General features: G+C 50.9%; 1 protein-coding gene across 1 annotated transcript; it reads right to left on the reverse strand.

Annotated features, from left to right (window-relative positions):
• Positions 1–15303: 15303 nt before the first annotated feature.
• On the reverse strand, positions 15304–107217 carry LOC140386489 (CD276 antigen-like). Its single transcript, XM_072468879.1, has 4 exons — positions 107076–107217; positions 53778–54131; positions 30146–30433; positions 15304–15461 (listed from the first exon to the last, which is right to left on the reverse strand). Exons 1-4 carry the CDS (start codon positions 107146–107148, stop codon positions 15319–15321), a joined length of 858 nt encoding a protein of 285 aa, XP_072324980.1. The 5' UTR covers positions 107149–107217; the 3' UTR covers positions 15304–15318.
• Positions 107218–142168: the final 34951 nt, after the last annotated feature.

Below are 142168 nucleotides of genomic sequence, written 5' to 3' on the forward strand. Positions count from 1 at the left end.
GGATGAGGAAGGAGAGATGGAGCGGGGGGCGGAGAGAGTGAATGAAGTGTTCAAGACATTTTATAAAAAATTGTATGAAGCTCAACCCCCGGATGGGAGGGAGAGAATGATGGATTTTTTGGATCGGCTGGAAATTGCCAAGGTGGAAGAGCAGGAAAGGGTGGGACTGGGAGCACAGATTACGGTAGAAGAAGTGGTGAAAGGAATTAGGAACATGCAGACGGGAAAGGCCCCGGGACCGGACGGATTCCCAGTTGAATTTTACAGAAAGTATTTGGACTTGCTCGCCCCGGTACTGACGAGGACCTTTAACGAGGCAAAGGAAAGGGGACAACTGCCCCCGACTATGTCTGAAGCAACGATATCGCTTCTCTTAAAGAAGGAAAAGGATCCGCTACAATGCGGGTCCTACAGACCAATTTCCCTCCTAAATGTGGATGCCAAGGTCCTGGCCAAGGTAATGGCAATGAGAATAGAGGAATGTGTCCCGGGGGTGGTTCACGAGGACCAAACTGGGTTTGTGAAGGGGAGACAGCTGAACACGAATATACGGAGGCTGTTCGGGGTAATGGTGATGGCCCCACCAGAGGGTGAAACGGAGATAGTAGTGGCGATGGATGCCGAGAAAGCATTTGATAGAGTGGAATGGGATTATCTGTGGGAGGTGTTGAGGAGATTTGGTTTTGGAGAGGGGTGTGTTAGATGGGTGCAGCTGTTGTATAGGGCCCCAGTGGCGAGTGTGGTCACGAATGGACGGGGATCGGCATATTTTCGGCTCCATAGAGGGACAAGGCAGGGATGTCCTCTGTCCCCATTACTGTTTGCACTGGCGATTGAGCCCCTGGCGATAGCGCTGAGAGGTTCCAAGAGATGGAGGGGAATACTTAGGGGAGGAGAAGAACACCGGGTATCTTTATATGCGGATGATCTGCTACTATATGTGGCGGATCCGGCGGAGGGGATGCCAGAAATAATGCGGATACTTGGGGAGTTTGGGGATTTTTCAGGGTATAAATTGAACATGGGGAAGAGTGAGCTGTTTGTGGTGCATCCAGGGGAGCAGAGTAGAGAAATAGAAGACCTACCGTTGAGGAAGGTAACAAGAGACTTTCGTTACCTGGGGATCCAGATAGCTAAGAATTGGGGCACATTGCACAGGCTAAATTTAACGCGGTTGGTGGAACAGATGGAGGAAGATTTCAAGAGATGGGATATGGTAGCACTGTCAATGGCAGGGAGGGTGCAGGCGGTTAAGATGGTGGTCCTCCCGAGATTCCTCTTTGTGTTTCAGTGCCTCCCGGTGGTGATCACGAAGGCTTTTTTTAAAAGGATAGAAAAGAGCATCATGGGTTTTGTTTGGGCCGGGAAGACTCCGAGAGTGAGGAAGGGATTCTTACAGCGTAGTAGGGATAGGGGGGGGCTGGCATTACCGAGCCTAAGTGAGTATTATTGGGCCGCTAATATTTCAATGGTGAGTAAGTGGATGGGAGAGGAGGAGGGAGCGGCGTGGAAGAGATTAGAGAGGGCGTCCTGTAGGGGGACCAGCCTGCAGGCTATGGTGACAGCCCCATTGCCGTTCTCACCGAGGAACTACACCACGAGCCCGGTGGTGGTAGCTACACTGAAGATTTGGGGACAGTGGAGACGACATAGGGGAAAGACCGGAGCATTGGGGGGGTCCCCGATAAGAAACAACCATAGGTTTGCCCCGGGGGGAATGGATGGGGGATATGGAATGTGGCAAAGAGCAGGAATAACGCAACTGAAAGATCTATTTGTGGACGGGAAGTTCGCAAGTCTGGGAGCGCTGACCGAGAAATATGGGTTGCCCCAAGGGAATGCATTCAGGTACATGCAATTGAGGGCTTTTGCGAGGCAACAGGTGAGGGAATTCCCGCAGCTCCCGACACAAGAGGTGCAGGACAGAGTCATCTCAAAGAAATGGGTGGGGGATGGTAAGGTGTCGGATATATATAGGGAAATGAGGGACGAAGGGGAGACTATGGTGGACGAACTAAAAAGGAAATGGGAAGAAGAGCTAGGGGAGGAGATCGAGGAGGGGCTGTGGGCAGATGCCCGAAACAGGGTAAACTCGTCGTCCTCGTGCGCCAGGCTAAGCCTGATTCAGTTTAAGGTATTACACAGGGCACATATGACTGGAACACGGCTCAGTAAATTTTTTGGGGTGGAGGATAGGTGTGCGAGGTGCTCGAGAAGCCCAGCGAATCATACCCATATGTTTTGGTCATGCCCGGCACTACAGGGGTTTTGGGTGGGGGTGACAAAGGCGCTTTCAAAAGTAGTAGGAGTCCGGGTCGAACCAAGCTGGGGGTTGGCTATATTTGGGGTTGCACAAGAGCCGGGAGTGCAGGAGGCGAGAGAGGCCGATGTTTTGGCCTTTGCGTCCCTAGTAGCCCGGCGCAGGATATTGCTAATGTGGAAAGAAGCCAAGCCCCCGGGGGTGGAGACCTGGATAAATGATATGGCGGGGTTCATAAAGCTAGAGCGGATTAAGTTCGTCCTAAGGGGGTCGGCTCAAGGGTTCACCAGGCGGTGGCAACCGTTCGTCGAATATCTTGCGGAAAGATAGATGGGGGAAAAAAGAAGGCAGCAGCAGCAGCCCAGGACTTGGGGAGGGGGGGGGGGGGGAGGGATGGGGGGGGGGGTATAGCCTGTGACAAGGCAGTTGCCAATTAGGGCTAGTTTTCATTTTTGTTATTTAATATTTATTTATTTGTTGTTTTTTGTTTATATAAAAAAAAAGGTCATTATTATCTGTATTGTTATAATGTTGTGTAAAGTGCTGAATTTGGTGCTTTTTGAGTGCGATAGTGAGAGTTTGGTGACCGAGGGAGTATAAGGCTTCATTTTTATCTAAAGATTAGTCTTTCTTTTATTTAGTTAATTAACTTAAAAGTTGCTGTTTGGTTTAGAAGAAGGTGAATTTTCAATCAGCTTTAAACAGGCTTCTACTTCTAGGCACTTGCAGCTGGAGCTTGTTAATTAGTTAATTGGATTAGGCCAGTTTTTCAGAGGCTAGATTCACAGTATAAAAGTGATCCCCTACAGTGCAGACTTTGTTTGCACTGAGTGCTGAATTTGGTGCTTTTTGAGTGCGATAGTGAGAGTTTGGTGACCGAGGGAGTGCTGAATTTGGTGCTTTTTGAGTGCGATAGTGAGAGTTTGGTGACCGAGGGAGTGCTGAATTTGGTGCTTTTTGAGTGCGATAGTGAGAGTTTGGTGACCGAGGGAGTTAGGTGAGGAGGGAGTAAGGTGCTCCTTTCATTTTGTTTCCGACATTTCCGCAAAGAGTGCAAAGAGAGCCAGGTGTTTACAGGAAGTGTAGCTGACTGGGAGCAGAGTCGGAGGGCGGAGATCTAGTTAGTCCACACAGCAGCTATATTCTTTAAGGTAAGAGGGGATGGAGGCTAGGCCAGTTACATGCTCCTCCTGTAGGATGTGGGTGGTGAGGGATACCACCGGTGTCCCCACTGACTATACCTGCGGGAAGTGCACCCAACTTCAGCTCCTCAAAGACCGTGTTAGGGAACTGGAGCTGAAGCTGGATGAACTTCGGATCATCCGGGAGGCAGAGGGGGTGATTGAGAAGAGTTACAGGGAGGTAACCACACCCAAGGTACAGGACAAGAATAGCTGGGTTACAGTCAGGGGGAAAAAAAACAAACAGGCAGACAGTGCAGGGATCCCTCGTGGCCGTTCCCCTTCAAAACAAGTATACCGTTTTGGATGCTGTTGGGGGGGATGACCTACCGGGGGAAGGCCCTAGCGGCCAGGTCTCTGGCACTGAGTCTGGCTCTGGGGCTCAGAAGGGAAGGGGGGAGAATAGAAAAGCAATAGTTGTAGGAGATTCAATGGTTAGGGGAATAGATAGGAGATTCTGTGGTCGCGAGCGAGACTCCCGGAAGGTATGTTGCCTCCCGGGTGCCAGGGCCAGGGATGTCTCGGATCGTGTCTTCAGGATCCTTAAGGGGGAGGGGGAGCAGCCAGAAGTCGTGGTGCACATTGGTACCAACGACATAGGTAGGAAAAGGGGTGTGGAGGTAATAAACAAGTTTAGGGAGTTAGGCTGGAAGTTGAAAGTCAGGACAGACAGAGTTGTCATCTCTGGTTTGTTGCCGGTGCCACGTGATAGCGAGGCTAGGAATAGGGAGAGAGTGCAATTGAACACGTGGCTGCAGGAATGGTGTAGGAGGGAGGGCTTCAGGTATTTGGATAATTGGAGCGCATTCTGGGGAAGGTGGGACCTGTACAAGCAGGACGGGTTGCATCTGAACCAGAGGGGCACCAATATCCTGGGAGGGAGGTTTGCTAGTACTCTTCGGGAGGGTTTAAACTAATTTGGCAGGGGAATGGGAACCGGATTTGTAGTCCAGCAACTAAGGTAGCCGATATTCAGGACGCCAAAGCATGTAATGAGGCAGTGGGGAAGGGAACACTGACAAAGGAGAGTATTTGCAGGCACGGAGATGGGTTGAAGTGTGTATACTTCAACGCAAGAAGCATCAGGAATAAGGTGGGTGAACTTAAGGCATGGATCGGTACTTGGGACTACGATGTGGTGGCCATCACGGAAACTTGGATAGAAGAGGGGCAGAAATGGTTGTTGGAGGTCCCTGGTTATAGATGTTTCAATAAGATTAGGGAGGGTGGTAAAAGAGGTGGGGGGGTGGCATTATTAATTAGAGATAGTATAACAGCTGCAGAAAGGCAGTTCGAGGAGTATCACCCTATTGAGGTAGTATGGGTTGAAGTCAGAAATAGGAAAGGAGCAGTCACCTTGTTAGGAGTTTTCTATAGGCCCCCCAATAGTAGCAGAGATGTGGAGGAACAGATTGGGAAACAGATTTTGGAAAGGTGCAGAAGTCATAGGGTGGTAGTCATGGGCGACTTTAACTTCCCAAATATTGAGTGGAAACTCTTTAGATCAAATAGTTTGGATGGGGTGGTGTTTGTGCAGTGTGTCCAGGAAGCTTTTCTAACACAGTATGTAGATTGTCCAACCAGAGGAGGGGCAATATTGGATTTAGTACTGGGTAATGAACCAGGGCAAGTGATAGATTTGTTAGTGGGGGAGCATTTTGGAGATAGTGACCACAATTCTGTGACTTTCACTTTAGTAATGGAGAGGGATAGGTACGTGCAACAGGGGAAGGTTTACAATTGGGGGAAGGGTAAATACGATGTTGTCAGACAAGAATTGAAGTGCATAAGTTGGGAACATAGGCTGGCAGGGAAGGACACAAGTGAAATGTGGAACTTGTTCAAGGAACAGGTGCTACGTGTCCTTGATATGTATGTCCCTGTCAGGCAGGGAAGAGATGGTCGAGTGAGGGAACCATGGTTGACAAGAGAGGTTGAATGTCTTGTTAAGAGGAAAAAGGTGACTTATGTAAGGCTGAGGAAACAAGGTTCAGACAGGGCATTGGAGGGATACAAGATAGCCAGGAGGGAACTGAAGAAAGGGATTAGGAGAGCTAAGAGAGGGCATGAACAATCTTTGGCGGGTAGGATCAAGGAAAACCCCAAGGCCTTTTACACATATGTGAGAAATATGAGAATGACTAGAGCGAGGGTAGGTCCGATCAAGGACAGTAGCGGGAGATTGTGTATTGAGTCTGAAGAGATAGGCGAGGTCTTGAATGAGTACTTTTCTTCTGTATTTACAAATGAGAGGGGCGATATTGTTGGAGAGGATAGTGTGAAACAGATTGGTAAGCTCGAGGAAATACTTGTTAGGAAGGAAGATGTGTTGGGCATTTTGAAAAACTTGAGGATAGACAAGTCCCCCGGGCCTGACGGGTTATATCCAAGGATTCTATGGGAAGCAAGAGATGAAATTGCAGAGCCGTTGGCAATTATCTTTTCGTCCTCACTGTCAACAGGGGTGGTACCAGGGGATTGGAGAGTGGCGAATGTCGTGCCCCTGTTCAAAAAAGGAACTAGGGATAACCCTGGGAATTACAGGCCAGTTAGTCTTACTTCGGTGGTAGGCAAAGTAATGGAAAGGGTACTGAAGGATAGGATTTCTGAGCATCTGGAAAGACACTGCTTGATTAGGGATAGTCAGCACGGATTTGTGAGGGGTAGGTCTTGCCTTACAAATCTTATTGAATTCTTTGAGGAGGTGACCAAGCATGTGGATGAAGGTAAAGCAGTGGATGTAGTGTACATGGATTTTAGTAAGGCATTTGATAAAGTTCCCCATGGTAGGCTTATGCAGAAAGTAAGGAGGCATGGGATAGTGGGAAATTTGGCCAGTTGGATAATGAACTGGCTAATCGATAGAAGTCAGAGAGTGGTGGTGGATGGCAAATATTCAGCCTGGATCCCAGTTACCAGTGGTGTACCGCAGGGATCAGTTCTGGGTCCTCTGCTGTTTGTGATTTTCATTAATGACTTGGATGAGGGAGTTGAAGGGTGGGTCAGTAAATTTGCAGACGATACGAAGATTGGTGGAGTTGTGGATAGTAAGGAGGGCTGTTGTCGGCTGCAAAGAGACATAGATAGGATGCAGAGCTGGGCTGAGAAGTGGCAGATGGAGTTTAACCCTGAAAAGTGTGAGGTTGTCCATTTTGGAAGGACAAATATGAATGCGGAATACAGGGTTAACGGTAGAGTTCTTGGCATTGTGGAGGAGCAGAGAGACCTTGGGGTCTATGTTCATACATCTTTGAAAGTTGCCACTCAAGTGGATAGAGCTGTTAAGAAGGCCTATGGTGTGCTCGCGTTCATTAACAGAGGGATTGAATTTAAGAGCCGTGAGGTGATGATGCAGCTGTACAAAACTTTGGTAAGGCCACATTTGGAGTACTGTGTACAGTTCTGGTCGCCTCATTTTAGGAAGGATGTGGAAGCTCTGGAAAAGGTGCAAAGAAGATTTACCAGGATGTTGCCTGGAATGGAGAGTAGGTCTTACGAGGAAAGGTTGAGGGTGCTAGGCCTTTTCTCATTAGAGCGGAGAAGGATGAGGGGCGACTTGATAGAGGTTTATAAGATGATCAGGGGAATAGATAGAGTAGACAGTCAGAGACTTTTTCCCCAGGTGGAACACACCATTACAAGGGGACATAAATTTAAGGTGAAAGGTGGAAGATATAGGAGGGATATCAGAGGTAGGTTCTTTACCCAGAGAGTAGTGGGGGCATGGAATGCACTGCCTGTGGAAGTAGTTGAGTCGGAAACATTAGTGACCTTCAAGCAGCTGTTGGATAGGTACATGGATTACGGGAAAATGATATAGTGTAGATTTATTTGTTCTTAAGGGCAGCACGGTAGCATTGTGGATAGCACAATTGCTTCACAGATCCATGGTCCCAGGTTCGATTTCGGCTTGGGTCATTGTCTGTGCGGAGTCTGCACGTCCTCCCCGTGTCTGCGTGGGTTTCCTCCGGGTGCTCCGGTTTCCTCCCACAGTCCAAAGATGTGCGGGTTAGGTGAATTGGCCAATGATAAATTGCCCTTAATGTCCAAATTGCCCTTGGTGTTGGGTGGAGGTGTTGAGTTTGGGTAGGGTGCTCTTTCCAAGAGCTGGTGCAGACTCAGTGGGGCCGAATGGCCTCCTTCTGCACTGTAGATTCAATGATAATCTATGATTAATCTAGGACAAAGGTTCGGCACAACATCGTGGGCCGAAGGGCCTGTTCTGTGCTGTATTTTCTATGTACTATGATGCACAATGTACTGTGTTGGTTGACCAAAAATTTTCAATAAAATATTTATTAAAAAAAAAAGCTATGGAACGATTCACCTGCCTGCTCTGTACGGTTGCGAAAAACATAGCGCTCAAATGTCTCGTTTTTCTTAGGTGTGCAGTGCCGATCAAATTTTTTCATGACTTCATCGGTTATTTTTATCCGCTTTGTTATCGAATGCTAAGGTGTTAAAGATTTCTATCGCTTGGGACCTGCTACAGTGAGCAGCAACACTATTCTCCATTCATCAGGCTGTGCCTGCAGACCCAAAGCTGCTATGGAGAGGGAGAATTGCTGTTTAAAAGCGTGCCAATTCCATCTACTTAACCAGTGACTCGAAGCTGGTGCGGTGTCTTCAGACCTTCCATCACAGACTTTGATGCCTTGCAGTGCGTTGAGTGATATTCGTCAGTACTCTATGTGGTTTGTAGAAATTATTTTTCTTTCTTCTCAGGTTATCTAGTCTCTTATATTTTAAAAACCAATCTTGGTATCTTGTTAGATCTTCAATCCTGGTACCATGTTACGTTCTGGTGCTTGACCGGTTGGAATAAATGCACTAAATAATGTCTAGTTCTAGATTAATGTTTTATTGTTCAACAGTAGTATGGGTTAGATAACTATATGAATATTATCAAAAACTATTATAAATTAACTAAGAGCTACGACAAATTGTGACTATCCATTACGAAGACTTCCTGAAGCAACAGTGTCACATGGTGGTTGGAGGTCTTCTCTATCATGATATACATGCCTGCTTATGCATATCATCACGTGGCACAGGGGTGAGACCCTCTGTCCGGCTGATAAGCTGGAAGTGAGGGGGTTAAACGGCCCAGCAAAAAAAGGGTGTTGGCGCACCTGAGATGTTTGAGGGCAGATGTGTTTTTTTTAACAGTAATCAAGGGTCAAACAAGGTTGCGGAAGGGCTGGGTGGGGCAGTATATCACTTGGGTTTTGATTGTAGGATGCGAGTTAACGCTGCTTTGATCAATAAGAGGGTGTCATTTTCTTCGGTTAATACATTAGCAAACCCAAGGGGGAGGTAATTAATCATAAGTGGGTCGTTGGCGGGCATGTTGGTGGCATTGGTCAATGTGTATGCACAGAATTGGGATCACACGGCATTCGTTAATAAGGTGCTGCCTTCTATCCCAGATCTGGATTCACATCAGCTAGTAATAGGGGGAGGGGGGGGGGAACTTCAAATGCGTTCTGGATCCAGGGTTCGAGAGGTCGAGTCCCAAATATCTCTGAGTCCATTGTAGCCATGTAAAATGTCTGACTCCCGATTAGAATGGCCAAACCCCGATTTAAAATGGCGAACGGAAGAGGCTGATGGGAAAATCAGCCAACAGGACTCAGACAGCTGCAGGTAAAACAGTGTATTCGCCTCTGGGGAAGTCAGCCCAGACCGATACCTGCAGCCATCAACATCACAACAACCCAGCCATCTGCATTTTAATCAGCCATCCCCGGGAACAATTGCTACAAATTAGCAACACAAAGCCGACCCAGACCTTTCGGCGCCAGCAGGGGCTGACACAAAGAAAGGTAAACAAAATTCCTGATCTTTGGATACCTCAACCTTCCATCTGTTCCACGAAAACCAATAACTCCTTTGCCACCCCTGATGGTGTTGCTCGTTTTAGCCTTAGTTTATTTGCTCTAATTCTGTCACCTTTGCTCATGAGTCGCCAGGTATCTTTCTGATACCGCCACGTGGTTCAAGTCCGAGTAATGATTAATAATCCAAATCACCGCTTAGTAAGAGTTAAATCAATGCTCATTTATTATATGTCGGGTCTACTCCCAGATTACTTTCTTGGTGGTGGGTAAATCTCTTCTCCCTGGAGTGAAGGGGTGGTCAGGGTAGTCAGCGATCATTATATCGGATCATACAACACTTTTTGTGGATCTGATGTTGGAGACGGGCCCCGCTCAGCGATCCCCATGGAGATTAGACACGGCATTGCTCGTGGATGAGACTTTGTGAGCGTATGAATTCTGCCATTGAGGAGCATGTTTAATTTAACAGGAAGGAGGCAGTCTTGCCTTCCACGCTCTGGGAAGCCCTGACGGCGGTCATTAGGGGAGAGATAATCTCTTACAAGTGCATAGGGATAAATCTGGAAAGGCAGAGAGACAGAGGCTGGTGGATTCCATTCTCGAGGTGGACCGCCAGTACTCAATTGCCCCAGCACCGGAGTTATTGGCGAGCAGAAGGAAATTGCAGCCGGAATTCGAGTTGTTGTCTACGGGTAAGGCGGTGAACCAGCTGCGACGCTCGAGGGGACCGTTTATGAATATGGGGAGAACATAAGAACTAGGAGCAGGAGTAGGCCATCTGGCCCCTCGAGCCTGCTCCACCATTCAATGAGATCATGGCTGATCTTTTGTGGACTGAGCTCCACTTTCCGGCCCGAACACCATAACCCTTAATCCCTTTATTCTTCAAAAAACTATCTACCTTTATCTTAAAAACATTTAATGAAGGAGCCTCTACTGCTTCACTGGGCAAGGAATTCCATAGATTCACAACCCTTTGGGTGAAGATGTTCCTCCTAAACTCAGTCCTAAATCTACTTCCCCTTATTTTGAGGCTATGCCTCCTAGTTCTGCTTTCACCCGCCAGTGGAAACAACCTGCCCGCATCTATCCTATCTATTCCCTTCATAATCTTATATGTTTCTATAAGATCCCCCCTCATCCTTCTAAATTCCAATGAGTACAGTCCCAGTCTACTCAACCTCTCCTCGTAATCCAACCCCATCAGCTCTGGGATTAACCTAGTGAATCTCCTCTGCACACCCTCCAGTGCCAGTACGTCCTTTCTCAAGTAAGGAGACCAAAACTGAACACAATACTCCAGGTGTGGCCTCACTAACACCTTATACAATTGCAGCGGAACCTCCCTAGTCTTAAACTCCATCCCTCTAGCAATGAAGGACAAAATTCCATTTGCCTTCTGAATCACCTGTTGCACCTGAAAACCAACGTTTTGCGACTCATGCACTAGCACACCCAGTTCTCTGCACAACAGCATGTTTTAATATTTTATCATTTAAATAATAATCCCTTTTGCTGTTATTCCTACCAAAATGGATAATCTCACATTTGTCAACACTGTATTCCATCTGCCAGACCCTAGCCCATTCACTTAGCCTACACAAATCCCTCTGCAGACTTCCAGTATCCTCTGCACTTTTTGTTTTACCACTTATCTTAGTGTTGTCTGCAAACTTGGACACATTGCCCTTGGTCCCCAACTCCAAATCATCTATGTAAATTGTGAACAGTTGTGGGCCCAACACTGATCCCTGAGGGACACCACTAGCTACTGATTGCCAACCAGAGAACCACCCATTAATCCCCACTCTTTGCTTTCTGTTAATTAACCAATCCTCTATCCATGCTACTACTTTCCCCTTAATGCCATGCATCTTTATCTTATGCAACAACCTTTTGTGTGGCACCTTGTCAAAGGTTTTCTGGAAATCCAGATATACCACATCCATTGGCTCCCTGTTATCTACCGCACTGTTAATGTCCTCAAAAAATTCCACTAAATTAGTTAGGCACGACCTGCCCTTTATGAACCCCTGCTGCCTCTGCCCAATGGGACAATTTCCATCCAGATGCCTCGCTATTTCTTCCTTGATGATAGATTCCAGCATCTTCCCTACTACCGAAGTTAAGCTCACTGGCCTATAATTACCCGCTTTCTGCCTACCTCCTTTTTTAAACAGTGGTGTCACGTTTGCTAATTTCCAATCCGCCGGGACCACCCCAGAGTCTAGTGAATTTTGGTAAATTATCACTAGTGCATTTGCAATTTCCCTAGCCATCTCTTTTAGCACCCTGGGATGCATTCCATCAGGTCCAGGAGACTTGTCTACCTTTAGCCCCATTAGCTTGCCCATCACTACCTCCTTGGTGATAACAATCCTTTCAAGGTCCTCACCTGTCATAGCCTCATTTCCATCAGTCACTGGCATGTTATTTGTGTCTTCCACTGTGAAGACCGACCCAAAAAACCTGTTCAGTTCCTCAGCCATCTCCTCATCTCCCATTATTAAATCTCCCTTCTCATCCTGTAAAGGACCAATATTTACCTTAGCCACTCTTTTTTGTTTTATGTATTTATAGAAACGTTTACTAACTGTTTTTATATTCTGAGCAAGTTTACTCTCATAATCTATCTTACTCTTCTTTATAGCTTTTTTAGTAGCTTTCTGTTGCCCCCTAAAGATTTCCCAGTCCTCTAGTCTCCCACTGATCTTTGCTACTTTGTATGTTTTTTCCTTCAATTTGATACTCTCCCTTATTTCCTTAGATATCCACCGTCGATTTTCCCTCTTTTTACCGTCCTTCCTTTTTGTTGGTATAAACCTTTGCTGAGCACTGTGAAAAATCACTTGGAAGGTTCTCCACTGTTCCTCAACTGTTTCGCTATAAAGTCTTTGCTCCCAGTCTACCTTAGCTAGTTCTTCTCTCATCCCATTGTAATCTCCTTTGTTTAAGCACAAAACTCTAGTGCTTGATTTTACCTTCTCACCCTCCATCTGTATTTTAAATTCCACCATTTTGTGATCGCTCCTTCCGAGAGGATCCCTAACTATGAGATCCTGAATCAATCCTGTCTCATTACACAGGACCAGATCTAGGACCGCTTGTTCCCTCGTAGGTTCCGTCACATACTGTTCTAGGAAACTATCGCGGATACATTCTATAAACTCCTCCTCAAGGATGCCTTAACCGACCTGGTTAAACCAATCAACATGTAGATTAAAATCCCCCATGATAACTGCTGTACCATTTCTACATGCATCTGTTATTTCTTTGTTTATTGCCTGCCCCACCATAATGTTACTATTTGGTGGTCGATAGACTACTCCTATCAGTGACTTTTTCGCCTTACTATTCCTGATTTCCACCCAAATGGATTCAACCTTATCCTCCATAGCACCGATGTCATCCCTTACTGTTGCCCGGATGTCATCCTTAAATAACAGAGCTACACCACCTCCCTTACCATCCACTCTGTCCTTCCGAATAGTTTGATACCCTCGGATATTTAACTCCCAGTCGTGACCATCCTTTAACCATGTTTTCAGTAATGGCCACTAAATCATAGTCATTCACGATGATTTGCGTCATCAACTCATTTACCTTATTCCGAATACTACAAGCATTTAGGTAAAGTACACTTATGTTGCATTTTTTTACCTCTGTTCTGAATCTTAACACCTCGATCAGTAACCTCTCCTAAGTTATATTTCCTCTTAACCTTTCTCCTAATTTTCCTTGTCGTTGAACCCATATCTTCATGTAACAACCTGCCGCGTCGCTTACCATTAATGTTTTCACTTCCCTTTTTATTTCTTTTAGTATTCCTGGTCCTATTCACTGAGCTCCCCTCAGTCACTGTACCTTGTACTGTCGCCCTTTTTGATTTTTGACTATGGCTTCTCTGCCTTACACTTTCCCCCTTACTGCCTTTTATTTCTGTCCCTGTTTTACTACATTCCAACTTCCTGCATCGGTTCCCATCCCCCTGCCACATTAGTTTAAACTCTCCCCAACAGCTCTAGCAAACACCCCCCCTAGGACATCGGTTCCAGTCCTGCCCAGGTGCAGACAGTCTGGTTTGTACTGGTCCCACCTCCCCCAGAACCGGTTCCAATGTCCCAGGTATTTGAATCCCTCCCTCTTGCACCATCTCTCGAGCCAGTCATTTGTTAGCACACCAGCAGTGGTGGCAGGCTGCCTCCCGGGAGATGCGCAGATCAGGGACTCAGGCGGCGGGTTGGTTTCCTCTCAGAGAAGGTTAATGAGGCGTTCAAGGCCTTCTACCGAGAGCTGTACAAGTCAGAGATGCCAGAGCAGAAATCATCAATTATGCAGTTTTTGGATGGGTTGACTTTCCCAAAGGTTGAGCAGGAGAGAAGGCGCTGATCGGGCCAGAGGAGGTCATGAACTGTATTAGGTTAATGCAGATGGACAAAGCACGGGGGCCAGATGGATTCTATTTTTTCTTAATTTTTTAGAGTACCCAATTCCTTTTTTTCCAATTAAGGGGCAATTTAGCACGGCCAATTCACCTACTCTGCACATCTTTGGATTGTAGGGTTGAAACCCACGCAGACACGGGGAGAATGTGCAAACTCCACACGGACAGTGATCAGGGGCCGGGATTGAACCTGGGCCCTCGGCGCCGTGGTACAGCAGTGCTAACCACAGCGCCACCGTGATGCCCTCGCCTTCACCTCAGTAATAGCCTGGAGGCACATTCTATTTGGCTGGAGTGCCCCGGTTCCACCTAAAACCTCAGCCTGGCTGGGCAATCTGATGAAATTTTTGTATCTGAAGATGATCAAATGCACCGTGAGGGGGTCGGTGGAAGGGTTCTACTTGAGGTGGCAGCTTTGCATCTCCTTTTTCAGGGAACTGGTTCCGTCAGCTGTTTGGGGAAGATGGTTTTGTCTTTTGCTAAGGTTTTGCTTTCTTTATGGACAGCTGTGGGGGGAGGGATGGGCTGGGGTTCGGGGGTGTAGTTTGTATTGGGGTTTGCTATATTGTTGTTACTTTGCTACAATGAAAATCCTTTATGAATAAACATTTTTTTTTAAGTAACTTTGCGTGGTATTTAGGATATATTGCTTTCCTTAATTGGAATATAGTGGCAGATTTGCGAAATAAGTTACGATTTCTTCTTTTACTTAAGAACAGTTTTAACTGTTAACTATAAAGCTATTTCTTTGTTGCTAACGAGGTTCAATCTGTAATTAAATTCAAATTTGTTTGGACTTATAGGCCGGGATTCTCCGATCCGAGTTTGCCCCGCCAACGACGCCAGAGGGAATGAAGAATCATTACTGCAGAGGGACCAGAGACACCCACCGCGTGAATGGTCAGAGAATTCCAGGCCAAAAGATACCCATTGGTCGGCGGCATCACTCCTGTGGTTCCGTGACATTCCCTCACAGTTTTACCAATGGAAAATAGCTGGGTTCTTGTCCAGGATCCTAACGAATGGCCCGTTGCTGTATCTGGGAGATGAGGCCCGTTCAATGCATTTTCGTACAAGAGGACAGTATTTAAAATTAGATTAAATTAAGTGGTATAATTAAAAATAAAAACAGCTGTGGGGTTAATAAATAATCGACCGAGAGACCCGATACTACAATTACAGCGACTAGACCTCGCTTCAATCTTCGAGCTGCTTGGATAGCCGGTATCTGAATCTCGATGGTTGAATGCATAGCATTTGAAATGTGGTGCTCCTGAGCAATAGTTTGGCGATGGTGGTGAACCATCACCAAGGCGAGATGGACTTGGGAATACTCTTGTGTGATGAGGAGCGGACTTTGGCAGTCAGTACGCTGGGTGTTAAGGTCAGAAGTGACCCATTGATCCGGCATCCTGAAATGTCCCACAATGCCACTGCCCGTGAGGCAAAGGGTTGGCCGTGGGGTGGGGTGGGGGGGGCATGGCAGCCCTGAGGCACGACAATCTCTCTCTCTCTCTCTCGGGCGGTGTTGCTGGAGGCCATAGAGCTGCAGAGTAAGTTACATCTTGGATCAAGACGGGCGTCCAGGTTCGATCAGAGCACTTGGCCAGCCAGGCGGGATTTCCGATGGAGGAGGAAGGCGAGTGAAGCGACGGTCAGGATCAGAAGGACAACAGTAATTCCAAAGCACACGTGCCACCTCAATAGCTGCGCTCTCACCTCGACGGGGCACGAACCTGTGGTGAGGGAGGAAGTGGTTAAAGGTGAGGAGGCGGAGATCTGAAGCGCTTTACCCGGCCAACTCTCTGACTTGCCATAGGCTGCAATAAGCACCTACTCTGGATCAAAAAATCTCTCTCTACTCGCTCAGAAATAAGTCAAATGGTCATGGCATCACCGAACCAAAGTCCAGGCGGACACACTCGGAATCGCTACGAAAGAGCGCTGCACTGTTGGAGCGTCAACAGTGAGGGAGGACCGTACTGTTACAGGATCAGTACTAGGGGAGTGCAGCACTGTCAGAGGGTCAGTGCTAAGGGAGTGCTGCACTGTCAGAGAGCCAGTACTGAGCGAGTGTCATACTGTGGGAGAGTCAGTACTGCGGGGGTTCACGATTGAAAGAATGCTGCAGGGCCAAAGGGTCAACAGTGAGGGAGCGCTGCACTGTCAGAGAGTCAGTACTGAGGGAGTGCTGCACTGTCAGAGGGTCAGCACTGAGGGAGTGCTGCGCTGTAAGAGGGTCAGTACTGAGGGGGTGCTGCGCTGTAAGAGGGTCAGTACTGAGGGAGAGCTGCACTGTCAGAGGGTCAGTACTGCGGGAGCACTGCACTGTCAGAGGGTCAGTCCTGACGGAGCGTTGAACTGTCAGAGGGTCAGTACAAAGGGAGTGCTGCACTGTCAAGATGGTCATTGCTAAGGGAGTGCTGCACTGTCAGAGGGTCAGTACAAAGGGAGTGCTGCACTGTCAGTGGGTCAGTACTAAGGGAGTGCTGCACTGTCAGAGAGTCAGTACTGAGGGAGTGCTGCGCTGTCAGAGGGTCAGTACTGAGGGAGCGCTGCACTGTCAAGATGGTCATTGCTAAGGGAGTGCTGCACTGTCAGAGGGTCAATACAAAGGGAGTGCTGCACTGTCAGTGGGTCAGTACTAAGGGAGTGCTGCACTGTCAGAGAGTCAGTACTGAGGGAGTGCTGCGCTGTCAGAGGGTCATTACTGAGGGAATGCGCATTGTTAGGGGGTCAGGACTGAGGGAGTGCTGCACTGTCAGAGGGTCGGTACTGAGGGAGTGCTGCACTGTCAGAGGGTCAGTACTGAGGGAGTGTTGCACTGTCAGAGGGTCAGTACTGAGTGAGTGCTGCACTGTCAGAGGGTCGGTACTGAGGGAGTGCTGCACTTTCAGAGGGTCAGTACTGAGGGAGTGCTGCACTGTCAGAGGGTCAGTACTGAGTGAGTGCTGCACTGTCAGAGGGTCGGTACTGAGGGAGTGCTGCACTTTCAGAGGGTCAGTACTGAGGGAGTGCTGCACTGTCAGAGGGTCGGTACTGAGGGAGTGCTGCACTTTCAGAGGGACAGTACTGAGGGAGTGCTGCACTGTCAGAGGGTCAGTACTGAGTGAGTGCTGCACTGTCAGAGGGTTGGTACTGAGGGAGTGCTGCACTTTCAGAGGGACAGTACTGAGGGAGTGCTGCACTGTCAGAGGGTCAGTACTGAGGGAGTGCTGCATTGTCAGAGGGTCAGTACTGAGGGAGTGCTGCACTGTCAGAGGGTCAGTTCTAAGGGAGTGCTGCACTGTCAGAGAGTCAGTACTAAGGGAGTGCTGCACTGTCAGAGGGTCAGTTCTAAGGGAGTGCTGCACTGTCAGAGGGTCAGTACTGAGGGAGTGCTGCACTGTCAGAGGGTCAGTACTGAGGGAGTGCTGCATTATCAGGCGGTCAGTACTGAGGGTGAGCTGCACTTTCAGAGGATCAGTACTGACGGAATGCTGCGCTGTCAGAGGGACAGTACTGAGGGAGTGCTGCATTATCAGGCGGTCAGTACTGAGGGAATGCTGCACTTTCAGAGTGCCAGTACTGAGGGAGTGCTGCACTCTCAGAGGGTCAGTACTGAGGGAGTGCTGCACTGTCAGAGGGTCAGTACTGAGGAAGTCCTGCACTGTCAGAAGGTCAGTACTGGTGAAATTCTGCACTGGTAAAGGGTTAGTACTGAGGGAGTGCTGCGCTGTCAGAGGGACAGTACTGATGGATTGCTGCAGTGTCAGAGGGTCAGTACGGAGCGGGTGCTGCACTATCATAGGGTCAGCACTGAGGAAGCACTGCACTGTCAGAGGGTCAGTACTGAGGGAGTGCTGCACTGTCAGAGGGTCAGTACTGAGGGAGTACTGCACTGTCAGAGAATCAGAACTGAGGGCGTGCTGAACTGTTGGAGGGTAAGTTATGAGGGAGCGATGTATGGTCAGAGGGTCAGTACTGTGGGAGCGCTTCACTGTGGGGGTACTGCACTGTCATGTGGTTCACTATTGAAAGAATGCTGCAGGGCCAAAGGGTCACCACTGAGGGAGCGCCGCACTGTCAGAGGGTCAGTACTGAGGAAGTGCTGCACTGTCAGAGTGTCAGTACTGAGGGAGAGCTGCACTGTCAGAGGGTCAGTACTGAGGGAGTGCTGCACTGTCACAGGATCAGTACTGAGGGAGTGCTGCACTGTCAGAGGTCAGTACTGAGGAAGTCCTGCACTGTCAGAAGGTCAGTACTGGTGAAATTCAGCACTGGTAAAGGGTTAGTACTGAGGGAGTGCTGCACTGTCAGAGGGTCAGTACTGAGGGAGTGCAGTACTGTCAGAGGGTCAGTACTGAGGAAGTCCTGCACTGTCAGAAGGTCAGTACTGGTGAAATTCAGCACTGGTAAAGGGTTAGTACTGAGGGAGAGCTGCACTTTCAGAGGATCAGTACTGACGGAATGCTGCGATGTCAGAGGGACAGTACTGAGGGAGTGCTGCACTGTCAGAGGGTCAGTACTGAGGGAGTGCTGCATTATCAGGCGGTCAGTACTGAGGGAGTGCTGCACTTTCAGAGGGTCAGTACTGAGGGAGTGCTGCACTTTCAGAGGATCAGTACTGAGGGAGTGCTGCACTGTCAGAGGGTCAGTACTGAGGGAGTGCTGCAATCTCAGAGGGTCAGTACTGAGGGAGTGCTGCACTGTCGGAGGGTCAACACCGAGGGATTGCTGCACTGTCAGAGGATCCGTACTGAGGGAGTGCTGCACTGTCAGAGGGTCAGTACTGAGTGAGTGCTGCACTGTCAGAGGGTCGGTACTGAGGGAGTGCTGCACTTTCAGAGGGTCAGTACTGAGGGAGTGCTGCACTGTCAGAGGGTCAGTATTGAGGGAGTGCTGCATTGTCAGACGGTCAGTACTGAGGGATTGCTGCACAGTCAGATGGTCAGTACTGAGGGAGCACTGCACTTTCAGAGGATCAGTACTGAGGGAGTGCTGCGCTGTCAGAGGGACAGTACTGAGGGAGTGCTGCACTGTCAGAGGGTCAGTACTGAGGGAGTGCTGCACTGTCAGAGGGTCAGTACTGAGTGAGTGCTGCACTGTCAGAGGGTCAGTTCTAAGGGAGTGCTGCACTGTCAGAGAGTCAGTACTAAGGGAGTGCTGCACTGTTAGTGGTTCAGTATTAAGGGAGTGCTGCACTGTCAAAGGGAAAACTACAGAGGGAGTGCTGCACTGTCAGAGGGTCAGTACTGAGGGAGTGCTGCATTATCAGGCGGTCAGTACTGAGGGAGAGCTGCACTTTCAGAGGATCAGTACTGACGGAATGCTGCGCTGTCAGAGGGACAGTACTGAGGGAGTGCTGCACTGTCAGAGGGTCAGTACTGAGGGAGTGCTGCATTATCAAGCGGTCAGTACTGAGGGAGTGCTGCACTTTCAGAGGGCCAGTACTGAGGGAGTGCTGCACTCTCAGAGGGTCAGTACTGAGGGAGTGCTGCACTGTCAGAGGGTCAGTACTGAGGAAGTCCTGCACTGTCAGAAGGTCAGTACTGGTGAAATTCTGCACTGGTAAAGGGTTAGTACTGAGGGAGTGCTGCACTGTCAGAGCGTCAGTACTAAGGGAGTGCTGCACTATCAGAGAGTCAACACTGATGGATTGCTGCAGTGTCAGAGGGTCAGTACGGAGCGGGTGCTGCACTATCATAGGGTCAGCACTGAGGAAGCACTGCACTGTCAGAGGGTCAGTACTGAGGGAGTGCCGCACTGTCAGAGGGTCAGTACTGAGGGAGTACTGCACTGTCAGAGAATCAGAACTGAGGGCGTGCTGAACTGTTGGAGGGTAAGTTATGAGGGAGCGATGTATGGTCAGAGGGTCAGTACTCAGGGAGTGCTGCACTGTCAGAGTGTCAGTACTGAGGGAGAGCTGCACTGTCAGAGGGTCAGTACTGAGGGAGTGCTGCACTGTCACAGGATCAGTACTGAGGGAGTGCTGCACTGTCAGAGGGTTAGTACTGAGGGAGTGCTGCACTGTCAGAGGGTCAGTACTGAGGGAGGGCTGCATTATCAGGCGGTCAGTACTGAGGGAGAGCTGCACTTTCAGAGGATCAGTACTGACGGAATGCTGCGATGTCAGAGGGACAGTACTGAGGGAGTGCTGCACTGTCAAAGGGTCAGTGCTGAGGGTGTGCTGCATTATCAGGCGGTCAGTACTGAGGGAGTGCTGCACTTTCAGAGGGTCAGTACTGAGGGAGTGCTGCATTATCAGGCGGTCAGTACTGAGGGAGTGCTGGACTTTCAGAGGATCAGTACTGAGGGAGTGCTGCACTGTCAGAGGGTCAGTACTGAGGGAGTGCTGCACTCTCAGAGGATCAGTACTGAGGGAGTGCTGCACTGTCAGAGGGTCAGTACTGAGGGAGTGCTGCACTCTCAGAGGGTCAGTACTGAGGGAGTGCTGCACTGTCGGAGGGTCAACACCGAGGGAGTGCTGCACTGTCAGAGGATCCGTACTGAGGGAGTGCTGCACTGTCAGAGGGTCATTGCTGAGGGAGTGCTACTCTGTCGGGTAAATACTGAGGGTGAGCTGCACTGTTAGAGGGTCAGTACTGAGGGAGTGCTGCACTGTCAGAGAGTCAGCGCTGATGGATTGCTGCATTGTCAGAGGGTCAGTACTGAGGGAGAGCTGTACAGTCAGAGGGTCAGTACTGAGGGAGTGCTGCACTATCGGAGCATCAGTACTCAGGGAGTGCTGCACTATCAGAGAGTCAACACTGATGGATTGCTGCAGTGTCAGAGGGTCAGTACGGAGAGAGTGCTGCACTATCAGAGGGTCAGCACTGAGGGAGTGCTGCACTGTGAGACGGTCAGCACTGAGGGAGTGCTGCACAATCAGAGAGTCAGCACTGAGGGAGTGCTACACTGTCAGAGGGTCAGGACTGATGGAGTGCTGCACTGTCAGAGGGTCAGTACTGAGGAAGCACTGCACTGTCAGAGGGTCAGTACCGAGGGAGTACTGCACTGTCGGTGGTTCAGTACTGAGGGAGAGTTGCACTGTCGGTGGTTCAGAACTGAGGGAGTGCTGCACTGTCTGAGGGTCAGTACTAAGGAAGTACTGCTCTGTCAGGGATCAGTACTGAGGGAGTGCTGCAAGGTCAGAGGGTCAGTACTGAGGGAGTGCTGCACTGTGAGAGGGTCAGTACTGAGGGAGTACTGCACTGTCGGTATTCAGTACTGTGAGAGTGCTGCACTGTCAGAGGATCAGAACTGAGGGCGTGCTGAAATGTTGGAGGGTAAGTTATGAGGGAGCGATGTATGGTCAGAGGGTCAGTACTGTGGGAGCGCTTCACTGTGGGTGTACTGCACTGTCATGTGGTTCACTATTGAAAGAATGCTGCAGGGCCAAGGGGTCACCACTGAGGGAGCGCCGCACTGTCAGAGGGTCAGTACTGAGGGAGTGCTGCACTGTCAGAGTGTCAGTACTGAGGGAGAGCTGCACTGTCAGAGGGTCAGTACTGAGGGAGTGCTGCATTGTCAGAGGGTCAGTACTAAGGGAGTGCTGTACTGTCAGTGGGTCAGTACTGAGGGAGCGCTGCACTGTCAGAGAGTCAGTACTCAGGGAGTGCTGCACTGTCAGAGAGTCAGTACTAAGTGAGTGCTGCACTGTCAGAGATTCATGACTAAGGGAGTGCTGCACTATCAGCGGGTCAATACTGAGGGAGTGCTGCGCTGTCAGAGGGACAGTACTGAGGGAGTGCTGCACTGTCAGAGGGTCAGTACTGAGGGAGTGCTGCACTGTCAGAGGGCCAGTACTGAGGGAGTGCTGCATTTTCAGAGGGTCAGTACTGAGGGAGTGCTGCACTGGCACAGGGTCAGTACTAAGGGGGTGAAGCACTGTCAGAGGGTCAGTACAGAGGGTGGGCTGCACTGTCAGAGAGTCAGTTCTAAGGGAGTGCTGCACTGTCAGAGAGTCAGTACTAAGGGAGTGCTGCACTGTTAGTGGGTCAGCATTAAGGGAGTGCTGCACTGTCAGAGGGAAAACTACTGAGGGAGTGCTGCACTGTCAGAGGGTCAGTACTGAGGGAGTGCTGCATTATCAGGCGGTCAGTACTGAGGGAGAGCTGCACTTTCAGAGGATCAGTACTGACGGAATGCTGCGCTGTCAGAGGGACAGTACTGAGGGAGTGCTGCACTGTCAGAGGATCAGTACTGAGGGAGTGCTGCACTGTCAGAGGGTCAGTACTGTGGGAGTGCTACATTATCAGGCGGTCATGTACTGAGGGAGTGCTGCACTTTCAGAGGGTCAGTACTGAGGGAGTGCTGCATTATCAGGCAGTCAGTACTGAGGGAGTGCTGCACTTTCAGAGGATCAGTACTGAGGGAGTGCTGCACTGTCAGAGGATCAGTACTGAGGGAGTGCTGCACTGTCAGAGGGTCAGTACTGAGGGAGTGCTGCACTGTCAGAGTGTCAGTACTGAGGGAGTGCTGCACTGTCAGAGGGTCAGTACTGAGGGAGTGCTGCACTTTCAGAGGATCAGTACTGAGGGAGTGCTGCACTCTCAGAGGATCAGTGCTGAGGGAGTGCTGCAATTTCATAGGGTCAATACTGAGGGAGTGCTGCACGGTCAGAGGGTCAGTACTGAGGGAGTACTGCACTGTCGGAATTCAGTACTGTGAGAGTGCTGCACTGTCATTGGATCAGAACTGAGTGCATGCTGAACTGTTGGAGGGTAAGTTATGAGGGAGCGATGCATGGTCAGAGAGTCAGTACTGTGGGAGCGCTTCACTGTTGGGGTTCTGCACTGTCATGTGGTTCACTATTGATAGAATGCTGCAGGGCCAAAGGGTCACCACTGAGGGAGCGCCGCACTGTCAGAGGGTCAGTACTGAGGGAGTGCTGCACTGTCAGAGTGTCAGTACTGAGGGAGAGCTGCACTGTCAGAGGATCAGTACTGAGGGAGTGCTGCACTGTCAGAGGGTCAGTCCAGAGGGAGTACTGCACTGTCAGAGGGTTAGTACTGAGGGAGTGCTGCACTGTCAGAGGGTCAGTACTGAGGGAGCGTTGCACTGTCAGAGGGTCAGTACTGAGGGAGCGCCGCACTGTCAGCGGGTCAGTACTGAGGGAGTGCTGCATTGTCAGAGGGTCAGTATTGAGGGAGTGCTGCACTGTCAGAGAGTCAGAACTCAGGGAGTGCTGCACTGTCAGAGAGTCAGTACTAAGGGAGTGCTGCACTGTCAGAAAGTCAGTACTAAGGGAGTGCTGCACTGTCGGAGGGTCACTACTGAGGGAGTGCTGCACTGTCAGAGGGTCAGCACTTAGGGAGTGATGCACCCTCAGAGAGTCAGTACTAAGTGAGTGCTGCACTGTCAGAGATTCATTACTAAGGGAGTGCTGCACTGTCAGAGAGTCAGTACTAAGGGAGTGCTGCACTGTCAGAGAGTCAGTGCTGAGGGAGTGCTGCACAGTTGGTGGTTCAGTACTGAGGCAGGGTCACACTTTCAGAGGATCAGTACTGAGGGAGTACTGCACTGTCGGTGGTTCAGTACTGAGGGAGGGCCATACTGTTGGGTAAACACTGAGGGTGTGCTGCACTGTCGGAGGGTCAGTACTGAGGGAGTGCTGCACTGTGAGAGGGTCAGGACTGAGGGACTGCTGCACTGTCAGAGGGTCAGTACTGAGGTAGAGCTGCACTGTCGGAGGGTCAGTGCTGAGAGAGTTCTGCACTATCAGAGGGTCAGTACTGAGGGAGTGCAGAACTGTCAGAGGGTCAGTACTGAGGGAGTGCTGCACTTTCAGGGGGTCAGTACTGAGGGAGTGCTGCACTGCCAGGGGGTCAGTGCTGAGGGAGTGCTGCATTGTGAGAGGGTCAGTCCTGAGGGAGTGCTGCACTGTCAGAGGGTCAGTCCTGAGGGAGTGCTGCACTGTCAGAGGGTCAATACTGAGGGACTGCTGCACTATCAGCGGGTCAATACTGAGGAAGTGCTGCACTGTCAGAGAGTCAGGACTAAGGGAGTGCTGCACTGTCAGAGGGTCAGTGCTGAGGGAGTGCTGCACTGTCAGAGGGTCAGTACTAAGGGAGTGCTGCACTGTCAGAGGGTCAGTACTGAGGGAGTGCTGCAATGTCAGGGGGTCAGGACTGCGTGAGTGCTGCACTGTCAGACGGTCAGTACTGAGGGAGTGCCAGAGGATCGGTACTGAGGGAATATGCACTGTCGGTGGTTCAGTACTGAGGGAGTGCTGCACTGTCAGAGGGTCAGGGAGTGCTGCATTGTCAGACGGTCAGTACTGAGGGAGTGCTGCATTGTCGGAGGAGCAGTATTGAGGGAATGCGCATTGTTAGGGGGTCAGGACTGCGTGAGTGCTGCACTGTCAGACGGTCAGTACTGAGGGAGTGCCAGAGGATCGGTACTGAGGGAATACTGCACTGTCGGTGGTTCAGTACTGAGGGAGTGCTGCACTGTCGATGGTTCAGTACTGAGGCAGGGTCACACTTTCAGAGGATCAGTTCTGAGGTAGTGCTGCGCTGTCAGAGGGACAGTACTGAGGGAATACTGCACTGTCGGTTGTTCAGTACTGAGGGAGGGTCACACTGTTGGGTAAACACTGAGGGTGTGCTGCACTGTCAGAGGGTCAGTACTGACGGGGCGCTGCTCTGTCAGAGGGCCCGTACTGAGGGAGTGCTGCACTATCAGGGGGTCAGTGCTGAGGGAGTGCTGCACTGTCAGAGGGTCAGTACTGAGGGTGTACTGCACTGTCAGAGGGTCAGACCTGAGGGAGTGCTGCACTGTCAGAGGGTCAGTACTGAGGGAGTGCTGGACTTTCAGGGGGTCAGTACTGAGGGAGCACTGCACTGTCAGAGGGTCAGCACTGAGGGAGTGCTGCACTTTCAGAGGGTCAGTACTGAGGGAGTGCTGCACTGTCAGGGGGTCAGTACTGAGGGAGTACTGCACTGTCGATGGTTCAGTACTGAGGCAGGGTCACACATTCAGAGGATCAGTCCTGAGGGAGTGCTGCGCTGTTAAAGGGACAGTACTGAGGGAGTACTGCACTGTCGGTTGTTCAGTACTGAGGCAGGGTCACACATTCAGAGGATCAGTACTGAGGGTGTGCTGCACTGTCGGAGGGTCAGTGCTGAGAGAGTTCTGCACAATCAGAGGGTCAGTACTGAGGGAGTGCAGAACTGTCTGAGGGTCAGTACTGAGGGAGTGCTGCACTGTCAGAGGGTCAGTGCTGAGGGAGTGCTGCACTGCCAGGGGATCAGTGCTGAGGGAGTGCTGCACTGTCAGAGGTTCAGTACTGAGGGTGTGCTGCAGTGTCAGAGGGTCAGTCCTGAGGGAGTGCTGCACTGTCAGAGGGTCAGTACTGAGGGACTGCTGCACTATCAGCGGGTCAATACTGAGGAAGTGCTGCACTGTCAGAGGGTCAGTACTAAGGGAGTGCTGCACTGTCAGAGGTGCAGTATTGAGGGAGTTCTCATTGTCAGGGGGTCAGGACTGCGTGGGTGCTGCACTGTCAGAGGGTCAGGGAGTGCTGCATTGTCAGACGGTCAGTACTGAGGGAGTGCTGCACTGTCAGAGAGTCAGTACTAAGGGATTGCTGCACTGTCAGAGGAGCAGTATTGAGGGAATGCGCATTGTTAGGGGGTCAGGACTGCGTGAGTGCTGCACTGTCAGAGGAGCAGTATTGAGGGAATGCGCATTGTTAGGGGGTCAGGACTGCGTGAGTGCTGCACTGTCAGATGGTCAGTACTGAGGGAGTGCCAGAGGATCGGTACTGAGGGAATACTGCACTGTCGGTGGTTCAGTACTGAGGGAGTACTGCACTGTCGATGGTTCAGTACTGAGGCAGGGTCACACTTTCAGAGGATCAGTACTGAGGGAGTGCTGCGCTGTCAGAGGGACAGTACTGAGGGAGTACTGCACTGTCGGTTGTTCAGTACTGAGGGAGGGCCACACTGTTGGGTAAACACTGAGGGTGTGCTGCACTGTCGGAGGGTCAGTACTGAGGGAGTGCAGAACTGTCAGGGGGTCAGTGCTGAGGGAGTGCTGCACTGTCAGAGGGTCAGTACTGAGGGTGTGCTGCACTGTCAGAGGGTCAGTCCTGAAGGAGTGCTGCACTGTCAGAGGGTCAGTACTGAGGGAGTGCTGCACTGTCAGGGGGTCAGTACTGAGGGAGCACTGCACTGTCAGAGGGTCAGTACTGAGGGAGTTCTGCACTGTCAGAGGGTCAATACTGAGGGAGTGCTGCACTGTCAGAGTGTCAGTACTGAGGGAGTGCTGCACTGTCAGGGGGTCAGTACTGAGGGGTGCTGCACTGTCAGAGGGTCAGTACTGAGGGAGTGCTGCACTGTCAGAGAGTCAGTACTGAGGGAGTGTAGCAGTGTCAGAGGGTCAGTACTGAGGGTGTGCTGCACTGTCAGAGGGTCAGTCCTGAGGGAGTGCTGCACTTTCAGAGGGTCAGTACTGAGGGAGTGCTGCACTGTCAGAGGGTCAGTACTGAGGGATTGCTGCACTGTCAGATGGTCAGTACTGAGGGTGTGCTGCACTGTCAGAGGGTCAGTACTGAGGGTGTGCTGCACTGTCAGAGGGTCAGTCCTGAGGGAGTGCTGCACTGTCGGAGGGTCAGTACTGAGGTAGTGCTGCACTGTCAGAGGGTCAGTACTGAGGGAGTGCAGCACTGTCAGAGGGTCTGTACTGAGGGTGTGCTGCACTGTCAGATGGTCAGTACTGAGGGAGTGCTGCACTGTCAGAGGGTCAGTACTGAGGGAGTGCTGCACTGTCAGAGGGTCAGTACTGAGGGTGTGCTGCACTGTCAGATGGTCAGTACTGAGGGAGTGCTGCACTGTCAGAGGGTCTGTACTGAGGGAGTGCTGCACTGTCAGGGGGTCAGTACTGAGGGAGTACTGCACTGTCGATGGTTCAGTACTGAGGCAGGGTCACACATTCAGAGGATCAGTCCTGAGGGAGTGCTGCGCTGTTAAAGGGACAGTACTGAGGGAGTACTGCACTGTCGGTTGTTCAGTACTGAGGCAGGGTCACACATTCAGAGGATCATTACTGAGGGTGTGCTGCACTGTCGGAGGGTCAGTGCTGAGAGAGTTCTGCACTATCAGAGGGTCAGTACTGAGGGAGTGCAGAACTGTCAGAGGGTCAGTACTGAGGGAGTGCTGCACTGTCAGAGGGTCAGTGCTGAGGGAGTGCTGCACTGCCAGGGGATCAGTGCTGAGGGAGTGCTGCACTGTCAGAGGTTCAGTACTGAGGGTGTGCTGCAGTGTCAGAGGGTCAGTCCTGAGGGAGTGCTGCACTGTCAGAGGGTCAGTACTGAGGGAGTGCTGCACTATCAGCGGGTCAATACTGAGGAAGTGCTGCACTGTCAGAGGGTCAGTACTAAGGGAGTGCTGCACTGTCAGAGGTGCAGTATTGAGGGAGTGCTCATTGTCAGGGGGTCAGGACTGCGTGGGTGCTGCACTGTCAGAGGGTCAGGGAGTGCTGCATTGTCAGACGGTCAGTACTGAGGGAGTGCTGCACTGTCAGAGAGTCAGTACTATGGGAGTGCTGCACTGTCAGAGGAGCAGTATTGAGGGAATGCGCATTGTTAGGGGGTCAGGACTGCGTGAGTGCTGCACTGTCAGAGGAGCAGTATTGAGGGAATGCGCATTGTTAGGGGGTCAGGACTGCGTGAGTGCTGCACTGTCAGATGGTCAGTACTGAGGGAGTGCCAGAGGATCGGTACTGAGGGAATACTGCACTGTCGATGGTTCAGTACTGAGGCAGGGTCACACTTTCAGAGGATCAGTACTGAGGGAGTGCTGCGCTGTCAGAGGGACAGTACTGAGGGAGTACTGCACTGTCGGTTGTTCAGTACTGAGGGAGGGCCACACTGTTGGGTAAACACTGAGGGTGTGCTGCACTGTCGGAGGGTCAGTACTGAGGGAGTGCAGAACTGTCAGAGGGTCAGTACTGAGGGAGTGCTGCACTGTCAGAGGGCCCGTACTGAGGGAGTGCTGCACTGTCAGGGGGTCAGTGCTGAGGGAGTGCTGCACTGTCAGAGGGTCAGTACTGAGGGTGTGCTGCACAGTCAGAGGGTCAGTCCTGAGGGAGTGCTGCACTGTCAGAGGGTCAGTACTGAGGGAGTGCTGCACTGTCAGGGGGTCAGTACTGACGGAGCACTGCACTGTCAGAGGGTCAGTACTGAGGGAGTTCTGCACTGTCAGAGGGTCAATACTGAGGGAGTGCTGCACTGTCAGAGTGTCAGTACTGAGGGAGTGCTGCACTGTCAGGGGGTCAGTACTGAGGGAGTGCTGCACTGTCAGAGGGTCAGTACTGAGGGAGTGCTGCACTGTCAGAGAGTCAGTACTGAGGGAGTGTAGCAGTGTCAGAGGGTCAGTACTGAGGGTGTGCTGCACTGTCAGAGGGTCAGTCCTGAGGGAGTGCTGCACTGTCAGAGGGTCAGTATTGAGGGAGTGCTGCACTGTCAGAGGGTCAGTACTGAGGGATTGCTGCACTGTCAGATGGTCAGTACTGAGGGTGTGCTGCACTGTCAGAGGGTCAGTACTGAGGGTGTGCTGCACTGTCAGAGGGTCAGTCCTGAGGGAGTGCTGCACTGTCAGAGGGTCAGTACTGAGGTAGTGCTGCACTGTCAGAGGGTCAGTACTGAGGGAGTGCAGCACTGTCAGAGGGTCTGTACTGAGGGCGTGCTGCACTGTCAGATGGTCAGTACTGAGGGAGTGCTGCACTGTCAGAGGGTCAGTACTGAGGGAGTGCTGCACTGTCAGAGGGTCAGTACTGAGGGTGTGCTGCATTGTCAGATGGTCAGTACTGAGGTAGTGCTGCACTGTCGGAGGGTCAGTACTGAGGGAGTGCTGCACTGTCAGAGGGTCAGTACTGAGGGAGTGCTGCACTGTCAGAGGGTCAGTACTGAGGGTGTGCTGCACTGTCAGATGGTCAGTACTGAGGGAGTGCTGCACTGTCAGAGGGTCAGTACTGAGGGAGTGCTGCACTGTCAGAGGGTCAGTACTGAGGGTGTGCTGCACTGTCAGATGGTCAGTACTGAGGGAGTGCTGCACTGTCAGAGGGTCAGTACTGAGGGAGTGCTGCACTGTCAGAGGGTCAGTACTGAGGGAGTGCTGCACTGTCAGAGGCTCAGCACTGAGGGAGTGCTGCACTGTCAGAGGGTCAGTACTGAGGGAGTGCTGCACTGTCAGATGGTCAGTACTGAGGGTGTGCTGCACTGTCAGAGGCTCAGCACTGAGGGAGTGCTGCACTGTCAGAGGGTCAGTACTGAGGGAGTGCTGCACTGTCAGATGGTCAGTACTGAGGGTGTGCTGCACTGTCAGAGGGTCAGTACTGAGGGAGTGCTGCACTGTCAGAGGGTCAGTAGTAAGGAATTGCAAGCTGAATAGTTCTATCTCGTAACTGCCCCTATTCTAGGCCAGATCTTAGCAGAGAATCGTTCATTCAATGTTGTGTATTTTTCCCTGGGATCTGTGTGCGGCTGGCTCGGCCAGCATTGATTGCCCGGCCCTTATGTCACTTGGGAAGGTGGCGGTGAGCTACTTTCTTGAACCTCTGCAGTCCCGATGGTGCAGGTTCACCCACAGTGCTGTTAGGGAGGGAGTTCCAGGATTTTCACCCAGCGACAGTGAAGGAACGGTGATATCTTTCCAAGTCAGAATGGTGAGTGACTTGGAGGGGAACCGCAAGGTGGTGGTGTTCCCAGATATCTGCTGCCCTGTTCCTTCTGGATGGTCATGTCCCTGGGTTTGGAAGGTGCTGCCTAAGGAGCCTTGGTGAGTTGCTGCAGTGCATCTTGTAGATGGTACACACGGCTGCTACTGTGCGGCGGTGGTGGAGGGAGTGAATGTTTGTGGTTACCGTGACGATCAAGTGGGGTTGCTTTATCCTGAATGGTGTCGAGCTTCTTAAGTGTTGTTGGAGCCACGCTCATCAAGACAAGTGGAAAGTATTCCATCGCACTCCTGACTTGTGCTTTGCAGATGGTGGAAAGGCTTTGGGGGGGGGTGCGGCGGGGGGGGGGGGGGGGGGGTCAGGAGGTGAGTTACTCGCCTCAGGATTCCCAGCCTCCGACCTGCTCTGGTAACCACAGTGTATATATGGCTGGTGAATATCAAAGCGGGTCTCCATGAGAACCATGCGGTGATCACTTCTCCCAATATGGACAGATGGATCTGCGGCAGGCACATTGGCGAGGATGAGGTTTAGTATGTTTTTCCCTGTCTTGTTGGTCCCCTTACCTCCAGGTAGCAGTCCTAGTCTGGCAGTTATTTCCTTTAGGACCCAGCCAGCTCGGTCAATAGTGGTGCTACCGAGACACCCCTCCCCGCGTACATCAGGTGACTGGATGCAGTAACTTGCCAGAACTGTGCCAATGCGACAAGATGACAATATGAAACGGTTTCATCTAAAAACCTCTTCATTGACCCACCCTCGATTGCCAGGGACCTGATCATCTCCTGTTTCAACCGTTGATTCCTCAAGATGAAGGTGTAGTTTGTCCCGTTCCCCTGGGGGTCGTGGAGCCGGCTGGTGATGGAGTAGAGCCCTCCGGGGCCAGTTTGGAATTCTGTGTTGGCTTCCTCGCTGACGTTATCCCCTCGAGCGCTTATCCATTCCACCTCTGCCTTCGGGTAGCCGCCAGTCACGAGGACGCGGACCAGGCCGGAGCTCAAGCAGGCCTGCAGGTCAAAGGTCAGGAGTGGCTCGCTGTACGGAGCTGCAACAGAGAAGGGTGATTTTGAATGGAATCCTCTCTCTCTCGCAAAGCTTCAAACATTTTCCGGCTCCTTCCTCAACATCTCCCCAACATCCAGGCCTTTCTCTTGCCACTGCCTATGCCTGTGTCTCACTTTGTTTTTCTCTCTCGCTCACCTCTCTCAAGCCTTCGCTCTGTCTGTCTTTCTCTCTCTCTGTCTCTATCACTCACTCCTGTGTCCCTCTCTCCCACTGACCCTCTCTCTGTCTTTTTTTGTTAAGTATTTTTATTCCAAAATTTCAACATTTTTACAACACGCACAAAACCCACCCAAAACATTAGACCCCCTGCCCGCCCCCCCCCCGCCCCCCATATCTCCCCCCTCCCTCCATCCTCCCGCCCCTCCCTCAGCAGTCAACGGTAACCAACTCTCCAAAATGCAGAATAAACAAACCCCAATTATTGTAGAACTCACCACTCATCCCCCTGAAAGCAAATTTCACTTTCTTCAGAACCAAAACCTCCAGCAGATCCCCCCCTCCATGCTGAGGCACAGGGTGGAGGAGCTCACCTCCACCCCAACAATACCGGCCTGTGAGCAATCAGCGAGGAGAAGGCTAAAACATCTGCCCCCGCTCCTGCCTGCAGCTCCGGCCGGTCCGACACCCCAAATATGCCCTCTGGGGGACCGGGCTCCACATCCACATGCATAACCCCCGGGATGCTGCTGAAAACCATCCTCCAAAACCTTTCCAGCTTTGACCAGGCCCAAAACATATGTACATGGTTCACAGGGGCCCACCCACATCACTCACAGACATTGTCCACCCCCTCGAATAGCCGGCTCACCCTCGACTTTGTCAGGTACTCCCTGTACACCACCTTCAGCCCCCGCCTCGTACACAAAGCCGAGGCAGGCACCCTCCGCAGCACCTTGCACCACAATCCCTCCTCCAGCACTGTCCCCAACTCCTCCTCCCACTTAGCTTTAACCATCTCCATGGACACCTTATCCTCTTCCAAAACCCTCCATAAATCACCGAGACGAACCCCCCTACTCCCTGCTCCCCCGCCCTCTGACAGCACCCTCTCCAACAGCGGGAAGGCAGGCGCTATCAGCAAGGCAGGAAAGACCTTCCTCACAAAGTCCCGTACCTGCATATTCCGGATACTCTCCCCCCCACCCCGTGTCATCCCAAACTTCTTAACCAGCTCCTCCAAGCTCGCAAACTGCCCTTCCAGAAACAAACCATTCATCTCCTGATCCCCTCTCCTCCCATCCCCGGAATCTCGCATCCATCCTCCCCGGCTCAAATCTGTGATTCCCTTGATCGGCATCCCTCCCGACCCCGCTCCCAACCTAAAATGCTGCCGAATCTGCCTCCAAATGGCGTTAATTGTCACATGTATTAGTACACAGTGAAAAGTATTGTTTCTTGCATGCTGTACAGACAACACATACTGTACATAGGGAAGGAAGGAGAGACTACAGAATGTCATAGCTAGGTGTAGAGAAAAGATCAACTTAATACGAGGTAGGTCCATTCAAAAGTCTGATGGCAACAGGGAAGAAGCTGTTCTTGAGTCGGTTGGTACGCGACCTCAAACTTTTGTATCTTTTCCTGATGGAAGAAGGTGGAAGAGAGTATGTCCGGGGTACGTGGGGTCCTTAATTATGCTGGCTGCCTTTCTGAGGCAGCGGGAATTGTAGACAGAGTCAATGGATGGGAAGCTGGTTTGCGTGATGGATTGGGCTACATTCACGGCCTTTTGTAGTTTCCTGCGGTTTTGGGCAGAGCGGGAACCACACCAAGCTGTGATACAACCAGAAAGAATGCTTTCTATGGTGCATCTGTAAAAGTTGGTGAGAGTCGTAGCTGACATGCCAAATTTCCTTATTCTTCTGAGAAAGTAGTCGTCGGTGGGCTTTCTTAACCATAGTGTCGGCATGGGGGGACCAGGACAGGTTGTTGGTAATCTGGACACCTAAAAACCTGAAGCTCTCAACCCTTTCTACTTCATTTCATTGATGTAGACAGGGGCATGTTCTCCACTACGCTTCCTGAAGTCGTCGTTTTATTGACATTGAGGGAGAAATGATTGTCATCACACCAGTTCACCAGATTCTCTATTTCATTCCTGTACTTTGTCTGAGATCCGACCCACTATGGTGGTGTCATCAGCAAATTTGAAAATCGAGTTGGAGACGAATTTGGCCACACAGTCAACCAGCCTTGTGGGGCACCGGTGTTGAGGATTATCGTGGAGGAGGTGTTGTTGCCTATCCTTACTGATTGTGGCCTGTGGGTTAGGAAGTTCAGGATCCAGTCGCAGAGGGAGGAGCCGAGACCCAGGGCAAAGGAGTTTGGAGATGAGTTTCATAGGAATAATGGTGTTGAAGGCTGAGCTGGAGTCAATAAATAGGAGTCTGACATGGGTGCCTTTGTTATCGAGGTGTTCCAGTGTTGAGTGCAGGGCCAGGGAGATGGCGTCTGCTGTGGACCTGTTGCAGCGGTGGGCGAACTGTAGTGGATCAAGGCAATCCGGGAGGCTGGAGTTTATTCGTGCCATGACTAACCTTTCGAAGCACTTCATAATGATGGATGTCAGAGCCACTGGACGATAGTCATTAAGGCACGCTGCCTGGCTTTTTTTGGTACAGGGATGATGGTCGTCTTCTTGAAACAGATGGGGACCTCAGATTGTTGTAAAGAGGGTTGAAGATATCTGCGAATACTCCTGCCAGTTGATTGCGCAAGACCTGAGTGCTCGTCCGGGTACTCCATCCGGGCCAGTGGCTTTCCGTGGGTTGACCTTCGAGAAGGCTGCTCTGACATCTGCAATGGTGACCTCAGATACAAGTTCATCTGAGGCTTCTGGGTGGAGGGCGTGCTCTTGCTGACCTCTTGCTCAAAGCGGGCAAAGAATGTGTTGAGCTCATCAGGGAGGGCTGCATTGGAGCTGGTGATTTTACATGCCTTCATCTTGTAGTCTTTTATGTCTGCAGACTTTGCCATAGACGACTGGGATCCGTGTGGCTAACCTGGAACTCGAGCTGGTCCGGTACTGTCTTTTGGCATCTTTGATGGATCTCCTTAGATCATATCTGGCTTTCTTGTAGAGGCCAGGGTCACCTGACTTGAACGCCTCAGATCTAGACTGCAGCAAGCAGTGGATATCCCTGTTCATCCAGGGTTTCCGGTTGGGAAACACGCGGATTTGCTCCTTGGCACACAGTCTGCTACACACTTACTAATGAAGTCAGTTACTGTAGTGGCGTACTCGTTCAGGCTGGTCGCAGAGTTTTAAATACCGACCAGTCCACTGACTCTAAGCAGTCCCGTAGGAGATCATCCGATTCCTCAGACTTTCTTTGACGGATTCTCCTGCTTCAGTTTTTGCTTATAAGCAGGGAGCAGGAGCACAGCACCCTCTTGAAAAACGGCTTCGGCAAAATGATCGGCAGGCACTGAAACAAAAACCCGAATCACAGCAAATCATTCATCTTTACTGCCTGTACCCAGCCTGCCAATGACAAAGGGAGATTATCCCATCTCAACAGGTCAGCCTTCATCCTGCCCACCAAGCTAGTGAAATTGAACTTCCGAAGCCCTGCCCAGTACCAGGCCACCTGAACCCCCAGATACCTGAAGTGAGACACTGCCAGACGGAATGGCAACCCCCTCCACCCCATCCCCCGTCCCTGGAGACGAAACCACAAAGTATCCACTTTCCCCAAATTCAGCTTATACCTGGAGAACGTTCCAAATCTCTGTAGCAAGCCCTTCGGCCCTTCCCAAGCCTGTGCTGATCATGGTGCCTTAACTTTACAAAAAAACCTTCTGCCCTTACTCGGTCCGTATCCCTCTATTTCCTCCCTATTCATGTATCCATCCAGATGTCTCTTAAATGTTGCTGATGTGTCTGCTTCTACCACATCCTCTGGCAGCGCATTCCAGGCACCCACCACTCTCTGCATGAAAAACCTACCCTGCACATCTCCCTTAAACTTTCCCCCTCTCACCTTGAAGCTGTGCCCCCTTGTAATTGACACTTCCACCCTTGGAAAAAGCCTCTGACTATCCACCCTGTCTATGCCTCTCATAATTTTGTAGACCCCCAGTGAAAACAATCCTAGTTTATTCAACCGCTCCTTGTAGCCAACACCCTCGAGACCAGGCAACATCCTGGTGAACCTTCTTTGCACTCTCTCCAAAGCTTCCATGTCCTTCTGATAATGTGGTGACCAGAACTGCACGCAATACTCCAAATGCGGCCAAATCAAGGTTTTATATAGCTGCAAAATGATTTCACATCTCTTGTACTCAAGGACACCCTATGCACCCCTTCCTCCTTACTATCTCCTTCCACAACCCCAAGCTCCTCAGTGCAATGGCCAAGGGCTCTAGAGCCAATGCAAACAGAAGGGGGGGGGACATAGGGCCTTTCTCTCTCTCTGTCTGACTCTATCTCTCTCCAGCCATCTCTCTCTCCCTTTGTCTCTCCACTCTCTCTCTCTCTCTCCATCACTGTCTCTATCTCCAGCCTTCTCACTGCCTTTCCTTGGCCACCCCATTCTCTCCCTCTCTCTGCTCTCCATACCTCTCTACCTTTGTCTCTCCCATTCTCTCTCTCTCTCTCCAGCTCTCTTTCTCTCTCACCAGCCATCTCTCGCTCTCTCTCTCTCCAGCCATCTCTCTCTCTCTCCAGCCATCTCTCTCTCTCGCTCCAGCCATCTCTCTCTCTCTCTCTCTCTCCAGCTATCTCTCTCTCTCCAGCCATCTCTCTCTCTCTCGCTCTCTCCAGCTATCTCTCTCTCTCCAGCCATCTCTCTCTCTCTCTCTCTCTCCAGCTATCTCTCTCTCTCCAGCCATCTCTCTCTCTCTCGCTCCAGCCATCTCTCTCGCTCTCTCTCTCACCAGCCATCTCTCTCTCTCTCCAGCCATCTCTCTCTCTCGCTCCAGCCATCTCTCTCTCTCTCGCTCCAGCTATCTCTCTCTCTCTCTCCAGCCATCTCTCTCTCTTTCTCCAGCCATCTCTCTCTCTCTCTCCAGCCATCTCTCTCTCTTTCTCCAGCCATCTCTCTCTCTCTCTCCAGCCATCTCTCTCTCTCGCTCCAGCCATCTCTCTCTCTCTCGCTCCAGCTATCTCTCTCTCTCTCTCCAGCCATCTCTCTCTCTTTCTCCAGCCATCTCTCTCTCTCTCTCCAGCCATCTCTCTCTCTTTCTCCAGCTATCTCTCTCTCTCTCTCCAGCCATCTCTCTCTCTCTCTCCAGCCATCTCTCTCTCTCACCAGCCATCTCTCTCTCTTTCTCCAGCCATCTCTCTCTCTCTCCAGCCATCTCTCTCTCTTTCTCCAGCCATCTCTCTCTCTCTCTCCAGCCATCTCTCTCTCTCACCAGCCATCTCTCCCTCTCTCCAGCCATCTCTCTCTCTCTCTCTTTCTCCAGCCATCTCTCTCTCTCTCCAGCCATCTCTCTCTTTCTCCAGCCATCTCTCTCTCTCACCAGCCATCTCTCTCTCTTTCTCCAGCCATCTCTCTCTCTTTCTCTCTCCAGCCATCTCTCTCTCTCTCTCTTTCTCCAGCCATCTCTCTCTCTCTCCAGCCATCTCTCTCTTTCTCCAGCCATCTCTCTCTCTTTCTCCAGCCATCTCTCTCTCTCTCCAGCCATCTCTCTCTCTTTCTCCAGCCATCTCTCTTTCTCCAGCCATCTCACTCTCTCTCCAGCCATCTCTCTCTCTCTCCAGCCATCTCTCTCTCTCACCAGCCATCTCTCCCTCTCTCCAGCCATCTCTCTCTCTTTCTCCAGCCATCTCTCTCTCTCTCCAGCCATCTCTCTCTCTCTCCAGCCATCTCTCTCTCTCTCCAGCCATCTCTCTCTTTCTCCAGCCATCTCTCCCTCTCTCCAGCCATCTCTCTCTCTTTCTCCAGCCATCTCTCTCTCTCTCCAGCCATCTCTCCCTCTCTCCAGCCATCTCTCTCTCTTTCTCCAGCCATCTCTCTTTCTCCAGCCATCTCTCTCTCTCTCCAGCCATCTCTCTCTCTCTCCAGCCATCTCTCTCTCTTTCTCCAGCCATCTCTCTCTCTCTCCAGCCATCTCTCCCTCTCTCCAGCCATCTCTCTCTCTTTCTCCAGCCATCTCTCTCTCTCTCCAGCCATCTCTCTCTCTTTCTCCAGCCATCTCTCTCTCTCTCCAGCCATCTCTCTCTCTCTCCAGCCATCTCTCCCTCTCTCCAGCCATCTCTCTCTCTTTCTCCAGCCATCTCTCTTTCTCCAGCCATCTCTCTCTCTCTCCAGCCATCTCTCTCTCTCTCCAGCCATCTCTCTCTCTTTCTCCAGCCATCTCTCTCTCTCTCCAGCCATCTCTCCCTCTCTCCAGCCATCTCTCTCTCTTTCTCCAGCCATCTCTCTCTCTCTCCAGCCATCTCTCTCTCTCTCCAGCCATCACTCTCTCTCTCTCTCTCCAGCCATCTCTCTCTCTCTCCAGCCATCTCTCTCTCTCTCCAGCCATCACTCTCTCTCTCTCTCTCTCCAACCATCTCTCTCTCTCACCAGCCATCTCTCTCTCTTTCTCCAGCCATCTCTCTCTTTCTCCAGCCATCTCTCTCTCTCACCAGCCATCTCTCTCTCTTTCTGTCTCATCAGCCATCTCTCTCTCTCTCTCCAGCCATCTCTCTCTCTCATCCAGCCATCTCTCTATCTCCAGCCATCTCTCTCTCTCATCCAGCCATCTCTCTATCTCCAGCCATCTCTCTCTCACCAGCCATCTCTCTCTCTCTCTCTCCCCCCAGCCATCACTCTCTCTCTCTTTCTCCCCAGCCATCTCTCTCTCTTTCTCTCTCCAGCCATCTCTCTCTCTTTCTCCCTCCAGCCATCTCTCTCTCTCTCTCCAGCCATCTCTCTCTCTCTTGAACTAATGTGGCAGGGGGATGGGAACCAAATGAGGAGGTTAGTGGACAGTAAGGAGGTAGTAACTAAAGCCTGTAAGGAACTAGATCATGAAGTCAGCGTGACTAAGGGGAAGAGTAGGCAGGGGGCAGATGATGAACGCAAAGGGACTGGTAGTTTGAGGTGCATTTGTTTTAATGCAAGAAGTGTAGTAGGTAAGGCAGATGAACTTAGGGTTTGGATTAGTACCTGGGAGTATGATATTATTGCTATTACTGAGACTTGGTTCAGGGAAGGGCATGATTGACAACTAAATATCCCAGGATATCGATGCTTCAGGCGGGAGAGAGAGGGAGGTAAAAGAGGTGGAGGAGTTGCATTACCAGGAGACTGGAGGATAGCAAATGTTGTCCCCTTGTTCAAGAAGGGTAGTAGAGACAATCCCGGTAACTATAGACCAGTGAGCCTTACTTCTGTTGTGGGCAAAGTCTTGGAAAGGTTTATAAGAGATAGGATGTATAATCATCTGGAAAGGAATAATTTGATTAGAGATAGTCAACACGGTTTTGTGAAGGGTAGGTCGTGCCTCACAAACCTTATTGAGTTCTTTGAGAAGGTGACCAAACAGGTGGATGAGGGTAAAGCAGTTGATGTGGTGTATATGGATTTCAGTAAAGCGTTTGATAAGGTTCCCCACAGTAGGCTACAGCAGAAAATATGAAGGCATGGGATTCAGGGAGATTTAGCAGTTTGGATCAGAAATTGGCTAGCTGGAAGAAGACAAAGGGTGGTGGTTGATGGGAAATGTTCAGACTGGAGTCCAGTTACTAGTGGTGTACCACAAGGATCTGTTTTATGGCCATTGCTGTTTGTCATTTTTATAAATGACCTGGAGGAGGGCGTAGAAGGATGGGTGAGTAAACTTGCAGATGACACTAAAGTCGGTGGAGTTGTGGACAGTGCAGAAGGATGTTACAAGTTACAGAGGGACATAGATAAGCTGCAGCGCTGGGCTGAGGGGTGATAAATGGAGTTTAATGCAGAAAAGTGTGAGGTGATTCATTTTGGAAGGAATAACAGGAAGACAGAGTACTGGGCTAATGGTAAGATTCTTGGCAGTGTGGATGAGCAGAGAGACCTCAGTGTCCGTGTACACAGAGCCCTGAAAGTTGCCATCCAGGTTGAGAGGGTTGTTAAGAAGGCGTACAGTGTGTTAGCTTTTATTGGTAGAGGGATTGAGTTTTGGAGCCATGAGGTCATGTTGCAGCTGTACAAAACTCTGGTGCGGCCGCATTTGGAGTATTACGTGCAATTCTGGTCGCCGCATTATAGGAAGGATGTGGAAGCATTGGAAAGGGTGCAGAGGAGATTTACCAGAATGTTGCCTGGTATGGAGGGAAGATCTTATGAGGAAAGGCTGAGGGACTTGAGGCTGTTTTCGTTAGAGAGAAGAACGTTAAGAGGTGACTTAATTGAGGCATACAAGATGATCAGAGGATTGGATAGGGTGGACAGTGAGAGCCTTTTTCCTCGGATAGTGATGTCTAGCACGAGGGGACATAGCTTTAAATTGAGGGGAGATAGATATAGGACAGATGTCAGAGGTAGATTCTTTACTCAGAGAGTAGCAAGGGTGTGGAATGCCCTGCCTGCAACAGTAGTCGACTCGTCAACACTAAGGGCATTCAAATGGTCTTTGGATAGATATATGGACGATAAGGGAATAGTGTAGATGGACTTTCGAGTGGTTTCACAGGTCGGCATAACATCGAGGGCCGAAGGGCCTGTACTGCGCTGTAATGTTCTATGTTCATTGTTCTATTACTGGTCAGAGAGGATATCACAGCTGTGCTGAAGGAGGGCACTATGGAGGACTCGAGCAGTGAGGCGACATGGGCAGAGCTCAGAAATAGGAAAGGTGCAGTAACAATGTTGGGACTGTACAACAGACCTCCCAACAGCGAGCGTGAGATAGAGGTACAAATATGTAAACAGATTACGGAAAGATGTAGGAGCAACAGGGTGGTGGTGATAGGAGAATTTAATTTTCCCAACATTGACTGGGATACACTTAGTGTCAGAGGTCTAGATGGAGCAGAATTTGTAAGGAGCATCCAGGAGGATTTTCTGGAGCAGTATGTAAATAGTCCAACTCGGGAAGGGGCCATACTGGACCTGGTGTTGGGGAATGAGCCCGGCCAGGTGGTTGAAGTTTTAGTCGGGGATTACTTTGGGAATAGTGATCAAAATTCGGTAAGTTTTAGAATACTCATGAACAAAGACGAGAGTGGTCATAAAGGAAGAGTGCTAAATTGGGGGAAGGCCAACTATACCAAAATTCGGCAGGAGCTGGGATATGTGGATTGGGAGAAGCTTTTTGAAGGTAAATCCACATTTGATATGTGGGAGGCTTTGAAAGAGAGGTTGATTAGACTGCAGGACAGACATGTCCCTGTGAAAATGAGGGATAGAAATGGCAAGATTAGGGAACCATGGATGACAGGTGAAATTGTGAGACTAGCTAAGAGGAAAAAGGAAGCATACATAAGGTCTAGGAGACTGAAGACAGACGAAGCTTTGGAAGAATATCGGGAATGTAGGACCAATCTGAAACGAGGAATCAACGGGGCTAAAAGGGGTCATGAAATATCTTTGGCTAACAGGGTTAAGGAAAATCCCAAAGCCTTTTATTTATATATAAGGAGCAAGAGGGTAACTAGAGAAAGGGTTGGCCCACTCAAGGACAAAGGAGGAAAGTTATGCGTGGAGTCAGAGAAAATGGGTGAGATTCTTAACGAGTACTTTGCATCGGTATTCACCGAGGAGAGGGACATGTTGAGGTTAGGGATAGATGTTTGATTACTCTAGGTCAAGTCGGCATAAGGAGGGAGGATGTGTTGGTATTCTAAAAGGCATTAAGGTGGACAAGACCCCAGGTGCGGATGGGATCTGTCCCAGGTTACTGAGGGAACTGAGAGAGGAAATAGCTGGGTCCTTAACAGATATCATAGAATCATAGAATTTACAGTGCAGAAGGAGGCCATTCGGCCCATCGAGTCTGCACCGGCTCTTGGAAAGACCACCCTACCCAAGGTCAACACCTCCACCCTATCCCCATAACCCAATAACCCCACCCAACACTAAGGGCCATTTTGGACACTAAGGGCAATTTATCATGGCCAATCCACCTAACCTGCACATCTTTGGACTGTGGGAGGAAACCGGAGCACCCGGAGGAAACCCACGCACACACGGGGAGGATGTGCAGACTCCGCACAGACAGTGACCCAAGCCGGAATCGAACCTGGGACCCTGGAGCTGTGAAGCAATTGTGCTATCCACAATGCTACCGTGCTGCCCCTTGAACACGGGTGAGGTACCGGAGGACTGGGGAATTGCTAATGTCGTCCCCTTGTTTAAGAAGGGTAGCAGGGATAATCCAGGTCATTATAGACCGGTGAGCCTGACGTCAGTGGTAGGAAAGCTGCTGGAGAAGATACTGAGGGATAGGATCTATTCCCATTTGGAAGAAAATGGGCTTATCAGTGATAGGCAACATGGTTTTGTGCAGGGAAGGTCACGTCTTACCAATTTAATAGAATTCTTTGAGGAAGTGACAAAGTTGATTGATGAGGGAAGGGCTGTAGATATCATATACATGGACTTCAGTAAGGCATTTGATAAGGTTCCCCATGGTAGGCTGATGGAGAAAGTGAAGTCTCATGGGGTCAAGGGTGTACTAGCTAGATGGATAATGAACCAGCTGGGCAACAGGAGACAGAGAGAAGTAGTGGAAGGGAGTTTCTCAAAATGGAGAACTGTGACCAGTGGTGTTCCACAGGGATCCGTGCTGTACATAAAGATATCCAGATCACTACATCTGCATATTCCCTCCTTCTCTCTGCTTTCTCTCTTTCTGACTCCCTCTGTCTCTGTCAGATGACTCAGATCAAATGGAGAACTTCATTAAAAGGCAGAAACTGGATAGACAATGGCTAATATTTCAGGAACAAATGTATACATTGCAACAGTTATACACTCCTTTCTGGCGCAAAGACACACCAAGAAAAGTGGCCCAATCATTGCTAACAAAACAAATGAAGGATAGTATAGGATCCAAAAAGAAATCATAAACAGTGTGTTTCTGTCAGTGTGAGTGTGTTTGTGTGTGTGTCAATGTGAGTGTGTTTGTGTGTGTGTCAATGTGAGTGTGTTTGTGTGTCTGAGTCAATGTGAGTGTGTTTCTCTGTTTGTGTCAATGTGAGTGTGTTTGTGTGCTTGTGCCAATGTGAGTGTGTTTGTGTGTCTGTGCCAATGTGAGTGTGTTTGTGTGCGTCAATGTGAGTGTGTTTGTGTGTCTGTGTCAATGTGAGTGTGTTTGTGTGCTTGTGCCAATGTGAGTGTGTTTGTGTGTCTGTGCCAATGTGAGTGTGTTTGTGTGCGTCAATGTGAGTGTGTTTGTGTGTCTGTGTCAATGTGAGTGTGTTTGTCTGTTTGTGTCAATGCGCGTGCGTTTGTGTGTCTGTGCCAATGTGAGTCTGTTTGTGTGCATCAATGTGAGTGTGTTTGTGTGTGTGTCAGTATGTTTGTGTGTCTGTGCCAATGTGAGTGTGTTTGTGTGCATCAATGTGAGTGTGTTTGTGTGTGTGTCAGTGTGTTTGTGTGTCTGTGCCAATGTGAGTGTGTTTGTGTGTCTGTGCCAATGTGAGTCTGTTTGTGTGCATCAATGTGAGTGTGTTTGTGTGTGTGTCAGTGTGTTTGTGTGTCTGTGCCAATGTGAGTCTGTTTGTGTGCATCAATGTGAGTGTGTTTGTGTGTGTGTCAGTGTGTTTGTGTGTCTGTGCCAATGTGAGTGTGTTTGTGTATCTGTGTCATCGTGAGTGTGTTGTGTGTGTGTCAGTGTGAATGTGTTTGTGTATCTGTGTCAGTGTGAGTGTATTTGTGTGTCTGTGTCATCGTGAGTGTGTTGTGTGTGTGTTAGTGTGAATGTGTTTGTGTGTGTCAGTGTGAATGTGTTTGTGTGTCTGTGTCAATGTGTGTGCGTTTGTGTGTCTGTGTCAATGTGAGTGCGTTTGTGTGTCTGTGCCAATGTGAGTCTGTTTGTGTGCATCAATGTGAGTGTGTTTGTGTGTGTGTCAGTGTGTTTGTGTGTCTGTGCCAATGTGAGTGTGTTTGTGTATCTGTGTCATCGTGAGTGTGTTGTGTGTGTGTCAGTGTGAATGTGTTTGTGTATCTGTGTCAGTGTGAGTGTGTTTGTGTGTCTGTGTCATCGTGAGTGTGTTGTGTGTGTGTTAGTGTGAATGTGTTTGTGTGTGTCAGTGTGAATGTGTTTGTGTGTCTGTGTCAATGTGTGTGCGTTTGTGTGTCTGTGTCAATGTGAGTGCGTTTGTGTGTGTGTGTCAGTGTGTGTTTTTGTGTGTGTCAGTGTGAGTATGTTGTGTGTGTGTGTCAATATGAGTGTATTTGTGTGTCTGTCAGTGTGAGTGTGTTTGTGTGTCCGTGCCAATGTGTGTTTGTGTATCTGTGTCATCGTGAGTGTTGTGTGTCAGTGTGAATGTGTTTGTGTGTTTGTGTCATCGTGAATGTGTTGAGTGTGTGTCTGTGTCAATGTGGATGTCAATGTGAGTGTGTTTGTGTGTCTGTGTCAATGTGAGTGTGTTTGTGTTTCTGTGTCAATGTAAATGTGTTTGTGTGCCTGTGTCAGTGGGAGTGTGTTTGTGTGCCTGTGTCAGTGTGAGTGTGTTTGTGCGTGTGTTTGTGGGTGTCAGTATGTTTGTGTGTCTGTTAATGTGAGTGCGTTTGTGTGCCTGTGTCAGTGTGAGTGCGTTTGTGTATGTGTGTCAGTGTGTGATTGTGTGTGTGTCAGTGTGAGTGTGTTTGTGTGTGTCAGTGTGAGCGTGTTTGTGTGTATGTGTCAACATGAGTATGTTTGTGTGCTTGTGTCATTGTGAGTGTGTTGTGTGTGTCAGTGTGTGTGTTTCTGTGTCAGTGAGTGAGTTTGTATGCCTGTGTCAATGTGAATGTGTTTGTGTGTCTGTGTCAATGTGTGTTTGTGTGTGTGTGTGTCAGTGTGTGAGTTTTTGTGTGGTCAGTGTGTGAGTTTTTGTGTGTCATTATGAGTATGTTGTGTGTGTCAATGTGAGTGTGTTGTGTGCCTGTGTCAATGTGAGTGTGTTTGTGTGTCTGTGTCAATGTGAATGCGTTTGTATGTGTGTCAGTGCGTGTTTTTGTTTTTGTCAGTGCAAGTGTGTTTGTGTGTGTCATTGCGAGTATGTTGTGTGTCTGTGTCAATATTTGTGTGTTTGTGTATCTGTGTCAGTGTGAGTGTGTTTGTGTGTGAGTATCATTGTGTGTGTTGTGCTTTTCAGTGTGAGTGTGTTGTGTGTGTCAGTGTGAGTGTGTTTGTGTGTGTCTATGCGTGTCAGTGTGAGTGTGTTTGTGTGTCTGTGCCAAAGTGAATGCGTTTGACGTGTGTGTCTTTGTGAGTGTGTTTGTGTGTGTGTATCACTGTGGGTGTGTTGTGTGTCAGTGTGTGTGTTTCTGTGCCTGTATCAATGTTATTGTGTTTGTGTGCCTGTGTCAGTGTGAATGTGTTTGTGTCTGTGTCAGTGATTGTGTCATTGTGAGTGTGTTGTGCGTGTCAGTGTGAGTGTATTTGTGTGTCTGTGTCAATGTGAGTGTGTCTGTGTGTTTGTTTGTCTATGTGTGTCAGTGTGAGTGCGTTTGTGTGTATGTCAGTGTGTGTTTCTGTGCCTTTATCAATGTGATTGTGTATGTGTGCCTGTGTCAGTGTAAATCTGTTTGTGTCTGTGTCAATGTGCTTTTTTTGTGAGTCTGTGTGAGTGTGTTTGTGTGTGAGTGTCATTGTGCATGTGTTGTGTGTGTCAGTGTGAGTGTGTTTGTGTGTCTGTGTCAATGTGAGTGTGTTAGTGTGCCTGTGTCAATCTGAGTATGTTTGTGTGTGTGTGTCAGTGTGTGAGTTTTTGTGTGTGTCATTCTGAGTATGTTGTGTGTGTCAATGTGAGTGTGTTGTGTGCCTGTGTCAATGTGAGTGTGTTTGTGTGCCTGTGTCAGTGTGAATGCGTTTGTGTGTGTGTCAGTGTGTGTTTTTGTCAGTGCAAGTGTGTTTGTGTGTGTCATTGCGAGTGTGTTGTGTGTCTGTGTCAATATTCGTGTGTTTGTGTATCTGTGTCAGTGTGAGTGTGTTTGTGTGTGTGTCAGTGTGAGTGTGTTTCTGTGCCTGTATCAATGTGATTGTGTATGTGTGCCTGTGTCAGTGTAAATCTGTTTGTGTCTGTGTCAGTGTGTTTTTTTGTGTGTCAGTGTGAGTGTGTTTGTGTGTGAGTGTCATTGTGTGTGTTGTGCGTGTCAATGTGAGTATGCTGTGTGTCAGTGTGAGTGTGTATGTGTTTGTGTATGTGTGTCGGTGTGAGTGTGTTTGTGTGTCAGTGCCAATGTGAGTGTGTTTGTGTACCTGTGTCATCTTGAGTGTGTTGTGTGTGTGTCAGTGTGAATGTGTTTGTTTATCTGTGTCAGTGTGAGTGTGTGAGTGTGTCTGTGTTATCGTGAGTGTGTTGTGTTTGTGTTAGTGTGAATGTGTTTGTGTGTGTGTCAGTGTGAATGTGTTTGTGTGTCTGTGTCAATGTGAGTGTGTTTGTGTTTCTGTGTCAATGTGACTGTGTTTGTGTGCCTGTGTCAGTGTGAGTGTGTTTGTGTGTCCGTGTCAATGTGAGTGTGACTGTGTGCCTGTGTCAGTGTGTATGTGTTTGTGTCTGTGTCAGTGTGTGTGTTTTTGTGTGTGTCAGTGTGTGTGTGTCAGTATGAGTGTGTTTGTGTCAATGTCAGTGTGACTGTGTGTCTATGTCAATGTGAATGTGTTTGTGTGTGTCAGTGTGTGTTTTTGTGTATTTCAGTGCGAGTGTGTTTGTGTGTCATTGCAAGTGTGTGGTGTGCCTGTGTCAATATGAGTGTGTTTGTGTATCTGTGTCAATGTGAGTGTTTGTTTGTCTGTGTCAATGTGTGTTTGTGTGTGTGTGTGTCAGTGTGTGAGTTTTTGTGTGGTCAGTGTGTGAGTTTTTGTGTGTCATTATGAGTATGTTGTGTGTGTCAATGTGAGTGTGTTGTGTGCCTGTGTCAATGTGAGTGTGTTTGTGTGTCTGTGTCAATGTGAATGCGTTTGTATGTGTGTCAGTGCGTGTTTTTGTTTTTGTCAGTGCAAGTGTGTTTGTGTGTGTCATTGCGAGTATGTTGTGTGTCTGTGTCAATATTTGTGTGTTTGTGTATCTGTGTCAGTGTGAGTGTGTTTGTGTGTGTCTATGCGTGTCAGTGTGAGTGTGTTTGTGTGTCTGTGCCAAAGTGAATGCGTTTGACGTGTGTGTCTTTGTGAGTGTGTTTGTGTGTGTGTATCACTGTGGGTGTGTTGTGTGTCAGTGTGTGTGTTTCTGTGCCTGTATCAATGTTATTGTGTTTGTGTGCCTGTGTCAGTGTGAATGTGTTTGTGTCTGTGTCAGTGATTGTGTCATTGTGAGTGCGTTGTGCGTGTCAGTGTGAGTGTATTTGTGTGTCTGTGTCAATGTGAGTGTGTCTGTGTGTTTGTTTGTCTATGTGTGTCAGTGTGAGTGCGTTTGTGTGTATGTCAGTGTGTGTTTCTGTGCCTTTATCAATGTGATTGTGTATGTGTGCCTGTGTCAGTGTAAATCTGTTTGTGTCTGTGTCAATGTGCTTTTTTTGTGAGTGTGTTTGTGTGTGAGTGTCATTGTGCATGTGTTGTGTGTGTCAGTGTGAGTGTGTTTGTGTGTCTGTGTCAATGTGAGTGTGTTAGTGTGCCTGTGTCAATCTGAGTATGTTTGTGTGTGTGTGTCAGTGTGTGAGTTTTTGTGTGTGTCATTCTGAGTATGTTGTGTGTGTCAATGTGAGTGTGTTGTGTGCCTGTGTCAATGTGAGTGTGTTTGTGTGCCTGTGTCAGTGTGAATGCGTTTGTGTGTGTGTCAGTGTGTGTTTTTGTCAGTGCAAGTGTGTTTGTGTGTGTCATTGCGAGTGTGTTGTGTGTCTGTGTCAATATTCGTGTGTTTGTGTATCTGTGTCAGTGTGAGTGTGTTTGTGTGTGTGTCAGTGTGAGTGTGTTTCTGTGCCTGTATCAATGTGATTGTGTATGTGTGCCTGTGTCAGTGTAAATCTGTTTGTGTCTGTGTCAGTGTGTTTTTTTGTGTGTCAGTGTGAGTGTGTTTGTGTGTGAGTGTCATTGTGTGTGTTGTGCGTGTCAATGTGAGTATGCTGTGTGTCAGTGTGAGTGTGTTTGTGTATGTGTTTGTGTATGTGTGTCAGTGTGAGTGTGTTTGTGTGTCAGTGCCAATGTGAGTGTGTTTGTGTACCTGTGTCATCGTGAGTGTGTTGTGTGTGTGTCAGTGTGAATGTGTTTGTTTATCTGTGTCAGTGTGAGTGTGTGAGTGTGTCTGTGTTATCGTGAGTGTGTTGTGTTTGTGTTAGTGTGAATGTGTTTGTGTGTGTGTCAGTGTGAATGTGTTTGTGTGTCTGTGTCAATGTGAGTGTGTTTGTGTTTCTGTGTCAATGTGACTGTGTTTGTGTGCCTGTGTCAGTGTGAGTGTGTTTGTGTGTCCGTGTCAATGTGAGTGTGACTGTGTGCCTGTGTCAGTGTGTATGTGTTTGTGTCTGTGTCAGTGTGTGTGTTTTTGTGTGTGTCAGTGTGTGTGTGTCAGTATGAGTGTGTTTGTGTCAATGTCAGTGTGACTGTGTGTCTATGTCAATGTGAATGTGTTTGTGTGTGTCAGTGTGTGTTTTTGTGTATTTCAGTGCGAGTGTGTTTGTGTGTCATTGCAAGTGTGTGGTGTGCCTGTGTCAATATGAGTGTGTTTGTGTATCTGTGTCAATGTGAGTGTTTGTTTGTCTGTGTCAATGTCAGTGTGACTGTGTGTCTATGTCAATGTGAATATGTTTGTGTGTGTGCCAGTGTGTGTTTTTGTGTATGTCCGTACGAGTGTATTTGTTTGTGTGTCATCGTGAGCATGTGGTGTGTCTGTGTCAATATGAGTGTGTTTGTGTTTCTGTGTCAATGTGAGTGTTTGTGTGTCTGTGTCAATGTGAGTGTGTTTGTGTGTCAATGTGAGTGTGTCTGTGTGTGTCTGTGTCAATGTGAATATGACTGTGTGTCTGTGTCAATGTGAGTGCCGGTGTGTGTGTGTCAGTATGTGTGTGTGTGTCAGTGTGAGTGTGTTGTGTGACTGTGTCAATGTGAGTGTGTTTGTGTGCCTATGCCAGTATGACTGTATTTGTGTGTGTGTGTGTGTCAGTGTGCGTTTTTGTGTGTGTCAGTGGGAGTGTGTTTGTGTGTGTCATTGGAGCGTGTTGTGTGTTTGTGTCTGTGAGTGTATTTGTGTGTCTGTGTCAACGTGAGTGTGTTTGTGTGTCTGTGTCAATGTGAGTGTGTTTGTGTGCCTGTGTCAGTGTGAGTGTGTGTCAGTGTGAGTGTGTTTTTGTGTCTGTCAATGTGGGCATGTGTGTGTGTCAGTGTGAGTGTGTTTGTGTGTGTGTCAGTGTAAGTGTGTCTGTGTCAATGTGAGCGTGTTTGTGTGTCAGTGTGAGTGTGTTTGTGTGTGTGTCAGTGTGAGCGTGTTTCAGTATCTGTCAATGTGAGGGTGTTTGTGTGCCTGTGTCTGTGTGTTTGTGTGTGTGTCTGTATCACTGTGAGTGTATTGTGTGTCAGTGTGTGTGTTTCTGTGCCTGTATCAATGTTAATGTGTTGGTGTGCCTGTGTCAGTGTGAATGTATTTGTGTCTGTATCAGTGTGTGCGTTTTTGCGTGTGTCAGTGTGAGTGTGTTTGTGTGTGTGTGTCAATGTGAGTGTGTTTGTGTGCCTGTGTCAGTGTGAGTGTGTTTGTGTGTCCGTGTCAATGTGACTGTGACTGTGTGCCTGTGTCAGTGTGTATGTGTTTGTGTCTGTGTCAGTGTGTGTATTTTTGTGTGTCAGTGTGTGTGCGTGTGTCAGTATGAGTGTGTTTGTGTCTGTGTCAATATCAGTGTGACTGTGTGTCTATGTCAATGTGAATATGTTTGTGTGTGTCAGTGTGTGTTTTTGTGTATGTCAGTGCGAGTGTGTTTGTTTGTGTGTCATTGCGAGTGTGTGCTGTGCCTGTGTCAGTGTGACTGTGTGTGTGTCAGTGTGAGTGTGTTGGTGTGCCTGTGTCAGTGTGAGTGTGTGTGTGTCAGTGTGTGGTTGTTTGTGTGTCTGTGTCAGTGTAAGTGTGTTTGTGTGTCTGTGTAAGTGTGTTTGTGTGTCTGTGTCAATGTTTGTGTGTCAGTGTGAGTGTGTTTGTGTGTGTGTCAGTGCGAGCGTGTTTCAGTGTCTGTCAATGTGAGTGTGTGTCTGTGTCAGTGTGAGTGTGTTTGTGTGTCTGCGTCAGCGTGAGTGTGTTTGTATGTCTGTGTCAATGTGAGTGTGCTTGTGTGACAGTATACTTATAGAACATAGAACATAGAACAATACAGCGCAGTACAGGCCCTTCGGCCCACGATGTTGCACCGAAACAAAAGCCATCTAACCTACACTATGCCATTATCATCCATATGTTTATCCAATAAACTTTTAAATGCCCTCAATGTTGGCGAGTTCACTACTGTAGCAGGTAGGGCATTCCACGGCCTCACTACTCTTTGCATAAAGAACCTACCTCTGACCTCTGTCCTATATCTATTACCCCTCAGTTTAAAGTTATGTCCCCTCGTGCCTGCCATATCCATCCGCGGGAGAAGGCTCTCACTGTCCACCCTATCCAACCCCCTGATCATTTTGTATGCCTCTATTAAGTCTCCTCTTAACCTTCTTCTCTGAAACGAAAACAACCTCAAGTCCACCAGCCTTTCCTCATAAGATTTTCCCTCCATACCAGGCAACATCCTGGTAAATCTCCTCCGCACCCGCTCCAAAGCCTCCACGTCCTTCCTATAATGCGGTGACCAGAACTGTACGCAATACTCCAAATGCGGCCGTACCAGAGTTCTGTACAGCTGCAACATGACCTCCCGACTCCGGAACTCAATCCCTCTACCAATAAAGGCCAACACTCCATAGGCCTTCTTCACAACCCTATCAACCTGGGTGGCAACTTTCAGGGATCTATGTGCATGGACACCTAGATCCCTCTGTTCATCCACACTTTCAAGAAATTTACCATTAGCCAAATATTCCGCATTCCTGTTATTCCTTCCAAAGTGAATCACCTCACACTTCTCTATATTAAACTCCATTTGCCACCTCTCAGCCCAGCTCTGCAGCTTATCTATATCCCTCTGTAACCTGCTACATCCTTCCACACTATTGACAACACCACCGACTTTAGTATCGTCTGCAAATTTACTCACCCACCCTTCTGCGCCTTCCTCTAGGTCATTGATAAAAATGACAAACAGCAACGGCCCCAGAACAGATCCTTGTGGTACTCCACTTGTGACTGTACTCCATTCTGAACATTTCCCATCAACCACCACCCTCTGTCTTCTTTCAGCTAGCCAATTTCTGATCCACATCTCTAAATCACCCTCAATCCCCAGCCTCCGTATTTTTTGCAATAGCCTACCGTGGGGAACCTTATCAAACGCTTTGCTGAAATCCATATACACCACATCAACTGCTCTACCCTCGTCTACCTGTTCAGTCACCTTCTCAAATAACTCAATAAGGTTTATGAGGCATGACCTACCCTTCACAAAGCCATGCTGACTATCCCTGATCATATTATTCCTATCTAGATGATTATAAATCTTGTCTCTTATAATCCCCTCCAAGACTTTACCCACTACAGACGTGAGGCTCACCGGTCTATAGTTGCCGGGGTTGTCTCTGCTCCCCTTTTTGAACAAAGGGACCACATTTGCTGTCCTCCAGTCCTCTGGCACTATTCGTGTAGCCAATGATGACATAAAAATCAAAGCCAAAGGTCCAGCAATCTCTTCCCTGGCCTCCCAGAGAATCCTAGGATAAATCCCATCAGGTCCCGGGGACTTATCTATTTCCAGCCTGTCCAGAATTGCCAACACCTCTTCCCTACGTACCTCTATGCCATCTATTCTATTAGCCTGGGGCTCAGCATTCTCCTCCACAACATTATCTTTTTCCTGAGTGAATACTGACGAAAAATATTCATTTAGTATCTCGCCTATCTCTTCAGACTCCACACACAATTTCCCATCCCTGTCCTTGACTGGTCCTACTCTTTCCCTAGTCATTCGCTTATTCCTGACATACCTATAGAAAGCTTTTGGGTTTTCCTTGATCCTTCCTGCCAAATACTTCTCATGTCCCCTCCTTGCTCGTCTTAGCTCTCTCTTTAGATCCTTCCTCGCTACCTTGTAACTATCCATCGCCCCAACCGAAACTTCACACTTCATCTTCACATAGGCCTCCTTCTTCCTCTTAACAAGAGATTCCACTTCCTTGGTAAACCACGGTTCCCTCGCTCGACGCCTTCCTCCCTGTCTGACCGGTACATACTTATCAAGAACACGCAGTAGCTGATCCTTGAACAAGCCCCACTTATCCAGTGTGCCCAACACTTGCAGCCTACTTCTCCACCTTATCCCCCCCAAGTCACGTCTAATGGCATCATAATTGCCCTTCCCCCAGCTATAACTCTTGCCCTGCGGTGTATACTTATCCCTTTCCATCATTAACGTAAACGTCACCAAATTGTGGTCACTGTCCCCAAAGTGCTCTCCTACCTCCAAATCCAACACCTGGCCTGATTCATTACCCAAAACCAAATCCAACGTGGCCTCGCCTCTTGTTGGCCTGTCAACATATTGTTTCAGGAAACCCTCCTGCACACACTGTACAAAAAACGACCCATCTATTGTACTCGAACTATATCTTTTCCAGTCAATATTTGGAAAGTTAAAGTCTCCCATAATAACTACCCTGTTACTTTCGCTCATATCCAGAATCATCTTCGCCATCCTTTCCTCTACGTCCCTAGAACTATTAGGAGGCCTATAAAAAACTCCCAACAGGGTGACCTCTCCTTTCCTGTTTCTAACTTCAGCCCATACTACCTCGGAAGAAGAGTCCCCATCTAGCATCCTCTCCGCCACCGTAATACTGCTCTTGACTAGCAGCGCCACACCTCCCCCTCTTTTGCCTCCTTCTCTGAGCTTACTAAAACACCTAAACCCCGGAACCTGCAACATCCATTCCTGTCCCTGCTCTATCCATGTCTCCGAAATGGCCACAACATCGAAGTCCCAGGTACCAACCCATGCTGCCAGTTCCCCTACCTTGTTTCGTATACTCCTGGCATTGAAGTAGACACACTTCAAACCACCTACCTGAACACTGGCCCCCTCCTGCGACGTCAAATCTGTGCTCCTGACCTCTATACTCTCATTCTCCCTTACCCTAAAACTACAATCCAGGTTCCCATGCCCCTGCTGCATTAGTTTAAACCCCCCCAAAGAGCACTAACAAGTCCCACCTTCCCCAGAAAGAGCCCCAGTTATCCAGAAATCTGAATCCCTCCCGCCTGCACCATCCCTGTAGCCACGTGTTTAAATGCTCTCTCTCCCTGTTCCTCATCTCACTATCACGTGGCACGGGCAACAACCCAGAGATAACAACTCTGTTTGTTCTAGTTCTGAGCTTCCATCCTAGCTCCCTGAAAGCCTGCCTGACATCCTTGTCCCCTTTCCTACCTATGTCGTTAGTGCCAATGTGGACCACGACTTGGGGCCGCTCCCCCTCCCCCCTAAGGACCTGGAAAACACGATCCGAGACATCACGTACCCTTGCACCTGGGAGGCAACATACCAAACGTGAGTCTCTCACGCTCCCACAAAATCTCCTATCTGTGCCCCTGACTATAGAGTCCCCAATTACTAATGCTCTGCTCCTCTCCCCCCTTCCCTTCTGAGCAACAGGGACAGACTCCATGCCAGAGGCCCATACCCCATGGCTTACCCCTGGTAAGTCGTCCCCCCCACAAGTATCCAAAGCGGTATACTTGTTTCTCAGGGGAACGACCGCAGGGGATCCCTGCACTGACTGCTTTTTCCCAGTCCCTCTTACAGTTACCCACCTATCTCCAATCTTTGGTGTAACTAATTCCCTGAAGCTGCTATCTATGACCCCTTCTGCCTCCCGAATGATCCGAAGTTCTTCCAACTCCAGCTCCAGTTCCCTAACTCGGTCTTGGAGGAGCTGGAGATGGCAGCACTTCCTGCAGGTAAAATCAGCAGGGACACTAACTGCATCCCTCACCTCAAACATCCTGCAGGAGGAACATTGCACTCCCTTCCCTGCCATTCCTCTAACTTTCTACCAAGATCTGGCTAACAACTAAATTAAATTTTTATAAAAAATAATAATAATATAATAAAATATGGTACTTACCTCAGACCAATGGGTTTTATTATTAGGTTAGAGGAGGAGGGCGGGTGGGAGACACTACACGTGTAGTGTCTCGGGTTTCCTCTCCACCAGAATTTATTGGTGAGGGTCTTCCCAGACGTCCGCGGGTCGACTTCCTGTTCCCGCCTAAAAAACTAATTTAAAAAAAAAAAGAAAAATTCTCAGCTCCTGCTGAAATTGACTAACCAGCCAGCTCCACTCCCGCCAAAATCGACTGGCCTGCCCCTGCAAAGACAAGTGCTTTTAAAGGACAGACTTACCTCCCAGCAACCACTTCCGCAATGCTCCCGCTGAAACTGACTCACCAGCTGTTCTCACGCCGAAATCAACTGGCCTGCCCCTGCAAAGACAAGTGCTTTTAAAGGACAGACTTACCTCCCAGCAACCACTTCCGCAATGCTTCCGCTGAAACTGACTCACCAGCTGTTCTCACGCCGAAATCGGCTTATGTGTTAGTGTCATGTGAGTGTGTGAATGTGTGTCTGCGTGAGTTGAGTGTATGTATGTGTCTGAATGTGTGCATGTATGTCCTTCCCTCTGTAACCTCCTCCAGCCCCCGACTCTCCCTATCTCTATGACTTCCTCCTACCCCTACAACCCTCCCCATCACTGTAACCTCCGACAGCCCCTAAAACCACCCCTATCTCTGCAACCTCCACCAGACCAGGCCCCAACAACCTTCCTTATCTCTGTAACCTCCTCCAGCCCCACAACCCACCCTATCTCTGGAAACTCCTCCAGTCCCACAACTGTCCCTGTCTAACCTCCTCCAGCCCCGACATCCCTCCGAGATCTCTGCGCTCTTCCAATTATCATAGAATCATAGAATTGCGGCCTCTTGAGCATCCCCCGATTTCCATCGCTCCCCCATCTGGGGGGTTGGAGAGGGTGTCTCAGATCTGGTGTTCCCTCCCTAAACATCTCCGCCTCTCTTTCTCTCTCACTGCCTTTCTCTCTCCTTTTTGGTTCAAAGTTGTGCTTGTGATCCCTCATGCATGTATGACTCTAGGTTAAATGTGTAATGTAAATGTAAGGTGTGGCACTGTCAAATATCCATAGGTCACCTGCGACGAGCAGCTTCACGGTCCCAGAGCTGCTGCCAAATTCATTGCTGACCGTACACATGTACTGGGCCTCATCCTCCAGGCGCACAATGTTCAGTTGGAGCGAGGCATTCCCCTCCAGCAGCTCGTCCGGGAAGAATTTGGTCCGGTGCAAATAGGCGGGATCCTGTAGGTCCAGTTGGTCTCGCTGGTAATAATAGCTGTGCACCACTGCGTCCGTGTCCAACAGTTGCCAGGTCACCACCATCCGGAGTAGGTTCATGCTGGGGTGAGGGGTGAAGGAGCAGGGTAGGATGACGTCACGGCCAATCAGGGCAACCATCGTCGAGGGAGCGAGAGATGCAATGGTCAAACCTGGAGACAGCAAGAAGTAAGGGTCATCATGTTGTCACATAATGTTACAGAGGGAGCTTTCCTCTGCATCTAACCCCGTGCTGTACCTGTCCTGGGAGTGTTTGATGGGGACAGTGTAGAAGGAGCTTTCCTCTGCATCTAACCCTGTGCTGTACCTGTCCTGGGAGTGTTTGATGGGGACAGTGTAGAGGGAGGTTTACTCTGTATCTAACCTTCTGCTATACCTGTCCTGGGACTGTTTGATGGGGACAGTGTAGAGAGGGAGCTTTACTCTGTATCTAACTCCGTGCTGTACCTGTCCTGGGAGTGTTTGATGGGGACAGTGTAGAGGGAGCTTTACTCTGTATCTAACCCGTGCTGTACCTGTCCTGGGAGTGTTTGATGGGGACAGTGTCGAGGAAGCTTTACTCTGCATCTAACCCCGTGCTGTACCTGTCCTGGGAGTGTTTGATGGGGACAGTGTAGAGGGAGCTTTACTCTGTATCTAATCCCGTGCTGTACCTGTCCTGGGAGTGTTTGATGGGGACAGTGTAGAGGGAGCTTTACTCTGTATCTAATCCCGTGCTGTACCTGTCCTGGGAGTGTTTGATGGGGACAGTGTAGAGGGAGCTTTACTCTGTATCTAACCCCGTGCTTTACCTGTCCTGGGAGTGTTTGATGGGGACAGTGTAGAGGGAGCTTTACTCTGTATCTAACCGCGTGCTGTATCTGTCCTGGGAGTGTTTGATGATTGTCTCTCTGTTCAGAGGAAATTGTTTTTTTTAATCAAAATCGTTCAAAATGTGACCCAATGTGTGCTCCTGGATACTGCAAAGGCTATGGACCCTGATAATATTCCGGCAATACTACTGAAGACTTATGCTCCAGATCTTGCTGCATCCCTAGCCAAGCTGTTCCAGTACAGCTACAACACTGGCATCTACCCGGCAATGTGGAAAATTGTCCAGGTTTGCCTGTACACAAGAAACTCAGGAGCTCATGCCTTGTTTCTAACTTGGACAAAAGAGCTGAATTTCAGAGGTGAGGTGAGAGTGACTGCCCTTGACATTGAGGCAACATTTGACTGAGTATGGCTTCAAGAAGCTCTCCTCCATAGCAGCAGCAGATGTACTTACACCATAGAGGGAGATACAAATAGCTTTCCCGGAATTGCTAAGGAATCGTGGGTGGAGCGAAAAGGAGGAATTGAATTAAATTGGTATTACTGACAAAATAGTGCTGGAGAATTTTCCTTTTGTTATTTACAACACAGAAGGAGGCCATTCGCCAGTCATGTCTGCACCAGCTCCTAAAAGAGCTTCCCAGTTAGTCCCATTCTCCAGTCCTATCTCTGCAGCCCTCTAAATTAATCACTTTCAAATATGTATCCAGCTCTCTTTTGGAACCTACTGTGGAATCCACCTCCACCCCTCTCCCTGGCAGCACACTCCAAACTCCAACAACTCTGAATAAAGAGGCTTCTCCTCATCTCAGTCCGAGCTCTCTTGCTGAACATCTTGAAATTGTGACCCCTTAATCACTGACACACCAACTCGTGGAAACGGAATATCTGTTATAACCTGCCTGCTTACCATTGGCTGGAGCTGTCTATGCTGCTGAAGCCACCTCCCTGGATTTTTGTTGGATACAGGTTGGAAGTTGTTTTCTATTATACCATGCCTCTGTACGGACGTTTGGATGTTTTTGATGCTGCGCTGGAAAGCTGGAACCAGTACACACAACGGATGCGTTACTATTTCCGGGCAAACAATATCACTGAAAACGAGCGCCAGGTGGTCATATTGCTCACCGCCTGCGGCCCGAATACGTTTGGGGTGATTAGGAGCCTTATGTACCCAGCTGTGCCGGACACCAAAACGTTTGATGAACTTGTGAACTTAGTGGGCAACATTTTAACCCAACCCCGTCCACGATAGTCCAACGTTACTGGTTTAATACCGCTGAGAGGACCCCAGGAGAATCCCTGGCCGACTTTCTATCCAGGCTACGCGGGATTGCGGAATACTGTGACTATGGTGAGACCATGTCAGAAATGTTACGCGACCGTTTGGTTTGAGGTATTAACAATGCGGTCACCCAGAGAAAGTTGTTAGCTCAGCCAACATTGACTTCTCAACAGGCCATTCAAATAGTATTGTCCCGAGAGGGCGCAGAACGAGGAGTGCAGGAGCTACAGGTAATGGAGGTGCATGCCTTGGGGCGCAACCCCTTCCGTCCGAAAGCGTTCCCCCGCACTCCTGCGGTACCTTGGACGGGGCGGCGTCTGGATCGACACCAGTGGCCATCGGACATTCCTCCCCGAAGGGAGCCTTCTCCAGAACCAATGGATGAGGAGCCATGTCCGTGTCAGACTTGTAGGCGCCGACCCCGTCGTGGACGCCGGTCCTGGGGGCGCCAGAGGCACCGTCGTTCCGACCGAAACTGGGACCAGCCCAGGGACCGTACCTTTCCTGTGGATGAACCTGCGGCGACTACTGAGGACGTGGAGACGGAGGACGACTGCCTGCAGCTGCATTGTGTGGCAGCTCCCTGTGTGGCCCCCATTAAGGTGACAGTACGGGTCAATGGTCACCCGCTTGAGATGGAGTTGGACACTGGCGCAGCGGTCTCCGTGATCGTCCAGAGGACATTCGACCACACCAAGCAGGGTATACAGACCCTGACATTAACCGTCACACAGGCCAGGTTGGCCACCTACACGGGGGAGCCATTGGACATTGCAGGGACGACGATGACCCCTGTTGTTTATGGACACCAGGAGGGGCGTTTCCCACTTATCGTGGTGCGCGGCCATGGGCCCAGCCTGTTGGGTCAGGACTGGTTGCGCCATTTGCGGTTGCAGTGGCAGCACATTCTCCAAACAGTTTCTGGAGGGTTGACTGAGGTGCTAGGACGATACCCAGGTGTATTCCAGCCCGGTTTGGGGAAAATAAAAGGGGCCGTAGCCTGTATCCAAGTCGAACCAGGAGCCACGCCGAGCTATTTCCGGGCGCGCCCGGTGCCTTACGCCTTGCTCAGCTAGAAGGGGAGCTCACTCGTTTGGAGACTTTGGGTATTATCAGGCCCGTCCGTTTCGCTGACTGGGCAGCACCAATTGTACCTGTAATGAAGCCAGATGCCACAGATCGCTTGTGCGACGACTATAAACTTACAGTGAATACGGCTTCGATATCCAATGCCTCGCATAGAGGATCTCTACGCGAAGCTTGCAGGCGGACTCTCGTTCACAAAATTAGATATGAGTCACGCCTATCTACAGTTGGAGCTGAATCCTGCCTCCCGACCATATGTAATGATTAATACACACCAGGGCCTGTATGAATATACACGTTTGCCCTTTGGAGTATCCTCTGCCTGCGCTATTTTTCAACGCGTTATGGAGGGCATTTTGAGAGGTTTACCGCGTGTCGTTGTCTACTTAGATGACGTTTTAACCACAGGGACATCGGAGCAGGAACATTTGGAAAATCTGGTGGCTGTCCTTAAGACGCTTTTCGGAGGCTGGAGTCCGTTTACATCGCACAAAGTGCGTCTTTCAGGCGAAGGAAGTAGTCTAACTGGGTTATCGGGTGGACCGCGAAGGTTTGCACCCCGTCGCAGAGAAGGTGCGTGCAATTCAACAGGCCCCTGCCCCGAATGACACTTCGCATCTTCATTCTTTTCTCGGCCTCGTAAACTATTACGGGAAGTTCCTCCCCAATCTGGCAACTCGCTGGCCCCGTTGCATCTTCTGCTAAAGAGAAATCACACCTGGGTTTGGGGTCAGCCGCAAGAAACCGCTTTCCGGCGGGTAAAACAACAATTGTCGTCGTCTGGGTTACTAACCCACGATGATCCACTAGGACGGCCCCGATACCATACGGGGATGCATCATATGTGACAAGCAAAGGCTTTCCAGGGCAGTGGTCTTTGCGGTGACACGTTTCCACCAGTACCAGTACGCAGAGATTTAAAAAGCGCAGGAGCTGCAAGTTGGAGCGGAGATTTAAAAAGAGCAGGAGCTGCGAGTTGGAGCGGAGATTTAAAAAGCGCAGGAGCTGAGAGTCAGAGCGGAGATTTAAAAAGAGCAGGAGCTGCGAGTTGGAGCGGAGATTTAAAAAGCGTGGGAGCTGAGAGACAGAGCGGAGATTTAAAAAGCGCGGGCGCTGAGTCAGAGCGGAAATTTAAAAAGCGGAGTTGTGAGTCAGAGCGGAGATTTAAAAAGAGCGGGAGCTGCGAGTCAGAGTGGAAATTTAAAAAGAGCGGAGTTGTGAGTCAGAGCGGAGATTTAAAAAGAGCGGAGTTGTGAGTCAGAGCGGATATTTAAAAAGAGCGGGAGATGGAGTCAGAGCGGAGATTTAAAAAGAGCGGGAGCTGAGAGTCAGAGCGGAGATTTAAAAAGAGCAGGAGCTGCGAGTTGGAGCGGAGATTTAAAAAGAGCGGGAGCTGTGAGTCAGAGCGGAGATTTAAAAAGAGCGGGAGCTGCGAGTTGGAGCGGAGATTTAAAAAGAGCGGGAGCTGTGAGTCAGAGCGGAGATTTAAAAAGAGCGGGAGCTGCGAGTCAGAGTGGAAATTTAAAAAGAGCGGAGTTGTGAGTCAGAGCGGAGATTTAAAAAGAGCGGAGTTGTGAGTCAGAGCGGTGATTTAAAAAGAGCGGGAGATGGAGTCAGAGCGGAGATTTAAAAAGAGCGGGAGCTGCGAGTCAGAGCGGAGATTTAAAAAGAGCAGGAGCAGCGAGTCAGAGCGGAGATTTAAAAAGAGCGGGCACTGAGAGTCAGAACGGAGACTTAAAAAGAGCAGGAGCTGCGAGTCAGAGCGGAGATTTAAAAAGAGCGGGGAGCTGCGAGTCAGAGCGGAGATTTAAAAAGAGCGGAGTTGTGAGTCAGAGCGGAGATTTAAAAAGAGCAGGAGCTGCGAGTTGGAGCGGAGATTTAAAAAGCGCGGGCGCTGAGTCAGAGCGGAAATTTTAAAAGCGGAGTCGTGAGTCAGAGCGGAGATTCAAAAAGAGCGGAGTTGTGAGTCAGCGCGGAGATTTAAAAAGAGCGGGAGCTGGAGTCAGACCGGAAATTTAAAAAGAGCGGGAGCTGCGAGTCAGAGCGGAGATTTAAAAAGAGCAGGAGCAGCGAGTCAGAGCGGAGATTTAAAAAGAGCGGGCACTGAGAGTCAGAGCGGAGATTTAAAAAGAGCAGGAGCTGCGAGTCAGAGCGGAGATTTAAAAAGAGCAGGAGGTGCGAGTCAGAGCGGAGATTTAAAAAGAGCGGGCGCTGAGTCAGAGCGGAGATTTAAAAAGAGCGGGAGCTGTGAGTCGGAGCGGAGATTTAAAAAGAGCAGGAGCTGTGAGTCGGAGCGGAGATTTAAAAAGAGCAGGAGCTGAGAGTCAGAGCAGAGATTTAAAAAGAGCAGGAGCTGCGAGTCAGAGCGGAGATTTACAAAGAGCGGGAGCTGCGAGTCAGAGCGGAGATTTAAAAAGAGCAGGAGCTGCGAGACAGAGCGGAGATTTAAAAAGAGCAGGAGCTGAGAGTCAGAGCGGAGATTTAAAAAGAGCAGGAGCTGCGAGTCAGAGCGGAGATTTACAAAGAGCGGGAGCTGCGAGTCAGAGCGGAGATTTAAAAAGAGCAGGAGCTGTGAGTCGGAGCGGAGATTTAAAAAGAGCGGGAGCTGAGAGTCAGAGCGGAGATTTAAAAAGAGCGGGAGCTGTGAGTCGGAGCGGAGATTTAAAAAGAGCGGGAGCTGTGAGTTGGAGCGGAGATTTAAAAAGCGTGGGAGCTGCGAGTCAGAGCGGAGATTTAAAAAGAGCAGGAGCTGAGAGTCAGAGCGGAGATTTAAAAAGAGCGGGAGCTGAGAGTCAGAGCGGAGATTTAAAAAGAGCAGGAGCTGTGAGTCGGAGCGGAGATTTAAAAAGAGCAGGAGCTGTGAGTCAGAGCGGAGATTTAAAAAGAGCAGGAGCTGAGAGTCAGAGCGGAGGTTTAAAAAGAGCAGGAGCTGTGAGTCGGAGCGGAGATTTAAAAAGAGCAGGAGCTGAGAGTCGCGGAGATTTAAAAAGAGCAGGAGCTGTGAGTCAGAGCGGAGATTTAAAAAGGGCAGGAGCTGTGAGTCGGAGCGGAGATTTAAAAAGAGCGGGAGCTGCGAGTCAGAGCGGAGATTTAAAAAGAGCAGGAGCTGAGAGTCGCGGAGATTTAAAAAGAGCAGGCGCTGAGAATCAGAGCGGAGATTTGAAAAGAGCGGGTGCTGCGAGTCGGAGCGGAGGTTTAAAAAGAGCAGTTGCTGAGAGTCAGAGCGGAGAGTTAAAAAGAGCGGGAGCTGCGAGTCAGAGCGGAGATTTAAAAAGAGCAGGAGCTGAGAGTCGCGGAGATTTAAAAAGAGCAGGCGCTGAGAGTCAGAGCGGAGATTTAAAAAGAGCAGGAGCTGTGAGTTGGAGCGGAGATTTAAAAAGAGCAGGAGCTGTGAGTCAGAGCGGAGATTTAAAAAGAGCAGGAGCTGAGAGTCAGAGCGGAGATTTAAAAAGAGCAGGAGCTGTGAGTCGGAGCGGAGATTTAAAAAGAGCAGGAGCTGAGAGTCGCGGAGATTTAAAAAGAGCAGGAGCTGTGAGTCAGAGCGGAGATTTAAAAAGAGCAGGAGCTGTGAGTCGGAGCGGAGATTTAAAAAGAGCGGGAGCTGCGAGTCAGAGCGGAGATTTAAAAAGAGCAGGAGCTGAGAGTCGCGGAGATTTAAAAAGAGCAGGCGCTGAGAGTCAGAGCGGAAATTTGAAAAGAGCGGGAGCTGCGAGTCGGAGCGGAGGTTTAAAAAGAGCAGGTGCTGAGAGTCAGAGCGGAGAGTTAAAAAGAGCGGGAGCTGCGAGTCAGAGCGGAGATTTAAAAAGAGCAGGAGCTGAGAGTCGCGGAGATTTAAAAAGAGCAGGCGCTGAGAGTCAGAGCGGAGATTTAAAAAGAGCGGGAGCTGCGAGTCGGAGCGGAGGTTTAAAAAGAGCAGGAGCTGCGAGTCGGAGCGGAGATTTAAAAAGAGCAGGAGCTGCGAGTCGGAGCGGAGATTTGAAAAGAGGGAGTGCTCATAGTCAGAGCGGAGATTTAAAAAGAGCGGGAGCTGCGAGTCGGAGCGGAGGTTTAAAAAGAGTAGGAGTTGCGAGTCGGAGCGGAGATTTGTAAAGAGCAGGAGCTGAGAGTTGGCGCAAAGATTTAAAAAGAGCGGGAGCTGCGAGTCGGAGCGGAAATTTAAAAAGCGCGGGAGCTGGGAGTCAGAGCGGAGATTTAAAAAGGGCAGGAGCTGAGAGTCGGAGCGGAGATTTAAAAAGGGCGGGAGCTGAGAGTCAGAGCGGAGATTTAAAAAGAGCGGGAGCTGCGAGTCAGAGCGGAGATTTAAAAAGAGCAGGAGCTGAGAGTCAGAGCGGAGATTTAAAAAGAGCGGGAGCTGAGAGTCAGAGCGGAGATTTAAAAAGAGCAGGAGCTGTGAGTCAGAGCGGAGATTTAAAAAGAGCAGGAGCTGTGAGTCGGAGCGGAGATTTAAAAAGAGCGGGAGCTGCGAGTCAGAGCGGAGATTTGAAAAGAGCGGGAGCTGCGAGTCAGAGCGGAGATTTAAAAAGAGCGGGAGCTGCGAGTCAGAGCGGAGATTTGAAAAGAGCGGGAGCTGCGAGTCAGAGCGGAGATTTAAAAAGAGCAGGAGCTGAGAGTCAGAGCGGAGATTTAAAAAGAGCGGGAGCTGAGAGTCAGAGCGGAGATTTAAAAAGAGCAGGAGCTGTGAGTCAGAGCGGAGATTTAAAAAGAGCGGGAGCTGAGAGTCAGAACGGAGATTTAAAAAGAGCAGGCGCTGTGAGTCGGAGCGGAGATTTGAAAAGAGCAGGAGCTGTGAGTCGGAGCGGAGATTTAAAAAGAGCGGGAGCTTAGGGTCAGAGCGGAGATTTAAAAAGAGCAGATGCTGAGAGTCGCGGAGATTTAAAAAGAGCAGGAGCTGAGAGTCGGAGCGGAGATTTAAAAAGAGCAGGAGCTGCGAGTCGGAGCGGAGATTTGAAAAGAGGGAGTGCTCATAGTCAGAGCGGAGATTTAAAAAGAGCGGGAGCTGCGAGTCGGAGCGGAGGTTTAAAAAGAGCAGGAGTTGCGAGTCGGAGCGGAGATTTGTAAAGAGCAGGAGCTGAGAGTTGGCGCAAAGATTTAAAAAGAGCGGGAGCTGCGAGTCGGAGCGGTGATTTGAAAAGAGCAGGAGCTGTGAGTCGGAGCGGAGATTTAAAAAGAGCGGGAGCTGCGAGTCGGAGCGTTGATTTGAAAAGAGCAGGAGCTGTGAGTCGGAGCGGAGATTTAAAAAGCGCGGGAGCTGAGAGTCAGAGCGGAGATTTAAAAAGGGCGGGAGCTGAGAGTCGGAGCGGAGATTTAAAAAGGGCGGGAGCTGAGAGTCAGAGCGGAGATTTAAAAAGAGCGGGAGCTGCGAGTCAGAGCGGAGATTTGAAAAGAGCAGGAGCTGTGAGTCAGAGCGGAGATTTAAAAAGAGCAGGAGCTGAGAGTCAGAGCGGAGATTTAAAAAGAGCAGGAGCTGCGAGTCAGAGCGGAGATTTACAAAGAGCGGGAGCTGCGAGTCAGAGCGGAGATTTAAAAAGAGCAGGAGCTGTGAGTCGGAGCGGAGATTTAAAAAGAGCGGGCGCTGAGTCAGAGCGGAGATTTAAAAAGAGCGGGAGCTGTGAGTCGGAGCGGAGATTTAAAAAGAGCGGGAGCTGTGAGTTGGAGCGGAGATTTAAAAAGCGTGGGAGCTGCGAGTCAGAGCGGAGATTTAAAAAGAGCAGGAGCTGAGAGTCAGAGCGGAGATTTAAAAAGAGCGGGAGCTGAGAGTCAGAGCGGAGATTTAAAAAGAGCAGGAGCTGTGAGTCGGAGCGGAGATTTAAAAAGCGCAGGAGCTGTGAGTCAGAGCGGAGATTTAAAAAGAGCAGGAGCTGAGAGTCAGAGCGGAGGTTTAAAAAGAGCAGGAGCTGTGAGTCGGAGCGGAGATTTAAAAAGAGCAGGAGCTGTGAGTCGGAGCGGAGATTTAAAAAGAGCAGGAGCTGTGAGTCAGAGCGGAGATTTAAAAAGAGCAGGAGCTGAGAGTCAGAGCGGACGTTTAAAAAGAGCAGGAGCTGTGAGTCGGAGCGGAGATTTAAAAAGAGCAGGAGCTGAGAGTCGCGGAGATTTAAAAAGAGCAGGAGCTGTGAGTCAGAGCGGAGATTTAAAAAGAGCAGGAGCTCTGAGTCGGAGCGGAGATTTAAAAAGAGCGGGAGCTGCGAGTCAGAGCGGAGATTTAAAAAGAGCAGGTGCTGAGAGTCGCGGAGATTTAAAAAGAGCAGGCGCTGAGAGTCAGAGCGGAGATTTGAAAAGAGCTGCGAGTCGGAGCGGAGGTTTAAAAAGAGCAGGTGCTGAGAGTCAGAGCGGAGAGTTAAAAAGAGCGGGAGCTGCGAGTCAGAGCGGAGATTTAAAAAGAGCAGGAGCTGTGAGTCGGAGCGGAGATTTAAAAAGAGCGGGAGCTGCGAGTCAGAGCGGAGATTTAAAAAGAGCAGGAGCTGAGAGTCGCGGAGATTTAAAAAGAGCAGGCGCTGAGAGTCAGAGCGGAGATTTGAAAAGAGCGGGAGCTGCGAGTCGGAGCGGAGGTTTAAAAAGAGCAGGTGCTGAGAGTCAGAGCAGAGAGTTAAAAAGAGCGGGAGCTGCGAGTCAGAGCGGAGATTTAAAAAGAGCAGGAGCTGAGAGTCGCGGAGATTTAAAAAGAGCAGGCGCTGAGAGTCAGAGCGGAGATTTAAAAAGAGCGGGAGCTGCGAGTCGGAGCGGAGGTTTAAAAAGAGCAGGAGCTGCGAGTCGGAGCGGAGATTTAAAAAGAGCAGGAGCTGCGAGTCGGAGCGGAGATTCGAAAAGAGGGAGTGCTCATAGTCAGAGCGGAGAGCTGCGAGTCGGAGCGGAGGTTTAAAAAGAGTAGGAGTTGCGAGTCGGAGCGGAGATTTGTAAAGAGCAGGAGCTGAGAGTTGGCGCAAAGATTTAAAAAGAGCGGGAGCTGCGAGTCGGAGCGGTGATTTGAAAAGAGCAGGAGCTGTGAGTCGGAGCGGAGATTTAAAAAGAGCGGGAGCTGCGAATCGGAGCGGTGATTTGAAAAGAGCAGGAGCTGTGAGTCGGAGCGGAAATTTAAAAAGCGCGGGAGCTGGGAGTCAGAGCGGAGATTTAAAAAGGGCAGGAGCTGAGAGTCGGAGCGGCGTTTTAAAAAGGGCGGGAGCTGAGAGTCAGAGCGGAGATTTAAAAAGAGCGGGAGCTGCGAGTTAGAGCGGAGATTTGAAAAGAGCAGGAGCTGTGAGTCAGAGCGGAGATTTAAAAAGAGCGGGAGCTGCGAGTCAGAGCGGAGATTTAAAAAGAGCAGGAGCTGTGAGTCGGAGCGGAGATTTAAAAAGAGCGGGAGCTGCGAGTCAGAGCGGAGATTTGAAAAGAGAGGGAGCTGCGAGTCAGAGCGGAGATTTAAAAAGAGCGGGAGCTGCGAGTCAGAGCGGAGATTTGAAAAGAGCGGGAGCTGCGAGTCAGAGCGGAGATTTAAAAAGAGCAGGAGCTGAGAGTCAGAGCGGAGATTTAAAAAGAGCGGGAGCTGAGAGTCAGAGCGGAGATTTAAAAAGAGCAGGAGCTGTGAGTCAGAGCGGAGATTTAAAAAGAGCGGGAGCTGAGAGTCAGAACGGAGATTTAAAAAGAGCAGGCGCTGTGAGTCGGAGCGGAGATTTGAAAAGAGCAGGAGCTGTGAGTCGGAGCGGAGATTTAAAAAGAGCGGGAGCTTAGAGTCAGAGCGGAGATTTAAAAAGAGCAGGTGCTGAGAGTCGCGGAGATTTAAAAAGAGCAGGAGCTGAGAGTCGGAGCGGAGATTTAAAAAGAGCAGGAGCTGCGAGTCGGAGCGGAGATTTGAAAAGAGGGAGTGCTCATAGTCAGAGCGGAGATTTAAAAAGAGCGGGAGCTGCGAGTCGGAGCGGAGGTTTAAAAAGAGCAGGAGTTGCGAGTCGGAGCGGAGATTTGTAAAGAGCAGGAGCTGAGAGTTGGGGCAAAGATTTTAAAAGAGCGGGAGCTGCGAGTCGGAGCGGTGATTTGAAAAGAGCAGGAGCTGTGAGTCGGAGCGGAGATTTAAAAAGAGCGGGAGCTGCGAGTCGGAGCGTTGATTTGAAAAGAGCAGGAGCTGTGAGTCGGAGCGGAGATTTAAAAAGCGCGGGAGCTGAGAGTCAGAGCGGAGATTTAAAAAGGGCGGGAGCTGAGAGTCGGAGCGGAGATTTAAAAAGGGCGGGAGCTGAGAGTCAGAGCGGAGATTTAAAAAGAGCGGGAGCTGCGAGTCAGAGCGGAGATTTGAAAAGAGCAGGAGCTGTGAGTCAGAGCGGAGATTTAAAAAGAGCGGGAGCTGCGAGTCAGAGCGGAGATTTAAAAAGAACGGGAGCTGTGAGTCGGAGCGGAGAGTTAAAAAGAGCGGGAGCTGCGAGTCAGAGCGGAGATTTAAAAAGAGCGGAGTTGTGAGTCAGAGCGGAGATTTAAAAAGAGCTGGAACTGAGAGTCAGAGCGGAGATTTAAAAAGAGCGGGAGCTGAGAGTCAGAGCGGAGATTTGAAAAGAGCAGGCGCTACGAGTCAGAGCGGAGATTTAAAAAGAGCGGGAGCTGAGAGTCGCGGAGATTTGAAAAGAGCAGGAGCTGTGAGTCAGAGCGGAGATTTAAAAAGAGCATGTGCTGTAAGTCCGAGCGGAGATTTAAAAAGAGCGGAGTTGTGAGTCAGAGCGGAGATTTAAAAAGAGCTGGAACTGAGAGTCAGAGCGGAGATTTAAAAAGAGCGGGAGCTGAGAGTCAGAGCGGCGATTTGAAAAGAGCGGGAGCTGAGAGTCAGAGCGGAGATTTGAAAAGAGCGGGAGCTGAGAGTCAGAGCGGAGATTTGAAAAGAGCAGGCGCTACGAGTCAGAGCGGAGATTTAAAAAGAGCTGGAACTGAGAGTCAGAGCGGAGATTTAAAAAGAGCTGGAACTGAGAGTCAGAGCGGAGATTTAAAAAGAGCGGGAGCTGAGAGTCAGAGCGGCGATTTGAAAAGAGCGGGAGCTGAGAGTCAGAGCGGAGATTTAAAAAGAGCAGGAGCTGTGAGTCGGAGCGGAGATTTAAAAAGAGCAGAAGCTGAGAGTCGCGGAGATTTAAAAAGAGCAGGAGCTGTGAGTCAGAGCGGAGATTTAAAAAGAGCAGGAGCTGTGAGTCGGAGCGGAGATTTAAAAAGAGCGGGAGCTGCGAGTCAGAGCGGAGATTTAAAAAGAGCAGGAGCTGAGAGTCGCGGAGATTTAAAAAGAGCAGGCGCTGAGAGTCAGAGCGGAAATTTGAAAAGAGCGGGAGCTGCGAGTCGGAGCGGAGGTTTAAAAAGAGCAGGTGCTGAGAGTCAGAGCGGAGAGTTAAAAAGAGCGGGAGCTGCGAGTCAGAGCGGAGATTTAAAAAGAGCAGGAGCTGAGAGTCGCGGAGATTTAAAAAGAGCAGGCGCTGAGAGTCAGAGCGGAGATTTAAAAAGAGCGGGAGCTGCGAGTCGGAGCGGAGGTTTAAAAAGAGCAGGAGCTGCGAGTCGGAGCGGAGATTTAAAAAGAGCAGGAGCTGCGAGTCGGAGCGGAGATTTGAAAAGAGGGAGTGCTCATAGTCAGAGCGGAGATTTAAAAAGAGCGGGAGCTGCGAGTCGGAGCGGAGGTTTAAAAAGAGTAGGAGTTGCGAGTCGGAGCGGAGATTTGTAAAGAGCAGGAGCTGAGAGTTGGCGCAAAGATTTAAAAAGAGCGGGAGCTGCGAGTCGGAGCGGTGATTTGAAAAGAGCAGGAGCTGTGAGTCGGAGCGGAAATTTAAAAAGCGCGGGAGCTGGGAGTCAGAGCGGAGATTTAAAAAGGGCAGGAGCTGAGAGTCGGAGCGGAGATTTAAAAAGGGCGGGAGCTGAGAGTCAGAGCGGAGATTTAAAAAGAGCGGGAGCTGCGAGTCAGAGCGGAGATTTGAAAAGAGCAGGGGCTGTGAGTCAGAGCGGAGATTTAAAAAGAGCAGGAGCTGTGAGTCGGAGCGGAGATTTAAAAAGAGCGGGAGCTGCGAGTCAGAGCGGAGATTTGAAAAGAGCGGGAGCTGCGAGTCAGAGCGGAGATTTAAAAAGAGCGGGAGCTGCGAGTCAGAGCGGAGATTTGAAAAGAGCGGGAGCTGCGAGTCAGAGCGGAGATTTAAAAAGAGCAGGAGCTGAGAGTCAGAGCGGAGATTTAAAAAGAGCGGGAGCTGAGAGTCAGAGCGGAGATTTAAAAAGAGCAGGAGCTGTGAGTCAGAGCGGAGATTTAAAAAGAGCGGGAGCTGAGAGTCAGAACGGAGATTTTAAAAGAGCAGGCGCTGTGAGTCGGAGCGGAGATTTGAAAAGAGCAGGAGCTGTGAGTCGGAGCGGAGATTTAAAAAGAGCGGGAGCTTAGGGTCAGAGCGGAGATTTAAAAAGAGCAGGTGCTGAGAGTCGCGGAGATTTAAAAAGAACAGGAGCTGAGAGTCGGAGCGGAGATTTAAAAAGAGCAGGAGCTGCGAGTCGGAGCGGAGATTTGAAAAGAGGGAGTGCTCATAGTCAGAGCGGAGATTTAAAAAGAGCGGGAGCTGCGAGTCGGAGCGGAGGTTTAAAAAGAGCAGGAGTTGCGAGTCGGAGCGGAGATTTGTAAAGAGCAGGAGCTGAGAGTTGGCGCAAAGATTTAAAAAGAGCGGGAGCTGCGAGTCGGAGCGGTGATTTGAAAAGAGCAGGAGCTGTGAGTCGGAGCGGAGATTTAAAAAGAGCGGGAGCTGCGAGTCGGAGCGTTGATTTGAAAAGAGCAGGAGCTGTGAGTCGGAGCGGAGATTTAAAAAGCGCGGGAGCTGAGAGTCGGAGCGGAGATTTAAAAAGGGCGGGAGCTGAGAGTCGGAGTGGAGATTTAAAAAGGGCGGGAGCTGAGAGTCAGAGCGGAGATTTAAAAAGAGCGGGAGCTGCGAGTCAGAGCGGAGATTTAAAAAGAGCAGGAGCTGAGAGTCAGAGCGGAGATTTAAAAAGAGCAGGAGCTGCGAGTCAGAGCGGAGATTTACAAAGAGCGGGAGCTGCGAGTCAGAGCGGAGATTTAAAAAGAGCAGGAGCTGTGAGTCGGAGCGGAGATTTAAAAAGAGCGGGCGCTGAGTCAGAGCGGAGATTTAAAAAGAGCGGGAGCTGTGAGTCGGAGCGGAGATTTAAAAAGAGCGGGAGCTGTGAGTTGGAGCGGAGATTTAAAAAGCGTGGGAGCTGCGAGTCAGAGCGGAGATTTAAAAAGAGCAGGAGCTGAGAGTCAGAGCGGAGATTTAAAAAGAGCGGGAGCTGAGAGTCAGAGCGGAGATTTAAAAAGAGCAGGAGCTGTGAGTCGGAGCGGAGATTTAAAAAGAGCAGGAGCTGTGAGTCAGAGCGGAGATTTAAAAAGAGCAGGAGCTGAGAGTCAGAGCGGAGGTTTAAAAAGAGCAGGAGCTGTGAGTCGGAGCGGAGATTTAAAAAGAGCAGGAGCTGTGAGTCGGAGCGGAGATTTAAAAAGAGCAGGAGCTGTGAGTCAGAGCGGAGATTTAAAAAGAGCAGGAGCTGAGAGTCAGAGCGGAGGTTTAAAAAGAGCAGGAGCTGTGAGTCGGAGCGGAGATTTAAAAAGAGCAGGAGCTGAGAGTCGCGGAGATTTAAATAGAGCAGGAGCTGTGAGTCAGAGCGGAGATTTAAAAAGAGCAGGAGCTCTGAGTCGGAGCGGAGATTTAAAAAGAGCGGGAGCTGCGAGTCAGAGCGGAGATTTAAAAAGAGCAGGTGCTGAGAGTCGCGGAGATTTAAAAAGAGCAGGCGCTGAGAGTCAGAGCGGAGATTTGAAAAGAGCGGGAGCTGCGAGTCGGATCGGAGGTTTAAAAAGAGCAGGTGCTGAGAGTCAGAGCGGAGAGTTAAAAAGAGCGGGAGCTGCGAGTCAGAGCGGAGATTTAAAAAGAGCAGGAGCTGAGAGTCGCGGAGATTTAAAAAGAGCAGGCGCTGAGAGTCAGAGCGGAGATTTAAAAAGAGCAGGAGCTGTGAGTCGGAGCGGAGATTTAAAAAGAGCAGGAGCTGTGAGTCAGAGCGGAGATTTAAAAAGAGCAGGAGCTGAGAGTCAGAGCGGAGATTTAAAAAGAGCAGGAGCTGTGAGTCGGAGCGGAGATTTAAAAAGAGCAGGAGCTGAGAGTCGCGGTGATTTAAAAAGAGCAGGAGCTGTGAGTCAGAGCGGAGATTTAAAAAGAGCAGGAGCTGAGAGTCGCGGAGATTTAAAAAGAGCAGGCGCTGAGAGTCAGAGCGGAGATTTGAAAAGAGCGGGAGCTGCGAGTCGGAGAGGAGGTTTAAAAAGCGCGGGAGCTGAGAGTCGGAGCAGAGATTTAAAAAGGGCGGGAGCTGAGAGTCGGAGTGGAGATTTAAAAAGGGCGGGAGCTGAGAGTCAGAGCGGAGATTTAAAAAGAGCGGGAGCTGCGAGTCAGAGCGGAGATTTGAAAAGAGCAGGAGCTGTGAGTCAGAGCGGAGATTTAAAAAGAGCAGGAGCTGAGAGTCAGAGCGGAGATTTAAAAAGAGCAGGAGCTGCGAGTCAGAGCGGAGATTTACAAAGAGCGGGAGCTGCGAGTCAGAGCGGAGATTTAAAAAGAGCAGGAGCTGTGAGTCGGAGCGGAGATTTAAAAAGAGCGGGCGCTGAGTCAGAGCGGAGATTTAAAAAGAGCGGGAGCTGTGAGTCGGAGCGGAGATTTAAAAAGAGCGGGAGCTGTGAGTTGGAGCGGAGATTTAAAAAGCGTGGGAGCTGCGAGTCAGAGCGGAGATTTAAAAAGAGCAGGAGCTGAGAGTCAGAGCGGAGATTTAAAAAGAGCGGGAGCTGAGAGTCAGAGCGGAGATTTAAAAAGAGCAGGAGCTGTGAGTCGGAGCGGAGATTTAAAAAGAGCAGGAGCTGTGAGTCAGAGCGGAGATTTAAAAAGAGCAGGAGCTGAGAGTCAGAGCGGAGGTTTAAAAAGAGCAGGAGCTGTGAGTCGGAGCGGAGATTTAAAAAGAGCAGGAGCTGTGAGTCGGAGCGGAGATTTAAAAAGAGCAGGAGCTGTGAGTCAGAGCGGAGATTTAAAAAGAGCAGGAGCTGAGAGTCAGAGCGGAGGTTTAAAAAGAGCAGGAGCTGTGAGTCGGAGCGGAGATTTAAAAAGAGCAGGAGCTGAGAGTCGCGGAGATTTAAAAAGAGCAGGAGCTGTGAGTCAGAGCGGAGATTTAAAAAGAGCAGGAGCTCTGAGTCGGAGCGGAGATTTAAAAAGAGCGGGAGCTGCGAGTCAGAGCGGAGATTTAAAAAGAGCAGGTGCTGAGAGTCGCGGAGATTTAAAAAGAGCAGGCGCTGAGAGTCAGAGCGGAGATTTGAAAAGAGCGGGAGCTGCGAGTCGGATCGGAGGTTTAAAAAGAGCAGGTGCTGAGAGTCAGAGCGGAGAGTTAAAAAGAGCGGGAGCTGCGAGTCAGAGCGGAGATTTAAAAAGAGCAGGAGCTGAGAGTCGCGGAGATTTAAAAAGAGCAGGCGCTGAGCGTCAGAGCGGAGATTTAAAAAGAGCAGGAGCTGTGAGTCGGAGCGGAGATTTAAAAAGAGCAGGAGCTGTGAGTCAGAGCGGAGATTTAAAAAGAGCAGGAGCTGAGAGTCAGAGCGGAGATTTAAAAAGAGCAGGAGCTGTGAGTCGGAGCGGAGATTTAAAAAGAGCAGGAGCTGAGAGTCGCGGTGATTTAAAAAGAGCAGGAGCTGTGAGTCAGAGCGGAGATTTAAAAAGAGCAGGAGCTGTGAGTCGGAGCGGAGATTTAAAAAGAGCGGGAGCTGCGAGTCAGAGCGGAGATTTAAAAAGAGCAGGAGCTGAGAGTCGCGGAGATTTAAAAAGAGCAGGCGCTGAGAGTCAGAGCGGAGATTTGAAAAGAGCGGGAGCTGCGAGTCGGAGCGGAGGTTTAAAAAGAGCAGGTGCTGAGAGTCAGAGCGGAGAGTTAAAAAGAGCGGGAGCTGCGAGTCAGAGCGGAGATTTAAAAAGAGCAGGAGCTGAGAGTCGCGGAGATTTAAAAAGAGCAGGCGCTGAGAGTCAGAGCGGAGATTTAAAAAGAGCGGGAGCTGCGAGTCGGAGCGGAGGTTTAAAAAGAGCAGGAGCTGCGAGTCGGAGCGGAGATTTAAAAAGAGCAGGAGCTGCGAGTCGGAGCGGAGATTCAAAAAGAGGGAGTGCTCATAGTCAGAGCGGAGAGCTGCGAGTCGGAGCGGAGGTTTAAAAAGAGTAGGAGTTGCGAGTCGGAGCGGAGATTTGTAAAGAGCAGGAGCTGAGAGTTGGCGCAAAGATTTAAAAAGAGCGGGAGCTGCGAGTCGGAGCGGTGATTTGAAAAGAGCAGGAGCTGTGAGTCGGAGCGGAGATTTAAAAAGAGCGGGAGCTGCGAATCGGAGCGGTGATTTGAAAAGAGCAGGAGCTGTGAGTCGGAGCGGAAATTTAAAAAGCGCGGGAGCTGGGAATCAGAGCGGAGATTTAAAAAGGGCAGGAGCTGAGAGTCGGAGCGGAGATTTAAAAAGGGCGGGAGCTGAGAGTCAGAGCGGAGATTTAAAAAGAGCGGGAGCTGCGAGTCAGAGCGGAGATTTGAAAAGAGCAGGAGCTGTGAGTCAGAGCGGAGATTTAAAAAGAGCGGGAGCTGCGAGTCAGAGCGGAGATTTAAAAAGAGCAGGAGCTGTGAGTCGGAGCGGAGATTTAAAAAGAGCGGGAGCTGCGAGTCAGAGCGGAGATTTGAAAAGAGAGGGAGCTGCGAGTCAGAGCGGAGATTTAAAAAGAGCGGGAGCTGCGAGTCAGAGCGGAGATTTGAAAAGAGCGGGAGCTGCGAGTCAGAGCGGAGATTTAAAAAGAGCAGGAGCTGAGAGTCAGAGCGGAGATTTAAAAAGAGCGGGAGCTGAGAGTCAGAGCAGAGATTTAAAAAGAGCAGGAGCTGTGAGTCAGAGCGGAGATTTAAAAAGAGCGGGAGCTGAGAGTCAGAACGGAGATTTAAAAAGAGCAGGCGCTGTGAGTCGGAGCGGAGATTTGAAAAGAGCAGGAGCTGTGAGTCGGAGCGGAGATTTAAAAAGAGCGGGAGCTTAGAGTCAGAGCGGAGATTTAAAAAGAGCAGGTGCTGAGAGTCGCGGAGATTTAAAAAGAGCAGGACCTGAGAGTCGGAGCGGAGATTTAAAAAGAGCAGGAGCTGCGAGTCGGAGCGGAGATTTGAAAAGAGGGAGTGCTCATAGTCAGAGCGGAGATTTAAAAAGAGCGGGAGCTGCGAGTCGGAGCGGAGGTTTAAAAAGAGCAGGAGTTGCGAGTCGGAGCGGAGATTTGTAAAGAGCAGGAGCTGAGAGTTGGGGCAAAGATTTTAAAAGAGCGGGAGCTGCGAGTCGGAGCGGTGATTTGAGAAGAGCAGGAGCTGTGAGTCGGAGCGGAGATTTAAAAAGAGCGGGAGCTGCGAGTCGGAGCGTTGATTTGAAAAGAGCAGGAGCTGTGAGTCGGAGCGGAGATTTAAAAAGCGCGGGAGCTGAGAGTCAGAGCGGAGATTTAAAAAGGGCGGGAGCTGAGAGTCGGAGCGGAGATTTAAAAAGGGCGGGAGCTGAGAGTCAGAGCGGAGATTTAAAAAGAGCGGGAGCTGCGAGTCAGAGCGGAGATTTGAAAAGAGCAGGAGCTGTGAGTCAGAGCGGAGATTTAAAAAGAGCGGGAGCTGCGAGTCAGAGCGGAGATTTAAAAAGAACGGGAGCTGTGAGTCGGAGCGGAGAGTTAAAAAGAGCGGGAGCTGCGAGTCAGAGCGGAGATTTAAAAAGAGCGGAGTTGTGAGTCAGAGCGGAGATTTAAAAAGAGCTGGAACTGAGAGTCAGAGCGGAGATTTAAAAAGAGCGGGAGCTGAGAGTCAGAGCGGAGATTTGAAAAGAGCAGGCGCTACGAGTCAGAGCGGAGATTTAAAAAGAGCGGGAGCTGAGAGTCGCGGAGATTTGAAAAGAGCAGGAGCTGTGAGTCAGAGCGGAGATTTAAAAAGAGCATGTGCTGTAAGTCCGAGCGGAGATTTAAAAAGAGCGGAGTTGTGAGTCAGAGCGGAGATTTAAAAAGAGCTGGAACTGAGAGTCAGAGCGGAGATTTAAAAAGAGCGGGAGCTGAGAGTCAGAGCGGCGATTTGAAAAGAGCGGGAGCTGAGAGTCAGAGCGGAGATTTGAAAAGAGCGGGAGCTGAGAGTCAGAGCGGAGATTTGAAAAGAGCAGGCGCTACGAGTCAGAGCGGAGATTTAAAAAGAGCTGGAACTGAGAGTCAGAGCGGAGATTTAAAAAGAGCTGTAACTGAGAGTCAGAGCGGAGATTTAAAAAGAGCGGGAGCTGAGAGTCAGAGCGGCGATTTGAAAAGAGCGGGAGCTGAGAGTCAGAGCGGAGATTTGAAAAGAGCAGGCGCTACGAGTCAGAGCGGAGATTTAAAAAGAGCGGGAGCTGAGAGTCGCGGAGATTTGAAAAGAGCAGGAGCTGCGAGTCGGAGCGGAGATTTGAAAAGAGCAGGAGCTGCGAGTCGGAGCGGAGATTTGAAAAGAGCAGGAGCGGCGAGTCGGAGCGGAGATTTCAAAAGAGCGGTGTGGTGATGTGCATCACTGTAAATACAGTAAGCTAGACAGGCACTAGAGGGAGCACCAGAAACATCACACACAAACACACACTCAGCCAATAGATAAGTTAGGTGGGAGGCGACCAATGGACATTCACGATACACAAGGAGGTGACACGACCACAGGGGGGCATTACACCAACCCATACATAAAGGACACCACACACATGATCAGCCCCTTCGACCAGTGGAGACAGTCAGTGAGGAGAGGCACAGGGTTGATTCATTATCACACCCACCACGTGGAAGACTGCAGCTGGTTAGTCAGTTTAGGTAGCTACAATAGGATTAGCAGTAGTGTCGAACTCAAGTTATAAAAGTGTACATAGTGTAAATAAATGAGTTGAAGTTATTTACACGTCTCGACCTTCCTTGACAAATGCAACACAAGGAAGCCGCTCATGTTACAAAGGAAACATAACAAAACAAGCGGGAGCTGCGAGTCGGAGCGGAGATTTGAAAAGAGCGGGAGCTGAGAGTCGCAGAGATTTAAAAAGAGCAGGAGCTAAGAGTCACGGAGATTTAAAAAGAGTGGGAGCTGAGAGTCGCGGACTTTTAAAAAGGGCAGGAGCTGAGAGTCGCGGAGATTTAAAAAGAGCGGGAGCTGAGAGTCGTGGAGATTTAAAAAGAGCGGGAGCTGAGAGTCGCGGAGATTTAAAAAGAGCGGGAGCTGAGAGTCGCGGAGATTTAAAAAGAGCAGGAGCTGAGAGTCGCGGAGATTTAAAAAGCGCAGGAGCTTAGAGTCGCGGAGATTTAAAAAGAGCGGGAGCTGAGAGGGACACCTCTGGACAGCAGGCTGAAATTAAAAAACAATTCAGGGGTGACATCACAGCAAAACAATAAGTTCATTGCCTGGTGTTATTGAGCGGGGCGCAGAGGTTGCTGAGTGAGTGCTTGCTGAGAAGGGGAGTGAATAACAGGTAAGCTCTTTCTTTCTTTTTCTTTTTTTATCTAGAGGGGATGGCAGGGAAGGTAGTGCAATGTTCCTCCTGCAGAATGTTTGTGGTGAGGGACGCCGTCAGTGTCCCTGCTGATTTCATCTGTGGGAAGTGCATCCATCTCCAGTTCCTCAGAAACCGCGTTACGGAACTGGAGCTGGAGCTGGATGAACTTCGGATCATTCAGGAGGCAGAGGTGGTCATAGATAGAAGCTTCAGGGATCTAGTTACTCCGAAGAATAAAGATAGATGGGTGACGGTGAGAGGGGCTGGGAGGAAGCAATCAGTACAGGGATCCCCTGTGGTCGTTCCCCTTAGTAACAAGTATATTGCTTTGGATACTGTTGGGGGGGATGACTTACCAGGGGTAAGCCATGGTACAGGTCTCTGGCACCGAGTCTGTCCCTGTTGCTCAGAAGGGAAGGGGGGAGAAGAGTAGAGCATTAGTCATTGGAGACTCCATAGTTAGGGGGATAGATAGGAGATTCTGTGGGAACGAGAGAGACTCGCGGTTGGTGTGTTGCCTCCCAGGTGCCAGGGTGCATGATGTCTCGGATCGTGTTTTCGGGATCCTTAAGGGGGAGGGGGAGCAGTCCCAAGTCGTGGTCCACATAGGTACCAACGACATAGGTAGGAAAAGGGATAGGGATGTAAGGCAGGAATTCAGGGAGTTAGGGTGGAAACTTAGATCTAGGACAAACAGAGTTATTATCTCTGGGTTGTTACCCGTGCCACGTGATAGCGAGACGAGGAATAGGGAGAGAGAGGAGTTGAACACGTGGCTACAGGAATGGTGCAGGAGGGAGGGTTTCAGATTTCTGGATAATTGGGGCTCATTCTGGGATCGGTGGGACCTCTACAAACGGGTTGGTCTACACCTGGACCAGAGGGGTACCAATATCCTGGGGGGGGAAATTTGCTAATGCTCTTCGGGAGGGTTTAAACTAGTTCAGCAGGGGCTTGGGACCTGAATTGTAGCTCCAGTATACAGGAGGTTGAGAGTAGTGAGGTCATGAGTAAGGTTTCAAAGTTGCAGTAGTGTACCGGCAGGCAGGAAGGTGGTTTAAAGTGTGTCTTCTTCAATGCCAGGAGCATCCGGAATAAGGCGGGTGAACTTGTGGCATGGGTTGGTACCTGGGACTTCGATGTTGTGGCCATTTCGGAGACATGGATAGAGCAGGGACAGGAATGGTTGTTGCAGGTTCCGGGCTTTAGATATTTCAGTAAGCTCAGGGAAGGTGGTAAAAGAGGGGGAGGGGTGGCATTGTTAGTCAAGGACAGTATTACGGTAGCAGAAAGGACGTTTGATGAGGACTCGTCTACTGAGGTAGTATGGGCTAAGGTTAGAAACAGGAAAGGAGAGGTCACCCTGTTAGGGGTTTTCTATAGGCCTCCGAAAAGTTCCAGAGATGTAGAGGAAAGGATTGCAAAGATGATTCTGGATAGGAGCGAAAGCAACAGGGTAGTTGTTATGGGGGACTTTAACTTTCCAAATATTGACTGGAAACGCTATAGTTCGAGTACTTTAGATGGGTCTGTTTTTGTCCAATGTGTGCAGGAGAGCTTCCTGACACAGTATGTAGATAGCCCAACGAGAGGCGAGGCCATGTTAGATTTGGTACTGGGTAATGAACCAGGACAGGTGTTAGATTTGGAGATAGGTGAGCACTTTGGTGATAGTGACCACAATTCCATTGCGTTTACTTTAGTGATGGAAAGGGATAGGTATATACCGCAGGGCAAGAGTTATATCTGGGAGAAAGGCAATTATGATGCGATGAGGCAAGACTTAGGATGCATCGGATGGAGAGGAAAACTGCAGGGGATGGGCACAATGGAAATGTGGAGCTTGTTCAAGGAACAGCTACTGCGTGTCCTTGATAAGTATGTACCTGTCTGGCAGGGAGGAAGTGGTCGAGCAAGGGAACCGTGGTTTACTAAAGCAGTCGAAACACTTGTCAAGAGGAAGAAGGAGGCTTATGTAAAGCTGAGATATGAAGGTTCAGTTAGGGCGCTCGAGAGTTACAAGTTAGCTAGGAAGGACCTAAAGAGAGAGCTAAGAAGAGCCAGGAGGGGACATGATCCTTGTCTTTGGCAGGTAGGATCAAGGATAACCCTAAAGCTTTCTATAGATATGTCAGGAATAAACGAATGACTAGGGTAAGAGTAGGGCCAGTCAAGGACAGTAGCGGGAAGTTGTGCTTGGAATCCGAGGAGATAGGAGAGGTGCTAAATGAATATTTTTCGGCAGTTTTCACACAGGAAAAAGACAATGATGTCGAGGAGAATACTGAGATTCAGGCTTTTAGACTAGAAGGGCTTGAGGTTCATAAGGAGGAGGTGTTAGCAATTCTGGAAAGTGTGAAAATAGATAAGTCCCCTGGGCCGGATGGGATTTATCCTAGGATTCTCTGGGAAGCTAGGGAGGAAATTGCTGAGCCTTTGGCTTTGATCTTTAAGTCATCTTTGTCGACAGGAATAGTGCCAGAAGACTGGAGGATAGCAAATATTGTCCCCTTGTTCAAGAAGGGGAGTGGAGTCAACCCCGGTAACTATAGACCAGTGAGCCTTACTTCTGTTGTGGGCAAAATCTTGGAAAGGTTTATAAGAGATAGGATGTATAGTCATCTGGAAAGGAATAATTTGATGAGAGATAGTCAACACGGTTTTGTGAAGGGTAGGTCCTGCCTCACAATCCTTATTGAGTTCTTTGAGAAGGTGACCAAACAGGTGGATGAGGATAAAGCAGTTGATGTGGTGTATATGGATTTCAGTAAAGTGTTTGATAAGGTTCCCCATGGTAGGCTACTGCAGAAAATACGGAGGCATGGGATTCAGGGTCATTTAGCAGTTTGGATCAGAAATTGGCTAGCTGGAAGAAGACAAAGGGTGGTGGTTGATGGGAAATGTTCAGCCTGGAGTCCAGTTACTAGTGGTGTACCACAAGGATCTGTTTTGGGGCCACTGCTGTTTGTCATTTTTATAAATGACCTGGAGGAGGACGTAGAAGGATGGGTGAGTAAATTTGCAGATGACACTAAAGTCGGTGGAGTTGTGGACAGTGCAGAAGGATGTTACAAGTTACAGAGAGACATAGATAAGCTGCAGAGCTGGGCTGAGAGGTGGCAAATGGAGTTTAATGCAGTTATTCCTTCCAAAATGAATCACCTCACACTTTTCTGCATTAAATTCGGTGTCCATGTACATAGATCCCTGAAAGTTGCCACCCAGGTTGAGAGGGCTGTTAAGAAGGCGTACGGTGTGTTAGCTTTTATTGGTAGAGGGATTGAGTTTCGGAGCCATGAGGTAATGTTGCAGCTGTACAAAACTCTGATGCGGCCGCATTTGGAGTATTGCGTGCAATTCTGGTTGCCGCATTATAGGAAGGATGTGGAAGCATTGGAAAGGGTGCAGAGGAGATTTACCAGAATGTTGCCTGGTATGGAGGGAAGATCTTATGAGGAAAGGCTGAGGGACTTGAGGCTGTTTTCGTTAGAGAGAAGAAGGTTAAGATGTGACTTAATTGACGCATGCATGATGATCAGAGGATTAGATAGGGTGGACAGTGAGAGCCCTTTTCCTCGGAAGATGATGTCTAGCACGAGGGGACATACCTTTAAATTGAGGGGAGATAGATATAAGACAGATGTCAGAGGTAGGGTCTTTACTCAGGGAGTAGTAAGGGCGTGGAATGCCCTGCCTGCAACAGTAGTGGACTCGCCAACACTAAGGGCATTCAAATGGTCATTGGATAGACATATGGACGATAAGGGAATAGTATAGATGGGCTTTAGAGTGGTTTCACAGGTCGGCGCAACATCGAGGGCTGAAGGGCCTGTACTGCGTTGTAATGTTCTATGTTCTATGTATGGCCGCCATTTCACTATCGTGACTGATCATAAGCCTCTGCTGGGACTTTTCAGAGATGGTAAACCAATACCGCCCATTGCTTCCGCACGGATCCAGCGCTGGGCTTTGTTGCTCGCTGCATACGAGTATTCTCTGGAGCACAAATCAGGAACGCAGATAGCGAATGTTGACGCACTGAGCTCATTGCCTTTATCGACCGGCCCCATGTCGACCCCCACGACCGGTGAGGTGGTTGCAACCCTACATTTTATGGACACCTTGCCTGTCACGGCATCACAGATCCGTGAGTGGACCCAGACGGAGCCAGTCCTGTCAAAGGTTCGACACATAGTCCTGTATGGTGGGCAGCATAGACAGCTCCCAGGCGAGTTGCGGGCATTTTCTTCCAAGCTGTCAGAATTCAGCGTGGAAGACGGCATCCTCTTGTGGGGGACGCGTGTGATTCTCCCGGGAAAAGGCCAGGAGCTGAAACTAAGAGACTTGCACAATGGGCATCCAGGTGTGACCAAAATGAAAATGTTGGCCCGGAGTTATGTCTGGTGGCCAGGCCACGACACCGACATTGAGAAGGTGGCCCAAAACTGCTCCATTTGCCAGGAGCATCAGAAGCTCCCGCCGGACGTGCTCCTACATCACTGGGAACGGCCAGAGCGGCCTTGGGCGCGCTTGCATGCGGATTTCGCCGGCCCTTTTCAAAGATCCATGTTCCTTCTAGTAATCGACACCCAGTCTAAATGGCTAGAGGTGCATAAGATGCGAGGCACAACGTCCTGCGCAACAATTGAGAAGATGCATTTGTCTTTCAGTACGCATGGCCTCCCAGAGGTGCTGGTCATGGATAACGGCACTCCAATCACAAGTGAGGAGTTTGCGAGGTTCATGAAGATGAACGGCATACGCCATATCCGCACTGCCCCTTACCACCCGGCTTCAAATGGGTTGGCAGAGCGCGCAGTGCAGACATTCAAATGAGGCCTAAAGAAGCAGTCTTCCGGATCAATGGACACGAGACTGGCTCGCTTTTTGTTTTCATATAGGACCACCCCCCATGCGGTGACTGGGGTAGCTCCCGCAGAACTCCTAATGGGCCGGAGACTTCGCACCCGCCTTAGCATGATTTTCCCGGACATTGGCGCAAAAGTATGCCGCACACAAGAACGGCAGGGATATGTTTTTTCTCGGCATCGGCCGATTCGGCAGTTTGCGCCCGGTGACCCAGTGTTCGTTCGGAATTTTGCTGGTGGTGTCCAGTGGGTCCCTGGCGTAATCTTTCGCCAAACGGGGCCCTATCTCTTACCAGGTGCAAGCCCAGGGTCGTCTCCAGCGCAAACATGTAGACCACGTTCGGTCCGGAAGACTATCCCTTCCAAAGATTCCCCGCCCCCGGAGCTCATTTCTACAGCCGCAGAGACCAGAGACAATGGAAAGTAGTCCTCACAATCTTCCTCTGGTGCCTCACTCAAAGCCTGCGCAGGTCATTACAGAACCGCGTGGAGATAGAGACACCGAGATGACAGAGGCAGCAGACTCTGACTCCGAGATGGAGACACAGGACGCATCAGAGGGGGAATCCTCGGACCCACGGGCCGTGGATGTACAACTGTTACGCCGTTCATCACGGAAGCGCCAGTCTCCGTCTCGTTACATGCCGCCCGATCCAGCGCCTCGTGCAAATGGTGTCCGGCCTGCGGCAAACAAGTCCAACGCCCTCCTTCGCCAGGGTCTTCGGTGGATTCCTTGGACTTTGGGGGGGAGGGATGTTATAACCTGCCTGCTTACCATTGCCTGGGGACTAATGAGGTCGACCAGCCTTCCCTGTTTGCGAACCTCACCCCGGATTGCAAAACCGTCGCCACCAGGAGCAGACGGTACAGTGCCCAGGACAGGACCTTCATCAGGTCAGAGGTTCAAAGGCTGCTGGGGGAAGGGGTCATCGAAGCGAGCAACAGTCCCTGGTGAGCTCAAGTAGTGGTGGTAAAGACTTCCGGGTGCGGCGATGACCAGCTGAGTCGCACGTTTCGGCAGCTCCCTGTGAAACGGACTTTTGGGCTCTTGATAGGAGCCCCAACGGCAATTTTAACGGCTGAAAACACCGTGCGGTAAACCAGAAGGGTGTTCCCCCTGGACACGGATGGAAAAAGGAGAGGAAAGTGGCCGGATTGCAGCGGATCCTTTGGAACAACGGCAAGGAAGGCAAGCAGAAACCAAGATGGCGTCGGAAGGTGGCAATTTCATATGGGGCCCTGAACAACAAGAGTTTTTGAAACGCTGCGTGGAGGAGATAAAAAAGGAAATGAAGAAAGAGTTGTTGGCCCCGATATTACAGGCGATTGAAGGGCTGAAAGAGGAACAAAAGACCCAGGAGCAGGAGCTTCGGGTCGTGAAGGCGAAAGCAGCAGAGAATGAAAACGATATACAGGGCCTGGTGGTGAAGTCGGAGATACAGGAGGCACACCAGAAACGATCTGTGGAGAGGTTGGAGGCACTGGAAAATAACGCAAGGAGGAACAAGGAGGATTCTTGGCCTTCCTGAAGGTGTGGAGGGGGCGGACGTCGGGGCATATGTGAGCACGATGCTGCACTCGTTAATGGGAGTGGAGGCCCCGACGGGTCCGTTGGAGGTGGAGGGAGCATACCGAGTTATGGTGCGAGGATCGAGAGCAGGAGAAGCTCCCAGAGCCATAGTGGTGAGATTTCTCCGTTTTAAGGATAGAGAAATGGTCCTTAGATGGGCGAAGAAAACTCGGTGTAGTAAATGGGAGAACGCGGTGATCCGCGTCTATCAAGATTGGAGTGCGGAGGTGGCGAGAAGGAGGGCGAGCTTTAATCGGGCCAAAGCGGTACTTCACAAAAAAAAGATAAAGTTTGGAATGCTGCAACCGGCAAGACTGTGGGTCACATATCAAGGGAGGCACCACTACTTTGAGACGGCGGATGAAGCGTGGACTTTTATTGTAGAAGAAAAATTGGAATGATTGGACTACGAAAATGAACGTTTGGACAAAGTGGTGGGACGAGTGGGGGGGGGGCGAAGAGGGATTGTATGATTAATCCTGCGGTATGGTAACTTTTCTTTCTCCCACAGGTGGTGATGGGGGGAGGTGGGGAGGGAGAGGAGATGGGGCGTTGGCCATGGGAGGCGGGGCCGAGGGAGAGGCGCGGGCTTGGTTCCCGCGCTATGATAATTATGGCGGGAATAGAGAAGCAGGAAGGAGGGGGCGCCGCACGGGGCGAGCCGTGATCACGGGGGGAAGCCGAGGTCAGCCAGAGTTTGCTGACTTCTGGGAGCAACATGGGGGGAGTAATTACGCTAGCGGGGGGTCTAGCGGGGGGGGGGGGGGAGGGGGGAATTACTGGGTTGCTGCTGCTGGGGAAAGGGGGGAGTGGGTACGGGAAAGGATGGGCGGGGGGGCACCGTCTGGGAGAAATACAGCTGCGTGGGAACTGGGCGAGAAGCTGGAAAAAGATGATGGCTAACCGGCAAGGGGGGGGGGCGTGGGAAGCCCCCCAACTCGGCTGATCACGTGGAACGTGAGGGGGCTTAACGGGCCGATAAAGAGGGCACGAGTACTCGCACACCTTAAGAAACTTAAAGCAGATGTGGTCATGTTACAGGAAACGCACCTGAAACTGATAGATCAGGTTAGGTTGCGCAAAGGATGGGTAGGGCAGGTGTTCCATTCGGGGCTGGATGCGAAAAACAGGGGGGTGGCTATATTAGTGGGGAAGCGGGTAATGTTCGAGGCAGACTATAGTGGCGGATAACGGGGGCAGATACGTGATGGTGAGTGGCAAATTACAGGGAGAGATGGTGGTGTTGGTAAACGTGTATGCCCCGAATTGGGACGATGCCAATTTTATGAGGCGAATGCTAGGACGCATCCCAGACCTAGAGACCGGAAAGCTGATAATGGGGGGAGACTTTAACACGGTGTTGGAACCAAGGCTGGATAGGTCGAAGTCCAGGACTGGTAGGAGGCCGGCAGCAGCCAAGGTGCTTAAGGATTTTATGGAGCAGATGGGAGGGGTGGACCCGTGGAGATTCAGTAGACCTAGGAGTAAGGAGTTCTCGTTTTTCTCCTATGTCCATAAAGTCTATTCACGCATAGACTTTTTTGTGTTGGGTAGGGCATTGATCCCGAGGGTGAGGGGAACGGAATATACGGCTATAGCCATTTCGGATCATGCCCCACACTGGGTAGACTTGGAGATAGGGGAGGAAACAAGAGGGCGTCCACCCTGGAGAATGGACATGGGACTAATGGCGGATGAGGGGGTGTGCTTAAGGGTGAGGGGATGCATTGAAAAGTACTTGGAATTCAATGACAATGGGGAGGTTCAGGTGGGAGTGGTCTGGGAGGCGTTGAAGGCGGTGGTTAGGGGGGAGCTGATATCAATAAGGACACATAATTTTTGGATTTCGGCGGCAGCGGTGCGCAGGGGCCTTCTTGGAGGTGAGTAGCGACTTTAAAACCACTTACCTTTACAGGAGCAGCCCTTTGGATTTCGGCGGCAGCGGTGCGCAGGGGCCTTCTTGGAGGTGAGTAGCGACTTTAAAACCACTTACCTTTACAGGAGCAGCCCTTTGGATTTCGGCGGCAGCGGTGCGCAGGGGCCTTCTTGGAGGTGAGTAGCGACTTTAAAACCACTTACCTTTACAGGAGCAGCCCTTTGGATTTCGGCGGCAGCGGTGCGCAGGGGCCTTCTGGGAGTTGAGTAGTGTATTTAAAACCACTTACCTTTACAGGAGCAGCCCTTTGGATTTCGGCGGCAGCGGTGCGCAGGGGCCTTCTTGGAGGTGAGTAGCGACTTTAAAACCACTTACCTTTACAGGAGCAGCCCTTTGGATTTCGGCGGCAGCGGTGCGCAGGGGCCTTCTGGGAGGTGAGTAGTGTATTTAAAACCACTTACCTTTACAGGAGCAGCCCTTTGGATTTCGGCGGGAACCGGAAGTTCGACCTCTGGCAAGTCCCCCCCCCCCCCCCCCCCCCCCAACCAATAAATTCTGCTGGAGAGGAAACCCGAGACACTACACGTGTAGTGTCTCCCACCCACCCTCCTCCTCTAACCTAATAATAAGACCCATTGGTGTAAGGTAAGTGCCATATTATATTATTATATTATTAGCATTGTGCAGGTCAAGGATTGGAGGTGGAGGAGCAGTCTCTGTCAGCGAGAGAACCTGAGAACATCTCAGAAGGTAAGCAAGTGATTTTTACTTTTATACCTTTTTTTCAAATTGTGTGTGTCGGGGGGAAACTGAAGTGACATCACAGAAAAGCTGTGACCTGAGTGGCTGGTTGGGATTCTAACCTAAATTTTTTTGAGTATTTGGGAACTAATTAAACATAATAACTTAATTATAATTTAGAGGATATCTAAGCCAGAGATCGGAGAATATTATAGTTAGCTATCGCATTTCTATTAGAAATCTAGTGCTAGGAAACAGATAGTTGACCATAACTTTGCAATTTAAAAAAAAAAAAAGTATTTATAAAACAAAAAGACAAATTTTAATTTTAATTAATTGACGCAATGTCAGTTAGAGGGGTGCTGTGCTCTGACTGTGAGATGTGGCAGGTCCGGGAGGCTTCCAGCGTCCCGGATGGCTTCATCTGCAGAAAGTGCACCCAACTGCAGCTCCTCACAGACCGCATGGTTCGGTTGGAGCAGCAATTGGATGCACTTAGGAGCATGCAGGTGGCGGAAAGCGTCATAGATCGCAGTTATGTAAATGTGGTCACACCCAAGGTGCAGGCAGAGAAATGGGTGACCACCAGAAAGGGCAGGCAGTCAGTGCAGGAATCCCCTGTGGTTGTCCCCCTCTCGAACAGATATACCCCTTTGGATACTGTCGGGGGGGATAGCCTATCAGGGGAAAACAGCAGCAGCCAGAGCAGTGGCACCACGGCTGGCTCTGATGTTCAGAAGGGAGGGTCAAAGCGCAGAAGAGTAATAGTAATAGGGGACTCTATAGTCAGGGGCACAGATAGGCGCTTCTGTGGACGTGAAAGAGACTCCAGGATGGTATGTTGCCTCCCTGGTGCCAGGGTCCAGGATGTCTCCGAACGGGTAGAGGGAATCCTGAAGGGGGAGGGCAAACAGGCAGAGGTCGTTGTACATATTGGTACTAACGACATAGGCAGGAAGGGGCATGAGGTCCTGCAGCAGGAGTTCAGGGAGCTAGGCAGAAAGTTAAAAGACAGGACCTCGAGGGTTGTAATCTCGGGATTACTCCCTGTGCCACGTGCCAGTGAGGCTAGAAATAGGAAGATAGAGCAGACAAACACGTGGCTAAACAGCTGGTGTAGGAGGGAGGGTTTCTGTTATCTGGACCACTGGGAGCTCTTCCGGGGCAGGTGTGACCTGTATAAGATGGACGGGTTGCATCTAAACCGGAGAGGCATAAATATCCTGGCCGCGAGGTTTGCTAGTGTCACACGGGAGGGTTTAAACTAGTATGGCAGGGGGGTGGGCACGGGAGCAATAGGTCAGAAGGTGAGAGCATTGAGGGAGAACTAGGGAATAGGGACAGTGTGGCTCTGAGGCAGAGCAGACGGGGAGAAGTTGCTGAACACAGCGGGTCTGGTGGCCTGAAGTGCATATGTTTTAATGCAAGGAGCATTACGGGTAAGGCAGATGAACTTAGAGCTTGGATTACTACTTGGAACTATGATGTTGTTGCCATTACAGAGACCTGGTTGAGGGAAGGGCAGGATTGGCAACTAAACGTTCCAGGATTTAGATGTTTCAGGCGGGATAGAGGGGGATGTAAAAGGGGAGGCGGAGTTGCGCTACTTGTTCAGGAGAGTATCACAGCTATACAGCGAGAGGACACCTCAGAGGGCAGTGAGGCTATATGGGTAGAGATCAGGAATAAGAAGGGTGCAGTCACAATGTTGGGGGTATACTACAGGCCTCCCAACAGCCAGCGGGAGATAGAGGAGCAGATAGGTAGACAGATTTTGGAAAAGAGTAAAAACAACAGGGTTGTGGTGATGGGAGACTTCAACTTCCCCAATATTGACTGGGACTCACTTAGTGCCAGGGGCTTAGACGGGGCAGAGTTTGTAAGGAGCATCCAGGAGGGCTTCTTAAAACAATATGTAAACAGTCCAACTAGGGAAGGGGCGGTACTGGACCTGGTATTGGGGAATGAGCCCGGCCAGGTGGTAGATGTTTCAGTAGGGGAGCATTTCGGTAACAGTGACCACAATTCAGTAAGTTTTAAAGTACTGGTGGACAAGGATAAGCGTGGTCCGAGGATGAATGTGCTAAATTGGGGGAAGGCTAATTATAACAATATTAGGCGGGAACTGAAGAACATAGATTGGGGGCGGATGTTTGAGGGCAAATCAACATCTGACATGTGGGAGGCTTTCAAGTGTCAGTTGAAAGGAATACAGGACAGGCATGTTCCTGTGAGGAAGAAAGATAAATACGGCAATTTTCGGGAACCTTGGATGACGAGTGATATTGTAGGCCTCGTCAAAAAGAAAAAGGAGGCATTTGTCAGGGCTAAAAGGCTGGGAACAGACGAAGCCTGTGTGGCATATAAGGAAAGTAGGAAGGAACTTAAGCAAGGAGTCAGGAGGGCTAGAAGGGGTCATGAAAAGTCATTGGCAAATAGGGTTAAGGAAAATCCCAAGGCTTTTTACACTTACATAAAAAGCAAGAGGGTAGCCAGGGAAAGGGTTGGCCCACTGAAGGATAGGCAAGGGAATCTATGTGTGGAGCCAGAGGAAATGGGCGAGGTACTAAATGAATACTTTGCATCAGTATTCACCAAAGAGAAGGAATTGGTAGATGTTGAGTCTGGAGAAGGGGGTGTAGATAGCCTGGGTCACATTGTGATCCAAAAAGACGAGGTGTTGGGTGTCTTAAAAAATATTAAGGTAGATAAGTCCCCAGGGCCGGATGGGATCTACCCCAGAATACTGAAGGAGGCTGGAGAGGAAATTGCTGAGGCCTTGACAGAAATCTTTGGATCCTCGCTGTCTTCAGGGGATGTCCCGGAGGACTGGAGAATAGCCAATGTTGTTCCTCTGTTTAAGAAGGGTGGCAGGGATAATCCCGGGAACTACAGGCCGGTGAGCCTTACTTCAGTGGTAGGGAAATTACTGGAGAGAATTCTTAGAGACAGGATCTACTCCCATTTGGAAGCAAATGGACGTATTAGTGAGAGGCAGCACGGTTTTGTGAAGGGGAGGTCGTGTCTCACTAACTTGATAGAGTTTTTCGAGGAGGTCACTAAGATGATTGATGCAGGTAGGGCAGTAGATGTTGTCTATATGGACTTCAGTAAGGCCTTTGACAAGGTCCCTCATGGTAGACTAGTACAAAAGGTGAAGTCACACGGGATCAGGGGTGAACTGGCAAGGTGGATACAGAACTGGCTAGGCCATAGAAGGCAGAGGGTAGCAATGGAGGGATGCTTTTCTAATTGGAGGGCTGTGACCAGTGGTGTTCCACAGGGATCAGTGCTGGGACCTTTGCTCTTTGTAGTATATATAAATGATTTGGAGGAAAATGTAACTGGTCTGATTAGTAAGTTTGCAGACGACACAAAGGTTGGTGGAATTGCGGATAGCGATGAGGACTGTCTGAGGATACAGCAGGATTTAGATTGTCTGGAGACTTGGGCGGAGAGATGGCAGATGGAGTTTAACCTGGACAAATGTGAGGTAATGCATTTTGGAAGGGCTAATGCAGGTAGGGAATATACAGTGAATGGTAGAACCCTCAAGAGTATTGAAAGTCAAAGAGATCTAGGAGTACAGGTCCACAGATCACTGAAAGGGGCTACACAGGTGGAGAAGGTAGTCAAGAAGGCATACGGCATGCTTGCCTTCATTGGCCGGGGCATTGAGTATAAGAATTGGCAAGCCATGTTGCAGCTGTATAGAACCTTAGTTAGGCCACACTTGGAGTATAGTGTTCAATTCTGGTCGCCACACTACCAGAAGGATGTGGAGGCTTTAGAGAGGGTGCAGAAGAGATTTACCAGAATGTTGCCTGGTATGGAGGGCATAAGCTATGAGGAGCGATTGAATAAACTCGGTTTGTTCTCACTGGAACGAAGGAGGTTGAGGGGCGACCTGATAGAGGTATACAAAATTATGAGGGGCATAGACAGAGTGGATAGTCAGAGGCTTTTCCCCAGGGTAGAGGGGTCAATTACTAGGGGGCATAGGTTTAAGGTGAGAGGAGCAAAGTTTAGAGTAGATGTACGAGGCAAGTTTTTTACGCAGAGGGTAGTGGGTGCCTGGAACTCACTACCGGAGGAGGTAGTGGAAGCAGGGACGATAGGGACATTTAAGGGGCATCTTGACAAATATATGAATAGGATGGGAATAGAAGGATACGGACCCAGGAAGTGTAGAAGATTGTAGTTTAGTCGGGCAGTATGGTCGGCACGGGCTTGGAGGGCCAAAGGGCCTGTTCCTGTGCTGTACATTTCTTTGTTCTTTGTTCTTTGTATAAAGGGAAGCAGGAGAGTAAGGAACGGGAGCGGTTGTTGCAAGAACTTTTGAGGGTGGACAGACAGTATGCGGAAGCACCGGAGGAGGGACTGTATAGGGAAAGGCAAAGGCTGCATGTGGAATTTGACTTGCTGACCACAGGCACTGCAGAGGCACAATGGAGGAAGGCGCAGGGTGTACAGTATGAATATGGAGAGAAGGCGAGCAGATTGCTGGCACACCAATTGAGGAAAAGGGGAGCAGCGAGGGAAATAGGGGGGGTGAGAGACGAAGATGGAGAGACGGAGCGGGGAGCGGAGAGAGTGAATGAAGTGTTTAAGACATTTTATAAAAAATTGTATGAAGCTCAACCCCCGGATGGGAGGGAGAGAATGATGGAGTTTTTGGATCGGCTGGAAATTCCCACGGTGGAAGAGCAGGAAAGGATGGGATTGGGAGCACAGATCACGGTAGAAGAAGTGGTGAAAGGAATTAGGAACATGCAGACGGGAAAGGCCCCGGGACCGGACGGATTCCCAGTTGAATTTTACAGAAAATATTTGGACTTGCTCGCCCCGCTACTGACGAGGACCTTTAACGAGGCAAATGAAAGGGGACAACTGCCCCCGACTATGTCAGAAGCAACGATATCGCTTCTTTAAAAGAAGGAAAAGGATCCGCTACAATGCGGGTCCTACAGACCAATCTCCCTCCTCAATGTAGATGCCAAGGTCTTGGCCAAGGTAATGGCAATGAGAATAGAGGAATGTGTCCCGGGGGTGGTTCATGAGGACCAAACTGGGTTTGTGAAGGGGAGACAGCTGAACACGAACATACGGAGGTTGTTAGGGGTAATGATGATGGCCCCACCAGAGGGTGAAACGGAGATCGTAGTGGCGATGGATGCCGAGAAAGCATTTGATAGAGTGGAGTGGGATTATCTGTGGGAGGTGTTGAGGAGATTTGGGTTCGGAGAGGGGTATGTTAGATGGGTGCAGCTGTTGTATAGGGCCCCAGTGGCGAGTGTGGTCACGAATGGACGGGGATCGGCATATTTTCGGCTCCATAGAGGGACAAGGCAGGGATGTCCTCTGTCCCCATTACTGTTTGCACTGGCGATTGAGCCCCTGGCGATAGCGCTGAGAGGTTCCAAGGGATGGAGGGGAATACTTAGGGGAGGAGAAGAACACCGGGTATCTTTATATGCGGATGATCTGCTACTATATGTGGCGGATCCAGCGGAGGGGATGCCAGAAATAATGCGGATACTTGGGGAGTTTGGGGATTTTTCAGGGTATAAATTGAACATGGGGAAAAGTGAGTTGTTTGTGGTGCATCCAGGGCAGCAGAGTAGAGAAATAGAAGACCTACCGTTGAGGAAGGTAACAAGAGACTTTCGTTACCTGGGGATCCAGATAGCTAAGAATTGGGGCACATTGCACAGGCTAAATTTGACGCGGTTGGTGGAACAGATGGAGGAAGATTTCAAGAGATGGGATATGGTAGCATTGTCAATGGCAGGGAGGGTGAAGGCGGTTAAGATGGTGGTCCTCCCGAGATTCCTCTTTGTGTTTCAGTGTCTCCCGGTGGTGATCACGAAGGCTTTTTTCAAAAGGATAGAAAAGAGTATCATGGGTTTTGTTTGGGCCGGGAAGACTCCGAGAGTGAGGAAGGGATTCTTACAGCGTAGTAGGGATAGGGGGGGGCTGGCACTACCGAGCCTAAGTGAGTATTATTGGGCCGCTAATATTTCAATGGTGAGTAAGTGGATGGGAGAGGAGGAAGGAGCGGCGTGGAAGAGATTAGAGAGGGCGTCCTGTAGGGGGACCAGCCTGCAGGCTATGGTGACAGCCCCATTGCCGTTCTCACCAAGGAACTATACCACGAGTCCGGTGGTGGTAGCTACACTGAAGATTTGGGGACAGTGGAGACGACATAGGGGAAAGACCGGAGCACTGGGGGGGTCCCCGATAAGAAACAACCATAGGTTTGCCCCGGGGGGAATGGATGGGGGATATGGAATGTGGCAAAGAGCAGGTATAACGCAATTGAAAGATCTATTTGTGGATGGGAAGTTTGCGAGTCTGGGAGCGCTGACCGAGAAATATGGGTTGCCCCAAGGGAATGCATTCAGGTACATGCAATTGAGGGCTTTTGCGAGGCAACAGGTGAGGGAATTCCCGCAGCTCCCGACACAAGAGGTGCAGGACAGAGTCATCTCAAAGAAATGGGTGGGGGACGGTAAGGTGTCGGATATATATAGGGAAATGAGAGACGAAGGGGAGACTATGATGGACGAACTAAAAGGGAAATGGGAGGAAGAGCTAGGGGAGGAGATTGAGGAGGGGATGTGGGCAGATGCCCTAAACAGGGTAAACTCGTCGTCCTCGTGCGCCAGGCTAAGCCTGATTCGGTTTAAGGTATTACACAGGGCACATATGACTGGAACACGGCTCAGTAAATTTTTTGGGGTGGAGGATAGGTGTGCGAGGTGCTCGAGAAGCCCAGCGAATCATACCCATATGTTTTGGTCATGCCCGGCACTACAGGGGTTTTGGATGGGGGTGACAACGGTGCTTTCGAAAGTAGTAGGAGTCCGGGTCGAACCAAGCTGGGGGTTGGCTATATTTGGGGTTGCACGAGAGCCGGGAGTGCAGGGGGCGAAAGAGGCCGATGTTTTGGCCTTTGCGTCCCTAGTAGCCCGGCGCAGAATATTGCTAATGTGGAGAGAAGCCAAGCCCCCGGGGGTGGAGACCTGGATAAATGATATGGCGGGGTTCATAAAGTTAGAGCGGATTAAGTTCGTCCTAAGGGGGTCGGCTCAAGGGTTTACTAGGCGGTGGCAACCGTTCGTCGAATATCTTGCGGAAAGATAGATAGGGGAGAACAAAGAAGGCAGCAGCAGCGGCCCAGGACTTGGGGGGGTGGGGGGGGGGGGGGAGGGATGGGGGGGGGATGGGGGGGGGGGGGTGGCCTGAGACAAGGCAGTTGCCAATTAGGGCTAGTTTTTATTTTTTGTTATTTAATATTTATTTATTTGTTGTTGTTTTTGTTTAAATTTAAAAAGGTCATTATTATCTGTATTGTTACAATGTTGTGTAAAGGATGCACAATGTACTGTGTTGGTTGACCAAAAATTTTCAATAAAATATTATTTAAAAAAAAAAAGTAGTGGTGGTAAAGACCGGGGCGAAACATAGGATGGTCATTGACTACAGTCAGACCATCAACAGGTTTATGCAGCTGGATGCGTACCCTCTCCCCCGTCTAGCCGACCTGGTAAACAGGATTGCGCAATATAAGGTATTCTCCACGTGGATCTCAAGTCCGCCTACCACCAGCTACCTCTCCGTACTAGTGACCGCAAATACACTGCCTTCGAAGCAGATGGGCGGCTCTATCACTTTTTAAGGGTTCCCTTTGGTGTCAATAACAGGGTCTCGGTCTTCCAACACAAGATGGACCGAATGGTTGACCGGTACGGCTTGCGTGCAACGTTTCCGTATCTTGATAACGTCACCATCTGCGGCCATGACCAGCAGGACCACAACACTAATCTCCGAAAATTTCTCCAGACTGCGAAATCCTTAACTTAACATATAAGGATAAATTTGTATTTAGCACCGACTGTCGAGCCATTCTAGGCTACGTAGTGCGAAATGGAGTGATAGGCCCCAACCCTGAACGCATGCGCCCCCTGATGGAGTCTCCCCTCCCTCGCTGCCCCAAGACCCTGAAGCGCTGCCTCGGGTTTTTCAGTTATTACGCCCAGTGGGTCCCTAACTCCGCAGACAAAGCCAGTCCACAACCTTCCCCCTGTCGATGGAGGCCCACCAGGCCTTCAGCCGCATCAAAGCAGACATTGCAACGGCCACGATGCGTGCCATCGACGAGTCCCTCCCCTTCCAGGTCGAGAGCGATGCGTCCGACGTAGCTCTGGCCGCCACCCTCAACCAAGCGAGGCACAAGCCATAGTAGAAGCTGTGCGGCATTGGAGGCATTACCTGGCCGGCAGGAGATTCACTCTCCTCACTGACCAACGGTCGGTGGCGTTCATGTTCGACAATGCACAGTGGGGCAAGATAAAAAACGACAAGATCTTGCGGTGGAGGATAGAACTCTCCACCTACAACTACGAGATCTTGTATCGTCCCGGGAAGCTAAACGAGCCACATGATGCCCTATCCCGCGGCACATGTGCCACCGCACAAGTGGACCGTCTCCGAGCCCTCCACGAGGACCTCTGCCATCCGGGGGTCACTCATTTTTTCCACTTCATTGAGACCCGCAACCTGCCCTACTCCATCGAGGAGGTCAGGACAGCCACCAGGGACTGCCAAATCTGCGCAGAGTGCAAACCGCATTTCTACCGGCCAGAGAGGGCGCACCTGATAAAGGCTTCCCGCCCCTTTGAGCGCCTCAGCACGGACTTCAAAGGCCCCCTTCCCTCCACCGACCGCAACACGTACTTCCTGAACGTGATTGACGAGTACTCCCGGTTCCCATTCGCCATCCCCTGCCCAGACATGACCGCAACCACCGTCATCAAGGCCCTCCAGGGTATCTTTACACTGTTCAGTTTCCCCGCGTACATACACAGTGATAGGGGGTCCTCCTTTATGAGCGTCGAACTGCGTCAATTCCTGCTCAACAGGGGCATCGCCTCAAGCAGGATGACCAGTTACAACCCCCGGGTAAATGGGCAGGTAGAGAGGGAAATGGAACGGTCTGGAAGACCGTCCTACTGGCCCTCCGGTCCAGGAACCGCCCAGTCCCCCGCTGGCAAGAAGTCCTCCCGGAGGCCCTCCACGCCATCCGGTCACTGCTCTGTACAACTACCAACCAAACCCCTCATGAACGTCTCCTTGTCTTCCCCAGGGAGTCCTCCTCTGGGACCTCGCTCCCAACCTGGCTAGCGACACCCGTACCCATCCTGCTCCGAAAACACGTGTGGGCGCACAAGTCGGACCCGTTGGTTGAAAGGGTCCACCTGCTGCACGCTAACCCCCAGTACGCCTACGTGGCGTTCCCTGACGGCCGGCAAGATACGGTTTCCCTTCGGGACCTGGCGCCCGCCGGAATCCCACGCTCACCCGAACCACTACCCCCCCCCCTTCCACAGCATCTCACAGGAGGGTCAGTCCTCCCGCTGCTCCTGCCTAGGCCCTCCCACCCACCGACGCCCCCTACAGGCGACCCCCTCTCTTGTCAACCGTTTGCCCCACCAGCGCCGTCTAGGGGTGACGAAGCTGCCATGGAGGTCGAAGCGACGCTCCTGGAGTCGCAGACGCCCGGACCCCCACCAGAATCACCACCGAAGCTCAGACGATCCAGGAGGACGACCAGGCCACCCGACCGACTGATTGCTTCAGTATGGCTTCATCTGCAGAAAGTGCACCCAACTGGAGCTCCTCACAGACCGCATGGTTCGGTTGGAGCAGCAATTGGATGCACTTAGGAGCATGCAGGTGGCGGAAAGCGTCATAGATCGCAGTTATGTAAATGTGGTCACACCCGAGGTGCAGGCAGAGAAATGGGTGACCACCAGAAAGGGCAGGCAGTCAGTGCAGGAATCCCCTGTGGTTGTCCCCCTCTCGAACAGGTATACCCCTTTGGATACTGTCGGGGGGGATAGCCTATCAGGGGAAAACAGCAGCAGCCAGAGCAGTGGCACCACGGCTGGCTCTGATGTTCAGAAGGGAGGGTCAAAGCGCAGAAGAGTAATAGTAATAGGGGACTCTATAGTCAGGGGCACAGATAGGTGCTTCTGTGGACGTGAAAGAGACTCCAGGATGGTATGTTGCCTCCCTGGTGCCAGGGTCCAGGATGTCTCCGAACGGGTAGAGGGCATCCTGAAGGGGGAGGGCAAACAGGCAGAGGTCGTTGTACATATTGGTACTAACGACATAGGCAGGAAGAGGCATGAGGTCCTGCAGCAGGAGTTCAGGGAGCTAGGCAGAAAGTTAAAAGACAGGACCTCGAGGGTTGTAATCTCGGGATTACTCCCTGTGCCACGTGCCAGTGAGGCTAGAAATAGGAAGATAGAGCAGCTAAAAACGTGGCTAAACAGCTGGTGTAGGAGGGAGGGTTTCCGTTATCTGGACCACTGGGAGCTCTTCCGGGGCAGGTGTGACCTGTATAAGAAGGACGGGTTGCATCTAAACCGGAGAGGCATAAATATCCTGGCCGCGAGGTTTGCTAGTGTCACACGGGAGGGTTTAAACTAGTATGGCAGGGGGGTGGGCACGGGAGCAGTAGGTCAGAAGGTGAGAGCATTGAGGGAGAACTAGGGAAGAGGGACAGTGGGGCTCTGAGGCAGAGCAGACAGGGAGAAGTTGCTGAACACAGCGGGTCTGGTGGCCTGAAATGCATATGTTTTAATGCAAGAAGTATTACGGGTAAGGCAGATGAACTTAGAGCTTGGATTAGTACTTGGAACTATGATGTTGTTGCCATTACAGAGACCTGGTTGAGGGAAGGGCAGGATTGGCAGCTAAACGTTCCAGGATTTAGATGTTTCAGGCGAGATAGAGGGGGATGCAAAAGGGGAGGCGGAGTTGCGCTACTGGTTCGGGAGAATATCACAGCTGTACTGCAGGAGGACACCTCAGAGGGCAGTGAGGCTATATGGGTAGAGATCAGGAATAAGAAGGGTGCAGTCACAATGTTGGGGGTTTACTACAGGCCTCCCAACAGCCAGCGGGAGATAGAGGAGCAGATAGGTAGACAGATTTTGGAAAAGAGTAAAAACAACAGGGTTGTGGTGATGGGAGACTTCAACTTCCCCAATATTGACTGGGACTCACTTAGTGCCAGGGGCTTAGACGGGGCGGAGTTTGTAAGGAGCATCCAGGAGGGCTTCTTAAAACAATATGTAGACAGTCCAACTAGGGAAGGGGCGGTACTGGACCTGGTATTGGGGAATGAGCCCGGCCAGGTGGTAGATGTTTCAGTAGGGGAGCATTTCGGTAACAGTGACCACAATTCAGTAAGTTTTAAAGTACTGGTGGACAAGGATAAGAGTGGTCCTAGGATGAATGTGCTAAATTGGGGGAAGGCTAATTATAACAATATTAGGCGGGAACTGAAGAACAAAGATTGGGGGCGGATGTTTGAGGGCAAATCAACATCTGACATGTGGGAGGCTTTCAAGTGTCAGTTGAAAGGAATTCAGGACCGGCATGTTCCTGTGAGGAAGAAGGATAAATACGGCAATTTTCGGGAACCTTGGATGACGAGAGATATTGTAGGCCTCGTCAAAAAGAAAAAGGAGGCATTTGTCAGGGCTAAAAGGCTGGGAACAGACGAAGCCTGCGTGGAATATAAGGAAAGTAGGAAGGAACTTAAGCAAGGAGTCAGGAGGACTCGAAGGGGTCACGAAAAGTCATTGGCAAATAGGGTTAAGGAAAATCCCAAGGCTTTTTACACGTACATAAAAAGCAAGAGGGTAGCCAGGGAAAGGGTTGGCCCACTGAAGGATAGGCAAGGGAATCTATGTGTGGAGACAGAAGAAATGGGCGAGGTACTAAATGAATACTTTGCATCAGTATTCACCAAAGAGAAGAAATTGGTAGATGTTGAGTCTGGAGAAGGGTGTGTAGATAGCCTGGGTCACATTGAGATCCAAAAAGACGAGGTGTTGGGTGTCTTAAAAAATATTAAGGTAGATAAGTCCCCAGGGCCTGATGGGATCTACCCCAAAATACTGAAGGAGGCTGGAGAGGAAATTGCTGAGGCCTTGACAGAAATCTTTGGATCCTCACTGTCTTCAGGGGATGTCCCGGAGGACTGGAGAATAACCAATGTTGTTCCTCTGTTTAAGAAGGGTAGCAAGGTTAATCCCGGGAACTACAGGCCGGTGAGCCTTACTTCAGTGGTAGGGAAATTACTGGAGAGTATTCTTCGAGACAGGATCTACTCCCATTTGGAAGCAAATGGACGTATTAGTGAGAGGCAGCATGGTTTTGTGAAGGGAAGGTCGTGTCTCACTAACTTGATAGAGTTTTTCGAGGAGGTCACTAAGATGATTGATGCAGGTAGGGCAGTGGATGTTGTCTATATGGACTTCAGTAAGGCCTTTGACAAGGTCCCTCATGGTAGACTAGTACAAAAGGTGAAGTCACACAGGATCAGGGGTGAGCTGGCAAGGTGGATACAGAACTGGCTAGGTCATAGAAGGCAGAGAGTAGCAATGGAAGGATACTTTTCTAATTGGAGGGCTGTGACCAGTGGTGTTCCACAGGGATCAGTGCTGGGACCTTTGCTCTTTGTAGTATATATAAATGATTGGGAGGAAAATGTAACTGGTCTGATTAGTAAGTTTGCAGACGACACAAAGGTTGGTGGAATTGCGGATAGCGATGAGGACTGTCAGAGGATACAGCAGGATTTAGATTGTTTGGAGACTTGGGCGGAGAGATGGCAGATGGAGTTTAATCCGGACAAATGTGAGGTAATGCATTTTGGAAGGTCTAATGCAGGTAGGGAATATACAGTGAATGGTAGAACCCTCAAGAGTATTGAAAGTCAAAGAGATCTAGGAGTACAGGTCCACAGGTCATTGAAAGGGGCAACACAGGTGAAGAAGGTAGTCAAGAAGGCATACGGCATGCTTGCCTTCATTGGCCGGGGCATTGAGTATAAGAATTGGCAAGTCATGTTGCAGCTGTATAGAATCTTAGTTAGGCCACACTTGGAGTATAGTGTTCAATTCTGGTCGCCACACTACCAGAAGGATGTGGAGGCTTTAGAGAGGTTGCAGAAGAGATTTACCAGAATGTTGCCTGGTATGGAGGGCATTAGCTATGAGGAGCGGTTGAATAAACTCGGTTTATTCTCACTGGAACGAAGGAGGTTGAGGGGAGACCTGATAGAGGTCTACAAAATTAGGAGGGGCATAGACAGAGTGGATAGTCAGAGGCTTTTCCCCAGGGTAGAGGGGTCAATTACTAGGGGGCATAGGTTTAAGGTGAGAGGGGCAAGGTTTAGAGTAGATGTACGAGGCAAGTTTTTTATGCAGAGGGTAGTGGGGGCCTGGAACTCGCTACCGGAGGAGGTGGTGGAAGCAGGGACGATAGTGACATTTAAGGGGCATCTTGACAAATACATGAATAGGATGGGAATAGATTTCATAGAATTTACAGTGCAGAAGGAGGCCATTCGGTCCATCGAGTCTGACCGGCTCTTGGAAAGAGCACCCGACCCAAGGTCAACACCTCCACCTCATCCCCATAACCCAGTAACCCCACCCAACACTATGGGCAATTTTGGACACTAAGGGCAATTTATCAAGGCCAATCCACCTAACCTGCACATCTTTGGACTGTGGGAGGAAACCGGAGCGCCCGGAGGAAACCCACGCAGACACGGGGAGAACGTGCAGACTCCGCACAGACAGTGACCCAAGCCGGGAATCGAACCTGGGACCCTGGAGCTGTGAAGCAATTGGGCTAACCACCATGCTACCGTGCTGCCCACTAGAATAGAGGGATACGGACCCAGGAAGTGTAGAAGATTGTAGTTTAGTCGGGCAGCATGGTCGGCACGGGCTTGGAGGGCCGAAGGGCCTGTTCCTGTGCTGTACATTTCTTTGTTCTTTGTTCTATAACCGAACTGTAACTGTACATAAACACAATGTATATATCTTCCACGCTTGTAAATATTCTCGAGAACCCTGTAAGGAGGTATCATGGTACCTCCATATCTGATCATACCATGTGAAATGCAATTGTAACCACTGGCCGCCACCCCTGCCGGACTCTTTTTTAACAGGGGGTGAATGTGGTATTATCAGGTATTGCAGTACCCGAGAGGCTGAAGACCATTGGTTAAACCTAGGAGTTTACCATTGGCTGTTTTGTATGTCGCTCTGCCCTGACAGGCGGGGTATAAGAACCGGTGCCGTCCCAGCAGCCCTCATTCTGTACCGAAGCTGCTGGGGAACAGTTCTAGTCTATTAAAGCCTTCAGTTATGTTACTACCTCGTCTTTAATAGTAATTGATCGCGCATCAATATGTTATTGTAAATAAATGTTATTTCTTCGTATCCTTAAAACTCGTGCTGGATTCTTCGTGGCCCTCACAAAAATATCCTTCATTACCGTTGTTGGAGGGCATTTTGTGACACTGGACTATGATATAAATTATAGGTGGCCCTGTAACTACATTTGTGCTCCTATATTACTTTTGAATGGTTCTGATGAAAAAGGTATTCATTGGCTTAGATGCCTGTTTAGAAGAGGCAATTTGTAGAAATAGATAGTGTATACACAATGCTGTTAATATCAGAAAAGACACAAAATGGCTGTTAGCTATTTTGTGATATAAAATGGCTGAACAAGCCACATTCCCTGTAAACTGTCTCACGAGACCCAACCGTGGGTATGTATAGAGTGTCCCAACAGCCGTTGATAACAGCTTCACAGAACAAGATATGCAATGTAGCCTTGATAAGCTCAAGGTCTACAGCTGTAGACAGGACACATCATTATGTTAGTTTTGAATGACTTCTGTAAGAAGTTAGGGGCGGGTAACAGAACACCCACTTTAACCATATATGCGATAAGTGGGATGCTAGGAAAATTGATTGACTGCATGTAAAAAGTGTGATGCAAATATAGTTGATTGATTGTATGTAATTGAGAATACAAACTAATTCCACCCCTTGAATCTGTGTATTAACCCGTGTGAGCTTTAGCTCAAGTGACAGAAGGTGCTGTCAAAGGCTGCGGAGTCTGAGACCTTCCCTCCCAGAATTCTGACATAATAAACTGCTGTTTTACTTATACTCAGTCCTTTGTGTGAATATTTTCACCTCTAACGCCGTCAAAATTGTTCATAATTTTAAACACCTCAATAACAACCTCTTAATCTTCTCTGCTCCAAGGAGAACAAGCCCAATTTCTCCAATCTTTCCTCATCTAAAATTCCTCATTCCTGGTATCACCCTAATAAATCTCCTCTGCACTCTCTCTTGGGCTTTAACATCCTTCCTTAAATAAGGTGCCCAGAACTGAACACAATACTCCAATACTTCCCGTAACAGCCTCCCCGAACAGGCGCCGGAATGTGGCGACTAGGGGCTTTTCACAGTAACTTCATTTGAAGCCTACTTGTGACAATAAGCAATTCTCATTTCATTTTCATTTCAAATGTGGTCTGACCAATGATTCATAGAGGTGCAGTATCACTTCCTTGCTTTTATACTTGTCATGATAATGTCACTTTAAGAAATGTTTGTCTGCTCAAGTTACTGCAGTGATGTCAGAGTGTGGGTGGAGCTGAGCTCTGGCTCTGCTTTTTAGTTTCACTTTGAGAAAAGCTTGGGTGTGTCTGTTTTTTTGGTTTTGTTTCAGTGTTGGAACTGCAGCCAGCCAAAGAATGTGTAATGTTGTTCCCTCTGTCATGTAAAGACTATCTCTTGATCATTTGGTGAATTCAGACTGATAACTGTTCTCAGTAGTGAATTTAAACTTGATATGCTTCAGTTAAAAGTTTTTTGTAATGTCTTATGGATATTAAAAGGAAAGCTTAAGGATTACTTAGTGTTGTATCCTTTGGGGGTTGTATTTGAATTAATGGTTGCTAAGATGTTCACTGTATGTTTTAAAAAGGTTAACTTGAGTTCATAGAATAAACATTGTTTTGCTTTAAAAAATACTTTTCGATTTCTACTGTACCACACCTGTAGAGTGGGCCGTGTGATCCCCATACACAATCTATTCAAAGTCGTGGGTCAGGTGAACTCCATGATACATTTTGGGGTTCTCTAAACCCTGACCTATAACAAATTGGGGTCTCGTCCGGGATAAAAGTCTATCGATTGGATTGGCTTAGTGAACTTAAAGACAGTGAGGGGTGAGCATATTGTGGTTGCTTTTCAGGTGTGGTATTTCAGTTTAAGGACGATGTGGACAATGGCTCTTTCAGAGGCTCTGAAGTTTTTGAGGGTGGAGGCGGTCACACACAGTACATTATGGACAGAGACTAAAAGCAGGCTGTTAGATTTGGCAAAAACAGTCTGACTCATTGGAAATGGCAAAAATTCAGTTGCAAATTAAACAAATGGAACAGAAGAAAGAATTAAAGCAGCTTGAATACGAAAGAGATAGAGAGGGAAAAGAAAGAGAGAGAGAGAGGAAAAAGAAAGAGAGAGAGAGTTTGAACTTCAGAAAATGGCCATGAAACATGACAGTCAGTTAAGATTGGCGAATTTAAAGGGAAACGTACAGTTTGACGATAGTGATGAGGATAAAGAGAGAGCGTCAAAGTCGAAGGCTTGGTGGGGATCTATTTAAATATGTCCAAGCATTGCCAAGGTTTGACGAGAAGGAGGTAGAAGCCTTTTTCATTTCATTTGAGAAGGTGGCTAAACAAATGAAATGGCCACAGGACATGTGGTAATACTGATTCAAACAGAGCTGGTAGGTAGGGAGAGTGAAGTGTTTGCATTACTAACGGAGGAGGTATCTGAGATGTATGAGGAGGTGAAAAAATCCATCTTGTGTGCATATGAACTAATGCCTGAAGCCTACAGACAAAGGTTTAGAAATTTAAGCAAAGAATTTGGTCAAACATACATGGAGTTTGAAAGGATCAAACAGAGTAATTTTGATAGGTGGATAAGGCCTTTGAAAATAGACCAAACGTATGAAGCTCTCAGAGAAATTATACTTTTGGAGGAATTTAAAAATTCAATTCCTGATGTAGTGAGAACTCATGTGAAAGAGCAGAGGGTTAAAACTGCGAGATTAGCAGCAGAAATGGCAGATGATTATGAATTAGTTCATAAATCAAAGCTTGGTTTCAGTCTGTGAGGGATAGAAACTGGGGACATGAGAAATACTCAAGTGGTAGAGGTAAAGCTGATCTGATGGGAGATAAGAAGGAGAGTGTACCTCAGATTAAAAATGAAATCCAGGAGGGTGGAGAAGAAATGAAAAGTTTCAAATGTTTTCACTGTAATAAACTAGGCCATGTAAAGTCACAGTGTTGGTGGTTGAAGAAAAGCAGTTTGAAGGCTGATGTGGTAAAACAGGATAAGACAGTGGAGTTCGTGAAAGTGGTAAAGAAAAGCCCAGGTGAAGCGAAGGAGGTGCAAAAGATTGTACAGCCTGATCAAGAGGTGATTGATCAGAAGATGCCAGATCTTTTTAAAGAATTTACTTGTGTGGGTAAAGTTTACTCATGTGTATCAGGAGGAGCAGGTAAAGAAGTCACAATTTCAAGAGATACGGGAGCTAGTCAATCTTTAATGGTAAGAGATGAGGAGATATGTAGTTTGGGAAGAATATTGCCAGAAAAGGTGGTAATATGTGGAATTCAGGGTGAGAGGAGTAGTGTTCCATTATATAAGGTGAGGTTGGAAAGTCCAGTGAGGAGTGGTGACGTGGTAGTAGGAGTAATCGAGAAACTACCTTGTCCAGGAATACAATTTATCTTGGGTAATAATATAGCTGGATCGCAGGTGGGAGTGATGCCTACGGTGGTTGATAAGCCAGTGGAAAATCAGACAACTGAAGTGTTGAAGGACAAATATTCTGGGAATGCTCCAGATTGTGTAGTAACAAGGTCGCAAAGTCACAGGTTAAGACAAGAGGAGAAATCAAAGAGTGAAGATAAAGTTGAAGTGCAATTATCAGAAACAATTTTTGATCAGATGGTTGAAAAAGAACAAGAACAGGTGGAGGATGAGGTGGATATTTTTAGTTCAGGAAAATTGGCGGAGTTACAACAGAAAGATGTAGAAATAAAACGGATGTATCAGAAAGCATATATGGAAGAGGAATCCGAGTGTATACCAGAGTGTTATTACCATAAAAGTGATGTCTTGATGAGAAAATGGAGACCTTTACACATGCAGGCGGATGAAAAGTGGGCAGAAGTTCATCAAGTAGTATTGCCGGTAGGGTATAGAAAGGAGGTTGTAGCGAGTTGCACATGAGGTACCAATGGGAGGTCATTTGGGAGTAAGGAAAACTCAAGCTAAAATACAAAATCATTTTTATTGGCCTGGACTACATAAAGATGTAGTTAAATTTTGTCAATCATGTCACACATGTCAAGTAATAGGGAAACCTCAAGCAGTGATAAAACCAGGGCCCTTAATACCCATTCCAGTATTTGAGGAGCCTTTTACAAGGGTCTTAATTGATTGAGTAGGACCACTTCCTAAAACGAAAAATGGGAATCAATATCTTTTGACTATAATGGATGTGTCTACTAGGTTTTCAGAGGCCATTCCAGTCCGTAATATTACAGCTAAGAAGATTGTGGAGGAGTTACTTAAATTCTTTACTCGATATGGACTACCCACAGACATACAATCGGATCAAGGATCAAATGTTACCTCAAGGTTATTCAAAGGAGTTATGGATAGTTTAGGAATAAAACAATTTAAATCAACTGCGTCCCATCCAGAATCGCAGGGAGCATTAGAAAGGTGGCATCAGACACTAAAGACAATGTTGAGGGCTTATTTGCAAGATTATCCAGAGGATTGGGAAAAAGGAATTCCATTCGTATTGTTTGCAATTAGGGATGCACCTAATGAGTCAACCAAATTCAGTCCTTTTGAACTAATTTTTGGTCATGAGGTAAGAGGACCACTTAAATTGATTGAGGAAAAATTGGTGAGTGAGAAATCAGAACTTACATTATCGGATTACATATCAAATTATAGGGAACGATTAAATAGAGCAGGTGAATTGGCTGGACAACATTTAAAAGTTGCACAAAAATGTGATGAAACGGGTAGCGGACAAGAAATCCAAAGTTCGTAGTTTTGCCAGTGGAGATAAAGTTTTAGTGTTGTTGCCATTGGTAGGTGAGCCTTTAAAAGCTAGGTTTTGTGGACCGTATCAGATTGAAAGGAAATTAAGTAAGGTGAATTATGTGGTAAAAACACCAGATAGAAGGAAGACTCACCGAGTGTGTCATGTGAATATGCATAAAAGGTACTTTGAAAGGGAAGGAGAGAAAAAGGAGGTTTTAATGATTCTAACTCAAAGTGACAAACCAAATCCAGGTGACTTGGAATTTGATATACCTCAGATTAAATTGGAAAACGAGGATGTTCTTAAAAATTGGGATAAATTGTTGAGTTACCTTCCAGAGGAAAACGGACTGACCTGAAAGAGTTATTGATATCATGCAGGCAAGTTTGTAGAGATAAATTGGGAAGTACTAAAATGGCGACACATGATGTAGATGTGGGAAATGCTGTTCCAATCAAACAACATCCATATAGACTTAACCTTTTAAAATTGGCACAGGTTAACAAAGAGATTGAAAGTATGCTTAAAAATGGCATAATTGAAGTGGGTTGCAGCCAATGGAGCTCACCCATAGTGATGGTACCTAAACCAGACGGTACCCAACGGTTGTGTGTGGACTATAGAAAGGTTAATGCAGTTACAAGAATGGACTCTTATCCTATCTCATGTTTGGAGTATTGTATTAATAAAGTGGGGCAATCAGTTTTTATTTCCAAACTGGATTTACTTAAAGGTTACTGGCAGGTACCTTTATCCGAAAGGGCGAAGGAGATTTCAGCTTTTGTAACTCCAGATGGTATATACCAATTCAAAGTTATGCCATTTGGCATGAAAAACGCCCCAGCCACATTTCAACAGTTAACTAATAAAGTCGTTACTGGTAAAGGAGATACTACAGGTCGACAGGAGGTATGCGGAGACCCCAGAGGCAGGGCTTTTAAGGGAACGGCGGAGGCTACAGGCGGAGTTCGGCTTGTTAACCACAGGAAGGGCGGTAGAGCACCTGAGAAAGGCGAGGGGGGTGATTTATGATCACGGAGAGAAGGCCAGCAGAATACTTGCACAGCAGCTTAGAAAGAGGGAGGCAGCCAGGGAGATAGGGAAAGTAACGGATGGAGACGGGAACCTGGTAGGAGACTCAGCAGGGGCAAATAAGACGTTTAAGGAGTTTTATAGTAGGCTGTACGGGTCGGAACCCCCAGCTGGGCCGAAGGGGATGAGGCACTTCCTAGGGGGGCTGAATTTCCCAAAGGTGGACGGGGAGCTGGTAGAAGGGCTGGGGGCTCCAATCGGGATCGAAGAGATAGCGGAGGGGCTGAAGGCCATGCAGTCGGGTAAAGCCCCGGGGCCGGATGGGTACCCAGCGGAGTTTTATAAAAAGTTCTTTGAGATATTGGGGCCGCTGTTGATGAGGACATTCAATGAGGCAAGGGAGAGAAGGGTGCTTCCACCGACGATGTCACAGGCCACGATCTCGCTGATCCTGAAGCGGGACAAGGATCCGGAGCTGTGTGGGTCCTACAGGCCGATATCTCTATTGAATGTGGACGCCAAACTGCTGGCCAAAATGTTGTCCTCTAGGATTAAAGACTGCATTCCGGCGTGATTGGAGAGGACCAGACTGGGTTCGTTAAGGGAAGGCAGTTGGTGGCCAATGTAAGACGGTTGCTAAATGCGATCATGATGACCCCAGAAGGTAGGGAGGTGGAGTTAGTGGTCACAATGGATGCAGAGAAGGCTTTTGATCGAGTAGAATGGGATTATCTGTGGGAGGTACTGGGACGGTTCTGATTTGGGCGGGGCTTTATTGACTGGGTCAGGTTGCTGTATCAGGCTCCTGTGGCGAGCGTACGGACGAATAGGACAACATCGGACTATTTTAGGCTACATCGGGGGACGAGACAGGGATGATCCCCTCTCCCTCTTCCCACTGTTGTTCGCGTTAGCTATAGAACCATTGGCAATTGCACTAAGAGCCTCAAAGGGCTGGAAGGGACTGGTATGGGGGGGAGTGAAACACAGAGTCTCGTTGTACGCAGACGACAAGCTCCTGTATGTATCGGACCCAGTACAGGGGATGGAAGAAATCATGAGGATTCTGGGGGAATTTGTTTGTGTTCCAGTATCTCCCCATCTTTATTCCATGGTCCTTTTTTAAATGGGTCAACAAAGCTATCACTGGCTTTGTGTGGGCGGGCAAGACCCCGCGAGTAAAAAAAGGGGATGCTTGAGCGGAGCCGGGGGGAGGGCGGGCTGGCGCTGTCAAATTTCAGTAACTATTATTGGGCGGCGAATATAGCCATGATTTGGAAGTGGGTCGTGGAGGGGGGTCGGCATGGGAGCGGATGGAGGCGACACAAGCATTGTGGATAGCACAATTGCTTCACAGCTCCAGGGTCCCAGCTTCGATTCCGGCTTGGGTCACTGTCTGTGCGGAGACTGCACATCCTCCCCGTGTGTGCATGGGTTTCCTCCGGGTGCTCCAGTTTCCTCCCACAGTCCAAAGATGTGCGGGTTAGGTGGATTGGCCGTGATAAATTGCCCTTAGTGTCCAAAATTGCCCTTAGTGTTGGGTGGGGTTGCTGGGTTATGGGGATAGGGTGGAGGTGTGGACCTTGGGTAGGGTGCTCTTTCCAAGAGCCAGAGCAGACTCGATGGGCCGAATGGCCTCCTTCTGCACTGTAAATTCTATGAAACTCATGTAAGGGCACCAGTTTGGGGGCAGTGATAACGGCGCCTCTGCCGTTCCCGCCGGCATGGTACTCCACCAGCCCCGTGGTGGTAGCGCTCCTGAGAGTCTGGGGGCAATGGAGGAAGCATGTGGGAGCAGAGGGAGCATTGGTCTGGTCTCCAATTTGTAATAATCACCAGTTTGCCCTGGGGAGTATGGATGGGGGGTTTCGGAGATGGCAGAGGGCAGGAATTGAGAGGATGGGGGATATGTTTATCGAGGGGAGCTTTCCTAGCTTGTGGGAGCTGGAGGAGAAATTTGGATTGGCGAGGGGAAACAAATTCAGGTACCTGCAGGTGCGGGACTTCCTATGTAGGCAGGTTTCAACCTTCCCGCTCCGACCACCAAGGGGGATACAGGACAGGGTAGTTTCCAGAGTGTGGGTGGGAGAAGGGAAGGTCTCTGACATCTGTAAGGAACTATGGGCTCAGAGGACATGCAGACTGAGGAGCTGAAGCACAAATGGGAAGAGGAGTTAGGAGGAGAGATAGAGGATAGTGTCTGGGTGGACGCGTTGAGTAGAGTCAACCCGTTCACAACATGCGCCAGGCTCAGCCTGATACAGTTTAAGATAATTCACCGGGCTCACATGACAGTGGCCCGGATGAGCAGATTCTTTTGGGTAGAAGATATGTGCGCAAGGCGTGGGAGGGGGAGGGGGGTTTGGCAGCGAACCATGTCCACATGTTCTGGACATGTCCAAAGCTCAGGGGATTCTTTCAGGGGTTTGCAGATGTCATGTCCAAGATGTTAAAAACAAGGGTGGCACCGAGTCTAGAGGTGGCGATTTTTGGGGTGTCGGAAGACCCGGGAATCCAGGAGGAGAAAGAGGCAGACGTTCTGGCCTTTGCTTCCCTGGTAGCCCGGAGATGGATACTACTGGCTTGGGGGGACTCAAAGCCCCCGAAGTTGGAGACCTGGCTATCGGACATGGCTAGCTTTCTCTGTTTGGAGAAAATCAAGTTCACCTTGAGAGGGTCATTGTTCGCCCGGAGGTGGCAACTGTTCGTGGACTTCTTTGCTGAAAATTAATCATCAGCAGAAGGGGGGGTTAGTTTAGCTTAGAGTAGGGGGTTAATAAAGGTGGGACCTGTAAGGGATGAAGCAGACTTTTTGCACGATGTTTATAGACTCATGTACATTGTTTATTTTGTTGTTGTTGTAAAACCAAAAATACCTCAATAAAATGTTTATTAAAAACAACAGATGTGTTGGAGAATTGCAAGGGACTCTGTGATCAGATTGAGCTAAAGTATCTGACTTTAAAGGGACATGCTGAGGCGTAGAGAAATTGATGGATCGTACAGCGACCTTGTTGTTCAAAGAGACTGTCAATCGAGAGGAATTTCAGTTGGAGAAGGAAGAACAAAAAAAAAATGGACTATATTATTATACCTGTTTGCATGTGTTATTTTTTGAAACGAAAAAAGGGGCATGGGGCAAGGGAGCGGGTCTGAGATTGAGGATTGGTCGTAATCAGATTGAATGGCAGAGCAGGCTCGAAGGGCCGAATGGCCTCCTCCTGTTCCAGTGACAGCCACGGCCCGTGGACATTTAAGGAAACGATGAATGATTGCGCCCCTGCGAACAGAACTGAAATACTCACTGTGACAAAAGAGCAGTGGAAATGCAAAGAGGCATGAGAGGCTCAGGAAATGGCGACGACGGACTCCAGCCATGATCAGCAGCCCAGTGGAGCCCAGCAGAATGCCAGTGGAGCCAACGGTCTTCCGGTGCAAAGTGAGCACCAGCTGGATAGAAAACACAGACTTTTAGTTCTCTTAGTGCGTTCAAGATGTTCCCCAAGTGATTCCACCCAATGGGGGACTTTTGACATCGCCAGGTGGAGAGGCGGCACTGCCAAATAGTGCACAGCAAGATCCCACCATTGTGAATTCAGAAACGAGCACATCTGCTTTGAGCAATCTGGACATAGGGGTGGACTTGAGCCCAGGATACCGGGGAGGAGATCTCACCCCCAAACCAGCAACACCCCGCCCCCCCCTCCCCCAACAGTGCAGCACTCCCTCAGTACTGACCTTCCGACAGTGCGGCACTCCCTCAGTACTGACCCTCTGACTGTGCAGCCCTCCCTCAGTACTGACATTCCGACAGTGCAGCCCTCCCTCAGTACTGACATTCCGACAGTGCAGCCCTCCCTCAGTACTGACATTCCGACAGTGCAGCCCTCCCTCAGTACTGACCCTCCGACAGTGCAGCACTCCCTCATTACTGACCCTCTGACAGTGCAGCACTCCCTCAGTACTGACCCTCCGACAGTGCAGCACTCCCTCATTACTGACCCTCTGACAGTGCAGCACTCCCTCAGTACTGACCCTCTGACAGTGCAGCATTCCCTCAGTACTGACATTCCGACAGTGCAGCATTCCCTCAGTACTGACCCTCTGACAGTGCAGCACTCCCTCAGTACTGACATTCAGACAGTGCAGCCCTCCCTCAGTACTGACCCTCTGACAGTGCAGCACTCCCTCAGTACTGACATTCAGACAGTGCAGCCCTCCCTCAGTACTGACATTCCGACAGTGCAGCCCTCCCTCAGTACTGACCCTCGGACAGTGCAGCACTCCCTCATTACTGACCCTCTGACAGTGCAGCCCTCCCTCAGTACTGACCCTCTGACAGTGCAGCACTCCCTCAGTACTGACCCTCCGACAGTGCAGCACTCCCTCAGTACTGACCCTCTGACAGTGCAGCACTCCCTCAGTGCTGACCCTCTGACAGTGCAGCACTCCCTCAGTACTGATCCTCTGACAGTGCAGCACTCCCTCAGTACTGTCCCTCTGACAGTGCAGCACTCCCTCAGTACTGACCCTCTGACAGTGCAGCACTCCCTCAGTACTGTCCCTCTGACAGTGCAGCACTCCCTCAGTACTGACCCTCTGACAGTGCAGCACTCCCTCAGTACTGTCCCTCTGACAGTGCAGCACTCCCTCAGTACTGACCCTCTGACAGTGCAGCACTCCCTCAGTACTGACCCTCTGACAGTGCAGCATCCCTCAGTACTGACCCTGCAACAGTGCAGCACTCCCTCAGTACTGACCCTCTGACAGTGCAGCACTCCCTCAGTACTGACCCTCCGACAGTGCAGCACTCCCTCAGTGCTGACCCTCTGACAGTGCAGCACTCCTTCAGTACTGACCGTCGGACAGTGCAGCACTCCCTCAGTACTGACCCTCTGACAATGCAGCACTCCCTCAGTACTGACCCTCTGACAGTGCAGCACTCCCTCAGTACTGACCCTCTGACAGTGCAGCACTCCCTCAGTACTGACCCTCTGACAATGCAGCACTCCCTCAGTACTGACCCTCTGACAATGCAGCACTCCCTCAGTCCCATCTCGATCTGGCTTATGTCTGGATTGGGAGTCGCAGCCACCAACCTTTCTCTCTTTGAGAGGGTGAGGACACGAGAGGGAGTAATGCTCGGAGTCCCGCTGACGTGACGGTGTAACTAAGAATTAGTCCGACCTCCTCAGAGGGGAGCATCTCATGTATTCTTTGTATTCAACTCAAGGTCGGGAACGGTGCCAACAACTGTTATCTCAATTATTTGACCAGGATTTGATGAGAAGCCAGGCAGTATTTTCTATGTGTTAGCAATGGCTTACATTGAAACATGGAAAATAGGAGAAGGCTATTCGGTCCTACAACCCTGATCCGATATTTATTATGATCATGGCTGATCACCCAGCTCCATAGCCTGATCCTGCTTTCCCCCATATCCTTTGGTCGCCTGAGCCCCAAGTGCTATGTCTAACTGCTTCTTGAAAACATGCAGGGCACGATCTTCCGGCCACGCTGCATCGGAAAAGCAGCTCGCCGCAGCGCAGCGTGGCCATTGAAAGCCGGGTGACACCGCTCCCAGGATCTATCCAGCTCGCAACGGCTTGCGAGATTCAACGCAATGTCACGAGCCGGTGCAATGTGAATCCTGCCCACAATGGGCGGGATCACTTTTTGACAAATCTGCACATTTGAGGCAGTGAGCCTCACTCTAATGTGCAGATTCCCAAGATCCCTGAGGTTTTGAGGTTCAATGCCTTCGTCTTGTGGACCTCGTGCGAGCGCCGTTTGATACTGTTCCCCACAAACGGGGACAAGTCGAAATGGCACTTGTGGGGTCTCCAAGGGAATCGGTGGCCCCCAGCTGCATACCCTTTGGGAAGAATGGTGCTCTGGCCCCTTTGATATTGTAGCAATGCCAGCCTGGCACCTTGGCAGTGCCACCTGGGTGCCAGCCTGGCACTTCCGAGGTGGCACTGCCAGCTGGCAGGGACACTGCCAGGGTGCCTGGTTGGCATTTTTTGCGCGCGCGCAATTGGGTCGGGGCTGCCCGGCGTGGGTGCTGGGCAGGCCCCTTCCCCTATTGGTTTTGGGCTGGGGAGGAGGCCAGGGATTATTTTGTGGGCCTCGGAGATTTAAAAATGGGGTCCCGATCCCTCACTACAATGGGGACTTCTGGCGGGCACAGCTCCACATTGTAAAAAATGGGTTTGTGTGACCTCGGCATTCCCCTTATTCAAAACAAGTTGCATTGAATAGCCATGTGTTTCTCGGCACTGTGAGTGCCAGGAAACACGCGGCTAAACTCACAGCACAAGCACAAGTAGATAGCACTGTGGCTTCACAGCGCCAGGGCCCCAGGTTCGATTCCCGGCTTGGGTCACTGTCTGTGCGGAGTCTGTAAGTTCTCCCCGTGTCTGCGTGGGTTTCCTCCGGGTGCTCCGGTTTCCTTCCACAGTCCAAAAATGCGCAGGTTAGGTGTATTGGCCATGATAAATTGCCCTTAATGTCCAAAAAGGTTAGGAGGGGTTATTGTGTTATGGGGATAGGGTGGAAGGGAGGGTTAAATGGGTCGGTGCAGACTCGATGGGCCGAATGGCCTCCTTCTGCACTGTATGTTCTATGTTCTAAACTCGCCCGCTTTGTTCCCTTTTGGGAAGATCACGCCCACAATGTTTGGCCTCAACTGCTTTCTGATGTAGTTTTTGAAAAATAAATTTAGAGTACCTAATTATTTTTTTTTCCAATTAAGGGAAAATTTTAGCTTGGCCAATCCACCTAACCTGCACATCTTTAGGTTGTGGGGCTGAAACCCACGCAGACACCGGGAGAAAAGCAAATTACTGCGGATGCTGGAATCTGAAGCCAAAGAGAAAATGCTGGAAAATCTCAGTAGGCCTGGCAGCATCTGTAGGGAGGAGAAAGGAGCTGGGGCAGGATTCTGCCGTAATCGGCGGAGCGGGCAACTCCAGCGGGAAGGAGTGGTGCAAACCACTCCGGCGTTGGGCCGCCCTAAAGGTGCGGAATCGTTCACACCTTCAGGGGCTAGGCCGGCCCCGAAGTGGTTTGCGCCGCGCCGGCTGGCGGAGAAGGGGCTTGGCGCCACACCAACCAGCGGCATGCGCAGAGGGCTTTGTCTCCGCACCGGCCATGGCGAATCGGTACAGCCACCGGTGCGGAGGAATAGAGTGCCCCCACGGCACAGGCCTGCCCGCGGATCGGTGGGCCCGGATCGCAAGCCAGATCCCCCGCGCCCCCACCCCCCCGAGAACCCCGGAGGCTGCCCGCGCCGCCAGGTCCCGGCGGTAAGTACCAGGTCTAATTTACGCCGCCGGCAACAAAAAAAAAACGGGCGGCCACTCGGCCCATCGCGGGCCGGAGAATCGCCGGGGGGGGGGGCCGCTGTCAGCGGCAGCCGAGGCGCGATTCCTGCTCCCGCCAAATCTCCTGCGCCGGAGAATTTGGCAGCTGGCGGGGGCGGGATTCACGCCGCACCCCCCGCCGATTCTCTGACCCGGCGGGGGGGGTCGGAGAATCCCGCCCCAGATGTTTCGAGTCCAGACGACCCTTTGTCAAAGCTTTGACCTGCTGAGATTTTCCAGCATTTTCTCTTTGATTTCAGACACAAGGAGAATGTGCAAACTCCACACAGACAGTGACCCAGAGCCGGGATCGAATCTGAGACCTCAGCACCGTAGGCAGCATTGCTAACCACTGCGCCGCCATGCCGCCCTAATGTAGTTTCAGTCGGTAACGCTCGACTCTGCAAACCAGACACCCAGTTACGATAGAAAATTGTCGCAAAGGCAAGTGCCCGATTGGGTTTGATGAGTGAATGCAGCCTCAGAGTTTCCCATGAACGTTGGCGATGAGATCCTAGCCAGGAAAATATGCTGACAGAGCTGGCAAACTTTCTACTTTCTGAGGACTGCCTTGTTCACTCCACACTGAGAGCTAATCTGCAATGCTTTTGGCAAAGAAATCCTGTGTAGCTCAAATATTCCCACAAACACAGCTGTTCCCATAGCTACAGGGAGAGAGACACATAGTGTGAGAGAGAGAGACAGACAGACAAAGGCAGGAGACAGTGACAAAGAGAGAGACAGAGAGTCGAGAAAGAGAGGGTGACAAGAGAGAGAGCAACAGAGAGAGAGTGACAGAGAAGGAGAGAGGTAGTGTGAAAGAGAGAGGCAGGGAGACAGAGAGAGTCAGAAAGAGACAGAGAGTTGAGAAAGGGAGGGTGACAAGAGAGAGAGCAACAGAAGTGGACGACAGAGAGAGAGCGACAGAGAGAGAGGGATAGAGAGAGCGACAGAGAGCAACAAAAAGAGAGAGACACACACAGAGATACAGTGAGAAAAAGAGAGGCAGTGAGACAGAAAATCAGGGAGAGAGGGGGACAGAGTGAGACAGAGAGACAGAGTGAAGAGAGAGACAGGGTGTGAAAGAGACAGAGAGTGGCAGGGAGAGAGAGGGAGAGAGACAGAGGGAGAGGCAGGGAGACAGGGTAAAAGTGAGAGAAAGAAAAGCAGAGAGAGCCAGAGAGAGAGAGACATAGAGAGACAGAGGGAGAGAGAGAGAAGGCAGAGGGAGAAAGGGAGAGGCAGAGAGAGAAAGAGGGGCAGAGCGAGGGGGAAGATAGATAGACAGTGACAAACAGAGAAAAAGTGAGGCAGACAGAGAGAAAAGAAAGACAGAAAGCCAAACAGAGAAAGGGAAAGGGATGGAGAGAGAGATGGACAGAAATGGAGAAAGACAGGAAAGTAGGGAGACAGTGACACACAGAGATAGACAGAGAGAAAAAAGGTAGCCAGATAGAGAGAAGGAGACAGAAATACAAAGAGAGAGAGAGAAATACAGAGAGAGAGAGAGAGCGACAGTGATAGAAGAAATTAGAATACGAGAGAAATCTGGCTAGAAATATTTAAAAACAAAAGTTTCTACAGGTATTTAAAATGAAAAAGAGTTACTAAAGTGAGTGCTGGTCCTCCAGCGAGTGAGAATGGGGAATTAATGATTGAAGATAAGGAAATGGCGGATGAACTGAACAAATATTTGTGTCTGGCTTCACAGTCGAGGGTACAAAAAGCATCCCATAAATAATGACGAATCAGGGGGTGAAAGTGAGGAACTTCAAACAATGACGATTGCCAGGGACAGGGTGCTGGGAAAATAATCACAGCTGAATGCTGACAAATCCCCAGGTCCTGACGGACTCCGCCCTAGGGTCGCAGTGAAGTGGCTGCGTCGGTTTTAATTTTCCAAAATTTCCGAGGTCATGGATTGGAAAATAGGGAATGCGGCTCCTCGATTTAAGAAAAGAGGGAGACAGAAAGCAGGGCCACAATTCTCTGGTTCCGGTTTACCGGCGGGCAGGATTCTATGGTCCCGCCGGCAGAGCACCTCCCCCCCCTAGCAACATGGGGCGGTTGCAGTGGGAAATCCAACTAACAAGCGGTGGGAGCGGAGAATCCCTCCGCCAGCGAATGGCACGTCAACATGCCCAGAACGTTCTGGAACGGCGGCCCCTCCACCTTGAGTTTCTTCCGCTCTGTGAAGCAAGCATTGCTGTCTTCAAACCTCTTAGTGCATTTTGATCTGGGGAAACCAATCGCGCTGACACGTGACGCGTCTCCTGAGGGAGGAGGGGCCCACAAAATGGGGCCACGGTACAGAGCGCCCTATTGCCTTTGCCTCAAGGACCCTTTCTGAAGCAGAACAAAACTATGCCCAGATTGAGAAGGCGGGCTTTGCGGTTATATTCGGTGTGAAGAAGTACCACCAATATGTGTGCGATCAACAGTTCGGCATGGTGACTGACCACAAGGCATTGCTTGGCCTGTTAAGGGGTGATAAGCCCAAACCACCCATCACCTCAGTGAGGGTGCAGCATAGGGCCCCGCTGTTGGCGGCTACAACTATGCTTTTCAGCACCGGCCTGGGAGCCAAATTGCTAATGCAGACGTATTCATTCGCCTATCCCTACCCAAGAGCATTCTGCCACCACCAGGATATCATTCCAGGTTTAAACTTCCTAGATACTGCCAGAGTCTGCAGGGCATATCCACAACTGGACTCAAAGAGACCCTATTCTCTCAAAGGTCAAACCATACAGTCCGGCTGGCGATACAAGAAGCCTCAACAGCTGAGGCCCTAATTCACTCGTCAAGACGAGTTAGCATGTGACGACAGAGTGATTCTGTTGGGATCACGGGTGGTCGTCCTGCCTCCTTCAAGAGTTACACAGCATCTGCCAGGGCAGACAAATATGAAGATGTTGGCACACAGTTACTTCTGGTGGCCAGGCATAGACAAAGCCATTGAAGAACTGGTACAACAGTGCCACCCTTGCCAAATGCAACAATCATTGCCACCTTCTGCCACACCCTTGGTAATGCCCAGGTCGTTCCTGGACCAGGGCTCACATTGATTATGCGGGCCTGCTCCTAGGAATGACGTTTTTGGTGCTGGTAGATGCCCACTCAAAGTATCAGTTCAAGAGATGTGGACCACTACCTCAGCGCCCACAGTCGAAGCCTTATGCTGTGATTTTGCAATTCACGGGTTTCCCGAGTCAATTGTTTCTGACAATGACACTTGTGGTAGTCTGTATTAGAGGTATTACGGTACCCTGTAATGCTGTAAGACCATTGGTGTAGGAGGTACTGTTTTCATTGATTAAGCCTGCCTGCTGGTTCCGCCCAGTAAGGCGGAGTACGAGAGCCCGTGTCTCCCCAGCAGCAACCTTCTGTACCTGCGCTGCTGGGGGAAAATCTAGTGTAATAAAGCCTTCAATTGTCTCCAATCTCGCTTCTGGAGTTATTGATCGAGCATCAATTTATTACACTAGATTTTAAAGAATGGAGCTCCGAATCAAGCCGGAGTGTCTGCAACTCAGCCCCCACGCAGCAAACTCAGCGGCAACCTTCAAGCACTGGCTGGCGTGCTTCAATGGATATCTCAGGACGGCCACAATTACACCCACGGAAGACCAGAAAATGCAAGTTCTGCACTCGAGAGTGAGCCCAGAGATCTACACTCTCAGCGAGGACGCGAACGATTTTGAGGTCTCAATGAATTTGCTGAAAGGACACTATATTCACCCTGTAAACCAGGTCTACGCCCGACATCTACTAGCAACAAGGTGACAAATCCCTGGGGAATCGCTGGAGGAGTTCTACCGTGTGCTCCTGGTGTTGGGGAGGAACTGTAACTGCCCGCAGGTTTCGGCCAGCGACCACACAGAACTTTTGATCCAGGACGCATTTGTTGCAGGTATGCTGTCCTCCCAAATCCGCCAGCGATTGCTGGAGAGACACTAGGCCTCAAGGAGGCACGGGTCCTTGCTAGCTCCCTGGATGTGGCCTCCAGAAACGCCCGCACTTACGTCCCCGACCGCGCGGCAGCCCCTTGGGCAGCGTGGAACCACCCCGCGACCGACTCCGATGCATCCCCCATCCACCCACAAGCTTGTGCTGCGAGACTGCCAGGCAACTCCGGGGGGCCCCGCTGCTATTTTTGCGGGCAAGCCAAGCAACCCCGACAGAGCTGCCCGGCCCGCTCATCCCTCTGCAAAGGATGCGGCAAAAAGGGCCACTGCCCTACCTGCATCAATCATCTTTGTGACCTCCTCGAAAAACTATCACGTTAGTGAGACACGACCTCCCCTTCACAAAACCGTGCTGCCTCTCACTAATACGTCCATTTGCTTCCAAATGGGAGTAGATCCTGTTTCGAAGAATTCTCTCCAGTAATTTCCCCACCACTGACGTAAGGCTCACCGGCCTGTAGTTCCCTGGATTATCCTTGCTACCCTTCTTAAACAGAGGAACAACATTGGCTATTCTCAAGTCCTCCGGGACATCACCTGAAGACAGTGAGGATCCAAAGATTTCTGTCAAGGCCTCAGCAATTTCCTCTCTAGCCTCCTTCAGTATTCTGGGGTAGATCCCATCAGGCCCTGGGGACTTATCTACTTTAATATTTTTCAAGACACCCAACACCTCGTCTTTTTGAATCTCAATGTGACCCAGGCTATCTACACACCCTTCTCCAGACTCAACATCTACCAATTCCTTCTCTTTGGTGAATACTGATGCAAAGTATTCATTTAGTACCTCACCCATTTCCTCTGGCTCCACACATAGATTCCCTTGCCTATCCTTCAGTGGGCCAACCCTTTCCCTGGCTACCCTCTTGCTTTTTATATACGTGTAAAAAGCCTTGGGATTTTCCTTAACCCTATTTGCCAATGACTTTTCGTGACCCTTTCTAGCCCTCCTGACTCCTTCCTTAAGTTCCTTCCTACTTTCCTTATATTCCACACAGGCTTTGTCTGTTCCCAGCCTTTTACCCTGACAAATGCCTCCTTTTTCTTTTTGACGAGGCCTACAATATCTCTCTCTTTCCAAGGTTCCCGAAAATTGCCGTATTTATCCTTCTTCCTCACAGGAACATGCCGGTCCTGAATTCCTTTCAACTGACACTTGAAAGCCTCCCACATGTCAGATGTTGATTTACCCTCAAACATCCGCCCCCAATCTAGGTTCTTCAGTTCCCGCCTAATATTGTTATAATTAGCCTTCCCCCAATTTAGCACATTCATCCTCGGACCACTCTTGTCCTTGTCCACCAGCACTTTAAAACTTACTGAATTGTGGTCACTGTTCCCGAAATGCTCCCCTACTGAAACTTCTACCACCTGGCCGGGCTCATTCCCCAATACCAGGTCCAGTACAGCCCCTTCCCTAGTTGGACTGTCTACATATTGTTTTATGAAGCCGTCCTGGATGCTCCTGACAAACTCTGCCCCGTCTAAGCCCCTGGCACTAAGTGAGTCCCAGTCAATATTGAGGAAGTTGAAGTCTCCCATCACCACAACCCTGTTGTTTTTACTCTTTTCCAAAATCTGTCTACCTATCTGCTCCTCTATCTCCCGCTGGCTGTTAGGAGGCCTGTAGTAAACCCCCAACATTGTGACTGCACCCTTCTTATTCCTGATCTCTACCCATATAGCCTCACTGCCCTCTGAGGTGTCCTCCCGTAGTACAGTTGTGATATTCTCCCGAACCAGTAGCGCAACTCCGCCACCCCTTTTACATCCCCCTTTATCCCGCCTGAAACATCTAAATCCTGGAACGTTTAGCTGCCAATCCTGCCCTTCCCTCAACCAGGTCTCTGTAATGGCAACAACATCATAGTTCCAAGTACTAATCCAAGCTCTAAGTTCATCTGCCTTACCCGTAATACTTCTTGCATTAAAACATATGCACTTCAGGTCACCAGACCCGCTGTGTTCAGCAACTTCACCCTGTCTGCTCTGCCTCAGAGCCATACTGTCCCTATTCCCTAGTTCTCCCTCAATGCTCTCACCTTCTGACCTATTGCTCCCGTGCCCACCCCCCTGCCATACTAGTTTAAACCCTCCCGTGTGATGGATGGGCGCCGCCAGCTTGTGCACTCCCAGCCATGTGCGACCAGTGGGCGCCGCCATCTTGTCTGGGCTCTCAGGATCCCGACTCGGATGACCACACACCGCCCGAGGAGAACATCCAACTTCTGCCACAACTAGCCTCGGTGACCCTGGACCAGTCTCGGCCCCGAACACTCTCGACTGCTACGACGACCGTTCTCATCAATGGGCATGAAACATCCTGTCTGATCGACTCTGGGAACACGGAGAGCTTCATACATCCCAAACGGTAAGGTGCTGTTCTCTCCCCATTCACCCAGTTAACCAAAAAATCTCCCTGGCCTCCGGGTCTCATTCAGTGGAGATCAAGGGGTTCTGCATAGCGAACCTCACGGTCCAGGGAAGGGAGTTTAAAAATTACCGGCTCTACATCCTTCCCCACCTCTGCGCTGCCACACTCCTAGGGTTAGATTTTCAATGCAACCTCCAAAGCTTAACCTTTAAATTCGGCGGCCCTGTACCCCCTCACTGTCTGCAGCCTCGCGACCCTCAAGGTCGATCCGCCTTCCCTGTTTGCGAACCTCACCCCGGATTTCAAACCCGTCGCCACCAGGAGCAGACGGTACAGTGCCCAGGTGACCTTTATTTGGTCGGAAGTCCAGCGATTACTGAAGGAAGGTATCATTGAAGCTATCAACAGCCACTGGAGAGCTCATGTAGTGGTTGTAAAGACCGGGGAGAAGCATAGGATGGTCATCGATTATAGCCAGACCATCAACAGGTATACGCAGCTGGACGTGTACCCTCTCCCCCGCATATCCGATCTGGTCAACAGGATCGCACAATACAAGGTCTTTTTCACGGTGGATCTAAAGTCCGCCTACCACCAGCTCCCCATCCGCCCTAGCGACCGCAAATACACTGCTTTTGAAGCAGATGGGCGGCTCTACCATTTCCTAAGGGTTCCCTTCGGTGTCACGAATGGAGTCTCGGTTTTCCAACGAGAGATGGACCGAATGGTTGACCGGTACGGTTTACGGACCACATTCCCGTACCTCGATAATGTCATCATCTGCGGCCACGACCAACAGGACCATGACACCAACCTCCAAAAATTCCTCCACACCGCAAAAATCCTTAACCTCACATATAACAAGGATAATGCGTGTTCAGCACTGACCGTCTAGCTATCCTCGGCTACATAGTGCATGATGGAGTTATAGGCCCAGACCCTGAACGCATGCGCCCCCTCATGGAGTTCCCCCTCCCTCACTGCTCCAAGGCCCTGAAACGCTGCCTGGGATTTTTCTCTTATTACGCCCAGTGGGTCCCCAACTATGCAGACAAGGCCCGCCCACTAATCCAATCCACGGTTTTTCCCCTGTCGACAGAGGCCCGCCAGGCCTTCAGCCGCATCAAAGCGGACATCGCAAAGGCCACGATGCACGCAATCGACGAGGCCCTCCCCTTCCAAGTCGAGAGCGGCACGTCCGACATAGCTGTGGTGGCCACCCTCAACCAAGCGGGCAGACCCGTGGCCTTCTTCTCACGCACCCTCCACGCTTCAGAAATCCGCCATTCCTTAGTTCAAAAAGAGGCCCAGGCCATAGTAGAAGCTGTGCGGCATTGGAGGCATTACCTGGCCGGCAGGAGATTCACTCTCCTCACTGACCAACGGTCGGTGGCCTTCATGTTCGATAAGTACAGCGGGGCAAGATAAAGAACGTCAAGATCTTACGGTGGAGGATCGAGCTCTCCACCTACAACTATGAGATCTTGTACCGTCCGGGGGAAGCTAAACGAGCCTCCTGAAGCCTGTCCCGCGGCACATGTGCCAACGCACAAGTGGACCGCCTCCGGGCCCTCCACAAGGACCTCTGCCACCCGGGGGTCACTCGATTCTTCCATTTCATTAAAACCCGCAAACTGCCCTACTCCATCGAGAAGGTCAGGACAGCCACCAGGAACTACCGAATCTGCGCGGAGTGCAAGCCGCACTTCTACAGGCCAGAGAAAGCACACCTGATAAAGGCTTCCTGTCCCTTTGAATGCCTCAGCATTGACTTCAAAGGCCCCCTCCCCTCCACCGACCGCAACACGTACTTCCTGAACGTGATTGACGAGTACTCCCGGTTCCCATTCGCCATTCCCTGCCCCGACATGACCACAACCACCGTCATAAAAGCCCTCCACAGTATCTTTACGCTGTTCGGTTTCCCCGCCTACATACCCAGCGATAGGGGGTCCTGCTTCATGAGTGACAAACTGCGTCAATTCCTGCTCAGCAGGGGCATCGCCTCGAGCAGGACGACCAGTTACAACCCCCGAGGAAACGGACAGGTAGAGAGGGAGAATGGAACGGTCTGGAAGACCGTCCTACTGGCCCTACGGTCCAGGATTCTCCCAGTCTACGGCTGGCAGGAGGTCCTCCCGGATGCCCTCCACTCCAGCCGGTCACTGCTGTGTACCACGGCCAACCAAACACCTCACGAACGTCTCTTTGTCTTCCCTAGGAAGTCCTCCTCCGGCACCTCGCTCCCAACCTGGCTGGTTGCTCCTGGACCCATTAGTCGAGAGGGTCCACCTCCTGCACGCTAACCCTCAGTACGCCTACGTGGCGTACCCCGACGACCGGCAGGATACGGTCTCCCTACGGGACCTGGCGCCCGCTGGATCCCCACAAATACCCCCACCACCAATCCCACCCTCCCTTCCACCGGCGCACCCCACCGCCGCCCCCTTCCCAGGTGGATCGGTCCTCCCACCGGTCCCGTCTAGGGTTGATGAAGCTGCTGAAGAAGCCGAAGCCACGTTCCCGGAGCCACAGATGCCCGAACCGGCGCCTCCATAACCACCGAAGCTATGACGATCGCAGAGGACGACCAAGGCCCCCGATCGACTAATTGCTTCATTCTGAACTGTAAATAAATTTTGAGTTGCGATGTAACGAGGCAAACCCACTGTACTGATGTATACCGGGTACCTCCATAACCTTAACCTCTACCACTGTGTAATGAGAGGCCACCACCCCTGCCGGACTCTTTTTTTAACAGGGGGTGAATGTGGTAGTCGGTATTAGAGGTATTACGGTACCCTGTAATGCTGTAAGACCATTGGTGTAGGAGGTACTGTTTTCATTGGTGAAGCCTGCCTGCTGGTTCCGCCCAGTAAGGCGGAGTATAAGAGCCCGTGTCTCCCCAGCAGCTGCATTCTGTACCTGCGCTGCTGGGGGAAACATCGAGTGTAATAAAGCCTTCAATTGTCTCCTATCTCGCTTCTGGAGTCATTGATCGAGCATCAGCACTTCCTTCACTGGCGATGATTTTCAATGTTTTGCGACATACGAGGAGAGCCCCCTACCACCCACCGTCAGACAGCCTGGTTGAGAGGGCGGTTCAACTTTCAGGAATTCCATGAAATGCAATTAACCACTTTGCATTTTTTGTGTTGTTGTACAGCCTACACCCGCACTCCACCACCGGGGTCACACCCCCTCACTCCACCCTAAGGGTCACACCCCCTCACTCCACCACCGGGGTCACACCCCCTCACTCCACCCCGGGGTTCACACCCCCTCATTCCACTCCGAGACTCACACCCCCTCCCTCCACCCCGAGGGTCACACCCCCTCACTCCACCCCGGGGGTCACACACCCGCACTCCACCACCGGGGTCACACCCCCTCACTCCACCACCGGGGTCACACCCCCTCACTCCACCCCGGGGGTCTCACACCCTCATTCCATCCCGGGGTTCATACCCCCTCACTCCACTCCGAGACTCACACCCCCTCACTCCACCCCGGGGTCACACCCCCTCACTCCACCCCGAGACTCACACCCCCTCACTCCACCCCGAGACTCACACCCCCTCACTCCACCCCGGGGTCACACCCCCTCACTCCACCCCGAGACTCACACCCCCTCACTCCACCCCGGGGGTCACACCCCATCACTCCACCCCGGGGGTCACACCCCATCACTCCACCCCAGGTCACCCCCTCACTCCACCCTAAGGGTCACACCCCCTCACTCCACCCCGAGGGTCACACCCCCTCACTCCACCCCGAGGGTCACACCCCCTCACTCCACCCCGAGACTCACACCCCCTCACTCCACCCCGGGGTCACACCCCCTCACTCCACCCCGAGACTCACACCCCCTCACTCCACCCCGGGGGTCACACCCCATCACTCCACCCCGGAGGTCACACCCCGTCACTCCACCCCGGGGGTCACACCCCCTCACTCCACCCCGGGGGTCACACCCCATCACTCCACCCCGGGTCACCCCCTCACTCCACCCCGAGGGCCACACCCCCTCACTCCACCCCGGGGGTCACACCCCATCACTCCACCCCGGGTCACCCCCTCACTCCACCCCGAGGGCCACACCCCCTCACTCCACCCCGAGACTCACACCCCCTCACTCCACCCCGAGGGTCACGCCCCCTCACTCCACCCCGAGACTCACGCCCCCTCACTCCACCCCGAGGGTCACACCCCCTCACTCCACCCCGGGGGTCACACACCCGCACTCCACCACCGGGGTCACACCCCCTCACTCCACCACCGGGGTCACACCCCCTCACTCCACCCCGGGGGTCTCACACCCTCATTCCATCCCGGGGTTCATACCCCCTCACTCCACTCCGAGACTCACACCCCCTCACTCCACCCCGGGGTCACACCCCCTCACTCCACCCCGAGACTCACACCCCCTCACTCCACCCCGAGACTCACACCCCCTCACTCCACCCCGGGGTCACACCCCCTCACTCCACCCCGAGGGTCACACCCCCTCACTCCACCCCGGGGGTCACACCCCATCACTCCACCCCGGGGGTCACACCCCATCACTCCACCCCGGGTCACCCCCTCACTCCACCCTAAGGGTCACACCCCCTCACTCCACCCCGAGGGTCACACCCCCTCACTCCACCCCGAGGGTCACACCCCCTCACTCCACCCCGAGACTCACACCCCCTCACTCCACCCCGGGGTCACACCCCCTCACTCCACCCCGAGACTCACACCCCCTCACTCCACCCCGGGGGTCACACCCCATCACTCCACCCCGGAGGTCACACCCCGTCACTCCACCCCGGGGGTCACACCCCCTCACTCCACCCCGGGGGTCACACCCCATCACTCCACCCCGGGTCACCCCCTCACTCCACCCCGAGGGCCACACCCCCTCACTCCACCCCGGGGGTCACACCCCATCACTCCACCCCGGGTCACCCCCTCACTCCACCCCGAGGGCCACACCCCCTCACTCCACCCCGAGACTCACACCCCCTCACTCCACCCCGAGGGTCACGCCCCCTCACTCCACCCCGAGACTCACGCCCCCTCACTCCACCCCGGTGGTCACACACCCTCACTCCACCCCGGGGGTCACACACCCTCACTCCACCCCGAGGGTCTCACCCCCTCACTCCACCCCGAGGGTCTCGCACCCTCACTCCACCCCGAGGGTCACACCCCCTCACTCCACCCCGAGGGTCTCACCCCCTCACTCCACCCCAAGACTCACACCCCCTCACTCCACCCCGGGGTCACACCCCCTCACTCCACCCCGGGGGTCACACACCCTCACTCCACCCCGAGGGTCTCACCCCCTCACTCCACCCCGAGGGTCTCACCCCCTCACTCCACCCCGAGGGTCACACCCCCTCACTCCACCCGGGGTTCACACACCCTCACTCCACCCCGAGGGTCTCACCCCCTCACTCCACCCCGGGGTCACACCCCTTCACTCCACCCCGAGGGTCTCACCCCGTCACTCCACCCAGAGACTCACACACCCTCACTCCACCCCGAGGGTCACACCCCCTCACTCCACCCCGAGGATCACACCCCCTCACTCCACCCGGGGTTCACACCCCCTCACTCCACCACGAGGGTCTCACCCCCTCACTCCACCCCGGGGTCACACCCCTTCACTCCACCCCGAGGGTCTCACCCCGTCACTCCACCCAGAGACTCACACACCCTCACTCCACCCCGAGGGTCACACCCCCTCACTCCACCCCGAGACTCACACCCCCTCACTCCACCCCGGGGGTCACACCCCCTCACTCCACCCCGGGGGTCACACCCCCTCACTCCACCCCGAGGGTCACGTCCCTCACTCCACCCCGAGGGTCACACCCCCTCACTCCACCCCGAGACTCACACCCCCTCACTCCACCCCGGGGTCACACCCCCTCACTCCACCCTAAGGGTCACACCCCCTCACTCCACCCCGAGGGTCACACCCCCTCACTCCACCCCGAGGGTCACACCCCCTCACTCCACCCCGAGACTCACACCCCCTCACTCCACCCCGGGGTCACACCCCCTCACTCCACCCCGAGACTCACACCCCCTCACTCCACCCCGGGGGTCACACCCCATCACTCCACCCCGGAGGTCACACCCCGTCACTCCACCCCGGGGGTCACACCCCCTCACTCCACCCCGGGGGTCACAGCCCCTCACACCACCCCGGGGGTCACACCCCCTCACTCCACCCCGAGGGTCACGTCCCTCACTCCACCCCGGGTTTCACACCCCCTCACTCCACCCCGAGGGTCACACCCCCTCACTCCACCCCGAGACTCACGCCCCCTCACTCCACCCCGGTGGTCACACACCCTCACTCCACCCCGGGGGTCACACACCCTCACTCCACCCCGAGGGTCTCACCCCCTCACTCCACCCCGAGGGTCTCACACCCTCACTCCACCCCGAGGGTCACACCCCCTCACTCCACCCCGAGGGTCTCACCCCCTCACTCCACCCCAAGACTCACACCCCCTCACTCCACCCCGGGGTCACACCCCCTCACTCCACCCCGGGGGTCACACACCCTCACTCCACCCCGAGGGTCTCACCCCCTCACTCCACCCCGAGGGTCTCACCCCCTCACTCCACCCCGAGGGTCACACCCCCTCACTCCACCCGGGGTTCACACACCCTCACTCCACCCCGAGGGTCTCACCCCCTCACTCCACCACGAGGGTCTCACCCCCTCACTCCACCCCGGGGTCACACCCCCTCACTCCACCCCGAGGGTCTCACCCCGTCACTCCACCCAGAGACTCACACACCCTCACTCCACCCCGAGGGTCACACCCCCTCACTCCACCCCGAGGGTCACGTCCCTCACTCCACCCCGAGGGTCACACCCCCTCACTCCACCCCGAGGGTCACACCCCCTCACTCCACCCCGAGGGTCACGTCCCTCACTCCACCCCGAGGGTCACACCCCCTCACTCCACCCCGGGGGTCACACCCCCTCACTCCACCCCGGGGGTCACACCCCCTCACTCCACCCCGGGGGTCACACCCCCTCACTCCACCCCGGGGTTCACACATGCTCACTCCACCCCGAGACTCACACCCCCTCACTCCACCCCGAGGGTCACACCCCCTCACTCCACCCCGAGGGTCACACCCCCTCACTCCACCCCGAGACTCACACCCCCTCACTCCACCCCGAGGGTCACAGCCCCTCACTCCACCCCGAGGGTCTCACCCCCTCACTCCACCGCGGGAGTCACACCCCCTCACTCCACCCCGGGGGTCTCACCCCCTCACTCCACCCCAAGACTCACACCCCCTCAGTCCATCCCGAGGGTCACACCCCCTCACTCCACCCCGAGACTCACACCCCCTCACTCCACCCTGGGGGTCACACCCCCTCACTCCACCCCGGGGCTCACGTCCCTCACTCCACCCCGGGGGTCACACCCCTCATTCCACCCCGGGGGTCACACCCCCTCACTCCACCCCGGGGGTCACACCCCCTCACTCCACCCCGGGGGTCACGTCCCTCACTCCACCCCGGGGGTCACACCCCCTCACTGCACCCCGGGGGTCACGTCCCTCACTCCACCCCGGGGGTCACACCCCCTCACTCCACCCCGGGGGTTACACCAGCTGAGCTGCTGATGCGTCGTTGGTTGAGAACCCAATTGGAACTTATATTTCCAAAATTGGAGTCAGGCCTTCCAGAAGAGTCAGTGGTCAGAGGTGACTGGTCCTTCTGGGTGGGAGACCCAGTTTTGGTCCATAATTCCGCTGCCGCTTCGCTTTGGTTAGAAACACGAGTTGTGGCCCAGTCTTCCATGGCCGATGTTAACGGGAGGACCATCAAAATCCACTGAGGAGTCGGAGGGGGGGCAGGGGGGCGGGTGGTGGTGGTGGATGGCGGCCCCCGATGGGGGTTGACAAGTGCAGTGAGCACCGTGAATGCTCCTATGGCTCGATCCAGCCTAGGGGAGCCGGAGGGTTCCGTTTCTGTTCAAGGGCAATGAGGCTAGTTCGCCCGTTGTGGAAGAGGGCCGTCCTGAGGTGGCATCAACTGTGGACCACCCGATCGCCCAAAAGAGCGCCCAGCCTGCGGCTGAACTGTGGGGGTCCGGGAGAACCAGGCGGTCTCCGGACTAGTTGACCTTTCAATGGACTCTTTCCTTGGTCATCCCTGTTAACCATTGTGATTTTTGTATATGGGTGTTTATGGGGGAAGTGTATTTACGGACTGAATGGCAGCTGGGGGGGTGGGAGAAATGTGATAGCGTGGCACCTTTAAGGATGCAAGCTCCACGGACGATGCGACCAGCTCGGGCCAATTGCGTGGGAGCTTGCGGGGTCCTGGGAGCAGGACCCCAGGCAGTGTGGACCAGGGAGCTGAATGTAAATACCTGGGGCGGGATTCTCTGACCCCCCCCCCCCACCCCGCCGGGTCGGAGTATCCCCGGGGGACGGCGTGACTCCCGCCCCGCCTCTCCGACGCCAGCTGCCGTATTCTCCACCGCCGGTTTTTGGGCGGGGGCGGGGATCACGCCACGCCGGTCGGGCATCGCCCCCCCCCCCCCCGGCAATTCTCCGTGCCCCGATGGGCCGAGTGGCCGTCGGTTTCTGCAGTCCTGCCGGCGTGAATTGGACATGGTCCCACACGGCGGGACCTGGCTGGTAGGCAGGCTGGTGCGGCCCTCGGGGGGGCGCGGGGGAATCCAGCCCCGGGGGGGGGGGGGGGGGGGGGGGGTCCCCACGGTGGCCTGGCCCGCGATTGGGGCCCACCGATCTGCGGGCGGGCTTGTGCCGTGGGGGCACTTCTTCCTTCCGTGCCGGGCACTGTAGGGCTTCGCCATGGCCGGCGCGGAGAAGACACCCACCTGCGCATACACTAGAATACGGCGGCCGGTCTACCTCCCGCCGGCCCTTCGGCGCCGGCTGGTGCGGCGCCAACCCCTCTGCCGGAAGTGCGGAGGATTCCGTAACTTCTGGTCGCCCCGACGCCGGAGTGGTTGACACCGTTTTTAACGCTGGCGTCGGGCCATCACAGGGATTCGGGAGAATCCCGCCGCTGTTGTTAGTGTTGTTGTTAGTGTTCTGAGCCTGCTATCTATCTGCCTTTCACCAATCAACCCCTTTGTTAACAATTGGAAACCTCTAGTGTATGTCTCGAGTTACCAGAGTTCAGTACGAATATGTGGTGATTTTAAGGTCACAATCAACCCGTTACTGTGTGTAGAGCAGTACTCTGCCTTTTAATTGAAGATTTATTTGCTGGATTTGCTGGAGGCCTAGCATTTCAGTCTAGTTGACCTTAGCCAAGCTTATCTCCAGATAAATGTGGACCAGATTCACAACGACATTTGGCAATCGTGACACACAAAAGGCTACTTAGATATAAAAGACTTGCAGTTGGCACCACGTCCAAATCTGCCTTGTTCCAACGTGCCGTGGATCAACCCCTTCGCGGACTTGAAGGAGTCCAGAGATACTCAGACGATATTTTAGTTACTGGAAAAGATGAAGAAGAGCATCTTCAAAATCCAGGTGCAACATTCCAAAGACTGGAGGATTGCGGACTAAGAATTCTTAGGAAGGATAATTGTGAATTCTTCAAATCTTCCATTGAATACTTGGGACACGTTAGAGACACAAAGGGAATTCACAAATCATTTTCGAAAGTAAAAGCCATAACCTGCATCTCAAAATGTAACTTAACTTCATTTGTCACTGGCCTTATTAAACTATTATGAAAGGTTCGTCCCTAATCTAGCAACTATTTTTGAGCCTTTACACAACTTATTGTGTGAAAGCAGGAAATGGAAATGGGCGAATCAGTGAGGGAAGGCCTTCGTACAAGCCAAAGAGGCAGCATTAAAGTCAGAAGTCCTTACGCACTTTGATCCAAAGTTATCCCGGCAATTGGCTTGCAACGCATCACCTTATGGGGTGGGAGCAGTGGTTTCTCACATGATGCCCAACAGTGAAGAGAAGACAGTAAGTAGCGTTTGCATCAAGATCTTTGAACAAGGCAGAAATGAACAATACACAGATAGAGAAGGAAGCTCTAGGCACCATCTTTGGGATCAAATGTTTTACCAATACCTATATGGGCGGAAATTTACTTTACTAACAGATCATCAACCACTGACAACGACACACCAGTATTCCATCTTGGAACAGCGAGCCGGATAGAATCCCAACAGTGCGCAAGGAGGTCATTCAGCCATCGGGTCTGCACCGACCCACCGAAAGAGCATCCTGCTGAGGCCCACTCACCCGCTCTATCCCCGTAACCCCACCGAACCTGCATATCTTTGGACTGTGGGAGGAAATCAGAACAAACCCACACAGATACGAGGAGAACATGCAAACTCCACACAGTCACCCGAGGCCGTCATCGAACCCTGGCCCCTGGCGCTGTGAGGTATCAGGGTAGGAACTGCTGTTGTCGCCACATACAAATACAATACAATTCTGCTTAGCACATCTCCATGGGAACACTGATGGACTCTCTAGATTACCTTTACCTAATGAGTCGTCAATGAATAGTTTGAGTGGTAATATTTTCTATTTTGAAGAAGTCGTTAACGCTCCTGTAACCGCAGCGCCAGTTAAGAAGTGTACCAGAAATAATCCATGCCAGTCAGAGGTTCTGGACATGGTACTTCTGGCAAGGCCATGGGAGCAAATCCAGAGTTGAATCTATACATTACCCAATGGCTCAAACTATCTGTACAGGCTGCGAGACTCCTTGGGGGAATGAGGGGCAGCACGGTAGCACAGTGGTTAGCACAGTTGCTTCACGGCTCCAGGAACCCAGATTCGATTCCCGACTTGGGTCACTGTCTGCACGTTGTCCGTGTATTTGCATGGGTTTCCTCCAGGTGCTTTGGTTTCCTCCCACAGTCCAAAGATGTGCGGGTTAGGTGGATTGGCCATGCTAAATTGCCCTTAGTGTCCAAAAAGGTTAAGTGGGGTTACAGGGATAGGGTGGAGGCGTGGGCTTGAGTAGGGTTCTCTTTCCAAGGGCCGGTGCAGACTCAATGGGCCAAATGGCCTCCTTTAGCACTGTAAATTCTATGTCTATGATTTGTTAACGGAGTGTGTCCTAAACCAACTTCATGAAGGTCATTGTGGGATAGTAAGGATGAAGGAGATAGCCAGAAGCAATTTTGGTGACCAGGACTCGATAGCAAAATTGAGGATAAGGCAGGTAGGTGTTCAGCTCGTATACAGGTTCAAAACCTGCCACCACTAGTAGCATAACACCCATGGGGTTAGCCAGAAGAACCTTGGGAAAGAGTTCATGCAGATTATGCCGGACCGTCCGAATGACGGCTGTTTTTCATTGTGGTTGACGTGCACCTTGTAGCCACGTAAAATGGCTGCCTCCCTATTAATTTGGCCAAAACCACATTTAAAATGGCTAACCGAAAAGGCTGATGGGAAAAGCAGGCAACAGGACACAAACGGACAGCTGCAGGCAGAATATCATATTCGGCTCTGGGGAAGTCGGCCCAGATCGATACTCAGGACTATTAACAGCCCATCCACCCAGACATCTGCAGTTTAATCGGCTATCCCCGGGAACAATTGCAACATATTAGCAATTGAATACCGGGCCAGACCTGTCGGCGCCAGCAGTGGCCGAAACAAAGGCAGGTGAACGACCACCCCCCGATCGGGGAATCACCTCGCAATTGGACGTATCGAACCCAGTGATTGGGAACAAGTCCAATCACTTGGGACTCAGGGTCAAGGGCCGCCCCGGGAGGCGGGAAGCCCCGGGGCCCTATAAAGTGAAGGGCCAAGTTCAGATCGCTCTCTCTCTCCCTTCTTCGCCTGCTCGAGACCTTCGCAAGAACATCAACCACCAACTGTAAGTTTGAATCCAGCGATCGCTATCCGATAAAGACTCCTAGCCATCGACCTGTATCAGCCTTTTGAATCCCGCGGGCCAGATCCGATTCGATAAGCCATTTGTTTCCCTGACCTGGTGGGCTCTTCCTAAAGTTAAGTATTGGCCAGTAGTGATAGGTTTATTATATAGATAGTAGGATTATTGTATAAACATTACTTGTTGGATATAATAAATGACCGTTGATTTCAATCTTACTAAGCGGTGTGCTGACTTATTAATCATAACCTGGCGAATCGTGAGCAAAGGTGACATAATCAGAACTAAATAAACTAAGGCTAATAAGAGCAACAACCTGAAATGGCTGAAGTCGCCATGACGAAGACCACGTTCTTGGAGAGAACAGCAGAAAGACTGGGCGAGATTTTTGCAAGATTCAGTTAACCTGAGTGACTCGTTAGCGAAAATGGTCCACAGTTCATTTCGCAAGAATTCACAAGTTATCTGAAGGAGAACGGAACCCAACAGGTATGATCCGATCATTATCATCCTCTCACAAATGGGCTGGGCTGGAAGTTTTGTTGAAAGGACAATGAAGCATTCATGGAAGGTAACTCTGGAGCGACGATCATTTTCAAAACGACAAGGCCAATTCTTAATGACATCCAGGAATACAACACATTCAACAACCCAAAAGTTCTCCGGCATTACTCATGATAAAATGTCAGTTATGCACAGCGTTTGATTTGCTGAAACCGCCTAAGGCAAGAGGGATTGCTGAGAGGAAACAGGAAAGTCAGGTTTTGCGACGTGAGAACAGGGCGAATTGCCATGTTTTTCAGAACTGTCAGGAAGTATTGGCAAGGAACGATACCACCAGGGAGAAATGGATACTTGCCATTGTATTAGCACAGACAGGGCTGGTCTCCTACACCATTCAAACTCGGGATGATGTAGCGTGAGAAAGACACGATGATCAACTTTTAGCAACTAGAACAAGTTTGCCAGAGATAAAGTCAACCAAGAGTCCGCAACAAACAGTGCCAAGTGAAGACCTGGACATTCCCAAGAACCTTGACAATACCAGAAACAATCATGGCAGACAGTATCCCAGTTGAGGACACTTCAACACCGAGTCAACCTCTGAACATGACGTCGACTCGGTTGAGACAACTGCAGACCACGTCCAAAAGACACCGGAAACACCAGAGGTTGACATCAACATGAAAATTTAGACGCCTGAGGTTCACCTACAACCACACAGAAATCGATGTCCTCCGTGGGCAGCACGGTAGCATTGTGGATAGCACAATTGCTTCACAGCTCCAGGGTCCCAGGTTCGATTCCGGCTTGGGTCACTGTCTGTGCGGAGTCTGCACATCCTCCCCGTGTGTGCGTGGGTTTCCTCCGGGTGCTCCGGTTTCCTCCCACAGTCCAAAGATGGCAGGTTAGGTGGATTGGCTATGATAAATTGCCCATAGTGTTGGGTGGGGTTGCTGAGTTATGGGGATAGGGTGCTCTTTCCAAGAGCCGGTGCAGACCCGATGGGCCGAATGGCCTCCTTCTGCACTGTAAATTCTATGAAATCTATGTAAAGGTCCAACTTATTGACTGTTCTGTTCATTGATTGTTCATTTTGTATATTTTGATTGTTAATGTTATATTGAGCTGGCTTCTCCATTCTCGAGACTAAGTGCTGACGCCAGCATAGAATGTGTCAACTTTCATGACAGGAAATTCGGCGCCGACCTCTCACCGAAGGGCTAGCACCGGCACCGAGTGAAAGTCCCGTGGATTGCGCCGCAAAAGGCCACAGAATGGGCGGGTACCAGGCCGCGCATGCGGACGGCTGACGACCTGCACCGGTCGCGCCGTACAACATGGTGCCGGGCGTGCACCTAAAATAACCCGCAAATCACAGCACCTCAGCCCACACCATGGCCACCCCCCACCAGTCCCCCCAGTCCCAGCAGACGCCCCCCCCCCCACCCCGGCCAGTGGCACAGATCCCGGCGATTGGGGGGGGGGGCGGAGAATCGCAAACCGGCGTCAAACCGGCCCCGACTCCAGCGTCGGAATCGATTCTCCGCCCAATCGGCAATTACAATTTTCGGCATCGGGCAACGCAGAATCCTGCCCATTGTGTTTCAATACAGGATGTAAAGGGGGAGGAAAGCGTGGTGAATTCATGTTTGTGCCAAGATGGGAACAAGATCACTTTATGTATTGCTGCCATCATTGGCAGTTTGTGTGGGCTAACAGTCCATTCCAGCAGCCTGTGTGAAAATACCTTTCCAATAAAGCTCGTTTGTTTTCATCTTCGTGGTCTGCAAGCCTGTACTTCAGAAATACCACAGAAGCAGTTCAGAGAAGGGTTCACTGGATTGATACCTGCGATGTGAGGCTTATCCGAGGAGAAACGGCCAGAGAGCCTGGGGCCGGAACCCATTGGAGTTTAGAAGAATGAGAGGTGATCTTATTGAAACATGTTAGATTCTGAGGGTGGACTGTCTTATCTCCGAGGGTGGTCAACCCGTGGAATTCTCTCCCCCATCCCCCACGTCCCAGAGAGCAGTGGAGGCCGCGGGTCACTCAATATACTCAAGGCTGAGTTCATAGAATCACCATTATCGAGGCACTGGCCACGCTCGACCAGCTGCGATGGGCGGGCCACGTTGTCCGCATGCCCGACACAAGACTCCCGAAACAAGTGCTCTACTCTGAGCTCCGCAATGGCAAGCGATCACTAGGAGGGCAAGGGAGATGCCGCAAGGACACTCTGAAAGCTTCCCTAAATTAATAAAAGTGCCACTGACACATGTGAATCGCTTGCCTTAGAACGCGCAATCTGGAGAAAAAGCTGTGGTGAAACCACTGTGTTGTATTGTGCTGCCACAGTAGTACGTGTTGTGCAGTAGTGCTACTATATTACATGTTGTCCGGTTTTGCCTCTGCCCGTGGCTCCTCCCCCTAGGGCCTGGGTATATAGGTTGCTGCCCTCTCACACTGCCTCATTCTGGGTCATGCTGCCAGTTCTGTTGTAAGTCAATTAAAGCCATAGTTAATTCACTCTGCGTTCTCCGTCTTAATTGATGGCATATCAATTTAATTGACTTACATTAAATCAAAGAGCTGGTAAATGGATCCGGATCTCAAACCGGACCTCCTGCAGGCCGACCCCCAAACAGCCAACGCCGATGTCTTCTTCGCACACTGGCTTCGCTGTCTAGAATCCTTCATCAATTCTGCCGCCGTCTCCGAGGAACACAAGCTGCGAGTCCTCATCCCCCGGGTGAGCCTGCTAATTTTTCTCATCTTCCGGGACGTGGCCTCGTTTGATGAAGCCATTAATCTCTTGAAAGGACGGTATGTGAGGTGGGTTAACGGACTGTTCGCCAGGCACCTCCTGGCCACACGGCATCAGCGCCCTGGAGAGTCGCTGGCAGAATTTCTACGCGTTTTGCGGGTGTTCGGCAGGGCCTGCAACTGCGAGGCGGTGTCGGCTGTCGGCTGCTAAGCACACCGAACTCCTGATCCGGGACGCTTATGTTGCCGGCATTGACTCACACTGCGTTCGCCCGCACCTGCTAGAGAGGGAGACACTCGACCTCCGGGAAACGGTGCAGCTTGCTGAATCGCTGGAGGTGGCCGTGACATGGGGGCCTATGCCTCCGACCACGCGGCACCCTTGGGGATGTGGGGGACGCTATCTTCGACACCACGCGCCACGTGCGATCCGCGGGGTCCGCCGTCTTCGACGCCACCCGCCACGTGCGACCCGCGGGAGCTGCCATCTCCGACGCCATTTTTGAAGTCCACCGCCGCTTCTTCGACGCCATTTTTGAAGTCCACCGCTGCCTCCCGGCACTCCGGCTCGCCCGTCCGTCAGCTGGCCTTCGCTACTCGCGACCAGCCCGTCTGCTGTCCGAAGCCTGCCCGCCGTCCGAAGCCAGCCCGCCGTCCGGTGGCCACCTCCATCACCCTAGACCAGTCTCGGCAGCCTCGCGGCCTCGCTAAATCTACGATGGTGGTCCGGATCAACGGCCACGAGACGGCCTGCCTTTTTGACTCCGGGAGCAGAGACAGCTTCATACACCCGGACACGGTACGGTGCTGCTCCCTTCCCGTTTTACCCGCAGCCCAGAAAATCTGCCTGGCCTCTGGGTCGCATACCGTGCAAATCCGTGGGTACTGTGTCGTGACCCTCACGGTACGTGGCGTATCTTTCAAAAAATTTAAGCTCTTTGTCCTCCCACACCTCTGCGCAGCAATTCTTCTGGATCTCGACTTCCAGTGCGACCTCCAGAGTATCACCCGGAAGTTCGATGGACCCCTGCCCCCTCTCACCATCTGTAGCCTCTCGACCCTTAGGGTCACTCCTCCCTCGCTCTTCACCAACCTCACCCCAGACTGTAAGCCCGTCGCCACTAAGAGCAGACGATACAGTGCTCGGGACATGACCTTCATCAAGTCGGAGGTTCAACGACTCCTGAGAGACTGGATAATAGAGGCCAGTAACAGCCCCTGGAGAGCACAGGTGGTGGTCGTCACAACTGGGGAGAAGCACCGGATGGTCATCGACTACAGTCAGACCATCAACCGGTACACGCAGCTCGATGCGTACCCCCTTCCCTGCGTATCTGACATGGTCAATCAGATTGCGCAGTACCGGGTCTTCCCCACCGGGGATTGAATTCCGCGTACCACCAGCACCCTATCCGCCCGGAGGACCGCCAGTACACTGCCTTCGAGGCAGCTGGTCACCTCTACCACTTTCTCCGAGTTCCCTTCGGCGTCACCAATGGGGCCTCAGTCTTCCAGCGAGCGATGGACCGAATGGTGGACCAGTACGGGCTGCGGGCTACATACCCACACTTAGATAATGTCACCATCTGCGGCCATGATCAGCAGGACCACGACGCTAACCTCAAGAAATTCCTGCACACTGCCCAGCTCCTTAACCTGACCTACAACAAGGAGAAGTGTGTTTTCCGCACAACCCGGCTAGTCATCCTCGGCTATGTCATGAAAACGGAGTCCTAGGGCCCGACCCCGACCGCATGCGCCCCCTCACAGAACTTCCCCTTCCCCACAGCCTCAAGGTCCTCAAACTATGCCTGGAGCTTTTCTCCTACTATGCTCCTACTTTTCTCCAACTCTGCGGACAAAGCCCGTCCACTTATTAAAACCACTGCATTTCCTGGACGGCTGAGGCCCGCTCGGCCTTCGGCCGCATCAAGGCCGATATCACTGAGGCCGCCATGCACATGGTGGACGGGTCCATCCCCTTCCAGGTCGAGAGCGATGCGTCAGACGTCGCCCCGGCTGCTACCCTCAACCAGGCGGGCAGGCCAGTAGCCTTCTTCTCTAGAACCCTCAATGCTTCCGAGATTCGACACTCCTCTGTCAAGAAGGAAGCACAAGCCATTGTGGAAGCTGTGAGGCATTGGAGGCACTACCTAGGCGGTAGGAGGTTCACCCTCGTCACCGACCAACAGTCGGTAGCCTTTATGTTTAACAACGCACTACGGGGCAAAATTAAAAACGATAAGATACTGAGGTGGAGGATCGAACTCTCCACCTACAGCTATGATATCCAGTATCATCCTGGGAAGCTTAATGAGCCCCCAGATACCCTTTCCCACGATACTTGTGCCAGCGCACAAGCAGACCGACTGCGGGCCCTCCACAATGGCCTCTGTCACCCGGGGGTCACCCGGCTTTTCCATTATATCAAGGCCCGCAACCTGCCATCGAGGAGGTTAGGACCATGACCAGGGACTGCCAGGTCTGCGCGGAGTGCAAGCCGCACTTCTATCGGCCAGACAGAGCACGCCTGGTAAGGGCCTCATGCCCCTTTGAACGCCTCAGCATGGATTTCAAAGGGCTCCTCCCCTCCACTAACCGTAACGTGTACTTCCTCAACACCCTTGACAAGTACTCATGCTTCCCTTTCGCCATCCCATGCCTGGACATAACCTCTGCCACAGTCATCAAGGCCCTGAGCAGTGTCTTCACCTTGTTCGGTTTCCCCACTTACATCCATAGCGATCAGGGTTCCTCTTTCATGAGCGACGAGTTGCGTCAGTTCCTGCTTAGCAAGGGCATCGCCTCAAGCAGGACTACCAGCTACAATCCCCGGGGGAACGGACAGGTGGAGAGGGAGAACGCGACGGTCTGGAAGGCCGTCCTTCTTGCCCTACGGTCTAGAAGTCTCCCTGTCTCCCGCTAGCAGGAGGTCCTTCCCGAGGCGCTTCACTCCATCCGGTCGCTTCTCTGCACCGCTGGTAATGTGACCCCCCACAAGAGGATGTTTGCCTTCCCCAGAAGGTCCACCTCGGGGGTCTCGCTCCCGACCTGGCTGACGGTTCCGGGGCCCGTCCTCCTCCGACGGCATGTGAGGACTCATAAGTCGGATCCTCTGGTCGAGAGGGTTCTTCTTCTCCATGCGAAGCCCTAGTACGCCTACGTGGCTCACCATGACGGGCAGGAGGACACAGTCTCCCTTCGAGATTTGGCAACTGTAGGTTCCCCAGTGACTGTCACCGGTGCTCCCGACCGTATTCCTCCCCTCTCTACTACTACTCGACCCGACCTTCGAGATTTGGCACCTGCAGGTTCCCCAGTGACTGTCAGCGGCGCTCCCGACCCTATTCCTCCCCTCTCTACTACTACTCGACCCGACCCTATACCCCCTTCCCCCGTTGCTGCCCACCCGTCTGGGAACACAGAAGCTGTCTTGCTCCCGGACACGCCGGCCTCAACGCTTCCGCCGACTACGATGCCCACACCACTGCCGGAACTGAGGCGGTCACGGCGGACAATCAAAGCCCCATCAGGCTTAATCTCTGACACAACTTGTTCACTTCACCCCCGCCGGACTTTTTTTTTAAACAGGGGGTGAATGTGGTGAAACCACTGTGTTGTATTGTGCTGCCACAGTAGTACGTGTTGTACAGTATTGCCACTATATTACATGTTGTACGGTTTGGCCTCTGCCCGTGGCTCCTCCCCCTTGGGCCTGGGTATATAGGCTGCCGACCTTTCACACTGCCTCATTCTGGGGCACGCTGCCAGCTCTGTTGTAAGTCAATTAAAGCCATAGTTAATTCACTCTGCGTTCCCCGTCTTAATTGATGGCATATCAAAAGCATCCGCGAACGCTCCAATCACCTCGAGCGTCTGAGGGTCGAGCACGCAGAGACCGTGTAAACAGCGGAGGGGGAGCGCAGAATCCAGAACCTCCCCCCCACCTCATCAAACATCACCTGCCAAACCTGTGGCAGAGTCTGCGGATGCAGGATCGGACAATTCAGCCACCTCCCCAGAGTGGCAGCAAGTCACCCTCAAGCCTGGGGGGCTGCCCAAGACATAGCATCCCCACAGTGCAGGAGGAGGCCATTCAGCCCATCGAGTCTGCACTGACCCTCTGGAAGTGCAACCCATCCAGACCCACAGACCCACCCTGCCCCCCGCAACCCCAACCAAACCTTTTGGACATCAAGGGGCAATTTTAGCATGCTCAATCCACCTAACCTGCACATCTGTGGACTGTGAGAGGAAACCGGAGCATCCGGTGGAAACCCACGCACACACGGTGAGAATGTGAAACCCTCACAGAGAGGCAGGTAGATTTCTGATCGACAGGGGTGTCCAAGGGTTATGAGGAGGAGGGGGGAGGGAGATAGGCAGGAATTGTAGAGTTAAGAACACAATCGAATCGGCCACGATCTTATTGAATGGCGGAGCTGACTCGAGGGGCAGGATAGCCGGCCACACCTCCTTACCAACTCGGATAGAGAGGGAGGGAGGGAGAGAGAGAGACAGAGAGAGAATTTTCCTGCCTCCCCTGGATCTGGCGATGAGGAAACAGCATGGCGGTTTGACGGGAATTGTGACCTTTCAGAGCAATAACAGGGAAACCGAATATCGACACAAGAGACTGGAGGGGGCGGCGATTGGGCCCCCCCAAATCAGAAAGGAGCTTCTGTTAATCGTCACTTATAACATTCCAGTGGTAAAGACCAGATGGTCAGGAAAGTAATAGACACAGACCCAACTACTTAAAACTTTCTCACGGGGCGGCTGCGTGGGGTGAGAAAATGTCTTTTGTCCTCACCACCGCCCCCCCCCCCCCCCCCCCCGCCCGGCCACACGTCGCAAAGCATTTCTCAGCCAACAAAGGACTTTCATTTGGTAGCGGAGTCACTGTTGTGATGTAGGGAAGATAGCGCATAATATAGACACAGCAAGATCACAAAGATAGGCAATTTAAAATTGACCCAGATCATCTGTGTTTTGTTTTCGGTGATGTTGATCGAGGGATAAATACTGGGTCCCGGACCACTCCCTCAGTACTGACTCTGACAGTGCAGCACTCCCTCCATACTGACACTCTGACAGTGCAGCACTCCCTCAGTACAGCCCCTCTGACAGTGCAGCACTCTCTCAGTACTGACCCTCTGACAGTGCAGCACTCCCTCAGTACTGACCCTGACAGTGCGACACTCCCTCAGTACTGACCCTCTGACAGTGCAGCACTCCCTCAGTACTGACCCTCTGACAGTGCGGCACTCAATCAGTACTGACCCTCTGACAGTGCAGCTCTCCCTCAGTACTGACCCTCTGACAGTGCAGCATTCCCTCAGTACTGACCCTCTGACATGCAGCACTCCCTCAGTACAGCCCCTCTGACAGTGCAGCACTCTCTCAGTACTGACCCTCTGACAGTGCAGCACTCCCTCAGTACTGACCCTGACAGTGCGACACTCCCTCAGTACTGACCCTCTGACAGTGCAGCACTCCCTCAGTACTGACCCTCTGACAGTGCGGCACTCAATCAGTACTGACCCTCTGACAGTGCAGCTCTCCCTCAGTACTGACCCTCTGACAGTGCAGCACTCCCTCAGTACTGACCCTCTGACAGTGCAGCTCTCCCTCAGTACTGACTCTCTGACAGTGCAGCACTCTCTCAGTACTGACCCTCTGACAATGCAGCACTCCCTCAGTACTGACTCTCTGACAGTGCAGCACTCTCTCAGTACTGACCCTCTGACAATGCAGCACTCCCTCAGTACTGACCGGGAGGCTTCCAGCGTCCCGGATGGCTTCAACTGCAGAAAGTGCACCCAACTGGAGCTCTTCACAGACCGCATGGTTCGGTTGGAGCAGCAATTGGATGCACTTAGGAGCATGCAGGTGGCGGAAAGCGTCATAGATCGGATTTATGTAAATGTGGTCACACCCAAGGTGCAGGCAGAGAAATGGGTGACCACCAGAAAGGGCAGGCAGTCAGTGCAAGAACCCCCTGTGGTTGTCCCCCTCTCAAACAGGTATACCCCTTTGGATACTGTCGGGGGGGATAGCCTATCAGGGGAAAACAGCAGCAGCCAGAGCAGTGGCACCACGGCTGGCTCTGATGTTCAGAAGGGAGGGTCAAAGTGCAGAACAGCAATAGTAATAGGGGACTCTATAGTCAGGGGCACAGATAGGCGCTTCTGTGGACGTGAAAGAGACTCCAGGATGGTATGTTGCCTCCCTGTGCCAGGGTCCAGGATGTCTCCGAACGGGTAGAGGGCATCCTGAAGGGGGAGGGCAAACAGGCAGAGGTCGTTGTACATATTGGTACTAACGACATAGGCAGGAAGGGGCATGAGGTCCTGCAGCAGGAGTTCAGGGAGCTAGGCAGAAAGTTAAAAGACAGGACCTCGAGGGTTGTAATCTCGGGATTACTCCCTGTGCCACGTGCCAGTGAGGCTAGAAATAGGAAGATAGAGCAGCTAAACACGTGGCTAAATAGCTGGTGTAGGAGGGAGGGTTTCCGTTATCTGGACCACTGGGAGCTCTTCCGGGGCAGGTGTGACCTATATAAGAAGGGCGGGTTGCATCTAAACTGGAGAGGCATAAGTATCCTGGCCGCGAGGTTTGCTAGTGTCACACGGGAGGGTTTAAACTAGTATGGCAGGGGGGTGGGCACGGGAGCAATAGGTCAGAAGGTGAGAGCATTGAGGGAGAACTAGGGAATAGGGACAGTGTGGCTCTGAGGCAGAGCAGACAGGGAGAAGTTGCTGAACACAGCGGGTCTGGTGGCCTGAAGTGCATATGTTTTAATGCAAGAAGTATTACGGGTAAGGCAGATGAACTTAAAGGCTGGATTAGTACTTGGAACTATGATGTTGTTGCCATTACAGAGACCTGGTTGAGGGAAGGGCAGGATTGGCAGCTAAACGTTCCAGGATTTAGATGTTTCAGGCGGGATAAAGGGGGATGTAAAAGGGGTGGCGGAGTTACGCTACCGGTTAGGGAGAATATCACAGCTGTACTACGGGAGGACACCTCAGAGGGCAGTGAGGCTATATGGGTAGAGATCAGGAATAAGAAGGGTGCAGTCACAATGTTGGGGGTTTACTACAGGCCTCCCAACAGCCAGCGGGAGATAGAGGAGCAGATAGGTAGACAGATTTTGGAAAAGAGTAAAAACAACAGGGTTGTGGTGATGGGAGACTTCAACTTCCCCAATATTGACTGAGACTCACTTAGTGCCAGGGGCTTAGACGGGGCAGAGTTCGTAAGGAGCATCCAGGAGGGCTTCTTAAAACAATATGTAGACAGTCCAACTAGGGAAGGGGCTGTACTGGACCTGGTATTGGGGAATGAGCCCGGCCAGATGGTAGAACTTTCAGTAGGGGTGCATTTCGGGAACAGTGACCACAATTCAGTAAGTTTTAAAGTGCTGGTGGACAAGGATAAGAGTGGTCCTAGGATGAATGTGCTAAATTGGGGGAAGGCTAATTATAACAATATTAGGCGGGAACTGAAGAACCTAGATTGGGGACGGATGTTTGAGGGCAAATCAACATCTGACATGTGGGAGGCTTTCAAGTGTCAGTTGAAAGGAATTCAGGACCGGCATGTTCCTGTGAGGAAGGATAAATACGGCAATTTTCGGGAACCTTGGATAACGAGAGATATTGTAGGCCTCGTCAAAAAGAAAAAGGAGGCATTTGTCAGGGCTAAAAGGCTGGGAACAGACGAAGCCTGTGTGGAATATAAGGAAAGTAGGAAGGAACTTAAGCAAGGAGTCAGGAGGGCTAGAAGGGGTCACGAAAAGTCATTGGCAAATAGGGTTCAGGAAAATCCCAATGCTTTTTACACATACATAAAAAGCAAGGGGTAGCCAGGGAAAGGGTTGGCCCACTGAAGAATAGGCAAGGGAATCTATGTGTGGAGCCAGAGGAAATGGGCGAGGTACTAAATGAATACTTTGCATCAGTATTCACCAAAGAGAAGGAACTGGTAGATGTTGAGTCTGGAGAAGGGTGTATAGATAGCCTGGGTCACATTGAGATCCAAAAAAACGAGGTGTTAGGCATCTTATAAAATATTACGGTAGATAAGTCCCCTGGGCCTGATGGGATCTACCCCAGAATACTGAAGGAGGCTGGAGAGGAAATTGCTGAGGCTGAGACAGAAATCTTTGGATCCTCACTGTATTCAGGTGATGTCCCGGAGGACTGGAGAATAGCCAATGTTGTTCCTCTGTTTAAGAAGTGTAGCAAGGATAATCCAGGGAACTACAGGCCGGTGAGCCTTACTTCAGGGAAATTACTGGAGAGAATTCTTCGAGACAGGATCTACTCCCATTTGGTAGCAAATGGACGTATTAGTGAGAGGCAGCATGGTTTTGTGAAGGGGAGGTTGTGTCTCACTAACTTGATAGAGTTTTTTGTGGAGGTCACAAAGATGATTGATGAAGGTAGGGCAGTGGATGTTGTCTATATGGACTTCAGTAAGGCCTTTGACAAGGTCCCTCATGGTAGACTAGTACAAAAGGTGAAGTCACACGGGATCAGGGGTGAACTGGCAAGGTGGATACAGAACTAGGTCATCGAAGGCAGACAGTAGCAATGGAAGGATGCTTTTCTAATTGGAGGGCTGTGACCAGTGGTGTTCCGCCGGGATCAGTGCTGGGACCTTTGCTGTTTGTAGAATATAGAAATGATTTGGAGGAAAATGTAACTGGTCTGATTAGTAAGTTTGCAGACAACACAAAGGTTGGTGGAATTGCGGATAGCGATGAGGACTGTCAGAGGATACAGCAGGATTTAGATTGTTTGGAGACTTGGGCAGAGAGATGGCAGGTGGAGTTTAATCCGGACAAATGTGAGGTAATGCATTTTGGAAGGTCTAATGCAGGTAGGGAATATACAGTGAATGGTAGAACCCTCAAGAGTATTGAAAGTCAGAGAGATCTCGGAGTACAGGTCCACAGGTCACTGAAAGGGGCAACACAGGTGGAGAAGGTAGTCAAGAAGGCATGCTTGCCTTCATTGGCCGGGGCATTGAGTATAAGAATTGGCAAGTCATGTTGCAGCTGTATAAAACCTTAGTTAGGCCACACTTGGAGTATAGTGTTCAATTCTGGTCACCACACTACCAGAAGGATGTGGAGGCTTTAGAGAGGGTGCAGAAGAGATTTACCAGAATGTTGCCTGGTATGGAGGGCATTAGCTGTGAGGAGCGGTTGAATAAACTTGGTTTGTGCTCACTGGAACGACGGAGGTTGAGGGGTGACCTGATAGAGGTCTACAAAATTATGAGGGGCATAGACAGAGTGGATAGTCAGAGGCTTTTCCCCAGGGTAGAGGGGTCAATTACTAGGGGGCATAGGTTTAAGGTGAGAGAGGCAAGGTTTAGAGTAGATGTACGAGGCAAGTTTTTTACACAGAGGGTAGTGGGTGTCTGGAACTCGCTACCGGAGAAGGTGGTGGTAGCAGGGACGATAGTGACATTTAAGGGGCATCTTGACAAATACATGAATAGGATGGGAATAGAGGCA

Source organism: Scyliorhinus torazame, chromosome 12 (assembly GCF_047496885.1).
Source record: "Scyliorhinus torazame isolate Kashiwa2021f chromosome 12, sScyTor2.1, whole genome shotgun sequence".
Lineage (NCBI taxonomy): Eukaryota > Metazoa > Chordata > Chondrichthyes > Carcharhiniformes > Scyliorhinidae > Scyliorhinus > Scyliorhinus torazame.

What these genes read in the sequence shown, in the direction of transcription:
- LOC140386489 (XM_072468879.1), bottom strand. Translation starts at nt 107,148, where the DNA reads ATGGCTGGAGTCCGTCGTCGCCATTTCCTGAGCCTCTCATGCCTCTTT. An exon ending in TCCACTGCTCTTTTGTCACA is followed by an intron (nt 54,132 to 107,075) that starts GTGAGTATTTCA and finishes TGCTGTCTCCAG; the next exon opens with GTTTGACCATTGCATCTCTC. An exon ending in CAGGTCCCTGGCAATCGAGG is followed by an intron (nt 15,462 to 30,145) that starts GTGGGTCAATGA and finishes CCCTCACCACAG; the next exon opens with GTTCGTGCCCCGTCGAGGTG.